Source organism: Brassica napus, chromosome C2 (genome assembly GCF_020379485.1).
Source record: "Brassica napus cultivar Da-Ae chromosome C2, Da-Ae, whole genome shotgun sequence".
NCBI classification, from domain to species: Eukaryota; Viridiplantae; Streptophyta; class Magnoliopsida; order Brassicales; family Brassicaceae; genus Brassica; species Brassica napus.
The window spans coordinates 14,424,167-14,558,253 of NC_063445.1; the positions used below are offsets into that span (position 1 = coordinate 14,424,167).

At 36.5% G+C, this 134,087-nt stretch overlaps 24 protein-coding genes and 1 pseudogene across 30 annotated transcripts in view; 16 read left to right on the forward strand and 9 right to left on the reverse strand.

Annotated features, from left to right (window-relative positions):
* The window catches only part of LOC106347000 (GPCR-type G protein 1), a 5,365-nt gene extending 2,076 nt beyond the window's left edge, over positions 1–3,289 (reverse strand). The window contains exons 1-9 of one of the 2 annotated variants that reach the window (XM_013786487.3): positions 3,104–3,289; positions 2,666–3,035; positions 2,469–2,569; positions 2,164–2,271; positions 1,939–2,059; positions 1,467–1,596; positions 1,114–1,192; positions 468–556; positions 209–301 (exon numbers count right to left, since the gene is read on the reverse strand). In XM_013786487.3, coding sequence (XP_013641941.1) covers positions 209–301; positions 468–556; positions 1,114–1,192; positions 1,467–1,596; positions 1,939–2,059; positions 2,164–2,271; positions 2,469–2,569; positions 2,666–2,880 — 936 coding nt within the window. In that variant the 5' untranslated portion in view covers positions 2,881–3,035; positions 3,104–3,289. The other variant, XM_048748208.1, reaches the window with a different exon arrangement.
* Positions 3,290–9,427: 6,138 nt separating this feature from the next.
* On the forward strand, positions 9,428–13,947 carry LOC106346999 (putative WEB family protein At1g65010, chloroplastic). The gene is made up of 3 exons (XM_013786486.3): positions 9,428–9,705; positions 10,043–10,211; positions 10,304–13,947. The coding sequence occupies exons 1-3, from the start codon at positions 9,689–9,691 to the stop codon at positions 13,790–13,792; spliced, it is 3,675 nt and encodes a 1,224-aa protein (XP_013641940.1). The 5' UTR covers positions 9,428–9,688; the 3' UTR covers positions 13,793–13,947.
* A 3,219-nt stretch (positions 13,948–17,166) lies between these two features.
* LOC106346996 lies at positions 17,167–19,151 on the reverse strand. Its single transcript, XM_022703961.2, has 7 exons — positions 18,940–19,151; positions 18,762–18,863; positions 18,560–18,674; positions 18,302–18,417; positions 18,051–18,230; positions 17,830–17,972; positions 17,167–17,512 (listed from the first exon to the last, which is right to left on the reverse strand). The coding sequence occupies exons 1-7, from the start codon at positions 19,059–19,061 to the stop codon at positions 17,331–17,333; spliced, it is 960 nt and encodes a 319-aa protein (XP_022559682.1). The 5' UTR covers positions 19,062–19,151; the 3' UTR covers positions 17,167–17,330.
* A 1,286-nt stretch (positions 19,152–20,437) lies between these two features.
* LOC125581946 (glutathione S-transferase T3-like) lies at positions 20,438–25,542 on the forward strand. Its single transcript, XM_048748209.1, has one exon. It carries the CDS (start codon positions 24,580–24,582, stop codon positions 25,513–25,515), a length of 936 nt encoding a protein of 311 aa, XP_048604166.1. The 5' UTR covers positions 20,438–24,579; the 3' UTR covers positions 25,516–25,542.
* LOC106349927 lies at positions 23,318–23,856 on the forward strand. The gene is made up of 2 exons (XM_013789883.1): positions 23,318–23,371; positions 23,470–23,856. The coding sequence occupies exons 1-2, from the start codon at positions 23,318–23,320 to the stop codon at positions 23,854–23,856; spliced, it is 441 nt and encodes a 146-aa protein (XP_013645337.1).
* A 410-nt stretch (positions 25,543–25,952) lies between the features above and the next one.
* Positions 25,953–26,560, forward strand: LOC106349925 (annotated as a pseudogene).
* A 3,023-nt stretch (positions 26,561–29,583) lies between these two features.
* On the reverse strand, positions 29,584–32,317 carry LOC106346995 (ERAD-associated E3 ubiquitin-protein ligase HRD1B). The gene is made up of 8 exons (XM_013786483.3): positions 32,091–32,317; positions 31,410–31,949; positions 31,124–31,300; positions 30,781–30,930; positions 30,491–30,693; positions 30,152–30,305; positions 29,967–30,039; positions 29,584–29,886 (listed from the first exon to the last, which is right to left on the reverse strand). The coding sequence occupies exons 2-8, from the start codon at positions 31,940–31,942 to the stop codon at positions 29,797–29,799; spliced, it is 1,380 nt and encodes a 459-aa protein (XP_013641937.1). The 5' UTR covers positions 31,943–31,949; positions 32,091–32,317; the 3' UTR covers positions 29,584–29,796.
* A 581-nt stretch (positions 32,318–32,898) lies between these two features.
* Positions 32,899–36,615, reverse strand: LOC106346994 (endonuclease MutS2-like). Of its 2 annotated transcripts, none has more exons than XM_013786482.3 (5): positions 36,053–36,612; positions 34,558–35,431; positions 33,968–34,492; positions 33,418–33,882; positions 32,899–33,327 (listed from the first exon to the last, which is right to left on the reverse strand). In XM_013786482.3, the coding sequence occupies exons 1-5, from the start codon at positions 36,556–36,558 to the stop codon at positions 33,034–33,036; spliced, it is 2,664 nt and encodes an 887-aa protein (XP_013641936.2). In that variant the 5' UTR covers positions 36,559–36,612; the 3' UTR covers positions 32,899–33,033. The 2 variants fall into 2 exon arrangements, with proteins under 2 accessions (XP_013641936.2, XP_022560672.2); XM_022704951.2 differs by having other exon boundaries at positions 33,119–33,344; positions 33,407–33,882; positions 36,053–36,615.
* A 4,005-nt stretch (positions 36,616–40,620) lies between these two features.
* LOC106346993 (ALBINO3-like protein 2, chloroplastic) lies at positions 40,621–44,127 on the forward strand. Its single transcript, XM_013786481.3, has 13 exons — positions 40,621–41,218; positions 41,345–41,472; positions 41,566–41,637; positions 42,005–42,106; positions 42,251–42,310; positions 42,411–42,476; positions 42,626–42,673; positions 42,762–42,941; positions 43,024–43,079; positions 43,165–43,282; positions 43,414–43,500; positions 43,647–43,756; positions 43,868–44,127. The coding sequence occupies exons 1-13, from the start codon at positions 40,780–40,782 to the stop codon at positions 44,019–44,021; spliced, it is 1,620 nt and encodes a 539-aa protein (XP_013641935.1). The 5' UTR covers positions 40,621–40,779; the 3' UTR covers positions 44,022–44,127.
* A 45-nt stretch (positions 44,128–44,172) lies between these two features.
* On the forward strand, positions 44,173–46,201 carry LOC106349924. The gene has a single exon (XM_013789882.2). The coding sequence runs from the start codon at positions 44,173–44,175 to the stop codon at positions 45,670–45,672; it is 1,500 nt and encodes a 499-aa protein (XP_013645336.1). The 3' UTR covers positions 45,673–46,201.
* A 4,341-nt stretch (positions 46,202–50,542) lies between these two features.
* Positions 50,543–53,094, reverse strand: LOC106346992. 4 transcript variants are annotated; one of them, XM_013786480.3, is made up of 5 exons: positions 52,860–53,094; positions 52,001–52,554; positions 51,860–51,924; positions 51,265–51,355; positions 50,543–50,898 (listed from the first exon to the last, which is right to left on the reverse strand). In XM_013786480.3, exons 2-5 carry the CDS (start codon positions 52,533–52,535, stop codon positions 50,888–50,890), a joined length of 702 nt encoding a protein of 233 aa, XP_013641934.1. In that variant the 5' UTR covers positions 52,536–52,554; positions 52,860–53,094; the 3' UTR covers positions 50,543–50,887. The 4 variants fall into 4 exon arrangements, with proteins under 4 accessions (XP_013641934.1, XP_048604168.1, XP_013641932.1 ...); XM_048748211.1 differs by having other exon boundaries at positions 52,001–52,546; positions 52,860–53,079; XM_013786478.3 differs by lacking the exon at positions 51,265–51,355.
* A 210-nt stretch (positions 53,095–53,304) lies between these two features.
* Positions 53,305–56,608, reverse strand: LOC106349923 (putative F-box only protein 15). The gene has a single exon (XM_022704514.2). The coding sequence runs from the start codon at positions 55,375–55,377 to the stop codon at positions 54,268–54,270; it is 1,110 nt and encodes a 369-aa protein (XP_022560235.1). The 5' UTR covers positions 55,378–56,608; the 3' UTR covers positions 53,305–54,267.
* A 14,437-nt stretch (positions 56,609–71,045) lies between these two features.
* Positions 71,046–73,071, forward strand: LOC106408180. Its single transcript, XM_013848997.3, has 4 exons — positions 71,046–71,879; positions 72,090–72,143; positions 72,420–72,545; positions 72,621–73,071. Exons 1-4 carry the CDS (start codon positions 71,490–71,492, stop codon positions 72,822–72,824), a joined length of 774 nt encoding a protein of 257 aa, XP_013704451.2. The 5' UTR covers positions 71,046–71,489; the 3' UTR covers positions 72,825–73,071.
* A 619-nt stretch (positions 73,072–73,690) lies between these two features.
* LOC106409748 lies at positions 73,691–75,865 on the forward strand. Its single transcript, XM_013850318.3, has 7 exons — positions 73,691–74,142; positions 74,234–74,300; positions 74,375–74,953; positions 75,032–75,168; positions 75,254–75,334; positions 75,419–75,496; positions 75,585–75,865. The coding sequence occupies exons 3-7, from the start codon at positions 74,869–74,871 to the stop codon at positions 75,708–75,710; spliced, it is 507 nt and encodes a 168-aa protein (XP_013705772.1). The 5' UTR covers positions 73,691–74,142; positions 74,234–74,300; positions 74,375–74,868; the 3' UTR covers positions 75,711–75,865.
* Positions 74,244–74,698, forward strand: LOC106409747. The gene is made up of 2 exons (XM_013850317.2): positions 74,244–74,300; positions 74,375–74,698. The coding sequence occupies exons 1-2, from the start codon at positions 74,244–74,246 to the stop codon at positions 74,696–74,698; spliced, it is 381 nt and encodes a 126-aa protein (XP_013705771.1).
* Positions 75,866–76,184: 319 nt separating the features above from the next.
* Positions 76,185–80,563, reverse strand: LOC106407595. Of its 2 annotated transcripts, none has more exons than XM_048748212.1 (11): positions 78,468–80,563; positions 78,257–78,385; positions 78,050–78,165; positions 77,850–77,962; positions 77,678–77,760; positions 77,457–77,600; positions 77,148–77,354; positions 76,903–77,050; positions 76,682–76,812; positions 76,501–76,590; positions 76,185–76,400 (listed from the first exon to the last, which is right to left on the reverse strand). In XM_048748212.1, exons 1-11 carry the CDS (start codon positions 80,406–80,408, stop codon positions 76,314–76,316), a joined length of 3,189 nt encoding a protein of 1,062 aa, XP_048604169.1. In that variant the 5' UTR covers positions 80,409–80,563; the 3' UTR covers positions 76,185–76,313. The 2 variants fall into 2 exon arrangements, with proteins under 2 accessions (XP_048604169.1, XP_048604170.1); XM_048748213.1 differs by having other exon boundaries at positions 76,185–76,431.
* Positions 80,564–80,960: 397 nt separating this feature from the next.
* Positions 80,961–82,859, forward strand: LOC106407598. The gene is made up of 9 exons (XM_022696019.2): positions 80,961–81,089; positions 81,171–81,270; positions 81,353–81,454; positions 81,526–81,738; positions 81,823–81,964; positions 82,060–82,196; positions 82,277–82,357; positions 82,446–82,523; positions 82,607–82,859. The coding sequence occupies exons 1-9, from the start codon at positions 81,013–81,015 to the stop codon at positions 82,628–82,630; spliced, it is 954 nt and encodes a 317-aa protein (XP_022551740.2). The 5' UTR covers positions 80,961–81,012; the 3' UTR covers positions 82,631–82,859.
* Positions 82,860–83,054: 195 nt separating this feature from the next.
* Positions 83,055–88,100, reverse strand: LOC106407597. The gene is made up of 13 exons (XM_048748773.1): positions 85,728–88,100; positions 85,530–85,658; positions 85,333–85,446; positions 85,079–85,243; positions 85,002–85,048; positions 84,844–84,914; positions 84,640–84,743; positions 84,362–84,550; positions 84,073–84,279; positions 83,824–83,971; positions 83,604–83,734; positions 83,432–83,521; positions 83,055–83,308 (listed from the first exon to the last, which is right to left on the reverse strand). Exons 1-13 carry the CDS (start codon positions 87,654–87,656, stop codon positions 83,216–83,218), a joined length of 3,417 nt encoding a protein of 1,138 aa, XP_048604730.1. The 5' UTR covers positions 87,657–88,100; the 3' UTR covers positions 83,055–83,215.
* Positions 88,101–88,321: 221 nt separating this feature from the next.
* Positions 88,322–91,114, forward strand: LOC106410976 (eIF5-mimic protein 2-A). The gene is made up of 8 exons (XM_013851624.3): positions 88,322–88,476; positions 88,795–88,818; positions 89,282–89,387; positions 89,454–89,522; positions 89,615–90,108; positions 90,177–90,438; positions 90,535–90,743; positions 90,828–91,114. Exons 1-8 carry the CDS (start codon positions 88,472–88,474, stop codon positions 90,892–90,894), a joined length of 1,236 nt encoding a protein of 411 aa, XP_013707078.1. The 5' UTR covers positions 88,322–88,471; the 3' UTR covers positions 90,895–91,114.
* A 1,097-nt stretch (positions 91,115–92,211) lies between these two features.
* On the forward strand, positions 92,212–94,219 carry BNAC02G16480D. Its single transcript, XM_013850908.3, has 5 exons — positions 92,212–92,419; positions 92,900–93,114; positions 93,354–93,434; positions 93,522–93,869; positions 93,946–94,219. Exons 1-5 carry the CDS (start codon positions 92,296–92,298, stop codon positions 94,045–94,047), a joined length of 870 nt encoding a protein of 289 aa, XP_013706362.1. The 5' UTR covers positions 92,212–92,295; the 3' UTR covers positions 94,048–94,219.
* Positions 94,220–94,465: 246 nt separating this feature from the next.
* LOC106410417 (membrane-associated protein VIPP1, chloroplastic) lies at positions 94,466–97,864 on the forward strand. Its single transcript, XM_013850907.3, has 11 exons — positions 94,466–94,723; positions 94,932–95,041; positions 95,142–95,252; positions 95,344–95,408; positions 95,478–95,559; positions 96,071–96,145; positions 96,408–96,478; positions 96,590–96,672; positions 97,135–97,199; positions 97,406–97,480; positions 97,583–97,864. The coding sequence occupies exons 1-11, from the start codon at positions 94,600–94,602 to the stop codon at positions 97,697–97,699; spliced, it is 978 nt and encodes a 325-aa protein (XP_013706361.1). The 5' UTR covers positions 94,466–94,599; the 3' UTR covers positions 97,700–97,864.
* Positions 97,865–98,678: 814 nt separating this feature from the next.
* Positions 98,679–100,995, forward strand: LOC106408182 (ER membrane protein complex subunit 10). The gene is made up of 10 exons (XM_048748774.1): positions 98,679–98,753; positions 98,837–99,067; positions 99,149–99,211; positions 99,290–99,409; positions 99,803–99,850; positions 99,946–100,017; positions 100,137–100,195; positions 100,338–100,428; positions 100,513–100,670; positions 100,817–100,995. Exons 1-9 carry the CDS (start codon positions 98,679–98,681, stop codon positions 100,639–100,641), a joined length of 888 nt encoding a protein of 295 aa, XP_048604731.1. The 3' UTR covers positions 100,642–100,670; positions 100,817–100,995.
* Positions 100,996–102,117: 1,122 nt separating this feature from the next.
* LOC106411173 (acyl carrier protein 2, mitochondrial) lies at positions 102,118–103,145 on the reverse strand. The gene is made up of 2 exons (XM_013851884.3): positions 102,857–103,145; positions 102,118–102,511 (listed from the first exon to the last, which is right to left on the reverse strand). Exons 1-2 carry the CDS (start codon positions 103,073–103,075, stop codon positions 102,335–102,337), a joined length of 396 nt encoding a protein of 131 aa, XP_013707338.1. The 5' UTR covers positions 103,076–103,145; the 3' UTR covers positions 102,118–102,334.
* A 3,028-nt stretch (positions 103,146–106,173) lies between these two features.
* Positions 106,174–108,142, forward strand: LOC125581947 (uncharacterized protein At4g04775-like). Its single transcript, XM_048748214.1, has 2 exons — positions 106,174–107,067; positions 107,562–108,142. Exon 2 carries the CDS (start codon positions 107,572–107,574, stop codon positions 108,064–108,066), a length of 495 nt encoding a protein of 164 aa, XP_048604171.1. The 5' UTR covers positions 106,174–107,067; positions 107,562–107,571; the 3' UTR covers positions 108,067–108,142.
* Positions 108,143–108,467: 325 nt separating this feature from the next.
* Positions 108,468–109,328, forward strand: LOC106448515 (glutathione S-transferase T3-like). The gene has a single exon (XM_013890389.2). The coding sequence runs from the start codon at positions 108,468–108,470 to the stop codon at positions 109,326–109,328; it is 861 nt and encodes a 286-aa protein (XP_013745843.2).
* The last annotated feature ends 24,759 nt before the right edge of the window (positions 109,329–134,087 follow it).

Here is a 134,087-nt window from a genome sequence, read left to right on the forward strand (position 1 = left end):
AAAGGACAGTAAAGAACTCAAAGAAAAAATTAAAGCAATTTGATCCCTGCCACAAGTATCTATGAATGAAACCAGCATTGGTTACAAGTGCTATTTTCATAAGCATGCGAAGCAGTTTAAATTCTCTTGCAACTGATACGAGGACGGAGTATGGGGTAGAGTTTACAAAATAAAAATCTAGAACCTCGTTAGAGATGCAGAAAATTACCTTCAGCATTTTATACACACAATAAATGGAACATGCATAACCAAGTAAGTTCTGCACATGACCCCTCCAAGTTCTAGAGAAGGCAGCAGCATCCTGAAAATAGGATAAACTCAGAGCATATGTAAAAAGAGTATCACAACCAAAAAAGACCACCAGAAATAGCAATTAAGAACAGAAAAGTCAACCAAGTAAGATGTAACCACCAAGTCAGTGAGTATAGTTCTGTAACGAATCAAAACCAAAGCAGCTGAAAGCGAACCTTTGCTTGGCGTAGCTCATATATTTCCAAAAATAACTGCTTTGACAACTCTTCTAAGCCTTCCACCTCCGCCTCCAATATTTTTATGTCTTCTCAAGAAAAAGTATCAATAAATTAGGGGGATATCACCAGAAACTAATCCCAATAACCAAGGAAAAAATGATTGCAAGTGGTACTTGTGCTAACAACTTAACAAAAGCTAATCTAAAAAACCAAGGAAAAAATTATTTCAAGGGGTACTTGAATACAATTCTTCTGCACTAGATAAATGGTCAACTCAACATTTGTATGGACAAAAACAGACGTAAGCCTCGCACTGTGGTAAGAATCAACGTTACTCTTTGGGTTTAGAGTCTTCTAGATAACAAAAAGGACAGTACGGTTCCCTTATGTTGTTGTGGTTGATCGAATTACTAACAGTACCATCAAAGTAGAGAATACATCCCCAAATAGAGTAAATAACAAAGGTCCTTGTTCCATTAATATAACCAGTCTCACCCTCCTAAAGCCAAAGCCGCTAAGATTAATGATTAGTAACTATTTCAAACTAAGGAATTTGTAACAACTCGTTTCAGTATTTATGCCAAAAAAAAAACAAAATTGTGCAGCACAACAACACCTCAAAAAACAAAACACGTAAACTGACCTTGCTCCTTTTGGTCATCTTGAACCGATCGCACAACAGTCCCAACAATTCTTCTAAAGAAAGAGCTACGTTTTTGATTCTGGGGGAAAAAAGCATTACATGGTTAGCTGCCAAACTCATCTATAGTATTGGTTCCTTTTATGACAACATTCTCAGTCTATATGGCTTGCTCACTATTGCCAAGTAACAGGACACAAGCATTTCAGAGTACAATGAGTAACTTGAAACATAAGAATAGTCCTCTTCCATAAGATTTTATATTAAGTATGACATAAGCACAGAGAGGTAAAAATACTGTGAAGCTCGACAATATAATCATATAAATTATGCCGGAGGATAAAACAATAACAAACCTCTTCTGATCCTAGATTTCGTTCCACCTCCAGTTGACACAAAATAATTTTCTTCTTCTTTGCTATGCATGTCTCAGTTGACTGCATCAGCTGCCTTTGCAAAGATATTATATCTGCTTCTCCAATCTCCCTAAAAGTGTGTGAAAGAGAGAAATAAAAATGTTATTAGAAAGCAATGTCTTCTAGACAATCCAGCAGATTCCCAATCAGTGAAGTGACAAGCCTCCGGAGAATGGAGATATCTCATGGAAGTATGTGGTGGATTTCTAAGCATATTGTTACACATTTTTTGTTCCCACTATCTAATGGAAGAACATGCAGGTGGGCAATATATACACGTTATGTATGCTTTATTATTCAGTCAATTGAATGTTGCAGCTTACGGAAAAGACTCTATTGGTGGGTTAAGCATAAACCAGAAAAGGGAAAAACATAGACCAGTATATAGCAGTTATGGGAAATATAGTGTTACCTAATGAAGAGGGATATATAGCTGTAGGGCAAATTTACAGCTCCAAATCCTGATAGGACAGCCATTAAGGTCACACCAATGACCCCAATTCTACTGACCAGCTGAGGCATGGTAAAAAAGCCTTGGAGGAAACATGACATTCAGTCAACAAACTCAAGAGACGACAAAAAAAACATGTGAAGTATCTTTAGCTGATGAGAATGCTATGATGCAGAAAGCAAGTACCTTTATCTGATGAAGGCATAGGAAAATGAACTCCCATACGCCAGAAAGCATAAAGGAACGCTGTCAAGAATAAGAAAGCCGCAGCAGAGGCACGCTCCCTTCTTACACCTGAGATGTTGGTTTAGGATAACAAATTATAGACAGACACCACAAAATGTAGCAGGAAAGCTAATAGTCTAGAATTTTTAATAAGGAAAAGAACAAGAGCTTACTGTAGTCTAGGCTAATCAATCATTAACCAATTATTATAATGATTGCATTCTAAACAAAGAAAAAAAATCCATAAACGGAAGAGGGCAGCTTACCAGAATTACGAAGCATCAAATAGCAATGGTAATAGGGCAACATGAAAACGAGAAGCAGTATCAAACAAAAGAGATCCACCTTCCAGTTCACCATCCTTGCCCTGCGATCATATCCACAATCAATCAAACTGCAAAGAGGCGGCGGCAGCGGCTAGTAAGGTAACAGAAGAATCTAGAAATCAAGCTTTGGGACTTACTCTCTAGAGAGCACAGGTATGATCTCGAAGAGAACGAGCTGCAATAAGTTACAAGAGAAGGCGAAGACGATGCTGAAAATGATCTGAACCAAAGCTCGCTTCTCTTCGTATTCCTTGTATAGTCGCCGATTCAGGAACCATAGACCTGCCCATCCCAACAGACACAGTGACGCCATCACCACCGCGCCTTCGTAGATCGCCAATCCGTATCCCATCGCTTATTTCCAGATCTCTCTTTCTCTCGTCACGAGAACCGGAAAAAACACTCAGATCCGTTTCTCAACAACCTCCATGGCGATTCAGCAGCAGCTTTCTATTAGCTTCGCGAGCAAGCTTTGGTTGTTTGATTTTCGATTCCGGTGTGCTGGATCTGTAGATTAAAAGCTCAATTTCCGAAATAATTAAATTATTTAGTTTTAAAAAGGTATTTTAGAATACCTTATTTGATCGATTAGGGTTCAAGTTCTACTAATCATCATCATCATCACAATCACCACCACCAACATCAACGTGACTTTACTCGAACTCGCGGAGTGGAAGCGTATAGCGATGCTAACCGTCCACTGAGCTACACAGTAGTTATCACGGAGACAGCTCATAACAAGCTTTATCAAAGCTTAATTAATTAGGGGCTATTGGTTGATGTATTTTGATGGATTTGAAAATCCAAACTAAATTTAGTGTTATTGGTTCTATAATTTTAAAATATGTATTGAAATCATGTGTTATTGGTCTAATTATTCATAAATTCTAATTCAAATCAAGTGTTATTCAATTATACGGATTTACTAATAGATTTGATTTTCATAATGGATTTGAATGAATTTACATGGATTTATTTGTTAAAAATACAAAGACTCAAATCAGAAGGAAAACCTCCGGATTTGTAAATACTAATCCGAGAAAATTTGAAAATTTGGATGTTTTACTTGGATTTATAAATACTATATGAATTTCTAAATCAATCAAAATATATAAACCAATAACATCTCAATTTTCGTTTTCTATCCCTCACAAGTTCACAACAGTTGGCTTTCATATCAAAATTAAAAAGGAAGAAGTTTGCAAGCTTAGAGACTAGTTAAAGAGCAAGTTCCAATTGAAAACGTTAAGTAGAATCAAAATTTTAAACCTACAACCCAAATTAAATTGGATAGTAGCACTTTGGGAGGTTCAAAAGAAGAATGATCAAATTCGGTGAGAAGAGGAGACGTCATGCCAAGTCGGTGAGGAGAGGAAAAATGGCGGAAATTAGGCTGATCGAAGCCAAGCTCGCATCATCGAAGAGGAGAGAGAAGGGTTGTCTTCCCTAAAACTTTGAATCTTGTTTCACAGTTGACGGACAATGGTAGTGAAGATTGCTTCCGAAGTTATTTGCATGCATTCTAGAGTTTCACTCATTCCAGATGCAGTAAATGGTGGATTGACAAGGCAAACGAGTTAGCAGTCTTGAGAATCTTGGCGGAGGCAAGCAGCTCATCTAAGAGAATGTACTAGACCATCTTCGCTGAGGAAGAAAATTACATCTAGCTGAGACCAAGGACTATACATCAAATTGAAGTTATATTCACAGTATAGGTGATTGCGACATTCAGCAAGGTATTACAGAGGAAGCAAAAATGGTTAACTTGGAGACCCCAACGAATGAGTGTCTCTTGTAGGAATCATGTCTTAAACAACAAGCCAAAATTGAAAAGGGTGACGAAGAATGCCTCTTGAGATCCAGATCGTCAAAGACCAACTAACATCAGTTATGTGGCCACAAAGGTAATTGTATATTGCTCCCGTTTGAAATCTTTGACTGGCCTCTTCATGGACTTTCCACTCGTAGTAATCATGCTTACTATTAAGCTGAATGGTTGTATTGTGAGACAGTAATTGAAGTTGTGTTTCTAACCTTAGAGAAGGGAGATTCCATGATCCATTACTATGTATGGACGCTATAGGTGCGAATAGAGGGATGCCTAGTCTAGAAGTTGTAGCACCCATGAAATCATGAAGGCATCCAAACATACTCCAATTATCAAACCAAAACCTTCTTGAGTGACCATTCTACATTCGAAGTTGAATTAAAGGGAAACCACATTCTTTAGCTTTAGTAAATTTTTTGCTAACCATGAAAATGAAAATGACTGACTAGGCTTTATAGTCCAATAATTATGCACTAGAACTTTGAGTATGACTTCTTTGAACCAGGAAACCCATACTGAGTCTGGACGAAAGAAGAGAAGCCAAATGAGGTGGAGGCAACAAGCTTTATTCCACGTCTGGAGATCTTTTACTCCGAGTCCACCTGGGATATTCGTAAGAACAACAATCACTCAAGATACCTTTGCAGTGTTGTGACTACTGCATCTCCCTTTTTTATCAACTGCTGCATCTCCCTTCCATTAGAAGGTAATATATAAAGAGTTTATTTTTGAGATACATGCTTTCTGAAGAAAGAAACAAAACACGAGAAGGTAGTAATACTTAAAATGACTGTTTTATTGAAAGAGAGTTTTCCAGAAAAAGAAAGCGACTTGACCGGCCAGAAGCATAATTTTTGCTTTAACTAAAGATTCACAATTTGGCAGAGACGGTTTCCTAGAAATTATAGGAACACCAAAATACCAGGACGGTAGTGAACCTGAGATATACCAGTAGAAGCTTCAGTTTTTATATATCATCGTCAGATATACCAGAAGCAAAGAAGCTGGTTTTCTGCATACTAACAACAAGACCAAAAAGGTTTTCAAATTCATAGAGCACTTGTAACACACACTGGACATAACTAATAGATCCATCAATGAAAATCAGGAGGTCATCAGCAAAACAAAGGTGAGTAAGCTTTACTTCCTTACATTTCGGATGGGATTTTATTTTGTTTTAAGAAGCTACATCATTTAACATATGGGAAAGACGGTTCATTGCAATAACAAAAATATATGGGTATAAGGGATCCATCATTGAAATGGAGGCTGGAGTCGGAGATTTCTTGGGAATATACTTCGAAGCTGGAGCCTTTTTGGACTTCTCCTTCATGTCGGGAGATGGTCCAAGATCCGAGAGGGTGAAGAGCAACCGACGTCGGATTAGACGCCGGTGAGCAACGCTTAGGTGACACACATCGGATGGGGAAAGTCGCAATTTTGGTTGTACTTTAGAGGAGAGAGAAAGTAGCCGTTTTGTACGAATCCATCTTTTGATGTTATAGAAGACTTCATGTACCAACACTCACAAGATTAAGCGAATTTCACATGGTAACTTTTTTTTCTAGAGTGTTCACACCAAAGAAAGTGTTCACATTAAAAACAAAGGAGTGTTCACAGATATAGCCACGACTTAAAGCATGATACACTTATTATAGACTCATAAGAAGTATTTCAAGATGCACTTAACCGAAAAAATCATTCAGTCAAGACTTGCCATATTTGGATCGAAAAGAAATTTGGGAAAATTGTTTTTTTAGAGCAAAAAAATGATAACTATGTCCCTTTAGACTAATCTCATATACTTTATGTTCCATTAGGCTAATTATTTTCAAAATAGCAATAATGCCCTTAAAATTATAATTTTTAAATATAATAAATAATGGGTTCGATCAAGCGGGATCGATCGATCCGAAATTACAAGGTCGAACGGATCATTATGCAGAACAAAAAAAACGCGGAGCATATACTGATCGACCTGGTCTATTTCACTCGATCGGCAAAGGTCGATTTCATACAGATAGACCAATCGATCAATGGAAGCATATATATGAATCATGGTAGAAATAATGTGAAAATTTAAAATTTTGTGAACAATCAATGGAATATAGAAGACGGGGTGAAAAGAAGGTTACCACTTTTTTTTTTTTTAAATTGATTTTTTCAAAATATGAAAGTGAATATTCTCAAATATTTTGTTTCCATATTTTTTGGAACTGATTTCTTATTCGTAGAATACAACTAATATGTAGAAATCGGTTTCTACAGATTATTAAAATTATAGTAATGTGTAGATTTTGATTTCTACATGTTTTAGATTTACAGTAAATCTGTAGAAGTCGGTTTCTACGTATTTTAGATTTATATTAATGTGTAGATTTTGATTTTTAAAGATTTTAGATCGGTAGATTAAGCGTGGAATGTGTATTCAAAATATTTTTAGAATACTCTTATTTACGTAGATCACGTATTCTAAACATTGTAGAATGAATGATTAAAAGTGGATTTCGTTTTCTACTTCGTAGAATGTCATTTCTACTTTATTTAGAACATAATCTGAAAATTATGATTTAAACATTTTTAGAACTGAAAAAAATACCACTAAGTTCATATATGTATTTTATCAATAGTTACTATTTTTCTAATTTTTTTTGTTTATAAAACTATTTATTAAATTTATTTTAAAAAATATTAAAAGGTATTATAGGCAAAAATGACACAAAATAGATTTAGTGTAACTGTGTAAAAGAACATAGTTATCATTTATTTGCTCTAAAAAATAATTTTGCCAAGAAATTTTTCACCGGCGAACTTAAGGGGATTATCAGCAGTGGCGGTGGCTAGGTTTAGAAAACCCTAATCGTTAAGGGAAGAGAGAGGAGATGACATTAAAAACTTCTGTTTTCAAGAGTTACCGTGAAAGATGACATTATTAAGAGGATATAAAATCATCAATATCATCATCTTTTCTCAAAAAAAGAAAAATATGATCATTCCTCGTCTCTTGTACAAATAAGAAAGTTCTCTGTGAGATATCATTATTAAATAAATGGATTCATAACTCGTGGCTCTTAATATCACAGTTTGCCCGTTAGGCAAACATCATCACCATTCTAGTTTGGTTCGTAAATAAAAACTTTAATGCAGTTCATAGTGTAATGTCAAAAAGAAGATTGTTTTGTGTTGTATAGAAAAGAAAGAAAAGTAAAGGTTTTATACTGAAGAAGCTGTAAGTGTAAAATCCCTTATATATTAAAAGAGAAACATTGTAATAAATGAATTCGCACTGTAATAGACACGTGACAACTTCACAACGATTTGATAATAAATATGCTAACGCGTTCACACTATATTTATAAATGTGTTAATACTATATATTTCGTATTTTTTAATATAAAAATCACATGCATGGTTCCAATAAAACTTTGGATTTTTCGGTCCGAATCAAAATAAATGACGAATCAAAAGCTAAACTATATATATATATATATATATTATTTTTATTGTTTGCGGATAAAGTTGGGCAAAATATTTATAAATTTTGATTTGATTCGTTATCCATTTTGATTTGAACTAAAAAATATGGATATCTGTAACATTACGAAGCAAATCAAATACTAAAATACAATTAAAAAAAAAGCAAATCCCAAATACCTATATTTTTAGGAACGGATATCTAATTCGATATGTTATATGCATATATATACATATATGTACATAATTATATATATATGTTATTTATATTATAGTTTTACAATATTTTTATGAATTAAATTTATTATATTAGGTATTAAAATTTTAAAAGTTAAATAATATTTTATTTTTGTAATAAAATGTTATTATTAAAATTTTCAGTTATTTTTAAAATTTTATTTTATCTACGGATCAAATTGGATATTCTTTAAAATTCTAAATCATTTCGGATATCAGAGTCACCGACTATCCAGGTGGCTAAAGATTGAATCGACGTGAATGCCTCCAAATACCCGAATATTCGATATGTGTCCACCTCTATTTACGGATACAATTTATTTTTCTTTATATGAAAAAAATTCACTTATGTCAAGGCGTTTTTAATTTTTAATTAATTTTATTTTTATCTTTCATGTATTATTTTGAACAAAAATGTCATTTAATATTAATTAACAATATTTTTATGTATTTGTCAACTATTTTTATATACTTTTACATACACATACATGTGCACTTTGATGTGACCACTTTGTGACTAAGTTTTTATCACAACTGAAGTACCTATTTTTTTTTAAGTTTAAATATTTTTTTCTTAATGTTTCTTTCACTAGTGACCAAATTGTAGTGAAATGATATGTCTTAATAATTTTCTTTTCTTTTTCTTGAACTATTATCCGTTTACAAACTATGATATGAAATCATTGGTTCGACATAACGACTATCTAAAATTCATAACATGAAAATAAACAAATAATAGTAATTTTTGGTTTTTGCCGAAAAACAAAAAAATCAAACATTCTAACCGAATAAACCAAAATAAATATTAATTAAAATAAATAGTTATATTTTAGGCGATTAAAAATAAAAAAAAAAACTTAAAACCGAACCGATATCCAGATTAAATAGATTTAATGTGTTTTTATTAAAAATAATGAAACTAATAATTACATTCTGCGTAAGGCGCGGATTATTAGCTAGTAGTATATGAAAGTCAATCGAAAATAATAATTAGAGCACATGAAGTCCACTCCAATGGATCTCAAACTCATTTTCTTAAAAGTAAACACAGGTGTGTAAAATCAGATCGTTTGAGATTTATTCTCTGCCTACAGCACACATCCATTATTTAATGAAGCCAATTGTTGGCCCACATATGCTCACTTCACTCCCGGTTATTTAGACACGTGCATTTTGGATCCTTCTCCGATTCCATATCCGATCAAAATTAATTACTCACTTATAATTGTTTTAAAGGGTCACATATATTAACCATCTGGTTTGTTGATAGGAATTCTACCAAATTGAGTCGAAATTTGGTTTGGATTCGGTTGGTTCCACACCCCTACTCAAAAATTAATACCTGACATTTATCCACACTATTACAAGCTTTTTATGTGGAGTTAATTCTTCTTTAATCCTTTTGCAATGGGTGAGAGAGAGAGAGGGTGACCACTACGCAGACAACGCAACCTATTCTCTATTTTTATTTACTTATATTTTGGGTTTACAGCTAAATTTCAAGAATAAATCAATCAGACTCCCCCCTGATATCGATTCGTCTTCCTTCTCGCAGCAATGCTGGGAATTTAGCGGCGCTTTGCTCTGCTCTTTAGCTTACTCTGCCCCTTCTGTGGCGACCATGGCGTCAGTAACCAAGTTAGTTTTTTTTCCCTTTCTTTCTGTTAAGAGTTTTTTTTTTCATTACCAAACTCTTGAACTTGCAACAGAATTGGATCTGAAAATGTTCTGTACTTTGTCGGATACTTTGTTTCTCATTTCATATCTGAATGTTTCATTGATTTCTTAATAAGTTTCCAATTTTTACTTTGGTTTTTGTGAAGAAAAAAAAGTAAGTAAAATCTGATCTCCAGATTCATGGCTGAGAACTTGTTCATGGATCATTTGTCATCATCTAGTGGAAATTGATAATTGGATCTGTACTTTTTGGTTGAGTCTTGAATTTATTTAATCTTTGATCATACTTTTATGGTAGAACCGGTTTGATGGAGACTCCTCGTAGTAAACCTTCGCCACGATTGAGTAAACTCAATGCTGCTAAAATCGATGGCACATCCTCTTCCCCGGTGCCAAACCGTACTTCTCCTCCTCAGACAGTCAACTCAAAGCCTTCTCGGACTACTTCTAGAGTTCCTACACCCGATGTAACTTTTTTTTTTGTCTTTTGGTTCCAAAACTCTAAAAGAGTTTCTTTTATTTTCTTCTTGTGAACTTATCTTGTATTGACATTTCACAGAAAGTGCCATCACGGTCAGTAAAAGGGTCGGAGCTGACTAAAATTCAGGAGGATTTAAAGAAAGCCGAGGAGCAAATAGCATTGCTCAAGAACAGTAAAGCTAAAGCGATAGATGATCTTAAAGAATCCAATGAGAAACTCAAAGAGGCATTGGCATCTCAGGAAAAGGCTGAGGAGAGTTTCCAGGCCGAGAAACTCCGAGCTGTTGAACTGGAACGGGCTGGAGTGAGGAACGAGCTTGAGTCTATTAGGTACCAGCACGCCTTGGACATCTCATCTCTCCTCTCTACCACAGAAGAACTCGAGAGGATTAAACATGAACTGGCTATCACGGCCGATGCTAAAAACAAGGCGCTAAGCAATGCCGAGGAAGCCACCAAGATTGCTGAAATCCAGGCTGAGAAGGTTGAGATTCTTTCTTCTGAGTTAGGGCGGTTAAAGGCATTTCTCAGTTCAAAGGAAGAGAAGGAAGCTATTGAAGGTAACCAGATCATTTCTAAACTGAAGTCCGAAATTGAAACGTTGAGAAAGGAGCTTGATAAGGTTGAGACTAGCATGAAAGAGAAAGAAGGATCAGTTGAGAAGCTTAACGTTGATCTAGAAGCTGCTAAAATGGCTGAATCTTCCGCTAATGGTTTAGCAGAAGAATGGAAGAACAAGGTTCATCAACTTGAAAAGAAAACTAATAGATTGAAGACCTCTGCTTCAGAATCTATGGACTCTTTTATGAAGAAGCTGGCTGAATGTAATCAGGTGCTGGATGAGGCGAGGTCAGACAATGCCACACAGAAAGATAAGATTGAGGATCTAGAGAGAACAATTGAAGCGCAGAGAAAGGATCTTGAGGAATCTAGACGACAGGTTTGCATCGCAAAAGAAGAAGCTTCTAAGATGGAAAAGCTTCTAGAGATCTCCCAAGAAGAGAAGACTAAAGCCTTGGAAAATGAAAAAGCTGCAACTAATGAAGCGAGGGAAGCGCAGGAGGAGCTCTTGTCATGTCAAGCGGAGCTCGAGTGCCGTGAAGCCGAAGTCGAAAGTTTGAAGTTGGATTCAAAGGAGACAAATGAAAAGTATGAAAAAATGCTGGAGGAAGTAAGAAAAGAAAACGCTAGTCTTAAAAGCGATCTAGATAGCGAGTTCGAGAAGTCTAAGGCTGGGTGGGAACAGAAAGAGCTTCACCTGATGGGATGCGTGAAGAAATCAGAAGAAGAAAGTTTGTCTTTGCGTGAAGAGGTAAGCAAGCTGATGAATTTGCTCAAAGAAAGTGAAGAAGATGCCAATCTCAAGGAAGCTGAGGGGGAGATAAAGTATCTACAGGAAACACTTGGAGAAGCAAAAGCTGAAAGCATGAAACTGAAAGAGAGCTTGTTGGACAAAGAAGAGGAGTTGGAGAATGTCGTGGCAGAAAACACCAGCCTCAGAGAATGGGAAAGCTCTGTACTCAAGAAAATGGAGGAGTTGTCAAAGGTAAAAGAAGCCTTGGTTGATAAAGAAACCAACCTCTTAAGCATTACTCAAGAAGCTGAGGATCTGAAAGGAAGGGAAGCTGCCCATTTGAAGCAGATTGAGGAGTTATCGGTGGCGAATAAAAGCTTGGTTGATAACTTAACCAAATTGAAGAGCATTGTTCAAGAAAGTGAGGAACAAAGAGAAAGGGAAGCTGCTTCTCTTAAGAAGATTGAGGAGTTATCTGTGGCGAATGAGAATTTGGTTGATAAGGCAACGGATCTGCAAAGCATCGCCCAAGAAAGGGAGGCTGCTTATCTTAAAAAAATTGAGGAGTTGTCTGCCTCAAATGAGAGCTTGGTGGATAAAGAAACAAAACTGCAGTGCGTTGAGCAAGAAGCTGAGGAGCTCAGAGGAAGGGAGTCTGTTCATCTGAAGAAGATTGAGGAGTTGTCAAAGGCGAATATGAGCTTGGTTGATATGCAGAATATTATTCAAGAAAGAGATGGTCTCAGAGAAAGGGAGGTTGCTTATCTTAAGAAGATGGAAGAATTGTCAACAGCGAATGAAAGCTTGGCTGAGAAAGTTTCTGACGAACGTAAGGAGCTCAGAGAGACTGTGAAGACTGAGGAGTTGTCACAGTTGAATAAAAGCCTAGTTGAGAAAGAGACCAAATTGCAGACGGTTGTTCAGGAAAATGAGAAACTGAGAGAAAGCGAGTCTGCTCATCTTAAAGAAACTGAGGAGTTATCAAAATTGCATGAAGCCCTTACTGATAAAGAAACCAAACTCGAGGTTTCTATTCAAGAGAAAGAGGAGCTCAAAGAAAGGGAGACTGCTTATCTCAAGAAGATTGAGGAGCTGTCAAAGGTGGAAAAGGATCTTCTTAATAAAGAAAATGAGTTGCTGCATGAGATTGAGGACCTTGGATCCAAGGACTCTCTAGCCCAAAAGAGGATAGAAGAGTTATCAAACTTCAATAAAAGTTTACTCGTAAAAGAGAACGAGTTACAGGCTGTGGTTTGCGAAAATGTGGAGCTGAAGTCCAAGGAGGTTTCGTCACTCAAGACAATAGACGAGTTATCAGATCTTAATCACAGTTTGCTTCTTAAAGAAACGGAGGTGAAGGCTGCAATAGTCGAAAACGAGAAGCTCAAGGCCGGAGCAGCCTCGTCCCTTGAGAGGATCGATGAGTTGACAAAACTTAAACGGAGTTTGCTTGACAAGCAGAACGAGTTCCAGGATGTTTTACATGAAAACGGGGAGCTTAAGGCCAAAGAAGCTTCTTCTTTGAAAAAGATTGATGAGCTGTTACATCTTGAGCAAAGCTGGCTTGCTAAAGAAAGTGAGTTTCAAAGAGTCGCTCGAGAAAACGAAGAGCTAAGAACGCGTGATGCTTTAGCAGCAAGAAAAATAGAGGAGTTGTCGAAGCTGAAAGAGAGTTTACTTGACAAAAAGACAGAGCTAGAGACAGCCATGCAGGATAACGATGAGCTAAAGGGCAGGGAAGCTGCCTCTCTTGAGAAAATGGAGGAGTTATCAAAGCTGGTAGAGGAAGCTTCAGCTACCAAAGAGATATCAGTTCTTGGAAATGGCATCGGAAACGATTATGACTTGGTACAGTTTTCTGAAGTAAATGGTTCTGGGAGTGCGGATGAAAAGTCAGAGACTGATCTTTTCCATGACAGAAGCAGAGAACACAAGGTTCCAATGGAAGCAATTCATAAAGCAGCGGATAGTGTTGAAGAAGGAAAAGACGGTGTGGAGACTGAGTTCAAGATGTGGGAGAGCTACAAGATCGAAAGAAGCGAAGTATCTGCAGAGAGAGAAACCGAGATAGACTCTGTGGAAGAGGAAGTTGAGTGGAAAACACAAGGTAGTGAGAACTTGGATCAGTTCAGCAATGGCTTGTCTTCAGCAGAAGACTCTGGAAGTCTGCTCTTAAAGGAACAACATATGAAGAAGAAGAAACCTTTGCTCCAGAAATTTGGAAACCTGCTTAAAAAGAAGAGTACAAGCTGCAGCAGCAGCAGTCAGAAGTAGAGGAGCAGGATGGCCTCTTTGCAAAACTGAACATTTCGTGGTTTACATTTTATTATTATTATCTTAAAGTTTAATTAAGAGTGTAGCTCTAAATTTGACCAAAGTGTTTGATATATGCATTCACATGGCTAACAAATCAAGTTTTAGACTGTCTACACTTGCCCTTTGATATTGTTCTCTCTTTTACTTCTTCTTGAAATAGTTTTTGTTTTGTCGTGTTCTGGAAAGAGTGAACATTTTATTATATACTAGGGTCGGCCCGCCCTACGGACGGAGGGCGGGATGATAATTTAAAAATAATTTAAATAGTTAGAATAAATATTTTTGATTTTTGTTTAATATTTGTTTTTATTTTAAAATATTTTGTTCTATAAGAATATGAATTATTATTTTATTGATTGTTGTTTTTTATTCAGTTTCATTCTCATTATAATTAACTAAATTTTTTTCTTACGATTAATAAGATTGTTTATTTAAGGTTTTATTCTGTTTTTATTTTGATGGTGTAGAAATTGTTGAATTAAAATGACAGTTACCTTCACCGTTCTTTGATAAATAACATTATATTTTTTATATTAATTTTAGTTTGAAATGTTTAGTTTTATAATATATAGTAATCATTATTTACTATGATACAAATGTGCACATTGGTATATATATATATATATATATGTTGGATAAAAAGACATAGAAGAAGTATTATAAAAATAGTTATTTTTTATCTGTGACAGACATAAATCCACTAATATGTTTTATCCTATAAATTATTCGGATTGTGTAATAAGTTTTCTACTATACAAATAACACTAAAAATTTTGTAACGCAACTAATGTACACAATTATTTTGTACATTTGTGAATAATTTGAAATCATATATCTCAAACCAATCAGCTTCTTTCTAGAAATATTCTCTTAGGAACGACAACATGTAAAGTTGCTTCAGGTGTTATTATCTGCTTATATATAAACACGATAAATTTCACTTGTATATGATAAATTAAACTGAATGTCATTAAAAAATAAGATAATTTATTTTCGCACCTCATAAAAGCATAATAGAATGATAACATTTTTGGTATGCTCTTAGGGTTATATATATTTAAAAATAAAATTATTTGAGTTCTCCTCCTTGATTTAGTGAATAATGTTTAAAAGACTTATAATTTTAGGAAATCAACAACAATTTTGCACTTTCTCTTTTCAAATCATTGACAAACTATATTATGTAAATGTTAGGGAAAAAATATCAAACTATTTTGTAGAGATTATGTATTTTCATTATATTATCATCTGCTGACTGAAAAGATATTAAAAATTTGTTTGAATTGAAAATTAAATACTAATGAAAGAAAATGATGGCTAAATGTCTTAGTAGATTTTATCTTAGTAGTAAATAAAATTGAAACAACCAAACAAATCACCGGATCAACCCAGAATTTAGAGGCAAAATTTATAACTTTCTTTTTTGGATTCTTTTATTTAATTAAATAAATTCTATTTTAAAATTTTAAAATTTTGAAAATTAACAACAATTTTACACTTTCTCTCTTCCAATCATTGGCAAAATATTTTTTTAACTGTTAGGAAACAAAAGATCGAATTATTTTACGGAAACGTTGTCCTATAGTGTTTATTTTTATTTCCTGGGAAGTAAACAAAACACTTTTACATAACATCCACCAACAATATGATATTATTTTATTTCTTCAGTGGAGATAATATAATACGTTTTATACCGGAATTTACACTTGAATTTATATTTGTCCCCTTCTCATTATTTTCATGCTAATGAGCATGTTCCTATAAAAATCTAACATATATAAAATCAATGCAGTGCATACACTCGGGACAATTCCCCAACAATATGGCCATCTACTAACAGCAGGCTCAGTAACTACGGAGGCTTCTAAGCTCCATCTTCCTTATCAACTCATCCGAGAAGTCAAGACTTCATTCGAACCGCTAAACACAATCTTCTTCTTTTTTCTTTTTGAAACTAAGTGTGAAAAAGTGGGAAGCTAAGTGTCATGACACTGCAAGCTCCACATACTCGCGGCCTGACAGCAGTAGATATAATCAAACAAAGATCTGCGATTCTGAGATGCTCCAACGCGATGAACTCCTACGAAGTTGAAAAGTTAAAAGGTCACAGGCGAAGAAGACAAAGTAGAGCAATGGTTTTCTGTGACTCTAAGAAAAAGATCCTAACGGTCTCAAATAGAACAAATGCTTTTCCCTAAACATTAACCCAGAAAAACAAACGATTAATTGCAAAATCACTGTAACTCGGGAAAAAGAGAAGAGGACAAATGTCGGAAGAGTTGCTTATAGGAGGAAGAGATACAATGTTAGAAACAAATGATTTAACAATTAACACCAAAGCCTATCCAAAACTAAAGATATGATCCACTACAGATCATCAAAAGATGAAAGCTTACAACAATCAAAACCCGTAAGAAAGGTACATATAGTTTCATGCGGTTCTGGAGTGCCTCTGTTTCTTCTTGATCCATTTGCAGTGCTTATCTAAATATACAGCAGTGAACTCTTCTCACTAACATCTAAGCAAAAATACAAAATATAGAGAAACTGAAAAGAAGATGATGAGAATATACCCAGATTTGGTTAATTGTCGTTGCTTTGTTTTTCTTGGTCCTTCCTATAAGAAATTGACAAAAGTCATGTACGTAGAGTAGTTAATTAGAAAGAAGAGATGGAGGATACTTAAATTAGAGCTAGCCATTTTCCAGAAAATAAAGGGATATATATGTTCGAATAGGTTGGTAGGATGATTTTGAGAATAGGAATGGCAACCTTTTTATACTGAGATTTCCACTGCCTTGCAAGAAAGAAGCAGACAATTAATGTAGATCGTGTATGATTGAATCAAGGAGGCCTTTAAGAAGACGAAGGTGAAACTGATTAAAATTAGGGTCTGAGGAAGAAGATGAATCAAAACCCTAGAGTTAGAGCCTACATCCCGACGGCGGAGAAGAATAATGGTTCAACCATTGAAATCGAAAACGACGCGTTTAGTGACAAAACTAAACTATTTTGGAGATGGGCTTTTCAGAGCTTCATCTAAAACTCGTTTGCAATCTAAAGCCCAAACAAAATATAAATTAGAATAAAAAAAACGCTGTGTTTTGTAAAGCGAGACAGATGTCGTCACGACGTCGACCGAATTGATGACGTGTCCGCCTACGTGGACCATATGGGAGGGATTCAAGCTCTTTTTTATATATAAAGATTTATATGTATAGAAGCAGGTTAACGCTTGAGAAAATTTTGCTGTTTTTACTTATCCAAAATTTGTGAGTTTGATTCAATTTACTTATTGTATTCATATGTATTAGAAACTTGGTGGCTATGAGTCGTATGAATTTGCTGTTTTTACTTATCTAAAATTTGTGAGTTTGATCTGTGTGTTCTCAAGAAACAAGAAAGAAACAGTTATCTCTCAATAATATCATTTCAGGATTTGGTCTATGCAAGTCATATACTAGACATTAACAGCCTTTATCTGCTGACAGAACAGTTAGGCACTTAGTGAGACAGAGAGGAGGGACGATAGCTTGAACTTCTTAATCTTTCCAGAGTCTCGTGGCTGGAACACAACCTCGGTGCTCGACCTAACAGTCATTTCCTTCGTCTCTGATCCTGAACTGCCTTCACTTCTGTAGTCCCTATACGAGTACAGAACCTGCAACCTTGTTGGAGCTGCAACCAAAAAAATATTTTTAAAATTAACTAAACTCCATTTTACACTCCGTTAGTCAGAAATAGAATCACATCACTGAGAACAAAAACTGAGCAGATCAAGGTCTCCATTGTTCTAACCCCCAATTCTTTTCCGTCATAAATTCAGAAAATAAAATTCTTAAAAGAACTCCAGATTTTTAAAGCATGAAACATTTTAATTCTTTGTAAAATGTAAACACAGAAGCTGAAGCATATGGAAGAAGAGAATGAAAATGCTAAAGGTAGTAGTTCACTTATATCAAATACACACTAAATGTAAAAGAAAGAGAAATTACCGAATCCAAGCATGCTAGTTTGCTGAATAGAGATTCGGTCAACTTTTGATCTTTTGATATGCCTCAAAGCCAAAGTGTCTTCCTCCTTTCCTTTAAACTCGAGGAACTCTCCTAACACAATCTTGCTGTTTTTAAGCTCCACCCTGCAAATCGTAATCAAAACCTTTACAAGAAAACTCTTTGAACAGAAGGGGTTCAGAAATGTACGAGGTATGACCCACCTATCCCACACTGGTGCCGAGCCAAGGATGAAGTTAAGTTTTTGATGCGAGGAGTCGTGCATCTCTTTCCCTGAGCTGAATGCGCCTTTAACCCAACCAGAAAGTATGTTTCTTGAGACTGGTTTCAGGTGTTGCCACTCTTCGTAGGTAATTACCTCACTCGGAAATGCATGCATTGTACTGAAAATAAACAGAAACAAATAAGTTTTATCAATCACAAAGAAAGTAGAAACAAAAATAACAAAACATACCGAAAATTTGGGTTGGGAATAACAACTTTGCAAGAGATATTTTCTTCTAGCAAAGTAACGCCTCTCTGTTCAAGATATGACTCAAGAACTGAAGCCTGTTTCTTCACTTCAGCCAGCTGAGAAAACATGAATCTATTAGTGAGAAACAAACTTTGTTTGCTATTTCAATTGTCAAGACGGACTTTGGACATTTGGTTAAAAGAAATTTATTCCTGTCATAATGGAATAAATAACGAAATCAAAGAAGATGAAACATACAGGGTCAGGGTAGGTCTGAGTTGAATGATGCTTCCCACCTTCACAAACCCAGCTCCCATCACTCGTTACCGTAACAATTCCAGATAGGTTCTTAACACCGACCACCTCAACTTGTCTACACCAATATTATATCACTTGTTATCTCATTAGCTGCACAGATACTACTACGAAGAAGAAGAAGAAGAGAGAGAATTTGATTTACCCTTTGGTGACGAGAACAAGATCGACGTCCTGTCTAGAAGAAGTGTCTGCATCTGGAATTCGAAGCCCTACATAAGCTTTTCCGCCATGAAGCTTCTCAAGTCTGCAATTTTACAAAACATTCAAATCGTGAATCGAAGATCGGGAAACAAAAGGGAGAGAGAGAGAGAGGATGGTGCCTGTGAGCAACGGAGAAGAGAGCAGTGGAGTCGGACGTTTCTACGTCGGAAAACTCGTCGTTGTAGAAGAAAAGGCGAACGATTTTGTAGATCGCGAGAGCGCAGATGATCTCCACCCACATCCTTCTCTTCTTTCGATTCGATTTGGGGAACTAGTGCACTTGCAAAAATAACTAAAGAGAAATTAAAACTTTATAACCAAATTACAAGATCTTTTTTATTTTTATCTTTGGTCGGCAAACTAGAATATCTATATATATTTTTTTTTGGATTAACCCCCTTTGGAGTTTGGATTTTAATAGGACGGTATATTTTTCATTTTACATTTTTGTTTAAATTTAACTTTTATATTTGTGTTTTTAGTCATACATATGTTTTTTTGTATAATATTTATCTTAAATGATTAATAAAAGGTTTTAATAATTGTATTAAAATAGTTGGATCACACTTTTATCAATTGGACATGTTCTTAATTTAATAGTATTGATTTATGTGCATTACTTGTTTTCTTATAAATTAGGATGCTTTTCTGAGATTCTCTTTTCCAAAATGATGCTTAAATATAGTATAAAAGAAAACAAAATGATGTAAAACATATAATATATTACATATTTTAAAACAAGTGTAATTATATTAATTTATTATATTGATAAAACTTTTCCACTGAGTTTGATTTGGACAGAAACATTTAAACTGAATCCCTACCGATATCAGCAATTTATTGTATCAGTCCTATAAATTACAGGGTAATCCACTAAATAAAATTAATTTATTGTTTTTACATTAAATTCTAGCTTAATGATTTTTATCCAAAATAAATTTAATTATGAGATTATATTTAAAAATTAATTTATTATAAATCAAAATATTTTGTTTAGTATTAATGTCATTATATTTTGTTACTGAATATAGATCTTAAATACCAAAATTTATATGCAATAACATTTTATATTTATATAGAATTAATAACAAAAATAAATAAATTGAGTACAATAAAAGATACTACTGAATAATTATTATAACACGTTTGCAATATTATCTTGTATTCATGTCATATATTTTCTATGTGTTATCACAAATGTATATATGTCACTAAATTAAAATTCAGATTAAGAGCATCTACAAAAAAAACTCTATAACTTTAAATATAGAGTTTTTTGTTCTTCAAAGAAAAATTTCAAAACTTCAAATTTAGAGTTTTAAGGAGTGAAATTTCATATTTTAAGTTTCAATACTCAAAACTCCAAATTTGAAGTTTCATCTTTTTATTTGCATTTTCGTCTTTATAATTAATTACATATCATATTTATGATTCTTAAATGTTTTTTCATTTATCGTTTTAATCTTTAAAAGTTTTTTTATCCTAATTATTTCAATTTATTTTTATAAATTCAAATTTTACACACAAAATTAAATAAACATTTTAAAATAAGATTTATAATATTTTCAAACTAGAATTAGGCAACAAGAATATTACAAAATAAACTTAATAATTTTTTTTATAAAGATATATGAAGACATAATTATTGAACAGATTTAAATATTACGACCACACTAATAGTCTAGTAAATTTTCTCCGGAACCTCTAAAATATTGTCCAAAATGTTTTTGTGTAACCGAAGATAGAGCATTACAGAAATAGTTTTATGGAACAATGTAATATTTTACTTGTATTTTATATTAAATTATGTATTTCTTTTTATAATTTTATATTTTAGTGTAAAAATTTATAAATTAATATTACTGTAATATTTTTATATATAGTTATTTATAAAAGTTTTATGGATTTATTTTAATTATGACAAATATAAGGACTATAGTGTAAATTACAAATAATTTTGAAGTTTTCCTCTTGAAGAAAAACACCTTAAAACTTCAAACATAAAGTTTTGCAAACTCTAAAATAGAGAGGTTCGGGAGATGCTCTAAGGATTTTTTTTTTTGTTTTTCACCTCCTACCTAGTAATATATTGGCAAAATAGGCAGCCAAAAATAGATTTTTATTCTAAGCTCTTGTATCAATTTTTTTATTCTGTTTCCTGTGTGGAAGGTTGCTCTTTGAAATTTTAGTCTCTAGATTAGTTTCAATTAAGCATGAGTATTTTATCTGGAACAGAAATTCAAACTGAGATCGACCCAAAAATCTTTGAACTAAAACGGAACCAAAATTCTACGAGTACATATATGGTCTAAAATTTCTCTATCAAATTAAAAACTACCCAAATTAAATTAGACCCGAGAAGAATGGATTTTAATAAATCCGACTAGGTAAAAACCGATCCAAACCTAACATGGAAACATGAATTTTCAAAAAAAAACCCGATCTAAACCTAACATAGAAGCCTGAATTTCCAAAAAACCGAAAATCCAAGACAAATAAATTCTTATAGACTAAATATAAGAGCGAAAGATAAGACGCGGTCAATCTGAATCAAATCTGCGAAGAATTTGCGGTCAACATTACATTGATTTTGTATTATATTGCTCAAGGACTTCAAAACTAGCAATATAAAATTATAATTGAAACATAGTATATATAAGAAAAAATCTTTCAGTGGTGTAGCATCAATTAAACATTTAAAATAAATTTCAAAAACAAATTTTAATAATAACATCATATAATTCATAATATGACATTAATATAGGAGTGTGTTTCTCTATATTTATAATTTACAAGAAATGAAAATATTAGTTTTTTCCATCAAAGATTATTTTCTGGCCAAACTTTTAGGTCTTTTAGTTGTGCTTTATCTACACGCTTGAAAACAGTATTCTAGCTTTATATTTGCATGTTCAGTTTGGATTTGACCGGATTTTGTGTTTCCCTCTGATATTTCATCTTAATAATTCATTTGACTTGGATTTTTGGATTTTTGGATTTTCGGGAGCATAACTTTAGTTTTCACTCGGATGTTGATGCATAAGAAGGTTCAGTTTGGGTTCGATCAAAGATAAAAAAAATCATGTAATTTAGCAAATTTTTTTGAAAAGGTAATTTAATTTGGCAAATATTACCAATTTTTATTGTATATAATGTGGGTTATATTTAACTAATTTCTTTGCATAATTTGTTTCAAATGCTAATTTTACAAATTTTAAATTATCAAGAATATTAAGAATTAACATAATTTCTATAGTCTCTTTTAGTTTTAATATTTAAACTTCTTAACTAAGTCTGGTGTGGGTAAAAACCCTATAAACTGGTCAGCAGCAGTGGTTTATTTTACTGGTAGTATAAATGAAAGGTCTAATCCATTAAATAAAATTAATTTGGAAATTTTTACATTAAATCTTTAGTTTAGAAGTTTTTATCCAAATCAAATTTAGTTAGAGGTTCATCATTAAAAATCCAAAATATATCAGTTTTCTCTTTCAAGCAGGCAGTTATTCTTTAGTATTCATCTAGACTTTGTTGTGGGTTTTATATCACAATATAAGACATTGGTGTGCTCTTGCTTCATATAATTTACTAGGGATGAGCACAAACTGAGTATGAGTATTTGTCTTTTCCAGTATACTTGGTTTGCTGCTTGGTTTATATAAGTAATTTGGACGTATATTTGATTTGTTAAAAATGAGCACTTGTTGTTTCAAGTACTTACTAAAAATGATGGATTTGCAAGTTATTTGCCTTATTTTATTACTTGTAAGTTTCTCGCAGATTACCTGATGAATTATTTGATAATTCGTTAGAATTTAAACTAAACAACTTTATTATATATAAAAAATATTTCATTTTTCCTATGATTTAGTTTGTTTGGGAGATATAATATATAAAAAGAGAAAAATTCAAAATGCTTATATAAATATATCACTTATGTGTGATTAATTTATGGAAATAAAAATATAAACGAGTTATTTTATTATGATTTATGAAAATGTTCTTTTATTCATAAACAAAAACAAATAACAAACCAAACAACAGTCAATAGTTACTTTTATTTTAATATTGATATTTACTTTATATTTGAAAGTAATTTAAATAGTTTACTTGATATTTGACTTGGTTAGACCAAGTACTCAACAAAACCGATCAAGTAACAAGTAATTATGCACACCTCTATCAATTTACTACATCAAATTTTCACCAAAAACAAAAAAGTTTGTATGTCACTCGTTTTAGATACTTTGAATGGAAATGTTTACCATTGTTTATCTTGGAAATATGTTTTTATAAGAATTATCTGAAGTTTTCTGGTTACAAAAACTGATAGGAAAATCTTATTTAAAAAAAAATGAAATAAAGATTATAGTTGCGAAGTTTTTTCTTAAACCATGTGCTATTCCTATGCTTTTATGTTAGATTAATCTGGGCAGTGTCACCATTTCATCCCCCTCCATTTGGTATATGGTCAGACTCGCTATATTCTAATCTCCAATGAGTCTTAAATCAGAAAAAGAGTTCCCAAAGGAAGATGTAGAAGAGGGACTGGTACCTTGACTGTTATGGCGAATTCGGAAAAACATGAATGAGTTTGTGTTTCAAGGAAAAGATTATGATGTTCTTGCGATGATTGCTAAAACAAAGAGGACGAGAGGGAGTGGAAAAGCAGAGAGGGGGCAAAAACTGATGAGCTCAAAAAAGCTACCATAGAGGAACCTGAACGGAGATGGAAACCACCACCACCAACATGGATTAAATGTAACACTGATGGAGCCTGGAATAAAGATTCTGGAGAAGGAGGGATGGGATGGGTAGCGAAGGACCATCAGGGAAATCTAGTGTGGACAGGAGCGAGGAAGCTATCAAGATTGAGATCAGCATTAGAAGCTGAAGCTGAAGCGCTCAAATGGGCCATTCAAACTCTTTCCGGGTTTGGATATGCACAAATGATTTTTGAGACAGATTCCCTGGCGCTAAAGAGGCTAATAAGTGGAGAAGAGACAATGTCGCTGACTTTAAAACCTCTACTGTAGGAGATCTCTTTCTTGATGGCAGAAAATCGAAGATTTGAGGTGGTCTACTATTCGAGAAGTTGTTAAAAACTTTTGTAGAGACTGAGAAGCCAGTTGTAAGAACTTGAATCAGGTTAATGAAAAGTACTTGAATCAGGTTAATGAAAAGCGAGTTGTCGAGCCAAAAAAAAATGATCATGGTTACATTTATTCACTAAAATTTCCGAAGATATCCGTTTTACTACTAAAACCATGAGCAATGAGGGTGTTGAAATCCACTTTCAACAGTTGAAAAACATGCAATGAGGGTGTTGAATTTTTATGTTAATGTACGTGTATTCAACATGCGTTGGAAAGTTTCAGCTGTTGAAAAAAAAATTTGTGGTCCCTAAATGACACGTGGCGCGCCGTGAGTGGGTAGAGACTAGAGAGGGTTGGCAGCGTGCAGGCACGTGCGTTGCACGATTTTCCTTTTTTTTTTATTTTTTACTTCAGGATAATATTTAAATGCTCTCTTCCCATTGGCTGTACAGATTTCCTTTGATATTTATCTCCACCCAATAATTGGAACCCATTTATTTTATAATATAACTATTTTAAAAAATATCAAAATTATATCAAAATTCAATATTTTTTTTTAATTTATAATAGAAACTACTCTCATTTCGTTTGGATACAAAAAAAAACATCACTTTTCATTATAATCAACTATTTTAGTGTTTTAAATCTTTTTTTTTTTGTTAAATGGATCCCAATAATAATCCTTTTAACACCCAAAACTCTTCTAATTTTCCGTTTAACTTCCAAAATCCCAACAATTATCAAATTCAAAACCAAACTTCCAACCAACCCCAAAATATACCAAATTATGATTTCCCACCAAATTTCTTCATGTCATCATCTGTTCTGAATTATCCTCCAAATTACAGATCAATGATGCAATATTTTTCTCAAACACCTCCACTTTCTTCTACTCCAACGGGGGATGCAAATGTTCCGAGAGAAACTGAATTTCCCGAATTTTCTATCCAAATAGCTCTTGGTGGCATGAGTGGTGCTAGCGAACCCATTCCCGACGCAAATCCAGATGAATCAGCTCAAGCTCGCCGTAGAAGCCCTAAGTGGACCACCGATCAAAACTTGGTGCTACTTAGTGGATGGATTAAATATGGAACAAACATCATTGTTGGCAGGAACCAGAAAAGCGAAGCATACTGGAGTAAAATTTTTGAGTACTGTAATGAGCATTGCTCATTTGATCCTCCCCGTGACGGAGCTTCATGCAGAAATCATTTCAGCTATATGAATAAAAAGTTAAGCAAATGGAGTGGCGCTTACGATAACGCTAGGCGTATGCAACAAAGTGGATGGTCGGAGAATGATGTAATGGAAAAAGCGCATGAATTATATTCAAGTTGTAAGAATGAACATTTCAATTTAATGTTGGAGTGGCTTGCTGTTCGTGATCAACCGCGCTATGGTAGTCAAGTAGGAAGAAATACTGGCTCTACAAGTAGTGGATCTAAGAGATCCCGAGAGAGTGATGCAAGTGATTTGAACTTCGTAGGATCAAACTCTGTAGGATCAAGTGCTCGTCCAATGGGGAGAGATGCAGCGAAAAAAAGGCAAAAAGAAAAGCAAAGGCGCAGCTTTGGAAACCGTCAACGAAGAGTGAAATGAATACAAACAATTCAAAGAGCAAGAATTGGAACGATTGGACAAAATAGCCAAGACACAAGAGGAGGCAAATCGATTGATGAAACAAAAGACTGAAACAAAAAAAATGAAGATGTTCTTGAAGCTAAGTGAAAAACAACATCTTGATGAGAAGAACAAACAGCTGTTAGAGAAGTTGAGCAACGATCTATTTGGCAATTAGTAATGTATGTTTGTATTTTTCTTTTAATAATGTGTGTTTATATTTTTCTTCTTTGATAATGTATGTTTTTGTTTTTTTCGACTTTAATAATGCGTGTCCATTTTCACTTTAATAATTTTTGTTTGTATGCAATCCATGACTTTCTGATTTTGTAAGAGAATCCAATCGTTATCTATTATTTATGCCAATTTAATGTTTGCTTGGAGTTCAGAATTTTCATCCACTCATTTTTTTATAAATGGAAACTCATTTTCCCGTAAATGTATCAATAAGACAATTTCATCTTACAAAAAAACAATGTGAGCTTAAAGAGAGGTATATCGTACACCGGTTTAGAGAGCGCCGAAAAAAATTGAGAAAGACCATACGTCTCGTAGCAAGAGAAAATACTTCAAGAGAGATCATGTAGCAGCGAATCAAAGGCTGATTGATGACTACTTTGCCAATCAACCTACATATGATGAACAAATGTTTCGTCGGCGATTTCGGATGCGAAAACATGCTTTTCTTCGGATCGTTGGAGACCTATCAAGCAGTGACAACTATTTTACCTAACGAGTTGACGCATCATATAAGGAAGGTATTTCTCCATTAGCAAAATGCATTACTGCCATGCAAATGTTAGCGTATGGTGTTGTTGCCGATGCGATTGACGAATATATCAAAATAGGAGGTACTACAGCATTGGAGTGTTTGCGCCGTTTCTATAAAGGAATCATACGGTTGTATGAGCAAAAGTATCTCAGAGCTCCAACTCAAGATGACTTGCAAACAAATTTGCATGTCAGTGAGATGAGGGGGTTTCCAGGGATGATCGGGAGTATTGATTGCATGCATTGGGAATAGAAAAATTGTCCAACAGCATGGGAAGGTCAGTTTACTCGGGGAGATAAGGGAACCACCACGGTTATACTTGAAGCAGTTGCATCTCATGATCTATGGATTTTGTATGCCTTTTCTGGATATCCGGGAACATTAAACGATATAAATGTTCTAGATCGTTCGCCGGTCTTCGATGATGTTTAACAAGGTAATACTCAAAGAGTAAAGTTTCTTATAAACCAACGTCCTTATGACATGGCATACTATCTAGCTGATGGTATCTATCATTCTTATCCAACTTTCGTCAAATCAATCCGACTTCCTCAAAGTGAACCAGACAAGTTATTTGCAAAATATCAAGAAGGGTATCAGAAGGACATCGAGCGCACATTTGGGGTATTACAGGCTCGGTTCAAAATCATTCGTGATACAACTCACATGTGGGACATATCGGATCTTGCTATCATCATGCTGTCATGTATCATATTGCATAATATGATTGTTGAGGATGAACGAGATACGTATGCTCAGAATTGGACCGATTATGATCAATCTAAGGCAAGTGGTTCGAGTACACCACAACCATTTTCTACTGAGGTGCTACCAGCATTTGCAAATCATGTGCATACTAGCTTTGAATTACGTGATTCAACTATACATCATGAATTGCAATCAGATTTAGTTAAACATATATGGACAAAATTTGGAATGTTTCATGGTTAATTATTTTAAAAAAATATGTACGTGGTTTAAGAGTTTTAATGTTTTTTTATTTTGTGTGCTTGATGATAGGAGTTTCAAGGCTCCTAATCAAATGTTGTAGAATAAAGGATGTCAAACCGGTTCTAAGTGATTCTAAAGCAAAGGGAATGCAAGTTTATGCTTAAGCTAAGTGCGATCCGGTTTTAAAGATGGTATGAACTAAGAACTAATAAGCTAATGCAATAAAGTAATGATCTTTCTTTCTCAATTTGAAGCAAGAGGACTCATGGGGCTAGTCATTTGATCTCGGGTGATGTAGATCCAATCTAAGGGTGGCAAGGTATCAATCAAACACCTTCCTTATGCCTAGACACTAAGCTAAACAAGTTCTATCTCTTGAATGAATGTTCTTTTGGTAAAGCAACTCAAGCATCTAATCTCTTAGGTTGAATGTTACTAAAGCAAACATGGAGAACAAGTCCAATAGCAATCTTAACTCTTTTAGCAACTAATCTCTTAGGTAAAGCAAGCTAAAAGCATTGAAGAGTTGGTTCAGGCATTTCATCATACATCTTGTGGACAAGAAATGCCTAGAGATCCATTTTAGTATGATCAAGACTAAAATATTATTGAGAGCTCTCAACAAGCAAGGAAACAAGTAAATCTAACACTAAACACCCTAGATCTTCTCTAATCACCCTTAATCACCTTAGCCCATGAATCCAAAATTAGTCTACTCACTAATAGACATAAATAACCCCAAAACCATGGATGATTCAAGGTTAAACATGATTAGAGAGCAACATAATCAAACAAATATAAGAAATTATGATCAAGATTAGATGTTTCTTCTAAAAGTTCTTTGTGATTAGATAGAGAAAACAAAACTTTTCTCACTTTGGGATTACAAGAGTATTTATGTGTTTTTTGGTAAACCCAATGGTTTCCATAGAAAAGTCTAAAATACCCATAAAAATGTCTAAATTCGACTAAGCAAGAGACTCGACCCGGGTTGAAATCGCCAACTCCAACCCGAGTCACCTTCCCCACGTTGGATCTCCGCGCGACTAAACTCCATGCGAGCGGGTACGGCTTCCCGCGTCCTTCTCCCCGAGTCGAGACGTCGCGTCTTCTTCCTGGCGTGCGTGCGGGTTCACGGTCCCGCGAGCCTCCAACCCGCGTCGTCGAGTTCATCTCCTCCGTCATGGTTACAACTCGTGGAGGTCGTCGCTTCAAGCTTCGTCATGGCCGAGAGCTCCAATCATCCATCCCGACCGCTTCAGCTCTCCTCCAAGCCGCGACCACACATGACCAAGCTTCCACGGCGACGTCGTCTTGCTTACCGTGGCTGGAATCAGCCTCGCCGTCGACGGAGCTTCAACGCGACCAAGCTTCTTCGTCGCTTCTCGTCATCGGCTTCTCCACCACGGGATCTCTCTTCCAGGCCGGGCTCAGCTCCACCGTGGCCATGGTCAGCTTCACTGTGGCTGTACTGGTCGTCGCCGTCAAAGAGATCGTGAGGAAGAAAGGCTGTAGCCTCCAATGGTGGATTTCTTCCATTTTGCACAGCAGGTCCTCGCACATTTGGTTCGTTACAAAAGAGCCTACAACTTTGTAAATTGCAGAAACATCCTTACTTTAGCCCCTTAACTTTTGATTGTGCAATTTAAGCCCACCGAATTTCTGCATTTTCAACCTCGGTCCCTGGATTCTCGCCTTCTTTCATTTCTGACCCAAAAGTATTTGATTTGCAGCAATAACCTTTCAATGTTGCCCAAAACTTCTAAATGTGCATTCCAACCCCTATGATATGCAAATGAGTATGCAAATGCAACATAAAGACCTAAATCCAACCTAAAATAATCATAATAAGCTAAAATATAAATCTAAAACTCATTAAAGTCATGAGATATCAGTGCTTTGTATCGTGTGTTTTTAAAATTTCTTAATAATATGTGCTTGTATCGTGTGTATTTAAAGTTTAGTTATTTTAATAATAATAAGTTTCGTATTTTTGAAAATACAATTTGGTAAATATCTTACTTAAAAAATAAATAGGTTCTTAATTTTGATTGTTTTATTAAAATACAGATTTAGGTGTAAAAAACAAAAATATGAATTAAGAGTTGTGTGGTAGGATGTTGAATTTTTTAAAACAAACCATTGTAGATGTGTAGATTAAAGTAGGTGTTGAATAAATGAGGTGGAATAGAGAGAAGATGACCTGGAGTGTTAAAAAGAGAAAAATAGGAAGTTGAATACGGGGAGGGTGTTAGAAACCATTGCAGATGGTGTAAGGGATTTGAAAATACTGGAATGCATTATGAACAAGACAAACGTAATCATGGTGAATTAAGTAGAAACTTGCGCAGTTGAAATGCAATAAGGGTTCTTGAGATCGAATACGACACTGAAAGGAAATAATCGAAGAAAAGCTGATATAGAGAACTGTTGTAGAGCCTCGTATATGTTCCAAACCAACATGTACATTTAAAAATCCTTTCTAGCAAAACCATTCCCACATTCTGAAGTTGACTCGCAACATTTTCTTTGATAGTTCACTCAGCCGTTTCCACAACCGACTTTCCTTTCATATCTACAGTAGTTGCAGCAGGCTCCTTTAGAAGACGTAGTTGGTTTTGTAATACCTACCCAGAAAACATTTGATAGTAACTCCTGAGCCCGCTTACTGAAAATGGTAGTTTCCGTATAAATTATATCAACGTACCTCAATTTGGGACTCGAGACATCTCTTCTGAGATTCTAGCTCTGCTTGAGGAAGCGACGAATAGCCTTGAGACCTTCATATGTCCAATCTTAGTGTTAGTTGTTTCTCTACCATCATATAACAAAAGAAAAGCTAAAACAAGATATATACAGGCCAATATGACATAAAATGACATGGCACCATACCAGACAAGTGTGTTTTCAGAAGATGGATAAACAAAGGATCTCCCATATATGGACGCTGCAGAAGCAGCAGCTCGAACCCTAGCCTCATGCCAGCTCAAATTACCACTTGCAGCAACCGAAGAACTCTGGCCATCTGAACTTGAAGTCCCCGTTCCTGTTCCAAGCATAGAGCATCATTAGTCTCCATGTTTTCGAAAACTAATAAGATTCCTTTTCTGGTTATGCTAAGCACAGATATTATTCCCCCATACCAAGAGCCTCAGAAGACATAATAACATTGGGAGTACCGAATCCAAAATTTCATTAAGAAGAGGTTAAATAAATAGTCAAGATCGGTACCCTGCTGCTGCAAGGATACTTGGTGTGCTGCAGAAGCTGTTGATGTAGCATTCTCAGTTGGTACAACCAGTGCTCTGCAGGTAGGACACGTGTTCTGTCGTTCCAACCACGACCGAAGACAGTGTACATGAAACAGATGGCCACATACTAACTTCTTCGCTGAGGTCATTTCTTCACGGCATATAATACAGGTGGCATCATTTCTGCAAACCCCCACGTTAAAAACTGTGATTAAGCAAGTTGCAAATGGACTAGCAAGATATTTGGACACACAAATATCAAGAACTTACGAACTAAGTTCTTCAGGAGTTGCATCAGGAAACCGATCGTTCATATTGGAAGCGATTTTACGATACCGAAGGTAATCAGTCACACGGATCTTGAAGTTTCTGAATGTTTCGTAGAGCTCCCTTATTAGATGCAACGGAAGTCCATAGTTCCTATTCAACCAAAAAAAAATTGATACTTAAATCAAAGATATAATACCAAAAATTGCCATCAAATCCTTTAAAATTGCATGATAAGAAGTACTAATGTGACAAAGAGAAGACTGTTTCAGATGTAAATATATAATTATGCAACTAACTCTTGGAACCAGTGAAACTAAAAGTAAAAAAAAAAAAAAAAACTTACATGAAGATCATAAGGAAGAAGCAGAGGTACATGGACAAGTGAAGCAAGTCACGAACAAGCTCCAAATAGAAAGTATATACAGGCTTCCCTTCCCATTGACCTTCCATGACCAGATCTGTGACATAGAAGGCATACTTCACAATCACAGATAGAGTTGTAGTCGCCAGAATCATATACCTGCAAACATATAAATTATCAGCTAGGCTGTATGATGCATAAGTTCAGAAAGACTATGTTTTAAATCTCCAATTTACAACAAAGATGAGTCCATAAAAGAGAAACCTACTCAAACGTGAAGAAGACCGACATGGAAGCCTTGGGCGTCTGAATATACTGCCGTATAGAAGTATACGTAAAGAGACCATCCAAGATCAGGAGAAACACCATGAAAGAAACAATGCGAACGTGCGAGAGCAAGGTCACGGAAGGAGTCGTCTCGATATACTCGACCCTCTTCTGAGCCATCCAGTGCAAGGCCTTGATCAGCAGGAGAGTCACGACCAAAGAGAGAAACCCAACGGAGAAGTCCTGTCGGAAGATAGTGACGGCGAAGAGAATCTCCATGAGCTCTCTCCAGGCCTGCTCGTTCAGACGCTCCACCTCGGCTTCTCTGAGGGAGCCGAGGAACACGAGTTTGACGAGGTTCCACAAGGCGAGCATTAGGACGAGGCCCATGTTGAGAAGGATCACTAGACTGATCTTGGATGTGGATAGATAGACGGTGGCTGGGTAGAACTGACCACGGCCGCTGAAAGCGTGATAGATCACGGACAGTGTTGCGAGGGTGCTGATCCCCGCGTAAGCCCTTAGCCGAATCATTGTTTCTCTGAGGGGAGAAAGCAAGAAAAAAAAACATTAAATTCAGATTTTAATCGAAATTATAAAACCCAAATCCCACAATGTTTGAGTTTGATCTCGGAATTTCAAAAAAATTGAGAACTCGAATCAATGGAGAAGATCAACGTACATGGAAGAAGAAGTCACGAGCGCGCAGGAGAAATTGATAATCGGAGTTGTGTAAACGTTAATTAAAGAGAGGAGAGGGAGAGACTCGAGCTTTAAGCTGTCATAAAACACGAGCGCAGAGGAAGAAGACGAAGAGAAGGAGAAAGCGGAGAACAATTTGACAAAACACGGTTCCTCTTAATTCTCCCAGGAACTGTGTCTGCGTAAGCGCAACCAATGCTGTTATGACACGTGTACGTAAGGCTTTTGTTTTCTGGTTTCATCACCGGTTTGTTTACACGCTGGCAATCGGTTTTATTTTCTGGGTTTAATGTCAAAATGAACCATGATCATGAGTTATGTTTTCTAAGTTTATTTATAAATTAAATTCAAGGTTTCTAGTAATAAAACCTCTCAGTTAAAATGAAAGAGATTAACGAAATTAAAGTAGAGGATTTGTTTCATCAAACTTTTAGTTGATGAATTATTTTGCGATTCATCTTTAATTTAGGATTTTATTACTAAATAACATTTAATGTTTTAAAACTTTTATTATCACATATTTATTTATGCTTTTAAAAATTCTTTAAAAATAATCATGCGTTGTTTTAATCGAAGCAGGAAAAAAATATGACTCGGAAGTATGAAAATGGTGTAAAGAGGAGAAGAAGGCCTAACTCCATAATTCAATATTCCTTTTACAGCATCACTAGCTTATAGGGATTATATTTAAGGAAATATATAAGAACATCTAGCATCTGTTTTTTTGAGATTTTAAGAACTGACCTATATGTTAGTTCATGGAAGAGTAAAAATCGACACTTACAACATCGATAAAACACATTTTAAGTTAAATTCTTGTACACTTGAATGTCAATTCACTGTCGAAACTAGTTGTTTGGACCATTATAATACCACACTTCTCAACAATATGTTTACAAGAGAAGAAAGTGTGAGAGATTTTGTCATTTAATGTAAGCAACTGTACATCCATGGTTCATAGGATTTGCCTGCTCATACCTTGAGACACGACTGTGTTTTCTTAACCTCTCAAGCACCAGCTCCTTTATAACTCCTGTTCCCATCCCATGGATGATAAAGAGGATCGAACCTGATTCTCTTCCCGAAACGGCCATGTCTAGCTGGTATATTGCTTCTTCCACCCGCATTCCTCTTAGATCCAGTGTGTTCTTTGAGGTCTGAATACGCACTGGTTCGCTCTGCATCTGCAACACACTGCCTAGCTCTTTCATGCTTACCTGTGCAAAGTATATCACCTACCATAAGAACTGATGTTGCAACCCAAATCATCATATTACTATCTGCAAGAACGTGAAAATTATGTGCACCTGTCTCTTAGAACGTAGAGAACGATTAGGTGTTTCAGTGGTTTTGGTACAAGGAAGGGGCGCTATGTCCTTTCTGTTGACGCGTACCCTCATCTTACCCTGCTGGACTAGAACTGTCTCATCGTCTCCAGGCTCTTCAACCACGGTGCCTAACTTACCTCCCAATCCAGTCACTATAACCTTTTCACCTGCTTGCGGCGAGTAGTCGCTGGTATACCCTTCTTCCTCCGTTAACAGGAGATCTTTAGGACAATAATCTTCGATTATATCCGCAACTGCCTCTTCGGTTTTCAGAATTAAGGAATTGTATTGATCAGCCGTAACAGTTTCTAGCTGACTTTTAAATTCAGCCACCAGTTTCTGCATCTTTGACTTGGCAGAGCTTAAATCTTCTTGCACCTTTTGTGTTTCTTTCTTGAAAAGAGCCTTCTCACGTTTCTCAAGATCACGCGACTCATGCTCAAGCTTCATGAATCATATCAAGAAAACAAATTCGTAAATGCCATTTAACCAATCTAATATGTCCTTTTGAGATAAAGAAGCAATATACCTCACGGTAAAGGTTCATTAAATCTCTATGTAAAGCTGCAGCCTTGCTCGCCTGAAGATTTAGCTTATTCCTTTCTTCCACGAGAGACTGAAACAGCGAGCCTTTCCGCTCTACCTCCTGCTCTGGCTTTAACCTCTCCCTCCATTCATGTGCATGTTCTAATATCCTTCCATCGAAACCAATTGACTTAGCCACTCTCAATGCATTTGATTCGCCGGTACTTCCCCACAGTACTCGAAATGTAGGCTGCAAAGTTTCCATGGAGAACTCCATTGCAGCGTTTTGGAACTGAGTCTCGTTATCCTTCAAGCGACTCAAGTCACCGTAATGCGTGGACACAACCGCCACATTAACACGGTTTTTAATATACCGTAGGATGCTCGTAGCGAGCGCAACACCTTCTGAAGGATCAGTCCCACTACAGATTTCGTCTAGTAGGACAAGCGAGTTTTCTGAAGCAATGTTAAGTATCTGACGTATCCGTGAGATGTGGCCACTAAAGGTTGATAGACTTTGCTCCAAAGACTGAAAAATTAACATTAAACGTTTTAGATTTGTTCACAACAAAAGTTTTAAGTAAGCATGTATACCTGAGGATCTCCAATATCAGCGAGAATAAGATCAAACCAAGGCAACCTCGGGCGATTCTTAGCAGGCAAATACATCCCTGACTTGGACATTAGAGAGATTAATCCCAATGTCTTCAACAAAGCCGTCTTTCCTCCAGTGTTTGGACCCGAGATGACGACTACTTTGGATCTGCTTTCAACCTTAATGTCTATTGGCACAGGGAAGAGGCTTCCACCGTTTGAGCTGCTGCCTAATACGGATCCAAGAAGCAACGGGTGCTGCACAGAATCAATATCTACAGCTAGAGATGTAATGTCTCCATCATCCATGTCCACTGTTTTAGTTAGTTTCGGATAGACACCATTCATCCACTTTGCATGTGATGCTCTTGCAAAAGCAACGTCAAGCTGTAGTATCCTATCCAACAAATGCAGTATCCCCCTCTGTGCCGCTGACACCTCAGAAGTCAAAATGCTCAAGATAGCCATTTCCTCAGCTCTCTCGGAGTAAGCGTGTCTCACTTCCATGTTATTAAGCTCTACCGCCTCTTTTGGTTCCATATAGCATGTGGCCCCTGAGCTGCTAACGCTTAGCACGACACCACCTGGAAGCAAACGTTTGCGTGTAGCTCTGATAGCTACGCACATCCTCGATCTCCGCTTGGTTACCGTGGGCCTGTCGATTCCCCCGGCTCGATAAATCTTAGTAGATACTTTCTTCAAAAGAGAATCCAAATTCTCCATGTTTCTCTTCCGTTCGGATCTTATTATCTCGAGATCTTCGCTAGCTCTGTCGAGAATCACAGACGTGTTGGAGTCGATACAAAAACCAATCTTGTGCTCCAATGTGGTCTTGAAATCACAGCCCTCAAGTATCTTTACAAGAGGTGTAACCCTACAAGATATGTAAAAAGATAAGAGCCATGAGCTTCTTCTAACACATTCTCTGCACCTCAGACAAAACTATGAGCTTTATATACACACTAGAACTATCTACAAATATAGCAATACGAACTTTGGATATAACTCTACACATGGAATGCCCTAGTAAAACCAAAATGTTGAAGAAATCGCTAAACCGTTGTTATGTGCTTTATAAAATCGATATGATTTGTAGTCTAGACGCCTAAACATCGCCTAAACCTATGTTTAGAACACTGAAAAAGGAATAGACGAAATCTAACCTACTTTTTACATATCTCATTCTTATTTGGGATCATATTCACATCTTTGGTTGGACTTCTATTGAATCGAGAAATAAGTTTGATTGTTCATCTTTTTGATATGATACTAATATATATAAGGCATCTTCCGGATATTAGATGTCCGATTCGGGCCTATCTGACATGACTGATCAATAGAAATACCTCAGCACTCCACCTTTGTCATATATACAATACACTTTACTAGATAGATATCATCTTTATGGAATACCATGAATAAAACTGTAGCTGAGTTACTGTATTGTTTCTATAAACATTTTAACGAAAAATGAGAGGATTAAGACTGATTATACCGCTTATCACTATTAGCTGCTCTTCGTAGTTTCTCAAAGACTGATGAAGCAGCCATTAGCGTGCCACGCACGGCGCAGAGCTCTCTAACGGTGAGCAACTGACCAGCCACAGCACGCTCCACTACTTCAGACAAGTCCAGGATCTCAGACAGGCCCAATCCCCGCGGCTCCATCGCTTCCATGGCAGCCAGCGCAGCAGCCGTCTCGTCGAGGAGGCTCCTGCTCTCCTCCGGGGAATTTCCCACCGGAATATCGGCGGTTTTGGTGGCGGAGAGGCCCATCGAGGTGGAGGCGAAGGGAGAGAGCTGATTGCAGAGGGCGCGCCATTCTAGGACCTCTAGAGTTTGGCTTTCGATTGACTGTGAGTCGTCGGCGCGTAAATTTGACGAAGAGGTGATGCGTAAGGAGGAGGGAGAGGAGGCGCGTGGAAAGGAGGGGGAGGCGGCGCGTGAGGACCTGAGGTGAATAGCCGTCGGTATGAGTAAATGGAGGGAAAGGGTGTTCATGCCTCTTGTGGACGACGGATATCTTTTTAGCTACTGGAGAAAATAATAAATACAGAGAGGGTTAGTTTTTTTTTTTTTTTTTGACAACAGAGAGGGTTAGTTATCTGTTTAATTATTAATTTTTTTTTTTTGTTAAAAATAAAACAATGGCTAGTTTAGTAGTATTGAGTAATCCTGGACTTCCGGGTCGCTCAGGCTGGATTCAAATCGAGTTTCGTCGGGTCTGGATTCTTCGGATCTTAGAAATTTGAATCCAATATAGGTACCTATAATTTTTCGGATCGGGTTTGAATCGGTTCTTGTCGGGTATGGATCGGTTTGGGTCTATAATTTCAATATCCATAAAATATCTGTAATTATCGGATATATTTTGGATTTGGATCGGTTCGGATATATAGGACTCAAAATACCCGAACTGGACCCACTCAAAAATACCCAAAAACTCTAAAATATCCGAAGAACCGCAAAATATCCGAAAATTAACCCAAAATCAGATCCAAAAATCCAAAAGATACTGAATATCCGAATTGTATTTTCTGAAAATCTAATTTTTTTACCCAAAACATGAAATTATATTCGAAAATCTGAACCCGATACTTAAAAAAATATCCAAAATACCAAAAATATGTCCAATCACCCCAAATATATTTAATATATACAATAATTTTCGGATACTTCGGGTACCTGATCGAATCTCAGATAGGATCTGGATCCAAACTGAAACCCGCAAATTCAAAGAAAAAAGACCCAACATATATTTTAGCATAGATCCTGATACGCCCTAAATAGGGAAGGATCACTCAGCCGGACTTTGAGATATGATCTCAGACGGATCGAATGAGAAATGGTGGATTGAAGGGTCGCACAACAGGTGCGGAAAGCTGTTGATATTCCCAACTCCAGATGCTGCTTGATATGACGCACAAGTCCAACAATAAGGAGAAATGGTGGATCGAAGGGTCGCACAGCAGATGCGGAAGGCTGCTGATATTCCCAACTCAATATCGTAGGATATGACGCACCTAGACGACAAAGAGGATGATTCTCTGCCTCCCTAGATATGACGCACCAGGACGAATCGGTTTGATCAATGGATATTACACACCATTGAAAGAAAAGTGAGAATCACTCTCAAGGTTACAAAAATAATCATTCAAAGCTTATTTTATTTTATTTCACTGATCAAATGACATTTATATAATAGGCAAAACATACAAAAGGTTGGAATACAAAAGACTAGTCAAACCTAGAAATTAGCAACTTATAAAAACAAGAAAGACTTAACCAAAGACCTTGAATTGACCAAAAATCATAAATGTCTTGACTTGACCGAAATTGAAAGATTGTGGTCGCCAAACTCTTCGGCTGATCTCGTGCTTCTGTATGGTCGACGGTCTCTGAATTACCATCAAATTGATATATTATTCGACCATGACTTGTATTTTCTTGTTGGGCCCTTCTTTCTTTGGGCTGAAACATATTCATAAACACATTTTCAGTATACATCAAGTCCATCTCGTTTGTTCTCAAACCCATAAGCCAAGCCATCTTGATTTGTTTCTGCTGCTGATTCGAGCGCATCATTCTCTCCTCCTTTAAAAAGATTTGCCCTCAAATCTGTCTTTCTTTAGCTTCAGGTGGGATGATCTCTCTTGGCTTTTCGTAAAGCTCTCTCTTTTTTTTAATAAAGAAAAGAAGATGAAAGGTAGAAGATGGATGAAGAAAATGGAAAGATGAGAAAATGAACAGACAAGTACCGATTGAGTGGCTCTGATACCAAATTGATACACCCTAAATAGGGAAGGATCACTCAGTCGGACTTTGGAAAATGATCTCAGACGGATCGAATGAGAAATGGTGGATTGAAGGGTCGCACAACAGTTGTGGAAGGCTGTTGATATTCCCAACTCCAGATGCTGCTTGATATAACGCACAAGTCAAGCAATAAGGAGAAATTGTGGATTAAAGGGTCGCACAGCAAATGCGGAAGGCTGCTGATATTCCCAACTCAGTGTCCTAGGATATGACGCACCTAGACGACAAAAAGGATGATTTCCTGGGTATGACGCACCAGGACTGTTGTAGCCCTCAAATCCGTGGTTCAACCAGAGCCTCACCAAACCTCCCAAACCGGCCACCTAGGAGACACCAGCGACAGACGTTCAGTCCAAGGAGCCTATATCAACACCCATAAGAAGTTTGTCTATGAAACAAATTTTACCAGAAGGCTAACTCACCAAGGAGTCATTGAGGCTTGGAATTTCAAGAAAAGCTTCACGGACCAGAAAGTTATGAATTTTACAAACTGGAGGTTCTCCAGCACGTCCAGTTGCGAGTATCAGCCCTTCGAAGTGGATTTCAGCCCAACCATGAAGCGACCTTCTCCAGAACCAACCATGGGCTTCAAGAAAGATGTCTTAGCTTTCCATAAAGCCCGAAATCATACGAATTGGTCAAGGAAAAACTAAGATGCAATCGATTTCCCAAAACCGGCCAAACCGACATCAATTTGGGAAAGTCTCCAACCAATTCGAATTGGTTCGATCCAGAGTTATCTATGGAAGACAGGAGATCATCTCAGCCATCTAGAAGACATCCAAGACATCCTTAGCTGCACCAGCACCCAGAGGATCAGGCGGATTCTCATTTACCTCAACTTGCCTTATTTGGAATCTCAAGCATTAAAACTCCAACAGCTCTTTTTCCTTCAGTCTATGCACGACATCAGTACCTTCCAGACCATAAATAAGATTCCCAGGAAGCTCAGTTACCCCCTCAAACCGTCGAGATACAAGGAGAACACCATCTACATTCATTTGGTCAAGATTCTCATCATTAAGCCTCCAACGGCTAGTTTTCATGGAGCCATCAATCCCTTTGCTTTCAAGTTTATTATTTCAATTTTATTTCTTTATGTCATTTTAAGACGGTTAGAGAGTCCCAGTAGTCGAGCCTATAAAGATCAATTAGTTTGTCTTTGTAAATCACCTTTGAACTTTTATGAATGAAAATACAGTTTTTCTAGTTTTGTCAAAACTATTGTTCTAAGTCTTTTGAGTGTGTGAGAAACAGCTCCAGATCAACCAGGATTATCAAAGATCCCTTCCATAGATCTTTGTGGTGTCTATCAATCCATTTCGTCCATCCCAACTACTAGCCAAGCTTGAGAGAGTTACACAATCAGCAAGCAAAGCTCCATCTCATTCCAATTCAACCATCATTTGATTAGGCCGAGAGTGTTACACAACCAGCAGCTTGATTCCATCAGATCCTCTATTTATTTGTCTTTTTATATTTACATTATCTTCATCTTCTCATTCGTGATCCATTTTGTTCATGTTTGCATAATAAAACTCATAAAAATCTAATCTCTTTGTGTTCAGGTTGTAACTTGGATCCAACCTCTATCAATTCGTGGGTTATCTTCCCCTGTGCCTACAACAAGGACGAATCGGTTTGATCAATAGATATTACACCATTGAAAGAAAAGTGAGAATCACTCTCAAGGTTCCAAAAATAATCATTCAAAGCTTATTTTATTTCATTGATCAAATGACCTTCATATAATAGGCAAAACATACAAATGGTTGGAATACAAGTAACTAGTCAAACCTAGAAATTAGCAACTTATAAAAACAAGGAAAACTTGACCACATACCTTGAATTGACAAAAAATCATAAATGTCTTGACTTGACCGAAATTGAAAGATTGTGGTCGCCAAACTCTTCGGCTGATCTCGTGCTTTTGTATGGTCGACGGTCTCTGAATTGTCGTCAGATTGATATATTATTCGACTATGACTTATATTTTTTTTGTTGGGCTCTTCTTTCTTTGGGGTGAAACATATTCATAAATACATTTTCGGTATCTCGTTTGATCTCAAATCCATAAGCCAAGCCTGCTGATTCGGGGCGCATCAGATCCAGACCCAGATCCGAACCTCTATTTTCGAGTCGGTTCCGGTTTGGATCTTTGGGTCCGGGTAAAATGTCCAAGTTTAGTTTTGACTTTAAAAAAATTAGAAATTAAACAACAGTGGCTAGTTTAGTAGTTTTGAAAAAAAAAACGATTCTCTAAAACTAAATTACCGGACCAAAGTGCGAAGCAAGACTCGATGGCTTCTTGTCTCCATAAGATGAGCATCTCCCATAAGATCTCAATTCTCTAAAACCTTCTCCAAACGATTCTTCAGGGTTTTAGAGAAAAAAAAGAAACTGTAGATGGCCGTGTGGAGTTGTTTACGCGCCTCCTCTATCTCTTCAACGCGCCGCCGTTTCTCTACTATCCCTCTCCTCTTCTTCTCCCACTCTCCTTCCTTCAACGCCGTCGATCCTCTCTTCTCCCCGTCGCCTTCTCTTCCATCTCCCTCACCGTGTTTCTCCTTTCCCCACCGTCGATTGTTCTCTTCTCTGCCCCCCGGCGGCGCTCCCGAGCTTGGACCAGAATTTCCAATCGCTTCTCAAGATATTATCATCACCGATGATTCTTCTCTGCCGGTACTCGCCGTCGTTGATCTTCTCGACGGGTTCCATCAGTGTACAGGGTTGCCTTGGTGGATGATTATCGCATCTTCGACTGTTGCTGTCAGATTAGCATTGTTGCCTTTGCTCGTTCTTCAACTCAAGAAATTGAAGAGGATCTCAGAGTTGTTAGCTCAGTGTTAGTGCTTCCTTCTCTTCTTTGCTTCTTGTTTCATCGTTTTTAAGCTACTTCCGTTGATTATGGTGTGAATGGATTCTGCATATTCTTGTTAAAAGCCTATCAAACTGTTCATTTTTCTTGCAGTGCCTATGCCGATCCCTGAGAGTCCAACTTTAAGAGGATCTATTGATCAGTTTTCTCTTTTTCTTAAAGAAAGTCGAGCAATTGGTTGCCCCTCCTTTTTGTGGTTTTTCCCATACTTATCCGTCCAGGTATATAAACAACTTCTCATGTGAATGTGATATATATAATCTAAGGAGTAGCAACACTTGCTCACTTACCCTTTTGGCTTTCACCATTTGCAGCTCCCTTGCTTTTTCTTGTTGATGGCTAGCATCCGGAAGATGTCACGAGATGGTCATCCCGGGTTCGATTCTGTAAGTTTAGACTACATAGGTTCTATAGTCACAAAGTTACAGTAGCGTTTTTTTTTTGGTGGTTATGTTTCTGATAGAATTTACTCAAATGTGTATGCCATTGCTCCTCGTTTTTACTAATACTAATTCAGATGCATCTACTCGAATTCTTTTAAGTGTTTGTTTTAACTTAATGGAAAAATAGCTAATCATCGGCTGGCAGAAGTAGACTATTCTAGAATTTATGACAAGTATACTCTTTTTTTTATTTATGACTTGTTTTCTATTTGTATGGTTTTTTGGTTTAGGTGTTGTAACTAGAACAGCATTTGGAAGCTAGATGATAGTACTGGAATTGTATTAAGAAATTGTGTACCTGTCTTTGCAGGGTGGTGCCTTATGGTTCCAGAATTTGAGTGATCTTCCTACTGGCTCTTTTGGACCAGTCTTTCCCATTCTAATTGCTGTCTTCCATTACATCAACATACAGGTGTTTTTTGCCAATCGTATAACTTGAAAATAAATGTCAATAGGATCAATATTATGCTTGCTGCTCTTTAGAATTTATTTGTTCAATCAACATTGTTGCAGGTGGCAGTAGTGTTACGCGTCTAACTTTTAATCCCTTTTCCAGATATGTTTTGATTCACCCACAGTTCGTCAAACTACTGGCTTGACCGGGTTGCTCATGAGAGTGAGTTAGTTTAACATGTCTGGCTTGATGTTTTGTAACTAGAACTAAGATTTCATGCTTCCAGATGCTCAAGGGTTGTACTTATTTTCTTTGTTTGTAGTATTACAAGTTGTATTTAGAGATCCTAAGTGTTCCTCTGTTCTTTGTCGGCTATGCTATTCCACAGGTAAGTAATTTTCTTCTTAAAATTTCCTGCAGACTTTGAATTCTTCTTTAAATAAAATTCCTCGCATTACATTTTCTCAGTTATGTTTCTATGAAAACAGAAGCGATGCTGCTGTTTATGTTCCCACAATCTTATCATTTTTTTTTCAGGGAAGTCTTGTCTACTGGGTAACTAACAGTTCAGTAAGTATAATTCAGGTATGCTATTTCAGTCTCTTTTCGGAATTTTCAGTGAAAAATGCGTTTCCTTGTTTAAATTCCTTACCGAGAAATCTCAACTCTGCAGCAATTGTCTCTCAAGCATCCTACGGTATTAGCAAAACTTGGTTTACTGGGTCAGGGGACCTCCTCCCCAGGCGTTGAGCACTCCATGGAGATCACTGAATCTGTGATCAAGTATGTCGACTCAGACTTGAAAGAGCAGACCCTTTCTCTACAGACGTTAGCACCAGAAGAACTTCTTTCTGTAAGTAGTGGATATATTGATCATCTTTTATTTTTATGTTCCGCTTTTTTTTTTCTTATAATGGGTGGGGGTTTGGTGTCAGCTCTCAGTTCAGGTCTTGTCAAAAGGTGATAAAGAGACATCCATTCAATTGCTTCGGTGTGTATTTCCAAAGACCTTCCTCATGCTCCTCTAATACTCTTTGCCTACTTTGTACTTACTGCGTGAGTATTATTGTTTTCAGATTAGCTCTTGAAAAGGATCCTGGATATGTGAGAGGTTTGGTTCTCATGGGGCAGGCTTTGTTGCAGAAGATGCAGTTATCGGAAGCAACTGAATATTTAGAGCGTGCTATCTCCAAGGTTAGAAATGAATTCTGAGTTTTGATATCTATTGAATTATTTATCTCTCCTTGACCCGCAGATGATCTAGTTGGTTTCTGCTTGGGACTATTTTGTACTCAGCAGCAAAATTCTTTATGTTCCTTTCTCAGCTCCTTGATGAGGCTGCATCTGATGCTGAGGATGTTGAACTTTTAATGCTTGCATCTCAATGGGCTGGTGCTGCCTACGTACAACAGGTTTTGACCAATCATTAGTGTTTTAAAAATGATAAACATGAAAGTGCCTCAGGTCTTGATTGAGAAACCTTTAGTCAGTTATGACTCCTTTGCCTGTCATGTTCCACTGACTCGTGACATTTGGTGTCTGAATTTGTACGTGGCAGGGGAATATGAAAAGCGGAATCATACATTTGGAAAGAGTGGCGAAACTGAAAGAACCAGGTGATGCTAAAAGCAAAGAGCATTACTTTGAAGCATTGCTACTTCTTTCAAGGTACAATACTTTTACAATACGTAAGTTTAGGAAACAGACCTTAAGATGATAACTGTTGAAGAGCTAATTATGTGACAAACAAAAGGTTTTGGTTTTGGTTTGCTTTCGCAGCGCTTTGTACAAGGAAGGGCAGAGTCATGAAGCTGCAAAGATTTTACGAGTAGTGGTGGATCACAATCCGGCCTACAAACCTCTGCTAGAACAGTGTGAAGATGAAAATGAGCTCGTTAGCGATCTTGCAAGTAGCAGGAAGGATCATTTCTGACAAATCTCCATTTTTTTGAGTATTTGATAGATACGTTTTCTCTGTGGAGACGGTTCAACCATGTCAATAAGTAATTACTTATATCAAGTTGAATATTTACACGGTATACTTGTATTGAATATATAATGCTTTAACGATATATAACATTGAGATGAGAGAAAAAACGGTTATTGGCGATTTACGAGCGATCAAAAAACGGTTGCAGATTTGGTGGTTTCTCACCACGATCTTCGTGGATGATGAGTTTGATTTTAATGGTAATGTGGGAGTTGATCCTGTCTTTTCGGCCACGTTCCCCTGTTTCTCCATATCGGTTGGAGTCCGATGTGATGGTTTAACCTCTACGCAAACAAGATACTATAAAAGGAGTTTACAAACAAGAGTTTGGATATGCTTCCTTATATCTTTCATTGCAAAAATCTTGTTATTCCCCCTCAGAATTTACGATACTCTAAACAAAATGACAGACAATATTAGGCGTGCTATGCAAGATATTGATCTTGGTAGTGAAGTGGCGCCATTTGTTCTCCCTCATGCGGTGGTTCAACAAGCAGCGGAAGAAAACCGTTTCATTCTTGTGGGACGCCCTACCATGCCGAGACGTCAAAACATTCGTGCCATCATCGCAGCAATGCCAAGAAGTTGGGGATTAGAAGGACTTGTTCGTGGGCGAACAATGGAGGGACGACGTTTCCAATTTGTATTCCCATCAGAGGAAGCAATGGAGACAGTTATCAGACGCGGACCTTGGGCCTATGCTGACAGAATGATCACTCTTCAGCAGTGGTCTCCCCTGATGGATATGAATCTCTTGAACAAGATCCCTTTCTGGATTCAAGTCAGGGGCATACCCTTCCAATTTATGAACCGTGAAGTCATCATTCATATTGCAAGGGCTCTTGGTGAATACATCCAAATTGACTATAATGAAGAAGTGGGGGGAAGAATGGAGTTTGTGCGCATCCGGTTGAACTGGAACATCAACAGCCCTCTGCACTTTCAGCGTAACTTCCAATTCACACCTGGAGTCAACACCTTACTCAAACTACACTACGAAAGACTTCGTGGTTTCTGTGAGACATGTGGTATGATGACTCACGACTCTGGCCGGTGCTTGATCCAAAACGGAGGCCCAGAAGAGGATCCTGATGAAGATAATGATGATGACAACAACCAAGGACAAGATGATCAACGCCACCATGATATGGGAGTTTACATTGAGGAGATCAATGATGAAGGTGCAAACATGGGCGCTCAGGATGACATTCCGGAAGAGCCAGTGATGCAGGAAGCAGAGATGCCTGAACAGCAAGTAGAAGAAACGGTTGAGAAGGAAGATGACTTCTGGTCTGGTGAATCTATGGGTACTATGTATTCTGGTGATTTGAACATGGAAGAGATGTATGCAAGCAAACCATTTGTTCCAAGGCATGATGGTAGTCAAGTTCTCAAACGCAAAATCTGGATGAGTGAAACTACAGACAACAAAATGAAGTTTTCTGAAGAGACAAGAGGGGAACGGAGCAGTCAAGATGGCGACAAGAGAAAGAAGAAGATTGTATCAGAGGAGATGAAAGGGGCTGGAACGAGTGAAGGTCCATCCAACATGTGGAGAGGCGCGGTGGGCCCGGAACCACCACTGCCTCCATGAGAGTAGCCGCTTGGAACTGTCGAGGGATAGGTAAAGACTCGACGGTTCGACGCCTGAAAGAGATACACTACAAGTATCTCTTGGACATCATCTGCCTGTCAGAAACAAAGCAACAAGACAACTACATTAGAGACTTAAGCTGCGATCTCGAATTCCCTAACTATGTATCTGTTCCTCCTATAGGCTTAAGTGGTGGTCTAACCATCTTTTGGAAGCAAGAAGTAGATGTAACCGTGTTGTATCAGTCTGCTCATCTTATTGATTGTAAAGTTATCTTTAATGGAATCAGTTTCTACTTGTCTTTTGTCTATGGATACCCTGAACGTCAACACAGACACCTGTTATGGGAAAGACTAGAACGCATAGCAGTAAACAGACAAGGACGTTGGTTTATAACGGGTGATTTCAACGAAATCCTAAATCACAATGAGAAAGTAGGAGGCAATGCGCGATCAGACATCAGCTTCAACGAATTCAGACAAATGAGTCGGGTTTGTAACTTCACTGACCTTCAACCAGTAGGCAATAGATTTTCTTGGACGGTAAAGAGAGGAATCCACAATGTGTCCTGCTGCTTGGATCGAGCTATGGGAAATACGGACTGGCACCAACAATTTCCTACTGCAGAAACACACTTTCTCGAACTGGGTGAATCAGATCATAGACCATTGATTTCTTTTTTTGATGGTCATAGCGAAGACCGGAGACACAAATTTATGTATGATGACAGACTTCGCCACCAAGAAGGTTTCAAACAATCAGTTACAACCCAGTGGAAACAATATGATAGAAATGGGAACATCAGCCTTGCCCATAAACTTCAGAAGAGTAGATCTCATATATCCAGATGGAAGCGCATGCATTGTTTTAATGCTAAAGAGAGGATATCTACTCTACGCCATCAATTAGACATAGCATGCACGGATGGACATCCTGTTACTGTGAAAAAACAACTCCACACAGAGCTACAACAAGCCTACTATGATGAAGAAAACTACTGGAAAAGAAAAAGTAGAAACCCATGGCTTCGAGCAGGAGGCCGCAATACGAAGTTCTTTCATTCTGTCACAAAATCAAGGAGAATCAGAAACAGAATAAGTGTTCTTACGGATACAAACGGAAACACTATCCACGGTGACAGAGAGATTGCTCACACTGCTGAAGAATTTTTTAAAGCTCAATTCAGTTCCCAACAGATGACACCCATGGATTTAGAGGATGCTTTCCATGGCTTTGCTTCTAGTGTTACTCCATAGATTAATGCAGATCTTACAAGACCAGTTACTATAGAAGAGATCAAGGAAGCTATCTATGCCATTGGTGCTCATAAGGCCCCTGGGCCTGATGGTTTCACTGGCGCCTTTTATCATACCTTTTGGGAAGATATTGGACCGACCATTGTAGAAGAAGTTATGCAATTCTTTGAAGGCGAGTTCCTTGATCAAAACCACAATCACACCAATATTTGCCTCATCCCAAAAGTGAGACCAGCTACCAAGATGACTGAGTTCAGACCTATTGTTCTATGCAATGTGAGTTATAAAATCATCTCAAAGATTTTGGTTAAGCGACTCAAAGCCCACCTCCCTGAGATTATTTCTGAGAACCAAACTGCATTCATGCCAGGACGTATCATCTCAGACAACGTCATCATAGCACACGAGGCTTACCATGCGCTTAAGGTCAGTAAGAGACAATCAAAATCTTATATGGCCTTAAAGACTGATATCACAAAGGCATATGACCGCTTAGAATGGAATTTTTTGGAGGAAACTATGAGGCGAATGGGGTTCTGTGAAAAATGGATAAACCACATTATGACTTGTGTGAAGACTGTATCCTTTTCAGTTTTGATCAATGGGTCACCAAGAGGCTACATTCAACCAGGTAGAGACCCTCTATCGCCATACCTATTCATCCTATGTGCAAATGTTCTCTCTCACTTGATGACTAAAGCGGCAGTTGATAGGAAAATACAAGGTATGAAGATAAGCACTCAAAGCCCCGCAGTCAACCATCTACTATTTGCTGATGACTCCTTATTCTTCACCCTAGCCAATCCGAAAAATGGACGTGCCATCAAAAGGATACTGAGTCAGTATGAAAGAATATCTGGACAAGCTGTTAATCTAAGAAAGTCTTCTATTACTTTTGGAAGTCGGGTCAAGGATCAGGTTAAGACACAAATGAGAAATATACTCGGAATACACAATGAGGGAGGAGGCGGTAAATATCTGGGCATTCCTGAACAGTTTGGAAGAAAGAAGACAGAAAACCTAGAGTATGTAGTAGCGACAGTTAAAGCAAAGACTAATGGTTGTCATCATCGATTCTTATCCCCAGGAGGCAAAGAAGTTCTCACAAAATATATAGCTTCAACAACGCCAGTATATCCGATGAATGTCTTCAAAATGCCAAAGAAGGTTTGTGATGATATTAATAACACTCTGGCTCAGTTCTGGTGGGGTAAAAGTGATGGTTCAAAAGGAATGCACTGGTTTGCTTGGCAAAGAATGAGCCTACCAAAAAAAGAAGGAGGAATGGAATTTCGTGATTTCGAAAAATTCAATGATGCGTTACTTGCGAAACAAGTCTGGAGAATACTTATCAAACCTAATAGCTTGATGGCACGAGTTCTCAAAGGGAAGTATTTCCCTAATTCCAACATCCTCAAAGCAGGGACAAAGAAGCAAAGTTCCTATATTTGGAATTCCTTACTGCACGGTCAAGCCTTACTCAAAAGAGGTTTGCGTTTTATCATTGGCAATGGTGAATCTGTATCACTATGGGCAGATCCATGGCTTCCTACTTCGCCACCATGAGCCCCTATACCTAAAGATCAGAGTAACCCAATGACTAAGGTATCAGAGCTCATGAAACAAAACCAAACGGGATGGAATGAGGAGCTCATAAGACATACAATAGTTGAAGCTGATGCAGAAGAAATCTTATCGATGAAACTATGCGTCTATGCGGATACATACCCTCTAGTCTGGCATTATAATAAGTCTGGGGAATATTCAGTCAAGTCGGGTTACTGGTTGGCTACACATGATCCTCAAGATCTACCAATAGAACCACCTCCGGGAAGTATCATTCTTAAGAATATGATATGGAAGCTGCCAACGGCCCCAAAACTTCAACATTTCCTATGGAAAATGGTTACAAGCTCCTTACCATTGGGGAGTAACTTACAACGTCGACACGTGACTACTTCAGTCAAATGTCCCCATTGTCAACAAGAAGAAACAACTGAACATTTGTTTTTTGAATGTTTCTATGCACAACGCATCTGGAGGGCATCAGGTTTGCCACACAATATCTTCTATCAGGCACAATCTACATTAGAAGATAAGCTCATGGCACTTCTACAAAAAATCCCAAATCTCCCGGACCATCTCCGACATCTTCCTTGGTGGATTCTTTGGAGAATATGGAAATGTAGAAACAAGATGATCTTCCAACAAACATCAATACACTGGCGCACAACCTTGCAATCAGCCTATTTTGATACAAAAGAATGGTTGGAAGCCTACCAATCTGTAGATAGAGATGAGGATAGACAAGAACTGAGACGAGATATGGAACACCAAAGGAACAAATGGACTAAACCACCAACAGGGTTTGTGAAATGCAACTACGATGGAGCATTTAACAACATTCAGATAGAGACAAGAGCGGGCTGGATAATTAGGGATGATATGGGAAGATTCAAAGGAGCGGCTCATGCCTCAAACCAACAACCAACAACAGCCTTGGAAGGAGAACTACAAGCCTTACTACTTGCAATGATGAATTGCTGGAGCAAAGGATACAAACATGTTATATTTGAAGGAGATAACATTAATGTAATGAAACTGGCCAATGGAGAGTCTACAAACATAGATGTGATGAACTGGATTCGCGATATCTGGAGATGGGCAGCAAAGTTTGAGGAGATCAAGTTCTGTTCGACAAACATAAATTCTAATCTTTGTGCAGACATACTTGCAAAACAAGTCATACCATACCGATCCTCCTATCATTATTACAGTTATGTTCCCTAATTTATAAGGGATGCTATGTCAAACGATTACTTTGATCATTAATAAAATTATATTCTGTGAAAAAAAAAAAAGAATATATAATGCTTTATACATGAGTTGACCATTTTTTTGCAAGAGCTTAGCCTGCAACCTTAGACGTTTTCTCTTGAGAGTTCACTATGAAATGCTCATATTAAACTTAGACCAGATTTAGACCAATTATAGATTCAAATTCATTCAAGATGTGAATCTGCTCTAGAGACGCATCACTAAAGAAAGCTGGACATTGATGGATATTTTGGGAATTGTGCTAGGTTAGTGATATGTACTATTTCTATTAAACTAATAGAAGTTTTTGGTTTCGATTATATTTCAGTTAAAAATTTGAGTAAAGTTGGTTAAACACAGATAATTGTGGTTAGTTCAACTAATTTGTTTCAGAAATTTTTGGTTAATTCAAATAGTTCCGATTCAAGTAATTTGGGTTAGCACAGTTCAAAATTTTGGTTAATTCAGTTATTACAGTTAGAAATTTGGTTAGCAAAATTTTATTTTTTATTTCATTTTTTTAAAAGATAAACTAACCAATTAGCGAACCGAAGAAAAACCAAAATATTTCTATAAACCTGCGAAATCAGACTAAAATTTCGGTTGGATTCTGTTAAAAGTCCCAACCCTAGTTTCTGTGAAGGAGAAGCTTATGCATTTGGGTCAGACTTTCTTAAGAGTAACAAGTCCATACACTCAATAATTGTTGATATACAAAAATGTGACGGACACAAAAAAAAAAAGTTGAAATGTGAAATGTGCTATACAAAACAGCTTAAAGAAGGGGATAGGAGAGATTATTTGCAAATCCAAATTAATAAAACTAGGTTGAAAAGTCACAAAAAAATACAGAAAGTTGAGATTTACTACACATTACATGTTTGAGACTTGAAAGAGTCTGACCCTAGCACACAAGCACACCATCAAACTAGTTTATTCCAATAACAGACATAAGGAAGCGAAGTCTAACACAAACATTTGCAATATCATGACTATCCTGGTTTATCAAACTTGACTGAGGAGGCTCAACCACGCCTGTGAAAACATAAAGAGCCTTTAACTCCTCTGCAAACGTAGCACTCCTTGCAACACTGTATCCTACTACCTTCCTCAACACTTCCATCTTCTCCCATATTTTCTCCTCACTGTACACCTGCAAATCACACCATTCCTCTTTAATTTCGATCAAAACCCTACATATTTCGACAGTCACTATTTTAACATCATCTGTAGAATCAAGCACAATACTAATCTACCATCACAGGCATGCTTTTTGAAGCTACTCACTCATTCAACTTGGAGATAAAAGCAGAGAGTTGAGTCCAAAATTGTTACTACATGCCTAAATATATGTAAAGACACCATCACATTTGAAAAAACATCAGTCCAAGAACATACTCAAGACACCTAAAGCATTACCAAACCACCACCATCATAGTAAATGTATGCACAATCTGTCCTCCAAAGTAAAGAGAGCTCAAAACATGAGAGTTCAGAAGGATGAGTCAAAACCGGTTACCTGCACGCCCGGTTTTTTTCTTTTTCTTAGTAGTATTTTTTCGTTTCTCTTCCCCTGTTCCACTTGGCGCACTTACACCTTGGTCTATCGGCTGGTCAAGAGATCAGAGAATGATTTTAAAACAATTTTTTTTGTCAGTTATCTAGAACTTCTAACACTGGTATAACATTTACATCTTAAGGAGTGTTAAATTCCACAATTACGAATTAACCTTGTTTCTTGATCCTTAACCAGGACATGTATAAATAAGCATTGGGATTTAAAGGACTGACACGGCCTCGAGACTATTGGACTCAACCTATAAACTAAGTTCACATCAAACATCACAAGACCATGGATAGAATTCAACATCGAACAAAAATTTAACAAAACCATTTTGATGTTGTTGATCTTCCTTTTTTCTAATGTTGACATGCCATGAACCTTTGCAACAAGACCATTACTAATATATACGTGACAATGCAAATTTATTGTTATTGAGCCAGTGAATCACTCAACAGCATAATCATATTAGTAAGCAGAATTTCCATCCGTAAAACAAATCCAATAACAACAATGTTTACAGATTAGAATTGAGAATGGATCAAGTCTTAACCTCGTTCGAAGATGTTTCCTCTTCCTTTCCAGTAGAAGCTTCAGTTGTAGTACTCTCAAGCTCCCCTGCAGAAACGGTAGTGAGTCTCGATAAGAGCTATTTCACGCAAAATAACATTTTATTATAATCATCACAAACAACCTTCATGTCCAGTCTTAGGTGCTTCTTGCTTTGCAGTCTGATCTTGAACCTTCTCTGGCTTGGCATTTCCTGACTTTTCACCATCTTGTACTTCTTTCTGATCAGATCTACCCTCGTCCCTGATTTTCTCTATCATCCTCGTTGATTCTTTCGCCATCTCCTCATCTTCCTCACTCTGTATGAGAACCGGTTCCGCCCCGTCAAATTCGGCCATGCCTAAACCGTGACCAAGCTTGACGTCCTCAAACGAATATTCATCTTTCTCTATTCCACTACTTGTTTCTTCATTAGGAGGAAGAAGAGTCCTCATGACCTTTTGAGTACAAGCGTAGTTTGCCAAGAAGAGACAAAAAGGAACTGAGGATATGAAGGCGATGGTAGAGGCGACAACAAGTGGAGGAAACAGGAGTGGAGCTGAAGACACTACAACACCAGCTGTCAGAACCTTCTTCCCAACACTTACTGCCTTACTCCATATCCAACTTATCTTGCCTTCACTCTCTAAACACTCATTTTCCTCCATTGTTTGACTCATACTGGTGGTATCTTTAATTCTGACCTCAAGAGTTGAGAGATAAAAGGAAGTCATTTTTACACAGAAAAGAGAGATGAAAAAAGCGGTTAAACAAATTGCCTTAATCCCAAGTGGTTTATTTCATCAAATTGTTCAGAAGATACTTCATGCAAACACAATTTCTAATATGTTTAAGCACATAAACAAATTCTAAAATGGTTAGCTTCATTTCATCTTCCTGTACAAGTCCATAATCAACTAACAAAATCAACGTAAAGAGATGAAAACTCTATAATTTGAGATGGGAAAAGGTTTAATTAAACAGGAAAAAGGAAAAACACAAACCTGTTTATGGTAGATTCAGTAGAGCAAGTAGGAGAGAACAATGGGTGGTAGAGACGGAGAAAACTAGAGGCACAAAACTTCTTTAGAGAGAGACAAAATGGAGAAAACACACAAAGAAAGACAAATGACACACGTCGAGAACTGAAGATTGCATGGTTTTATGTCGCAACGTGCCTCTTGCTTTCTCATCATCCACTTGTTCAATTAATCCTCAGTCATGAAAAGGAAATGGTTGTGTTCTTTTTTTTTTGTCAGCATATAATGGTTGTGTTCGAAACCTGATTTAATTAGAATAAAAAATTCACCACTGAGTGCAGTGCCGTGCAAACGTTTTTAGGGGCCAAGGCAACTTTTTTTACAATACCTAAAGCAACTTTTCTCAAATGATACCTTCATACAAGATTTTGGTATGTTTACAAAGAACTAAAATGTAGACACATATCTATGTTTATAATTAAAATCTAGGAGAAAATAATCCAAACTAAAATGATCAATTAAACTCCATAAATATACATCATACGCTTGTATGTGAGCAACTTTAAATGGGACCCTAATTTTTGACTAAAATTAGGGGCGTGAGGCGCTTGCCTTTTTTTTTTTTTAACGCTGGTTTATTATGACATTAATGAGAAATATTACATAGACAATCGACAACTGACAATACTACATGCCTTATGAAGATATACGCCTAACTGCATCATCTGAGCCGTCCTACGAAGATCCATTCCTGACTAGATTTACTTGCACCATGTTGAAGCTTCCTTGTAAATTTTTCTTTTTGTAGTCTGCATAAATCGCTCTTCTCCGGGACTTGAAACCTGAATTTCCTGTAATCTGCGATAAATGGCCTTTTTTTACAAAGGGTAAGCACGACTCAGACTGTGATGCGCAGGTAACATAGATCATCTAACCATGAGATTATCAAATACTATAAAAGAAAACAGAGAATCTATGTGAACCGAATTGTTTTAAGAACTTCAAGCAGAAAACTCATAGAAGATTAAGTTACCAAAATACAAAATGTAATTTTGAAGATGAATCATGCAAGAGTAAATAGATACTTCACTTGTGTTTTAAGTATAGAACTATATGCCGAAGATATGGACCGTTCAAGATTAGTAGATACTTCACTTGTGTGTTAAATACGTCACTTGTGTGTTAAGTATGATCACAAATAACCTCATATGGTCACAAATGATTTTAACAAGAACCAAACATGGCTCCAGTTCCTTTTCTTTTCTTTTGCTAATTTAATTAAAGTATAAAAAAAAAAACAGAGAATGCAATCTTTCCAGATTTGTTTTAAGGTTTAGTATTTGAAAGCAACACCAAAGGAAATGCATAGTGCGTTAGAACATAATAAGCTAACATGTTTGAAAGAGATCGAGCAACCCTCAGAAGCCTCCTCTTACTCTGGAACCGGAACCAGACTTGGTACAAATATATAACCAATCTTAGTAATGCAACCCTTATCACCACGTCTATGTCGTCCTGTCTCAACTAGTTTCTCGACCACACCTTCACATATTTCGTAAACGTTGACGTATATATCTTTATTTTTGACATCTTCTTCCTTGCACCATAACATGATCCTATTGGTCTTATGGATGAAGAATGTCGTATTATTGATAGACTCACGGGATAATATCGAGAGATTTTGGGGAGTTACATTAAAATACTTGCTCCATGAAACAACTTCATCAGTCACCTTGTTTGTAACCCACACCTGAATCTTCCCATATTTATCTTTAGATAACTTAGAAAGCCTATCTCCTCTGAAACCTGATAGATGTGGCAAAAGCCAAACATCATCACGATTTATAAAGGGAAGACAACATGTTTCTTTGAATATCTCTCTGGAGAAATCAAAACACAGGATGAAGTTTTCAGTTTGGGAATTTTCTTTGTCCCTTTTAACAAACCAATACATGTTTCCATCCATAGACACAGCTTCGTCATACCATGCATACCAAGAATACGCACAAGAGTAATCAACACTTCTCCAGAGTTTAGTCTTGAACTCATATATCTCAGCCTCTTCATATCCTAATTTATTACAAAACCTCAAGATCTTGTAGTTCTCACGGGATAAATTGTCGTATCCAAAACCGTAGATATCCCAATGCCCTGTGTAAGAAATCGAGAGTTTGATCCATTTGACTAGGCTCAGAAACGGATTCCAAATTGCGAGATTTCTATCTATATTATCAGATTTAAATTGACATAGTAATAATCCATCGCAGTGAATCATTGAATAAATATTAGATGGACCTTGTAGACTTGAAAGGGCTAGGGTCTCAAGATTGATATACTGATACAACTTATGATCATGGACTCGGATGAGTCCTTCCCGGGAGAGTTTCAAGTGTTTGTAGATGAATCTACTGTCATTTAAAAGAGCACACCATTGTTTGCATGTGGACTTGAATCGTACCAAAGATTCCACCGGAACCTTGTAAAGTATATTTTCTACCAACTCAAAAGGCAGCGACGACCGGGAAGCGATCGATGAAGCCATGGATAAAAAACAGAAAATCGGTTACACCTAAGAGAAAACAAGCAAAACTCTATTCCTTATGTGCGAGCTAGTTGATCACTGAGAGAAAGTCAAATTTCATTTCTTTAAACAACAAAAATGTAGTTTTTGAATATTTATAGAGGGCGTTATTCCATGCATCATTGATTTTAATTTCTATTCTATAAATTTTATAATTTAAAAAATTAAAATTATAAAATCTGATATCATTTACAGAATTTTTTTTTTGTGGATTCTAAAATCTCTCTAATATATCTTTGCTTTTATTTTTAATAATTTAGTCATGGACTGATAGAAAGTTTACTAATCTTTTTTCTCAAATGATTATGACAAAAAGATTTTTAAAAGTTAATAACACTGGATTGAATCTTAATTGAATAACACCATATAATAATTTCTTTACAAATATAATAAAATTTAATAACATAAGATTTTAAAATATAATTTTGAATTATTAATTGAATAACAATAAACTATTGTTAGAGTTAAACTTTTAAAATTCATTACTGAATACATTAAGGAAATTAATCAAATGATATTATGTATGTACTTATATATTGTCACATTATGTTCCTTAATACATTAATATGAATTGTTAAATAAAATTAAAATTAAAATTTATAAGATAATAAGCGGTATCTTCGATTTGCACAAAACACTACAAGAAAACACAAGCTTATGGATGAAAATTAACGAGAAAAAGTAATCCTCGTAAAATTACGTCGAGTTTACGAGGAAATTACGTGGAAAAGTAAAATCAGCGTTATTTCCTCGTAAATTAACGACGAAACCGTTTCGTCGTAAAGTCAGTGTAAAGTGACGTGGCTTTTACGAGGAAACGTAAAGTCGGTGTAAGGTGACGTGGCTTTTACGAGGAAATACGCTTTCCTCGTGTAAAGTGACGTGGCTTTTACGAGGAAACGTAAAGTCGGTGTAAAGTGACGTGGCTTTTACGAGGAAATACGCTTTCCTCGTAAATTCGACGTAAAATTAGCGTGTTCTTTACGAGGAAATAATTACGTGTACTTAGAGAGGAAATTATAGTTGTAACACGTTTTTTTTTCGGCCACCTAACTAATTTTCGTCACAAATTCCTAGGAAAATTACATCTACCAGATTCGAAAGTTTCCTATAAATATAGACGTTTTAACATCATTTTAAACACACCAAAAAACAAAAATGTGAAAGAAAAAAAAATGGCGGGCTCCGGGAATATTTTCGAGTTGCGGAAGTGTTGGGGTCAAAATCGGTCACGACAGAATCAATGTCTGAAAGTCCGTAAAAATCGGAATGAACGTTTTTACGAAAAATAAATCTTAGAAAAAGATTTATTTTTACGAAGAATCTTGCGGGGAAAACACATTCACGAAAAATCGGAGAAAGACGCGAACAAGGTTGCCGCATAGCAACCAGCGCAAAAGCTGGTCGCTACGTAGCGACCAAGCACGTGCACGGCTCGGTCGCTACGTAGCGACCAAGCACGTGTACGGCTCGGTCGCTACGTAGCGACCGAGCTCTCCCCGAAGCTCGGTCGCTACGAAGCGACCGAGCACGTACACGGCTCGGTCGCTACGTAGCGACCGAGCACGTACATGGCTCGGTCGCTATGTAGTGACCGAGCTCTCCCCGAAGCTCGGTCGCTACGTAGCGACCGAGCTCTCACCGAAGCTTGGTCGCTACGTAGCGACCGAGATCTCCCCGAAGCTCGGTCGCTACGTAGCGACCGAGAACGTACACGCGTAGCGACCGAGCTCTCCCCGAAGCTCGGTCGCTACGTAGCGACCGAGCTCTCACCGAAGCTCGTTCGCTATGTAGTGACCGAGCACGTACACGGCACGGTCGCTACGTAGCGACCGAGCACGTACACGGCTCGGTCGCTACGAAGCGACCGATCACGTACATGGCTCGTTCGCTACGTAGCGACCGAGCACGCACACGACTCGGTCGCTACGTAGCGACCGTGCACGTACATGGCTCGGTCTCTACGTAGCGACCGAGCTCTCCCCGAAGCTCGGTCGCTACGTAGCGACCGAGCTCTCACCGAAGCTTGGTCGCTACGTAGCGACCGAGAACGTACACGGCTCGGTCGCTACGTAGCGATCGAGCTCTCCCCGAAGCTCGGTCGCTACGTAACGACCAAGAACGTACACGGCTCGGTCGCTACGTAGCGACCGAGCTCTCATCGAAGCTCGGTCGCTATGTAGCGACCGAGCACGTACATGGCTCGTTCGCTACGTAGCGACCGAGCACGCACACTACTCGGTCGCTACGTAGCGACCGAGCTCTCACCGAAGCTCGGTCGCTACGTAGCGACCGAGCTCTCACCGAAGCTTGATCGCTACGTAGCGACCAAGCTCTCACCGAAGCTCCCTCGCTACGTAGCGACTTAGAACGTACACGGCTCGGTCGCTACGTAACGACCGAGCTCTCACCGAAGCTTGGTCGCTACGTAGCGACCGAGCTCTCCCTGAAGCTCGGTCGCTACGTAGCGACCGAGCACGTACACGGCTCGGTCGAGCTCTCACCAAAGCTCGGTCGCTACGTAGCGACCGAGCACGTACACGGCTCAGTCGCTACGTACTGACCGAGCACTACATGGCTCGTTCACTACGTAGCGACCGAGCACGCACACGACTCGGTCGTTACGTAGCGATCGAGCACGTAGCGACCGAGCTCTCCCAGCGACCGAGCTTCGGGGAGAGCTCGGTAGCTACGTAGCGACCGAGCTTCGGTGAGAGCTCGGTCGCTACGTAGCGACCAAGCTTCGGGGAGAGCTCGGTCGCTACTTAGCGACCGAGCCGTGTACTACGTAGCGACCGAGCACGTACACGGCTCGGTCGCTACGTAGCGACCGAGCTCTCACCGAAGCTCGGTCGCTACGTAGTGACCGTGCTTTCTTAAAAATCGATACGACACAAATCCATGCATTCTCGTCTACTCTTTAATGCTATCTCCCGAAGACCGTAGCCAACCCATTTCATGTTTCTCGTCATTTGAAGTCATCAATCGAATTTTGCGATAAAAAACAGCGGAAAGTTCTTTTTATCAAAAAGAAGCCGTAATAAACGTTTCGAGTCAAACAATGGCCCAAGAGACCTATGACGTGACTCGAAACCCACTTACGATTTCTTAATCAAAAGCCCATAAACCGTAGGACGGTTTATGCTTGGTTCGCAAGGAAAGATAAATGTCAAGTTTCCGCGGATAAATACGAAGTATTCGAAAATTAAAAAGATCGGGAAAAATGGAATATCTCCATTTTTAAGTTATGACGGCTTAAGGGCAGAAGAGGAAAAAGCGTAAACCTACCTAGGAGCGAGTATATAAGGAGTCCTAGGCGAGAGGCACGGGGGAGAACTTTTTAGACTCAGAACTCTCGGCACTTAGAAACTTTGAGGCATTATTCTCGACATGCTCTGTTTCCATGACTGGCACCCGATTACCAGACGAACGTGCACAAGCAGTTCGATCTCTTGGTTCACTCTCGAACTACGTTCGGCTTGATCCTCGAAAGGGGTACGTAGGCAGCCTTTCATAAGGTTCAGTCCGAAATCAATCAAAAACCTTTTCTGTGTTTTCTTCGTCTTATGTTATCGAGCTGTGAGTCAACTAGGTTTGAGCTTTTAGGCCGCTAGAACTAGGTAACTCGATGACAGTCTTTGCGGCCAAAGCTTCTATGATCTCTTGTAATGATCGCAACGCTCTCACGCGGACTCGAAATAAGATCTATTGTTTTCTCTAAACTCGATTGTTATCTTTTCATGATTTTCGCATATATTTGGTCACTTGCCGTTGGCTCTCGCAGAGATCCGGGACCTCTGAGAAATTAGGGTTTTCCTAGTTTCCTAATTTAAACGTAAATCGATAGTGCGAATTTCGGTTCCCACAGGAAGTGGATGTATATGCATCGAGATGCTAACGGGAGAGTGGCGAAAGAATACCTTGCGAGGCTGGAAACATTTATGCATCAAGAAAGTGGTAAGATGTTCTGTCCTTGTCGGAAATGCAACAATTCGAAATTGGCAAACCGTGAAAATGTTTGGAAGCATTTAATAAATAGAGGTTTCACGCCAAATTACTATATCTGGTTTCAACATGGGGAAGGTTATAATTATGATCAGAATGAAGATAGTAGTAGTAATAACAATTTTCAGGAAGAACCACTTGACCATCACTTGCATAATGAACATAGTTACTATCAGGAGGAGATGGTAGATTCTGATAGGGTTCATGATATGGTAGCGGATGAATTCGTGGCTCATGATGAAGATGAAGAACCTAATATAGATGCAAAAAAGTTTTATGAAATGTTAAACGCGGCGAATCAGCCACTTTACAGTGGTTGAAGAGAAGGTCTCTCTAAATTGTCGTTGGCTGCTAGAATGATGAATATTAAAACTGATCACAATCTACCTGAAAGTTGCATGAATGAATGGGCAGACTTGTTTAAAGAATATTTGCCGGAAGACATGAGATTCAGAAACTTGTTTATAGTCTTGGGTTGCCTTCGGAGATGATAGATGTTTGCATCGACAACTGCATGATCTACTGGGGAGATGATGAAAAGTTAGAAGAATGTCGATTATGCAAGAAGCCACGATTCAAGCCGCAAGGACGGGGACGTAATAGGGTACCGTACCAAAGGATGTGGTACCTACCAATTACAGACAGATTGAAAAGATTGTACCAATCAGAGCAGACTGCTGGAAAGATGAGATGGCATGCCGAGCATACTCAGACGGATGGTGAGATGACTCATCCATCAGATGCAAGAGCCTGGAAACATTTTAACAAAGTACATCCAGATTTCGCTAGCAATAGTCAGAATGTGTATCTTGGATTATGCACAGATGGATTTAGTCCATTCGGAATGTCAGAGAGATAATATTCATTGTGGCCAGTCTTTCTTACGCTATACAACCTGCCACCAGAGCTGTGCATGCAACGGGAGTTGCTATTCTTGACCATATTAATACCTGGTCCGAACCATTCAAAAAGGTCTCTGGATGTTTTCCTACAACCACTGATAAAAGAGTTGAAGGATTTGTGGTCAACAGGGGTGAAGACGTATGACAGCTCAACGAAGACGAATTTTACGATGCGAGCGATGCTTTTGTGGACCATAAGTGACTTTCCTGCCTATGGGATGTTGTCTGGATGGACTACACATGAGAGATTAGCTTGTCCATATTGTAATGGAACGACAGATGCGTTTCAACTGAAGAATGGTAGGAAGACAAGTTGGTTCGATTGTCACCGTCGATTTCTTTCCATTGGCCATCCGTACCGAAGAAACAAGATTTTGTTTAGGCACAAAAGGGTTGTAAGAGACACTCCTCCTCCATATCTAACTGGAGAACAAATTGAAGCGCAAATCGACTACTACGGAGCTAACAAAACAGTTCGTTGTGGTGGTAATTGGCATGTCCCTCGTAATATGTCTGATTCTTACGGTGTTCATCACAACTGGCACAAAAAGAGTATATTTTGGGAGTTGCCATATTGGAAGGATTTTCTTCTGCGCCACAACCTCGATGTGATGCATATAGAGAAAAATTTCTTTGAGAACATCATGAATACAATATTGAATGTCCCAGGGAAGACAAAAGACAACATAAAATCGAGGTTGGACTTGCCGGATATTTTCTCAAGAAGTAAGTTACATATAAAAAGCAATGGACAAGTTTCCGTTCCGATATTCAGATTGTCTTCTGAAAAAAAGTCGGTGTTGTTCAAGTGGGTGGCATCAGAAGTGAAGTTCCCCGATGAGTATGTTTTAAATCTCTCTAGTTGTGTTGAAAAGGGTCAAAAGTTTTCCGGGATGAAGAGTCATGATTGTCATGTCTTTATGCAACGATTACTACCCTTTGCATTTGCGGAGCTACTTCTAACAAACGTACATGAAGCACTTGCAGGTAGTATATTATAGCGCAGTAATTTTATAATGGTTTAGTTTGCAATAATAGATGACTAATAATGTGTTTAATTGTTTTTGGAATATAAAATAGGCACTGGAGCATTTTTTCAGGGATCTGAGCACACACACTCTTAAAGAAGAAGTTATAGAACAGCTTCAGGAGAACATTCCCATCTTATTGTGCAACTTGGAGAAGATATTTCCTCCGGGGTTTTTTGACGTCATGGAGCATCTAGCTGTCCACCTCCCATATGAGGCATTGCTTCGTGGACCTGTACATTATGGATGGATGTATCAGTATGAGCGAGCCATGAAATATTTGAAGGGAAAAGAAAAGAACCTCGCCAAAGTTGAAGGTTCCATAATTGCTGGAAGTTTGATGGAAGAAGTTTCTCACTTCACATCGTACTACTTTGCGTCAAAAGTACGTACCCTGAGAAGAGCTCCAAGAAGATATGATGATGGTGGTGTTGCGCCAACATATGCAGTTGCTGGTGTTCCAAACATCTTTAGCCAGATTGGGCGACTCGGTGGGAAATCAAAAGTGGTTTGGTGGTCGAGTGAACAAGACGCTCATAGTGCACACACCTATATTCTACTCAGTTGCGAGGATCCATTGATGCGTTATTTTGAAAGGTAACATATATGGACAGTTCTAAACACATATAAGTATATAATTGCGAAAGATTAATTAATATAAAATATGATTTTACAGCCTATTTATTTCTCAAGTCGAAGAAACATTTCAAGGTATATCCACAAGTGACGTAGACAAAAGGAAATATCAACACTTTATTAAGTGGTTGAAGAATCAGGTATTAACTCAAACTCTTTTTCATACATGATCTGTATTTCAACGTTCTCTTTATTTTTGCAGGTTGATTATGACGACGATGCAGATTATCCTAAGTGGTTACACGAAGTAATTCAATCTCCACTTGTAACGGTCACCATATCACAGATGTATTACACACGAGGCTATACTTTTCACGCATATGAGTATGGTAGACATCGGGCAACCAGTAACTATGGAATATGTGTGAAAGGGGAAACAGACTTCTACGGGATCTTGACGGATATTATTGAAGTCGAATTCCCATGGATATTGAAGCTGAAATGCGTCCTCTTCAAATGTGAATGGTTCGACCCCGTCGTCAACAGAGGTGTTTGGTTTAACAAATTCGGTGTAGTTGATGTCAACGGTGGACGAAGGTACAACAAATTCGAGCCTTTCATCTTAGCTACACAAGCAGACCAAGTTAGCTTCCTTCCATACCCTCGGATGAGAGATTCGGGTATAAATTGGTTAGCTGTGATCAAAGTTACACCTTGAGGACGAATCATCAGTGGAGAAGAACCACCATTGCAAGAAGAACAGATAAATGAAGTCGAGGAACCTGAACAAGAAATTGGTGACATCCTTCTCATTGATCCGTATAATCACGAGTACGAAGTTCTTACCGACGATGCCACAGACGAAGCTGTTGAAGACGAGTTTAATGAAAATGATGATGTTTCTAGTGATGACGAGAATGTCGATGTATCCGATTGATGTATTTGATTTTCTGTACGGTAATGGGTGTTTGTTTTAGAAATAAGATATATTGAGATTATAAGTTAAGGAATTGTGGTTTTAGAATTTGGGGTTTGGAATGGAAAGAATAGATTGAGGTTAAAGAATAGATTGAGGTTAAAGGGAAGATGGGTTTGGGGTTTGGAATATATGAAGTAGAAGATAAGGAAGATGGGGTTTGGGGTTTTGAGTTTTGGATTTTAGGGATTTAAACATAATCCTCGTTATTTCCTCGTATACTAACGAGGAACTTACAACGAATCCTAAAAATAAAGAACGCGGGACTCGTTAGTTCCACGTAAGCAGAAATCTTCGTAAACAACTCGTACTCTAACGAGGAAATAACGACGAAATAAAAAAATAAAGAACGCGGTGCTCGGTAATTCCACGTAAGAGGAAATCGTCGTAAATACCTCGTAATCGGAAAACGCGGGCTTTGCTAATTCCTTGTAGAATAAAAACTAGAAAAAAGAGAAGAGAAGAAAGATATTGGAATCACATGTGGCGAGACCTACGTAAGTCTAGCCCACATGTGTTCCAATATCTTCCTTCTCCTCTCTTTTTTTTTCAAATCTTTCTAATTTGAGATAGTGTGTGATTTGTGATAGTGTGTGATTTGTGAGTTTGTGTGTGATTTGTGATAGTGTATGATTTGTGAGTTTGTGTGTGATTTGAGAAGGAAACTTGTGGGTATTTATAGAAAAGCGGGCCTCTCTAATTCCTCGTAAAGGGAGGACTCGTTAATTCCACGTAATGCAAAATCTCGTAAAAACCTCGTAATCTGAAAACGCGGACCTCGCTATTTCCTCGTATAGTAAACCGCGGGCCTCGCTATTTCCTCGTATTGTAAAACGCGGGCCTTTGTAATTCCTCGTTAATTTACGAGGACATGTAGTCTCTTATATATACTCCCGAGTGCTCACTCTTTATTTCGTCTCAAATTCCTCTCCACTTCCTCTCTATTTCGTAGCAATGGTAAGTCTCTCTAATTCCTCTCTAATTTGATTAGTTTAGGATAGATTAGGTGGTTAGTGTATGGAATTTAGATAGGTTTACAGATTTTATGTTAATTAGTGTTGATTAGGTGGTTAGTGTAGGGAATTTAGATAGGTTTATAGAATTTGTTAATTAAAAATTAAATTTTTTTTCCAGACGATTCGAAAGAACAGACTTACTCCCCATTACAGAGAGATGTTCGGTGAGCCTGGTAGTCGTTTAGACCCGTCTTCTTCAGCTCCCGGTTTTTCTTCAGCTCCCGGTTCTTCGGGTCCGGAGACTGTCCCCGACACTCAGTCTTCTCAGAGAGTCTCTCGGTCGCCTTCTTCTAGTGCACCTCATGTGCCTCTTCCGATGGCTCCTTCGACGATGCCTCCTCCGATTCCCGCCGAGATTCATCCCGATTTGATGGTGCCTCCGAGTGCTCCTTACTCGCAGTACACTGTCGAGGACCTTCTCCGTCAGCCAGGCAGAGAAGGTTTACCAGTCATAGACCCCGACCGACCAGACAGAACTTTGTAGTATGTTACATTAATTTTTTTTCAATTTTTTTTCAATTCTTTTATAACATTAATAAATAATTTATACTTTAAATTTGTTTTTTCAGGTTTGGGGTTGACAATTGTCTTGCATCAGACGTAACCGACACGATCAAAGGTTACTTCTCCATGCCACATCCGAACTGGAGAAAGACGCCGATCTATGTCAGAAAGACGTGGTTCAAAATATACGCTGTAAGTTACTTTTAATTAATTATATGTACTTTTATTTTTTCATGACTTATATATATATTTTTTAACTAATTATTAATTTAAGTTTTTTTTGCAGCAAAAATATCATTGGTCCATGGGGATCACTGAGAGGGTGAGGAAACAGTTTTACGCGAAGGCGAAAGTTCGCTTGTTGGACACGGTCTCCATTTGGAAGGGTGACTGGATCGTGAAGGGATATGAGCGTGGCAAACCCGCTGAGCTCTCCACGGATGTGTTGGATGGCCTCATCCGTTATTGGCGGGATCCTGATTCCATCAGAATCGCCCAGTCTTGCTCTGCCTCCCGTAACACGGTAGATGAGCACGGCCACGGGCCAATGCTTCACTCTATGGGCCAAAAACCCCACGCCGGTATCCGTTTGGAAATGGTAATTAAATATTTTATTTAATTAAATTTTTAATATATGTATATATATGTATATTCTAACTTTCTTAAATGTTTTTAGGCCAAAGAGACGGGACCCACAAGAATAAGGCAGACCAATTTCTAGATGGCAAGTCCGAGCAAATCTTCAACGACTTGGTTGCTCAGGTTGACGACCGCCAGACCCAGCTGACCCAGCAGTCCACCGACGGATTACCCGTCACCTTATCCACACATGAAGTGGATAAGATTTACGAGGAGGTAAATTTTTTAAAATTTTAATTTTTTTATTATTCATTTAATTGAGCTTTAAATTTTTACTAACAATATTTATTTTTTTGTTTTTAAGGTGGTACCTAAGAAAAATGGACGTACGTTGGGATTGGTTCCGTCAACGATGTTCCGAGAGCGACATCGTCTTATGCTCAGACACGGGAAGATGAAGTCACTGCGCTGCATAGAGAGTCCTAGCAGCTGCGTAGAGAGTCCGCTCAGATGCGTAATGAGATGGACTCGACGCGATCTACGTTCACAGCTCGTATGGGTGGACTCGAGGGCTTCTTAGACGTTGTAGCGGCCACAAATCCAGAATGGGAGTCCTTGTTGAGGAACTTGCGACGACAAAATCCCATTCCAGGCGAGTCATCATCCGACACACATCCCGAGACGGATGTAGAGAGAAGGAGTGATGAATTCTACCGGGCGATGAACGACTTTTAGTTTTTTTTTTGGTTGTTGAATTATAAATTCAAAACTTATTTATATATAAAATATTTTGGTATTGATTTTTTTTAAAAAAATTAATTTTATTAATAAATTAAATAATTTTAATTATTTTTTAAAATTATATTTTGTTAAATTTTGTAAAATAAAATAACGAAGTAAATTCGTAGCTAATTTACAACCTATTTACGTGGAAACTTTACGAGGAAATGACGAGAAAAAGTAAACGAGTATTTTGCGAGGAAACATTTACGAGGATATTACGAGGAAAGATAAACGAGTACTTTACGAGGAAATACTTTCGTGGTTATTACGTGTACTTTATGAGGAAAAGTTTTCGAGATATTTACGTGTAGTTTACGAGGAACACGTTTCGAGGTATTTACGAGGAAATCTAGCGACCTCCTTACGTGGAATATTTACGTGGTCTTTACGACGAAATGATTATTTCGTCTTTATGACGAAATATTTTCCTCGCTAATTTATGACGAATTGGCGAGGAAATATGTGTTACGACAAACGAGTAACGACGTAACGTGTTTTCTCGCTAATTCTTCGTAAAGCCTCTTTTACGACGAACTCACGAGGAAAACCGCCCTCGTTAAACTTATGTTTTCTTTGTAATGAAACCAAAAGGAAAATCAGTAATCCGACTCTGTTCAGTTTTACCTATCCTAAAAGTTGGGAGTTGCCTCTCTTTTACTGCCATTCTAATCCGAATCATTAAGCTGTCATGTGTCTTATTTTTCTCCATACTCTTTGGTGAGATGAATGACTGAAGAAAGAAAATTCTATTTTATTGTAATAGTGGCCATGCTCGTTTCTCTGATGCAGAGTCATCGACAAGCGACATGAAATATAAAAAAGTTTAAAATGACAGATCAGCAGTAAATCAAAACAGAGAGTGAAAAGATAATAATAATAACTGACGCTAGCGAAACATCAACTCATATTTGGGAGACGCTAATTTTTATAGCGACAATAAAAACGTGGAAACGGCCACCGGCGGCAATGGCCGACGGCCACAATATAACAACGCTGCATTTAGTTTTTTTTTTTTTTTTTGGTGGTAATTTTTGATCGCTGATCTGACGCCGCTGCGTTGGAAAAACGAACAGGGCCGATAGGTTATTTTCATAGAGAAATAATTAAAAGAAAATGTATATAAAATGCTATTTAATTAATAAACAAATATTAAAACAAGAAATAATTTATAATTAAACTCATGTATTAAAAATAGGTAAAATAATATTTTTTTTAAAAAAAAACTTCCAAAAAAAATATATCAAACGGCTTGGACCAAATTTGTATATTGTTGTATGGAGAAATTTTACTTATACATTTTTTTTGGTACCACTATTCAGCTTTACCACCAATCAAATGACATTTTCATAAATACCACATTCATTAATGAGTAAATGACTAAAGTGACCCTAACTTATCTAGGTTTCTTCCAAATCATCATCTGGAGAAAGCATCCGCCGACGATACAAAGCATCTTCTCTCTCACGTAATAGTCGACAAGAGCAATCACACTCTCGATTACAGAGAATCAAGACTCAAAACTATCCTTACTTTACCTTCACCCCCGATTCTCTTTTGGCTCGTGACTCTGACTTTATCTTCTTCACAGACTCCAAGCTTCATCTTCATCTTCGATTATGGAGCTTCATCTTCGAGTTTCGAGTATGTTCCTCCTTCATCCTCATCTTTAAGTTTCGATTCTTCTAGCTTTGTTCTGTCAAGTTTAAAAAATTAGATCGAGATTCATAATCCAAAAAAAAAATCTGCTTTTTCACAACTCGTATGTTTCTAATTTGTGATTTATGTTTGTTTTTCTAAAGATTACAGTGGTTCTAGGTTATGTTTCTTTATGTTTTATAGTGGTTGTGATTTACGAGTTTAGGAGTTTACAATGATGGTGATTTAAGATAGTGATTTAGGATAGTGATTTAGGAGATTAAATCTAAGAGGGAAGAGTATTCAATAGTTAACTTACAGTAAAAAAACTATAACCACTTATAAATCTTGGTTTTATGATATTGTGATAGTACATCAAAACAACTTATGAGCTTTTATAAAGTAATATTTGAACAAGATATATCTATAAAAAGGTTTATAAAACATAAAAGAACATCTTCTCTTAGACCATTTATAAAGGTTTATAAAGGTATAAGAAAAATCTTGTATTAGATTTTTAATAAGAATGCTAGTTGTAATACATGAATATTTTGCTTAGTTAAAGGTTTTCAAATTGTATAACTTATCATTTAGCTGATTTTGTTGATAAGGTTTTCTAGTCAATAATACTAAGTTCAAATCAGTGTTTTATGGAGTATTATAAATTCGTTAGCTTAAGAAATTTATTCTGTCATGTTTTGCAGTCAAAGCAACGAATTTTGCAAAACCTTGAAGTTACCTGCAAGGTATTGTGATACTTCAAAAGACCCATCAGACAAGCCAAAACTGATCATCCAATGTTCAAAGCTAGATTATGTTGAAAATGTTGCTTGCATTTTAGGTACTGAGGAGTTTGGTGAAATAGAGAATTCACACCTTGGAAGTGTTGTAAAACTGGCTAGAAAGAATAACATTCAATTTTCAGGAGAGCTTCTCCCTTGTATTATAAGAGTTATATAGGTTTAGAAATCAACTAAAAGAATCTATAACCATTTAAAAAGGCTTATAAAACAATTTATAAAGGTTTGTATAATAACTTATAAGGGTTTATAAAGGTATGTAAATAATTTATAAGGGTTTATAAAAACAATTTATAAAGTTCATAAATAATCTATAAACCATGTATAAATGTTTATAACAAAGTTATGAAAGTTTATAAATAATCTATAAGGGGTATGTATAGGTGTAGAAATCAATTATAAGGTCTCTATATTATTTTTAATAATATATAACCATTTATAAAGGCTTGTAAAACAATTGAGAACAGTATGTAAAATAATTTATAACGGTATGTAAATAATTAATAAGGATTTATAAATCATTTATAAAATTTTATTAAACACAATTCATGAATTTTATAAACCTTTTATGAAGGTTTAAAAATTATTTGTAAGAGTCTATAAACCATTTATAAAGGCTTATAAAACAATTTATAAAGTATATAAACTATGTTTATTACAAAAATTATATAAGTTTATAAATAATTTATAAGGGGTATGTATATAACTTATAAGATTTATATAGGTATATACATGTTTAGAAATCAATTGGAGGTCTTTAAATCAATTATAAGAGTCTATAACCATTTGAAAGGCTTATTACACAAATTTTTAAGAGTTAATAAAATAATTTTAAGGGTTTATAAATGTATGAAAATAATTTATAAGAGTTTATAAAACATTTATAAAAACAATTTATATGAATATGTTCTAAACAACCGATTTCGTCAACTCTTTAAATGTTGTTCAATTCAGTCTCAGAATGTGTGAGAGTTTCTCTCTACAACATTAATCATACATAAATTTACTAAAAGTTAAATCTGTTCCAATTTTTTTTGAACTTTTATAAAATATATAAAAAAAAAATTTATTAAGAAAACTCAAGAGCATTAGACAAAACTGAATAGTAGAGACATAATAGTGTTTGACAAAATCAATGGTGGTGTCATTCCCTGAAACACAAAACATGAAGTGAATAAGTTATAACATTGTTTTATAAGTCCTTATAAATGTAAAAATTATAATATATACCTCAAGAATATTACTACTCGGAGGAATAAGCAAGTCTTGTGTATTAGAAACTTCATCTTGGAGTTTTATCACACTTGACACGATCAATGGTGATCTTTGTGTTTCTATATACAACATAAAAGCATTGAGTTAATAAGCTTGTACAATTATTTATAAGTGTTTATAAATGTAAACAATGTAATATTACTCAAAAATAACAAATAGAAAAAAGAATCTCTTGTTTTTCTGTGACCAAAGCTTTGAGTGCAAAGTCAGAAACTGGTAGCCACGACGGTCGACCAAGAACACTGCCTAGCTGCTGACACATCTCCCCAAGCCTTACAGGGTTACGCGAAGTCCCATTTATAACTCCTGCAACGACCAACAACACCAATAGCATTCCGCTTTAAATCTTTGATCAAAAAACAACAGATTGTTATGTTTGTTATGTTATTACCTTGGTAGGATAGTTTAGTGATGGCCTCATAGATTAAATTCACCAAGTCATCCACGTGAATCCAGGAAAACTTACACAGTAAATTATGCAAAAAAAAATGGTTGTTAGATTTGTAGAGAGGCGATAAGAAAAATTGTTTGACTTTACCATTGTTGTCCTGTACCGAGAGGACCTCCAGCAAACATTTGGAAAAAGGGGATCATCATGGCTAATACGAATAAAACATCCTCAGCACACACAATCACGAACAAGTTTCATTAGAGAGAGAAAGACAGAGCACACACCTAAAGCCCCACCATCTTTACCAAGAACAACACCAATGCGGATGAGGGCAACTCTTACATCCTTATTGGCTTTCAGAGCGGTTCTTTCCCATTCTCTGCAAAACCTAAGCACACACATGTACATATTTAATCAAAGGAGCAAAAGTGTTTGCACATAGAGTTAGATTGACAATCATGAACCAAAAGCGGAAGAAAGTGGTATTCCAAGATTAGTATTCAAACATCAAAACTTATAGAAATATTATGTATTTTATATAATATGAATTTTATAAGGGATTATAAATATCACAGAGTATAATTTCAATTTCAATATCGACACCTTCGTCAACATCACATAAACATATCATGTTTGAAAATTTTCAACCTAAAATTAATTAAACAAATCGTTTTCAGAAAAACAAAAGTAGAAGACAAAAATCAAATTCCTCTTCATCGAGTGAACTCCATTTATTAGTTTTCATTCTCAACAAATAAAACATATTTCAATCATCATAACATGATTATAATAATATAGCGATCAAGGGAGGAAACATATATATACTCAACACAAAAATACTCATCGGAAAGAAGAATTAACAAAATATATCAAAACGTTAATGCATAAACACTATGTTCTTCATGGATAAATAATTATAAGGTTTTATAAATTTGAGAATGTAAAATATCATAAAAAAAACCTCGTCTCTTTTGCCAGAAACAGATCGATTTTGAGAAATCAAGCTAAAATTAATGAAATAGAACGAAAATCTCCATCTATTGTCTTGTTACTTCGTTAACGTTCTTACGCAACCGTGAAAGAGCTTGTTCGGTTCGTCGGAGCTCGTCAAGTTTTTCAGGTTCATCGGAGCTAGTCAAGTTTTTCAGGTTCGTTGGAGAGCTCGGTGGAGAGCTCTTCAGGTTCATCGGAGATCTGATCGGAGAGCTCATCAGGTTCGTAAAAAGCTCGTTTGGCCTTGTCGGATTTGGCCGCCGTAAAACAATTGGAAGTTCATCGGATTTGGATCTGAAGAGTTTGTGGGAGAAAATAGATTAGGGGTACAATAATATTTTCTCTGTTTAAATTTTAATGGTAAAGATATTAATGTAAAAATGAAATGTGGTATTATAAAAGTGGTATTAGCTACAATTTCTCTTGTTGTATCTAATTAAACTCAGAATAAAAATCATATGACAAGGGGAAAAAAAAGAAAAAAGAAAAAAGGAAAACCAATAAAAAAGGTATCATCTTCAGCTTCTTCTAGACGGCGAAGAGTAACCACACAAAAACTTTTCCTCCACCTCCAATCGCTCTGCGAAAATCTCATGTTCTGTCGACTACCATGAAGGCTTGCAATTTCATGTGCCCTTCCGCCCCGCCCAGATTCACCACCTCCACGCCTTTTCCGCACCTTCGCACGTACACCTCACGCGCCGCCCCTTCGCTGCAGGTGAAGTCCTTCCAGCGCGGCGACTTCGACCGCTTCGCCGATAACATCAAGTCGGGCAAGGCTTGGAGAGACGCGTGGCGGACCGCCAACGATGGATTCGAGCAATTCGTCTTCGAGGCTAAGAAAACGGCCGAGCGAATCGACCGTGAGTACGCCGTCTCTCGCCGTTTAAGCTCCGCCGCAAGCTCTGCCGGGGACCGTGCTCGGGAGATTGATCGTGAGTATGGGATTAGCCCACGTGTCAGGACATTATCCGCCGATTTTAGTAGAAATTTCCCCAAGGTAAATAGAAAAGCTTCAGCAGTTGAGTTAGATAGTGATATAATTGAGAAAGAGATGACGTCATAATGATTCTTTTGGATGTTGAATCATTTTATTTAGTTGCTTTGCTCTGTGTGATGTGAGCAATGACTTCACGTGGTTGTTACTTACCTACATGGCTCCTTGCTTGTGCTGAGTTTTGTTTTTTCTCTCCATGTGTTTGCCTTGCAGTACAGGAAGCAGTTCAGTGACTTCTTGAATACACCTCTCGGTGGAAGTTTTGCTGTAAGTATTACATTTGTTACTTTTACTCTATCTTGATTGACCTGCACCTGACACTTCTCAAGTCACTCAGTATCCTTATGCCCTTTGTGTTAATCTTATTAAAAGCGACAGACTTGGACTATGAAAACTAGAATGTTTTTCTGTCGTGTTAGGCATATAAGAACTGGAATGACTTAATACTTTATTGACTTGTCTGATTATAAATGATGCTTTTCAATGAATCCGAACAGAGTTTATAATTCTAATCTTGGATTTGCTTTGATTTCAATTTTCCAGACTATTTTCTTTCTTTGGTTTGCTCTCTCTGGATGGCTGTTCCGAGTGATAATAGTCGCAACATGGGTTCTTCCCATTGCTGGTCCTCTTCTCATTGGTGCAGTCGCCAATAACTTCGTCATCAAGGTCTATTATACTCAGCCCCTTCTTGTCTACATTCTTCGATTTAGTATCTGTTATATAATGTTTGGTGCTGCACAGGGAGAATGCCCAGCGTGTAAGAGGCAGTTCATAGGATACAAGAACCAAGTGATCAGATGCGAGGGATGTAGGAACATCGTGTGGCAGCCACAAGGCGATTTCTTCTCAAGAGACGGTAGCAACAACAGTAGCAGCAACAACAAGGGTAACTCTAAAAAGCCGCCTAAGTCCCAAATCATCGATGTCGATTTTGAGGAGAAGTGATGATCAGACAGACAGAGCAGAAGGCGATTACAAAGTGTGTTTTGGTAGTAGCTGAATCATTTGCTGTTTTTGTTTGTTCTATAAGCTGCAGCGATGCAGAAAGGCGCTCTCGTTTTGATTGTTGTGTATATTATAAGGCCTTTGTGTAGATGAACAAATGTAGTGTCCAAGGGTACACGAGGCGACGAGAGACTTAACTGAAACTTATAACTAGTCAAATCTTATGAAAGAACATCTTAGATCTCTAGTTTTTGCTTATGTTTATTTTTAACCTTTACCAACATGTTATAAATTTATCATTCCTAGTTGTAGGGATTTTGTTCGCGAGGAAGCCAGTCAGCATGTCCATTTGGGAGTGTGATCCCCTAGAGGCCCCGACGAAACGCTTATTGGAATGAACTATATGGCTCACTGAAGTTGACACCGAAAATGGTTATTGAAATGTTTAAGAGGAAAGTAAAGGATAAAGAGACGAGACTAAAGTTCGCATGCCTCGAAATTACATATTACGTGTAGCTGTGTCCACATCTCACAACCTTAGTAGAATTCATCAGTGGTCAAGAATGGAGTCTTAAAGGCAAAGAGACGCTTATACTTTATAGCATAGTTAAGTAATCTAGAATTAGAGTTTAGATTTGAGAAGAAAAGTGGAGCTTCGGGAAAAAAAGAGAGAAAATTTAAGATTTAAAAAAATAAAAATTTAATTTGAAAAAGAAATAAGAAGAATTTCAGATTTCAAAATTAAAAATTTTAAAATATTGAAAAATGAAATTCAGAGAAAAATGTATGAATTAAAAAATAATTAGAAATATATTATTATTATTTATTTTAATAAAATTTATTTTGGTCATTTTTTTATTTTTTGATAAATATTATTTTAATGTCTTTTGAAAGGATTGTCCAAATATAAATTGTATTATTAATAAATACACCCTTTTTTGGTCAGATAGTTTGTTTTTGTTAATCGGTCCAATTTTATTCACAGGTCACAAGACCCGATAGATCTGATCTATAGCACAGCTTCTATCAAATTTTTGGCGCTCATTTGATAATGAATTATGACGTGGCACTCACGTGGACAAACTAACCGACTCTGACGACGCTAGAATCCTTTCGTCTTCTTCTCTTCAACAGCTTCCCCCCCATTTTCTCTGTGTCTCTCTCTGTTTTTCTTTTTCTTTTTTCTCGAGAAACTCTTACCGTTAGAAAGAAAAGCGCCATTATTGTTTCCCTCCATTGTTCAACAATAAACAACCCTGATCTTTGAGACGGAGCAATCAAAGGTTCAAGAAGCGGAGAAAAAGAAAGAAACTGATCGGTGAGTAGTAGTTAAACAAAGTCTCCTCCGAGTTTCAATTTACAGCTTTCTTCCTCTGAGAAAGCTGCTTTTCTTTGTCTATTTTGCTCAGAGAGCCGCCGATGAAAGCAGAGGAACCAAACGCCGCATGTGTGTCAGCTCTTCATATGATACTCGAGGTCTCCTTCTTCGCAAGAATGTGGTTGAATCTTTTTCTTGGTTTTCTTAAAGAATGTGATATTAATTTGTGCAGTCTCTGATGAGAACCACCATGTTCTCATGCGATCTCTCGATAACACTTTATCCAGAAACACATGAGAGATTCATACAAGACTACTTGGACCAGTTTTACCATCTCTTTCTCGACAAACTAAGTCTTATGGAAGAAAATGGTGGTGTTTCTGAGATTTTGATAAACGTCTTGGAGATTCTGCCTGGCTGGAACCGTCACTTAGGATTCGAAGACCGGGTGAAAATGAAGTGCACTAGATGCAAGATGGATATTCAATATCCACCACCACAACCTTCTTTTGGTATACTCATCATTGCCAATTCACTCAGAGAAACCAAGGCATAGTCATCTCTTCTTTTATTTTTTTTAACCTTTTTTTTATCTTTTTAAAGAGCACAAGAACACCAGTCTATTCATAATAATAAGATTATGGTTTTGGTTATCATCATTCATCACAGTCTGCATTCGAGGATTTTACGTTTGAGAGAATCCTTAAATTCATCAAGATCAACTCTATGGTGCCTTGCAAAACGGAAGGATGTGAGAAACTAAGCTACGTTGATCATATTATCCCTATACTTCCTTCTGTTTTTACCATTGGTAAGTCTAGTTCATAAACTAAAGTTATACTGGAGCAACATAGAGTTTTGAGTTTATTCTATATGTGGAATTTTTTAGCACTAGAGTGGGAGAACAATGAGACTGGAGAAGAGATACTTGCTACCACTTCTGTTCTCGCTACTGAAATAGATATTAGTCAGATTTACAAATACGAAGGTGGATCACCAGAGACCAAATACAATCTTGTGTCAATGGTAAGCAGTATCTAACTAAGTTTCAGTTCCATTTTTTTTTTTTAAGTTTGCTGTTGAGAAGATTAATGTAACAAGTCCAATGCAGGTTTGCTCGCATGGAGATCAATACGCTTGTGTTGCTTACTTTAACAATCGATGGGTCATTTACTTTCCTTCTGAGCAACAAGTAAAAAAGCTTATAATTTATTTACTTCGTGATACAAGCAAGTTGTTCGTTCTGTGACTTAGCGATTGGGTGTTGCCTGTCCAGGTTATAGGTGACTGGGATAGTGTTATCAACACTTTTATACGACTGAATATGCGACCTGACATTCTATTTTTTGAAAACGTAAGCTGCTTATTATGTTTTTTTTTTTTTTTGTTTCCTTATGTGTACGTGTGTTTACTCAAAACCCTCTACCTACTTGGAATTTCAGGATATGCAGAGGAAGCGGATTGTGAACGCCCAGATAAATACACCAAGTGATGTGAAAAATACGTTTATACAAAACTGGGACCAACTGCAAAATTTTATGTTTTCCCTTCAGCCTCAATCCTCCTGATTGGTATGACGTAGTCACTGAATAAAAGTACTATTTTCTAAATGCACAGCTTACTTCGGTTTGTTATTAAGGATACAGTGTGTTGTTAACGGAAGATTTGTTTACTTTTCCCTCTGTGAGATTGTAATATCTTCTATCAAATTTACCCTCTGTGATATTAGACATTAAAAAGTTCACTTCAGGAATTGTCTGCAGTTCTTGGAGTAACTTCGCAGCGCATTGTAATTTCAACTCATCAACACAACTTCTTTTGAACTAGAAACAGGATATGAAAACACTACCTACAAAAAGTGTCATCACACACATGTCTGACCAATCAAGTTTACAAATTCAACTCAACAAACACAAAGGAAACTGCTTCGTCTTTTGCAAGATCTTGTTCACATACAACCTAATTTGTTCATTTTCTTTAATGGAAGCTTCGTTTTTACCATTTGTTGGGTTTGAATAGTATTTATACACGTACACTAGGGATGGCTGAAATGGTGAACCAAATCTGTTATACTTCCACTGACATGAATATCAATTATGCTTTAATCAGATGACGAACACCCTGTTTCTAAATTGGAATATGCCATTCCGTTACATTTGCTAAACCATCGATTAGTGGGCGGCTTCATAAAACAGAATCTTAGGCCGAACCTTCCTTTCCCCACAGAATCTGATCACACTCTCCCAGTTGCCAACAGCCTGTGGTATCACCGATTCACCATGCAACATACTAACAATGTCTCAGTTTACAACTCAACTCAACTCATGAAGTATAAATAAAACTGTTTAGTCTTCTTACCTCTTCTGTAAGAGCATCATGTCTGACACCGACCCACCTGTCTTTCTCATATGCTAGGCAGATGTGTTCTTTGTCTTCACCACAACCAACCTGCATACATTTCCCATATTCTGAGCTCGTAACCGACCAATTCAGAATAACAATAGGACAAAAACATTTGCAACCCTGTATCAGATTTTACCAATGACACAAGCCGGTACTTGGTGCTTGATTCTAAGCCTTCGTATAGCCTGCTCATATCTATCTCCCAGTCCAAAGCCTTTGTTGTTTCAGATATCTCTTTCTCCGTTTCATGCTTCTCCCACTCCAGCACTAGTGTTGCCAAACCCCAGCAAAACACCAACAATTGTTAAATGAAATGAGTACACAAGATCGTCGCAGTCATGGTCAAAACTTACTTACCGACTGTGAATATAGGCGGGCATCTACTAATAATGTGATGAACAAAGTTTGCCTTTCCACAGCCTCCTGTTTTAAGGTCACATAACATTTTATCTTCCATGCGAATTACTTTAAGGATGTCCTCAAACTTTATATTCCCAAAAGCACACTGCATATATAACCAACCACACACAGCAAACTTATTAAGTAGTGGTAGTACCAATTTCTATTAGGAAAGACAAAGAGGGGAATAAAATGGAGCATACCTTGAGGTCTCTGATTGAATCTGCAGCCATAACGATTCCATAAGAACTTTGCTCTGGATAATTGGGCTTCTGCCTGCATCTGCTACAACTCATTCTTTCATATTCTTCCAGTGTAAAGAGGCGAGTTACTAAGCTTTCTATTTCTTGACTTTTACAGCTATGCCAAGACTCAAGGATGGATACGACTATCTCAGCAGCATCACTTGACTGCAACGAGTAAAAAACAAGATTACACAGAAGATATTAATCAAGCCTATTTTAATAAATTAATAATACCATGCTTAGAAGCTTATATATATCTGCACAAACCATGGAAATAACTTCTTTGGAAGTAAGTAAATCGCTCAGGAGATAGCTGTGGAGTAGCTCAGGAACTTGTTTTTCCAAGTCGTCACGAAATGGTTTCTCATTTTGCATTAAATCCTCTTTCAGGACCTTAATGTTCAAGAGCGCCTGCAATGCATTACCACATGTTTTGCGAAGATATCAAAAACTGAATCAGAACTAGAAGATGAGAGTTTACGTATTACCTTCAGAGTTATGTCAAGAGCTGAGTTGCATCTGGCTGCAGCTTCTCTAAGGACTGACTCTTCTCCAGGCATGTTTTGCATACCTTGAAGATGGCGAATGAAACAAACAAGATTTATGCAACTTAACTCGAAGTGGTTTTAGAATTTCGTCATCGCAAAGTTCTTTCACAACCTTGAGCAGCTTCCTCAGCATCCACAGTGTTGGATGGAATTTCCATAGAATCTTTTTCCGTCGTTTGTAGTGATGGAGATGTAGCTTGGAGATCAAGGTTGAAAGAATGTTCACTGGACACGAAATAACACGTTTTGTTCAGAGAGAACCCGAAAACAATTTATCAACATGAAGACAAAAGAGACGCTTGATGTACTTACGGTTCAACAGTCTTATCAAGGACCTTATTGCTTCTATGTTTCTTCTTCTTTGACTGTGGCTTCTTTTCCTCCTTGAGTAGAAGATCTGCTTCTGCTGCAGCTACGTTTATTACCTCCTAGAGAATGATACATCAGACATAATATAAGGAACAAGTTACAGAAGGTCTGCATCAGAGAGAAGACATAAAACCGAAATTTCAAACCAACCAGCAAGAATTCTTTAAGTGGTCGAAGGATGTAAGAGCGATAGTCAAAACCAGAAAGTCTGATGAGGTCGTTGAACAAACTAATCCTTGAATTCTCAACCAGCAACATCTTTGTATCGACTAGCGCAACCTGCAAGTCAAGAAACACTTATAAGATTACATTTTACCTCTGTTTTTCTATTGTTAATTAAAAACTCTGATCAGGAATGGACCTTATCAGCGACCAATGATCTCAGACGGTCTATGGAGTTGAGGACTATATCATCGCTGAGATTTGTATGCCTGTGTATACGCTTCAGGCAATCTTCTAAATCTGGGAAATCAAATGTCGGATGCGGTGCTTCTTCAAGAGCATCTCGTACTGAACACAAGAATAGGCGTGTACTGAGAGAATCTATAGCTAAATGCTTTCTTTCACATTCATCGCCTAGAATAGATGCATATTTGTTGCATTGATGTTCCGGAACACTCCTTCTCTTTTTATTTTCGCTTACACACAAGTTTATGGCGTCAACAAGACTTGCATCATAACCAAGCATCTGCAGTTTCTTTGCATATTTGGTTCCCAAAGTCCTACAAGTGTACTGAACGGCTCTCAAAACAGCCACCCAAATATCTAGATTGTGTGTCCTCACAGGTCTTGGGAATCGAAATCTCTCATCTGCAGAGGAGTGATCTGCTAACCAAGATAGTATATCATCTCCACGGGCATGTGCCTTGGCGTAGTGATCACTGGCGTTCAAGAAACTGACAGTCCCTTCATCATCGAATTGAGCAATCTCACATCGCAGCAGTCTCTTATCCAGAAGCAGAGATGAAAACTGCTTGTCGAAGTCTATCTTTTCTTTAACACGAGTAACACTGTAGAAACTGTCCACTGCTCTGCAAATTATCTCTTTGCCATCTTCCCTTTCACACTTGATGAGTTTGAGAAGGTCTAGAATTTGTTCGAGTTCGCTTCTTTCCAAAAAGCAGATGCTCTGAGGTGTTTCCACTAGGCGACACTCTGTAGTCAAAGTATGCTTGGAAACTTCAAACCGTGCAAGATGCTTAATCAGAAAACGCATCATCCAGTCTCGAAGGCCACAAGAAAGGATCTTACGCTCACAAAACAACACAAGAAGCAACCGAATCTCCTGGAGTAACTTGCTGCGCTCTTTATCTGTAGCTAATGGCCAGTCTCTGGACCATCCATTCTCATACACAAACGCTTGCACAAATTCAAGCCGAGTCTTGATCATTTCAGCAGCAGCAGCTGTATCCACTGGCTCCCAGCCAGCAACTGTTATCATACCAGCCCACACTTCATTTACCATCTGAGCCATATGCTCTGCCGTAGAAGGCTTAAACTTTGCGGCATGCTCTTTTTCAAGATGATTTTTAAACTTTTTAAGGGGTAAGAACTCTTTCGAACAAGCTCGACATACCCAAACCCTCCATTTTTTGTTATTCACTGCTGAACCCAGAACTTTTTCCAAAGCAGCTCGTCCCTCTGTGCCATAGAATCTCTGCACATAGCTGGTAAAATCCGCAACCCTAACTTCCATAAACTTCCTTTTGATCTCAACATTCAAACCAGTCCAAAACGACCTCAATCCTTCAACCTCAATCTTACTCGGATCAGGAGGAATTTTCTTGGATTCAGTAACTTCCGGATCCCTAGGAGAGCCAGCAGCGATCCTTGACTCAGCAGCGTTGAGTATACTCTTGACGTCTCTTACACTTTTCTCCTCTTGCGGATTCAATTCATCAAAAGACGCCAAAACAGCCAGATACTCTTTTGCTTTACCTACGGATTTCTTCAAGTACAATGGTGATCCGAGCAAACAGCCCAAACCAAAGAGCGGAGCGGCACAAAACGATGAGAACCCCTCGTTTGCCGAAAAGCATTCCGCGGAGGCAAATAGAAACGCGAATTTCACATCGCTGTTCTCTGCTATCTTGGTCTGTTTGTAGAAGATTTTACCTTCCTGGAAAGAGAAAAAGTCTAGGACCTTCTTCTTCTTCTTCTTCTTCTTATGAGCAGAAGAAATCCAAGTTTCGATGACCTCCAGGGCCTTGATGTGATCTCCTTGAGCGATGTAATCCGCAGAGAGTTGTTGGATTTGTTTAGCTTCCTCATCATCGTCGTCAAAGACGAAGGGAGTCGCCATGTGATTCTCAAAAGCTTTCTTGCTGCTATTTTTTCTTTTCTTGTTTTCGAGAGAAGAGCCGACGAGGAGGGAAAAAAAATAGAAGTGGGATGGTAGTTATTAGAAGAAGAGCTATCACGTGAGAGACACGTGACAAGGCTTGGATATATAGAGAGAGAGGCCCATTAAAAAAAAAAGCATTCTGTCGAGCAGCTTGTGGGCATTCCATGTTCGATTTGAGCGCACATTCCCCCGAATAAAACCGCAACAAAAGATTGTGAGGAAATTTCGAATTCTGGAGTTAAGTGGAGATATAATTTAGCTTAGGAGAAGAAACGTCTTCATGTTGGGGATCAAATATGATCATGGGTGCGACTAAACTTCTTGTTGATATAAATTTGTTTAGTTTCGTTTGATTCCCTTATCATTGTATGTACGTTCGAGTAAAGTAATTTTGGCGCTCTTTTCATAATGCATATCACATGACACTCACGTGCACAAACCAACCGGCTGTAGCTGATCAAATCCTTCGCATTTTCTCTGTTTCGTTTCTTTTTCCTTTTCTCGAGAAAATCCAGAGAGAAAAGTCTTGCGACTCGAAAGAAAAACGCTACCGTTGGTTTCCATGGAGATTCCAAATCTGATCCTGGAGATGGAGTCGTCACCTAAGGTTCAAGAAGATACTGACCAGAAAATTGATCCGTGAGTACTAATCCTCAAGTTATGCCTTTTTTTTTCTCGAGAATAATCGCCTGCTTAGTAAGTGCTTTGTCTATTGTTCAGAGATCTCTCAGTAAAGCATGACGACGAAGCTCATGAGGCGAAGAAAACAGAGGAGAAACAAAACGCCACTCGTGCTTCAGCTCTTGATACCATACTCAAGGTTCTTTAACAAAGCATATTAATAAGCTTTATTTATCTTTGTTCCCCGGATCTTGATCAAGAACGTGATTGTTTTGTTGCAGTCTCTCTGGAAAATAAGTTTTTTCAGAAAAGAGTTGATCAGCAGCTTCACTGAAGATGAACTTGTTTCCGAACTCCGTGATTTCATTCTCACTCATCCTATGGTCTCTTCTCTCTCTCAACTTTTTCTCAAGCCGATTCATATAAAGCTTATCTTCTTGTTCTTTACTCTTAGGAATCAAACGGTGTTTATGACTTCTTGGTAACCATCTTGGATCTTCTTCCTCGCTGGAACACTGGATATGAGCATGATAAATCTCTTAAATCCATGTTTGAAGTTTACGAAACGCCCAAAAAGATGTGCAACAGATGCAAATTGGATACTGAATATCCACCTGAGCTTGCTTATGGTCTAATCCTGATCGCTAATTCACTCAGAGAATTCAAGGCAAACTCATTTCTTTCCTTCTATTATCATGTTATAAGTGATGATGCTAAGAAACGTTTTTCTTTTTTGTGGTTATCATCACAGTATGCATTCGAGGATTTGACATTTGAGAACATCCTGAAGGTTATCAGAACCACCTTGATGTTGCCTTGTGACAAGGAAGGATGTGGGAAGCGAAACTATGTTGAACGTGTGATCAATACCCTTCCATCTGTTTTCACAATTGGTAAAAGACCTCCTATCAAGTTTATTATGTAGACGTCAGCAACATAATGCACTAGTTCTTGAGGATTGTTTTTTTTTTTTGATGGAATTGTTTAGCTCTAGAGTGGGAGAACAATGAGACTGAAGAAGAGATCTCTGCTACTACTTCTGTTCTCGCTACTGAATTTGATATCAGTGAGATTTACAAATACGAAGGTGACAGTATATTCACTAAATACCGTCTTGTGTCCATGGTATGTATCTAACTCCTTCTGGATTTTCCTATTGAAGATTGTTGTTACCAGAAACCAACTCCAAATGTTGTAATACTCAGGTTTGCTTGTGCGGAGATCAATACAATTGCATGGCTTATGAAAACAATAGATGGATCAGATACTTTGCTCTTAACAAAGAGGTCAAGCAGCAAGTTTCTTGATCTGTGACCTGTTTTATCTTGGGTTTTGTAAGTTAAACTGAGTGAGCTGTGTTTTCTACGTGTACAGGTTATTGGAGACTGGAACAGTGTTCTCAGCAGTTTCTTTAAACTGAAGATTCGACCAGAGATTCTATTTTTCCAAAACGTAAGCTCCTACGACTGCATACTTGCTTGTGTTTTTGTGTTTCTAGTGTGTTCTCAGTTCCACCAACTTCAATGGCTTGGCAGGTGATGGGCCAGAGTTTGGTGTAAAACATTCGAAAGACCAATAAAAGCTTTTTCAGTGATGTAGGAAAGGGATTCGAAGTATATGCAAAACTTTAGAATCGATGTTTGGGTCTTAAGTCAAAAGCTTTACAATGTCTTAGTAGAATAATGCTCTGTGATTTGAAGTACTGTGAACATATTTGTTTTTCTTTTCCTTTCTTTATTCAGCTAAATGTAAAAACTTGATTGATATGATCATTTGACTAAAACACCATCGTTTTCCGTAAACACAGCTCTGTGAAAAAGTTGAATGAAGATGTTGGGTTTGTTTAAACGATTCAGTAAGGTGGAATGAAGGATACATAGAGCAGATGGATGCTTTGTCATAGTGTAAAGATAGCTAGCTTATAGGGCTTGATTGTTGTGAGATCATTGAATGAAGAAAAAGAGGAATATGATATGTTTCCTTTCTACAAAGAAAGTATCACTAACTTCTTTGAACAACTTTTAAGTTGTTTCAACTCAGTATCAATCGCTTTATTAAGACAGAACAATCTGCTTTTGAATTGGAATATGTATCTGTTCATACAAGAATCGGTTTTCTATATTGAGTTATGACTTTCTCACTTTTTAGGCCTTTGCAAAAGCTTCATAAAACAAAATCTCTGGCCGAACCTTCCTTTCTTCACAGAATCTGACCACACTCTTCCAGTTACCAACAACCTGCGATGCACATCAATAATGTCTAAGTTTACATTTCAACTCCAGAATGACATCTTCTATTTAAAAACATCTGCCTTTCTTCAAGAATTGAACAATTCAAGGTATACTGTTTCGTCTTTTTACCTCTTTTGCTGAAGCTCCATGACTGAAACTGACCCATCGGTTCTTTTTATAAGCTAGGCATATGTATTCTTCTTCTTCCCCACAACCAACCTGCATACATTTCCATATTGTAACAGAAAAAACACAGAGGAAATAATAGGACAAACATTTGTGACCCTGTTTCAGGATTTACCATTGACACAAGCCGGTATTTTGTGCTTGGTTCTAAGCCTTCGTATAGCCTGCTCATATCTATCTCCCAGTCCAAAGCCTTTGTTGTTTCAGATATCTCCTTTTCCGTTTCATCTTTCTCCCATTCCAGCACTAGTGTTGCCAAATCCCACAAAACATCCTCATTGTTTTATCACACAATACTCTAAACAAAACAGGATCAAATAATGGTCAAAACTTACCGACTGTGAATATAGGCGGGCATCTACTAATAATGTGATGAACAAAGTTTGCCTTTCCACAGCCTCCTGTTTTAATGTCACATAACATTTCATCTTCCATGCGAATCATTTTAAGGATGTCCTCAAACTTTATATTTCCAAAAGCACACTGCACATATAACCAACCACACACAACAAACTTATTAAGTGGTAGTACCAATTTCTATAGGAAAGACAAAGACGGAAATAAAATGAAGGCATGAAGCATACCTTCAGGTTTCTGATTGAATCTGCAGCCATGACGATTCCATAAGAACTTTGCTCTGGATAATTTGGCTTCTTTTTGCATTTGCTACAACTCATTCGTTCATATTCCTCCAGTGTAAAAATATGAGTGACCACGCTTTCTATTTCTGGACATTTCCAGCAAGGCCAAAACTCAAGGATGGATACGAGTAGCTCAGCGGCATAACTTGTCTGGAAAAGAGTACAAAGAAAACAGAATGGCATTTAGACAACAACCAATACTTTACTTGAAAATTTTATCTGCCGCACAAACCATGGAATAAACTTCTTCTATGGAAGCAAGTAAGTCGCTCAAGAGGCAACTGTAGACTCCCTCTTTCATTTGCTTCGAGACAAACGCAGTAAAGAAATTTCCTATTGCACAAGGAACTCGTTCTTCTCGGTGGTCATAAATTTGATTACGATTTTGCAGCAAATACTCTTTAAGAATGTGACAAAGAGCCTGCAGTACCACAATTAGTCAAATAACAGAAAGTAAGAATTATTCATCTCAAAACAAAGAACCTACTCTTTTACTAGTGTCTGCTTTACCTTCAGCGTCATGGCAAGAGCTGAATTATATATGGGTGGACCTTCTGCATGTGCTGGCTCCAAATGTTTCGACGGTGACTCTTCTTCAGGCATATTTTGCATATCTTGAAGATGGTAAATGAGAGATATGAGAATTATGCATCTCAAAACAAAGTAGTTTTAGAAAAATCGTCAATTGACAAGCTCTTTCACAACCAAGGTTACCTTTAGCAGCTTCCTCTTGATCGTGTTCCATAGAATCTTCTTCCCCCGGTTTGGGTGATGGAGAAGTAACACTAGACATATGTAAGAACACGTGGTGCTCTGAGAAAACATACAAACAGTACATCAACTTGAAGAAAGACTCTAAACAAAGTACTTACTGTTCGACATTCTGATCAAGAACTCCAGGCATGCTTGTTGAAGTTCTCTGTTACGCCATGAATACCATTCATTCTTACAACTGACTAAACCGAAAAAAAAGAATCAGGGAAGCAAACAGAGATTCCACATCTTCAACAACCTTTTTGTTTCTTCGTCTCTTCTTCTTTGACCCCGAATTCTTCTCTTTGTCTTGATTGTTCTCGGATAAAGGTTTCAGCGCCTGTGCTGCTGCTAACTCTTCCTAGAAGAATAGACATCAACAATAATAAAAACTAACTCTAAAGAGAAAATCAGAGTGAAGATGACAGCATTTTTTTTTTTGTATAAGACCTTGTTGCTTTTATTTTTCTTCTTTTTTGACTGTGATTTCATTTCCTCCTCGAGTAAGCGATCTGCTTGTGCTGCAGCTAACTTGGCTTTGCATTCCATATCTACAATTCCTTCCTACACACCAAATATAATATAAGGAACAGGTGGAAGACCAAATCATAGAGAAGATGAAAGAAAACTCTCTGTTTCAAACCAACCAGCATAAAGTCTTTCAGCAGAGGAAGGATGTAAGAGCGGTAGTCAAAAACAGAAAGTCTGACAAGGTCGTTGAGCAAATTGATCCTTGAGTTTTCAACCAGAAAGATCTTAGAATCAATTAGAGGAACCTGCAAATCAATAAACACTTTTAAGACAACAATACTATGATATATCCTTTTGCTAATCAAGAAATAAACCTTATCGGTCATCACTGATTTCAGGTGGTTTATGGAACTCAACACCACATCATCACTGACATTTCTATGATCACGTATAACATTCAGGCAATCTTCTAACTCGGGGAGACCAAATTTCGGATGCAATTCTGCTTTGAGAACATCTACTACTGCACTACAGTACAGTCTTGTCGCGAGAGAATTACTGGAGTCTGTCACTAGATGCTTCTTTTCACATTCATCGCATAGAAGAGAAGCATATGTCTTCTTTTGACCATCCAGAGTACTCCTTCTCCTTTCATCTTCGCCTATGCACAAGTTCTTGGCGCCAACGAGAACTTCAGTAAAATCTCCGACCCTGAGCTTCTTTGCGTAGTATTGAGTTCCCATAGTCCTACATGTGAACTGAACGGCTCCCAGAACTGCCAACCAAACATCAAGATTGTGTGCTCTAATAGGTCTCGGAAATTGGAACTTCTCATCTTCTGAGGACTTTTCTGTCAACCAGAGTATGATATCATCGCCACCAGCATTTGCCTTGGCGTAGTGAGCACTGGCATTTAGGAAACTGATTGCCCCTTCCTCATCGAACTGAGCAATCTCGCATTGCAGCAGTCTCTTATCCAAAAGCAGAGATGAAAACTTCATGTCAAAGTCGATCTTCTCTTTAACTCGAGTACCATTGTAGACACTATCCACCGCTCTGCAGACAAGTTCAGTACCATCATCCCTTTCACACTTGATGCGCTTGAGAAGGTCCAGGAACTGATTGAGTTCATGACGTTCCAAAAAGCAGATACTTTGAGGTGTGTCCACTAGGCCGCACTCGGCAAGACTATGTTTGGAAACTTGAAGTTTCTCAAAATGGCTAACCACCAAATCTTTCACCCAGGCTATAACGCTACGTGAGAGAATGTTACAGTCACGAAACGTCACAAGTAGAAACCGAATCTCCTGGAGTAGCTTACTGCGCTCTTCATCTGCAGCTAAAGGCAGATCTTTGGACCACCCCTTCTCATATACAAACTCTTTCATATCTTGTAGACGAGTCTTGATCATTTTGACAGCAGCTACGGTATCCAGGGGTTCCCAACCACCATCAGATATCATACAACCCCAGGCTTCGCTTATCCTTTGAGCTAGAGCCATTGCTACATTAGGATGAAACCCTGCACCGTGTTCTCGTTCGAGATGATTCCTACATTCTTCTGCAGTAGAGAACTCTTTCGAACAAGATCGACATACCCAAAGCCTCCATCTTTTGTCTTTTCTAACGGAACCCAGTACTTTCTCCAAAGCAACTCGTCCCTCTGTGCCATATAATCTCTGGACATAACTTGTAAAATCCACAATGCTTACTTTCACAAAGTTCCTTCTTTTGTCAACATTCAGCCCTGACCAGTACGACTTGAGTCCTCTAACGAAATCAGATTCAGTCTTGGTGGTGTTAGTCTCTTCATTTTCATCCGACTCAATCATATCTTCCGAGTTATCGGAGTCCTCAACGAGATGAGTTCCATTCTTGAACTGAGCGAGCTTTGACTCTGCAGTCTCGATAACATGCCTCAGAGACTCTAATTTCTGAACAGCGCCGACGATCTGGTTAGCTTGAGCCAGGGATTTCTTGTAATAGAGCTTGGATTCAAGCTGCTGAGCCAAGTTGAAGAGTGACAATGCAGCAACCCCTGAGAAAGGCTTGCATGCGGTAAAGATCTCAACGGAACAAAGCAAGTAGGTGAATTTCAGATTGGGGTTCTCTGTTTTTCCAGCGAGGTCCCTGAAGATAGTACCGTGGAGGTAAGCTACAGGATTCTTGTCATTCCCTTTGAGGAAAGACAAATCCAGGATGGCCTCTAAGGCCTTGATGTGATGGCCTTGAGCGTAGAGATCTTTGGCAAGCTTGAAGAGCTTTTCGCCCTTGGCATCTGCCAGAGGAGGAAAACGATTCATAGTAAACCGACTCCCAAGGATCTTGCGTGTTCTTGGTCTCGCTTCAGAAACAGAGAAGAGGCGGGAGAAATGGAGAAGAAAGGCGAAAAGAAAAGAAAAGAGAAACAGGGGATGGCTTTGTCACGTACGAGGCACGTGACAGGGGGGTTGGCAAGCACTACATACAAAAACCGGTTGAGGAATTACGTCGAGCAGGTTGTGGGCAAGGACCGGTTTGGAGTAAACCATGATGCTGTTTTGATTTTGATTGCACCTTTTCCAGAATAAATGGTGTTCATGTTGGGGATCAGAATGGTCATAACGTTTGTCATTATGAACGAAACTCTTTGGAAGCTTAATAAGTTTTTGGTTAATCAATTACAAAGATGGGCTAGTTCGATTTGATTCACGGATTAAAGAGAAATGTGAGTACCGGATGTGAACCGGAACGGAATTGATTTATTAATCAATTACAAAGATGGGCTAGTTCGGTTTGATTCACGGATTAAAGATAAATGTGAGTAACCGGATGTCAACCGGAACGGAATTGATTTATTAATCAATTACAAAGATGGGCTAGTTCGGTTTGATTCACGATTAAAGAGAAATGTGAGTAACCGGATGTCAACCGGAACGGAATTGATTTTAACATAGGTTAGGGGGACATGAGGGTCAAAATCGTCATAACAATATTCTATTGTTTACCAATTCTTCTTTCCTTTATAGCGTCGAGACGAAGCTCGATTTTGTGCAGAAACGCAAACTTGAAGAACATCCATATTCGTACATCCCTCCCTAGTCCCTACCTACCTTTGATCTTTTCTACATATTGGTTTATGAGGTAAGTTTTCATTCTCTTCTGATGAAATGAAGAATCTGCTTCTTCTTCTTTTTTGTCGATTTCATTTCTTGTGTTGGTATCGGGGACACAGATCTCATCTCTTCCATTTGAAATTTTCTTCTGCTTCTTTTTTTTTTTTTAATTGGACCCTATCCGTCTCTCGATGTTCGCTCTTCTTGATTGAATTTAGAGGTTTCTGGAATCTATTTAATTAGGGCTCTTCAATTAATCGAATCACTTCTAGGGTTCCTTTTTTTTTAAAGCATCTACTTTTTTTTTTCAATCACTAATCTATTTTTATGGTCTTTTTGCCTGCAGCTCAAAGGAGAAGCCCACTCTCGGGTATGTATACTTTGTTCATTAGTAGGTTAAACTGAATTTAAAAGTTTTGTAGTCTGAGCTCATCCTTCTTTGTAATTTGTCCATGGAAATTTAATGTTAATATTTTGATGTTAATGCTTGCGTTCTCTTTTTTTTTTTTTTAAATTAACTGATCTTCAAGATGTGGTAAGAGTTTTCTCTTGTACAAACATTCATGTATGTTGAACTACTTTGAAACCAAATTGCGAACCTTTCCGTTTGTTGTTAAGAGAAATGTTTAGTGAACGTTTAGAGTCCTTAATCTCTGAACTGCTTGTCTTAAAAATAAAAAAACTAACTGAGTTATGTTATCTTCAAGCTGTGGTAAGAGTTTTCTCTTGTGCATAGTCTTGTATCAAATTGTGAACCTTTCAATTTGTTGTTTAGAGAAATGTTTAGTGAACTTGCTTGTCTTTATAAACTAATTTTCTTTGGTAATGTGCAGAGGAACGCGGATTAAGACCCGCAAAAGGAATATTGCTGCACCTTTGGACCCTGCTGCTTTCTCTGATGCTGTTGTCCTGATCTACCTCGATAATGCTGGTGATCTCGTAAGTCTATTCATCTCCTTCTCAGTTTCCTACTTGCACCCTATCTTATACCTTTGTTTTTTTTAGGAACTTGTTGCCAAGACCATTGAGTCATCTGATCTTAATTTCTCTAGATACGGCGATATTTTCTTTGAGGTAACTCTTCTTCCTATCACACGTCTTCTTCCCTAAGTTCTCCAACATTTATGAATATTCATCTAGTAGTCTGGTTCATTTATTGTTTTAAGGTTGTTTTCATTGGAGGACGTACACAAACCGGTTCTGTGAAATCTGACGAAGGGGAACGCCATCCTTACTCTATTATCGACTGTGAACCAAACCGTGAAGCTATCTTACCATCAGTTGTTTACATTCAGAAAATCCTGCGTAGGAAACCTTTCCTTATAAAGAACCTCGAAAATGTTACCCGGAGGTTCTTGCAGTCGCTCGAGCTTTTCGAGGAGAGCGAGAGGAAGAAGCTTGCCATATTCACAGCCCTCGCCTTTTCCCAGAAGCTCTCGGGGTTGCCTGCAGAGACCGTCTTCCAGCCGCTGCTTAAGGATAACCTTGTTGCCAAAGGGATAGTGCTCACTTTTGTGACTGACTTCTTCAATGAGTATTTGGTTGAGAACAGCCTTGATGACTTGATTGCTATTCTGAGGCGTGGCAAGATGGAAGACAAACTCTTGGACTTCCTTCCGCCCACTAAGCGGACTACTGAATGTTTCTCTGAGCATTTCACGTGAGTTTCTATTTTGCTACTTTCAATTTTATTTAGTCACTAATGTATGTACTCTTGTGATTTAAAAGCAAGGCAGGATTGACAGCTCTGGTAGAGTACAATGAAAAGAAAATATTTGAGGTGAAGCTGAAGGAAATAAAAGAGGTCCTTACGAGCCAAGTGGCGGAGGAAATTAACATAGATGAGGTGATTGAAACGGTGAAGCAACAGGTGAAAGATGCTAAACTGCCAGAGATTGAGGTTGTGCGTGTGATCTGGGACGGGATAATGGATGCTGTTCAATGGTCTGGGAAAAACCAGCAGCAAAACTCAAACTCTGTATTACGCCAAGTGAGTTTTTTTTGTTTTTTTTCTGTCTCTAGAGTTGTTGTTGGAAGATTGTTTTTGGTGTTAAAGCTTTGTTATTATTTGTGTGTGGTGGTCAAGGTGAAGACATGGGCACCGCTTCTGAACACGTTCTGCAGCAACGGGAAAATGGAGATAGAGCTGATGTACAAAGTACAGATGCAATGCTATGAGGATGCAAAGCTGATGAAAGTGTTTCCAGAGGTAGTGAGGTCTTTGTATGAGCTTGATGTGCTTGCTGAAGACACTATTCTCCATTGGTACCGCAAAGGGAGCAACCCCAAGGGCAGGTAAAATTATGCTTTGGAAAATAAGGCTGTTTATATTTTTATTAATAGGAGTCTTTTAGTAAAGATTGGGGTGTGTTGTTGTAGGCAAACGTTTGTGAAGGGATTGGAGCCGTTTGTGAATTGGCTGGAAGAGGCTGAGGAAGAAGAGTGAGTGAGCGACCAAAGACAATCTGTTTTTCTTTTTCGTTATCTCTACCTAATAAAATCTTTAGTGCATTTCGGAAACACAAAAGTCAGATGCTTGAAGCTTTGTTTTTCTATTGGATTGTTTGTTTGTTTGTTTATGGGACTATGTCTTTAACCTGTTTTGAGTTCTCTCAAGTCCAAAGAATCCCGGTATATTATTTGAGAAACATTACGACTTCTTTTTATATCCCTGTACAATGTCATCACTAGGATGATTCTTAGAATTATTAGAGAAATAGTTTGGTCCATCTAATTATATAATAAGTTTTTTATTAAACTAACCATAAATTCATTATTAATGTCATTCATTATTTCCTTAAATAAAGATTAAGGAATTGCCTAATGTGGGTAAAATATATATGACAATTAATGATTTTGAATAATAAAGATCTGATAAAAAAAAATTATCTTCTATCAAATTTATTTAATTTAAAACTATTAAAATAATTTAAAAAAAAACACAATAACCATATTATAAAAATTTAGATTTTTCTGTATATTTTATATTTTGAATTCTAAAAAAATGACTATAAATTACTAAAACTATTAAAAATCTCACATTCAAATTTTGTGATCCATGGTTTAAATTTTTTGTTATGACAAAATACAAATGATTACAAAATCATATAAATAAAAAGGCTAATTTAATTAATCATTAAGATTTAAAATATATATGTATATATATCATTCTAAATTAAACTATAAACCATATTGAATAAATAAATATTTTTGTTTCAAAATTTACTTTGAATAATTTTTTTTGATAAAAGTTTTGAGCTAACATTGATAAATTTTTTTAATTTATCTATTACTAAAATTATTAATCCCACAATGAAAATTTTGTTATAAATAATTTAAAGTTTTTGGTATTAAAAATACACATGATAAAAAAAACATATGAGTAGAAAGCATCATTTAAAAAAAATAGACATTAATATTAAAAATATACTATGTCTGTTAATATCATTTAAATTTAATTACATATCCTATCAAATTTTTTTTTTTAAATGTTTGGATTAATATAATTGATTTATATGTTCGCACCAATTTAATTATATATGTAATAGTTACTGACTTTTAATTATTCAATATATATATTTATTATTTTATAATATGTAAGAACATATAATACATAAAATAATTTATATATATAATGTTTATTTCGCGCAAGGAGCAGATCTTAATCTAGTTTGATATAATTTAACTCACAAAATCAAATTAAAAAAAAAAAATCTCAAAGAAAAGAAAACCTTATCCAAAAGCATGGTCTTAAAATTTTAAAAGCCACAAAAATGAGAAACTCAAGCGTGGGGTCATCCATTAACCCCTTAAGCCACACATTGAACAAAAGAATCATAATGGAAAAATGGCAGCTTCCTCCTCCTCCTCCTTCCTAGTCCCTTCTGCTTCTCCTCCCTCCTCCGCCCTTCTCCGGCGCTTCTTCCGCCCCTCTTTGCTTTCTTCTAAGATCCTTCACCGTCATCCCCGAGGTACATCACTCTTCTCTTGTCCATGTTTATATATATGAGTAATTGTGGAGTCTTATTTTTATTTTTAAATGTGATCTTGTTTGCCTCTGAATTAGGATTCCAACTCTTGTTAGCTTTATAGGGTTGATGAGTGATTTCACCAGTTTGAAGCCTTAGTTTAATATAACAGAGATCTGTGATCTCACCTTCTACCTTCTTTCTGTTTGGTTACCCTCTCCTTTAATGAGCAATCATAAGATCGAAAAAGCTCCGCAGGTATTTACAACAATGGAGAGTTATAACACAAAACTTAACTTTTAATCCATGTATAAATCTCATGGATATTAAGATTTATTTTGTTATGCATGCATGTGGTGTCTGAGTCATCCGAGACGGTTTGGCTCCTTTTGTGTTATGGTTTTTATCTTCAGGTGGTTGAGTGATTCTAATGATTGTAACCCCATCTTACTAATGTAACTGATCTCGTGTTTTCATTCTCAGTTTTGAATAGTTCCAGCAGGACTGAAGTATCCGTTGATAAATCAGAAGCGGATAAGCTTGTCGATAAGATTGACTTTGGGGAACTATGCAATGAGTTTGAGTGCACAAGTAGCCCCCAGGTCGAATCCACTGCTCGACAACTTGCTCGCGACATTCTTGAAATCAGAGAAACCAATCGCGCCTTTGCTTGCTTCGCTGTTTCTGTTAAATTTAAGGTACATTTTTTCCTTTCACATTTTTATATTTATCTTCCATCTTCAGGCAGTCTACAACCAAAATTTGTAGCCACGTTCTTCTTGTCTTTTAGGCAGTTCATACATAGAATGACATAGTTCTTAGTTCTTACATTATAAAGAGAAGCAAGACTTTTGTCACTTTTCATTATTTCCTTTGTGATCTTTTGAAAATATTACTTGGCAATAAGTAAATACATCGTGACTGATAGTGATTGCAGGATTCGGTCAGAAGTTTTACAGGTCGTGAGAAGTATAAAAGACCAATGTGGATCACTAGTGGGTTAGAGAGTCCCACTGTGGTGAGAAATGATCCCTTCCTTTTTAACATATTTGATTATATGTAATGTTCTTACTTGTGTGTAAATGATGTCTATGTATATCTGTAGACGATACAGGAGATGGTGATGTTATCAACCAGCGTCTTGCGTATAAGATGGACAGTCAAAGGAAAACCCAAATCTATTCTTGGTGCTGTAAGTGGAGATCTGGTCATCAAAGTCAAATCTGAATTTACTCTTAACCAGATCAGTGGCCAAGTGATTGAGCATGGAGAGTCTTGGGACTCATCCTCGTCTTCCCCTATTGCTCAAGCCTATTTCTGGACATCCCGCCGCCTCTTCGCTGCTTCTGAATCCGCTAAAGACTTGGCCGATGCCACCAAGGACATAACCGCCACTTTCACAACTCGAAAAGAGGATACAGAGATATATCGTGATCCAACCGATCCAACTAAGGTCAGCTTCCACTAGCAGTGCTTAACTAACACAGTCCTCTAATTTGTAGACTAAGATAATGTTGTTGATGATGCAGTATTTCCAAAGAGACGACAGCTTCGAAAGAGATTTCTATCAGGTTGCATTGTTTCTGGCAATTGTCTATTTTGTTGTACAGTTCTTGAGGAACACTCTCTAATTGTCCCTCCTCTCTCTCTCTCTTTCCTATATAGCATATAGTGTAAGTGTCTATAAATTGTTGTATATGATCTGTATAAAAACAGAACAAGAAAATAGAGATGTGTTTGTGTTGAGAAGAGTTGTAAACAATGCTCTCATGTAAATCAGATGAATGGTCTTTTGAGATCGAAGCTAATGAAGCAGTAGCCACTGCAAATGAATGTTGACAAAGATGTCAGAATCTTATGGATCATCATCAAAAGAGGTGGTGATGAGAGATTTTTGGAACTAACAATTTTATTTTTCGAAGTAAATTGGGGTACAGCTAAAGAATCTAAAATTGATAAAAATTAGCAATAACCGAGATTTTGACGGTTTGCAATAAACCAGATTGAAAATCTTCTAAAAGTCGGAAAAGAAGTCCAACATTGTCAATATATTCTTAACATTTTATTTATTTATTTTCCATTTAAAAGAAGAATAAAAAAAGAAAATCGAGCGAGACAACATCCGGTTGCTTTGGACACCACAAATACACATTAGCTCTAAGTCTCAAATCAGAGGAAGCGAAATGGCTCTTAAAGCTTCACCAATCGCCGGATTATTCCCTCCTCTCCGCCCCACTGCTTCCACTTCTAATCGCCCTTGTACCCTCAGGGTACTTCCCCTCCGAACCTCCTTCTTCGGAAACTCCGGTGCGCCCTCTCTCTTTTTATCTCCTCACGGGTTGTTTGATTGCTCGGAAGGAAAAAGTAGTGAACTTGATTGGTTAGAGAACAGTTTAAATTCATAGGGTATTGATTGATAGGGCAACTCGACAGTTAGAATTAGATAGATTCGATTTTGAACTCAAGCAAGACATATGCTGATTGTTGTTTTTTTTTTATTTCTTCTATATAAAAGGTGGAGCTTTGAGAGTGAACGAGCTGAGACTAGCTTGTGCTAATAGATTGAAGTGCAATGCTCATGGTCCTACCATGAATCTTTTTGAAAGATTCTCTAGGGTTGTCAAGGTACCTGCCTCTCATTCTGTATTTATTTTCTCTTATGTTTGTAATTCACTTTGGAGTTCAATAATCACTTCGTGTTTGCTCTTCTTTTGGATAAGCGAAGTCATATGCCAATGCACTTATAAGCTCCTTCGAAGACCCTGAGAAAATCCTCGAGCAAACTGTTATTGAAATGAATAGTGATTTGACCAAGATGCGTCAAGCCACTGCACAGGTTCCTTTTTGTGATGTTTTTCCTTCTGAGAGTTTATTATAATTTTGGAGACTAGCTAACTTGTGTACTATCAATATGTGTGTGTCTGCAGGTCTTGGCATCACAAAAGCAGTTGGAGAACAAATATAAAGCTTCAAAGCAATCTTCTGATGATTGGTATGTTTGTTTTAGCCTTGACCCTTACTTCAAATTCTTCACTTTACTGATTATTCATACATGTAATAGGTACAAAAGGGCACAACTTGCTCTTGCTAAAGGAGATGAGGATCTTGCACGTGAAGCCCTTAAACGAAGAAAGTCTTTTGCTGTAGGTTATATTGCTTCATTCTCTTGTTCTCTACTTTCCTTTTTGTTATTCAAGTATGCTTGCTCTAACAACTGAAAGAAGCCTGCGTTAAAAGCTTTGAGGAATTTTGAGGCTAATATCTAGATTTTCTGCAATGTTTAGAAAGGATGTTGTCAAAATAGTTGTCTGAAAATGTTGAACTTGTGTTAATCATTTTCAGATGCAACAGAGCTTGGCAGTGTTTATAACTACCAGTATTCTCTTGATATACTTTCTTTGTTGTGTGCTGTTAAGCTGGTTTCAGTGTCGGAAAAAAAAAAAGAATTTGGACATATATAACACTAAGAGTGCAGAAAATAATCCATTCTTTCAATGTCAGAACAAATAAGAATTTCAACATATGTAATAGCACTGTGTATAAAGCCGAAACTGATCTTTTTTGTGTTCTCTACATTTGAGGATGACTATTGTCGTTAATGTGCTGTAGTTTATGCACTTTTTATTTTGAAGTTGTTTACTTTTATCTTAACAGGACAACGCTGCTGCTCTGAAAACTCAACTAGATCAGCAGAAAGGTGTTGTCGACAATCTTGTTTCAAATACGAGGGTTAGTTATCACCATTTTTATCATATATTTTGTGTCACTTTAAACTTTTGAATTCTTTAGGGTTATAATTTAATAAAATTTATCATCTCTACATTGCTCAACTAAACAAAGAATCATGTGTATATCATTTTCTTCATGCCACCATTACATTAGCATGGCTTAGAGATAGGGGTTCCATCTAAGGTTCATATGATAAGGACGAAGTTTGGTTCTTGGAAAATTGAGTTTGGTAAATGTTTGTTCTTACCCCTTTTCTTTGAAGCTATTGGAGAGCAAGATACAAGAGGCGAAAGCAAAGAAAGATACGCTCCTTGCACGTGCTCGCACTGCTAAGTTTGTATTATATCCCTATTATCCTTCTTTACATCTTTTATGGGAAGTATAGAATGCCTTTTCTCGATTTATATGTTGTCACAATTCTTTTCTTTCTCTGATTGCTGCTAGGACTGCAACCAAAGTGCAAGAGATGATAGGGACAGTGAATACAAGCGGTGCTCTATCAGCCTTTGAGAAAATGGAGGAGAAAGGTGCAATCTCTTGATTCTCCAAATTAAGCAAAAACTTATAAAAACTTGTCTATGCATCACTTCTGAGATCAAAGTTTGGCTTGTAGTTAGGAGGAGAATAATAATTTACCGGTTTAGTCGTTGAAAGTGAGTAGAGAGCTCGCTTTTTCCAAAGATGTGTTACTTTCTCTCTGTAAGCTAGAGTACTTGATACCTAGGCAATGGGGTTACAGAGATGTGGTGCTTAAGATTCTGGGAAACGTGGATGATGTAATTAGTGTTGTATTTACCTAATGCAAAATAGTGAAACACTAATATCGAGTGTGTGATGCGCAGTCAGAGAATAGGATTTACTCTGTTAAATCATTAATTTTCTTTGGCTGTTTCTTGAATATGTTTATAGTAAGACCATAAGTGCATCAGTTTCTTCTTTTGATGTATGATAATTCTGGTAAAGTCTAAAATCTATTAAGTGCTTGACAGTGATGGCCATGGAGTCTGAAGCAGATGCACTTACTCAGATTGGAACAGATGAACTCGAGGGAAAGGTTGGTTCTTGATCTCTTGTCTTAGTATTTCTATCTTTCTCTTGTAAATCGGGTTCAGAGGTCTTGCACTGATTAGGGTTAAGTTTGCTATGTCACCTAACATAATTTTAAGCACAACCTGAAAATACTGTATATATGCTCTAGTGGTTTTATTTTAAGACAACCATCTTGACATTAAATTGTTCTTTTTTTTTGGTGCCGTGCAGTTTCAAATGCTTGAAACTTCATCTGTGGATGATGATCTTGCAAACTTGAAGAATGAGTTGTCCGGGAGCTCAAAGGTTTCTGATACGCCAATGATCTTATTTGTTCCTTTTGACTTGATAATCTCATGACTCGCTGAACATATTGATTGGTTCCCCTGTTTATGTGATCTGATGCAGAAAGGAGAGCTTCCTCCAGGGAGAAGCACGGTCGCAGCAAGCACGGGATACCCGTTCAAGGACTCGGAGATCGAGAACGAACTAAACGAATTACGAAGGAAAGCTAACGACTTTTAGGCAACTGCTGTTTCTGAGTTGTTACTGGTTTAACATCTCTCTGTAAACTATTTTTGTTTCTTGAAGAAAAATAACAACACCAAAAGCATGTGTTTGGTTAATAAGTAAATATCCAGCCACCTAATCTTTATTTATAACTTGGTTGAATTAGTATTTTCACCTGAACCACTGGTTTTGAAAGGATCGTCCTCTTGGCATCACACATCTTTACAGATTCAAAAATGGAGCTCAGCCTAGTGATTTAGATGCTAGAACGACCCTAAAGGTGTTGCACAAACTGATGTTCATCAGCCATTCGAGGCTCGTCCTAAGCCTCTAGTCTATATTAACAGTTCCTGAATGGATGACACGAGAGAAGCTTTTTTTCTTTCCCTGAAAATCCATTGATCATTGAAGTTCTAAGCATTACAAACCATACATGGCAACATAGAGCCAAAGGATGGCTCTTTTCCAAAAGAACAAACAACCAAGTATGGTACCAAAAAAATAGGAAAGGAAGAACTTGAAACAAACATTCTCTCCTTAATCCATCCTCCACACAAGCCTTCGCCTCGAGAACCTCCATTAGAGGAAACGGCTTTCATTGACAAAAAAACTCAAAAAACCAAGGAAGATGACCACTTTGAACATACGATCTCACCAGCCCGTGCCTTGTTACACTTTGTGCAATGAAAGTAGCTCCTCTGTTTGTTTCTCTGCTCACAACCTGCAACTTACACCCCACAATCCAAGCCATACTTAATTCAATTTGTCCTGCATAGTGAATAAAAGAGGGCCTCCAAGAAGTCACCAGCAATGGTTATATTAGACATTTTATGGCTTCGACACGAGAGAAGCTTTATATGTATGTATATATAATATAAAGTTAATATTAATATTACAAAAATGTACCTGGGCCGAACAGTTAAAGTGTTTGGTTAAACGAGTATTCTTACCCCAATCCTGAACATCTCAAGTGATGAATGTTTAAATTTGAATCATGAACAACGTGGTTTTGGTTTTTGATGTTTATGTTACAGTCACTGTAGATTTATACGCCAGGTTCGTTTTCGATGTTTGATGCTGCTTAAATGTTTAGATTTTGTTCGTCTAAACATTATTGCATCAACATCACGCAGCATCAAGAGACATTATTAGGATGCAGGATCTAGAGAATCTGAGCTCCTCGTTGACGACGACGAGTTTGGTCTCGAAGGAGCAAAACCCCAATCCACACAACAACAAACTCCCACTACCCGCAAACGCTACTCAGATCCCGATTCGGATTCCAAAGTCCAATTCACTCTCGAACACGGCTTCGGCGACTCTCATTTCTCCCCCGCCGGCACTTTCTCTGCTCGCCTCAAATCCTGGAGCCATGGCGGAAAGGTTCTCTCTTCCTTTCCCTTTCACAAGTGAGAGAGATTCACTTTTATTAATGATCTGAGGATTCTCTTTGTGGGGGTGCAGACTTTAACGAAGCTGAGGTTCTCAAGGAATGGCTTCTCTGACGAAGAGAAAGATACTTTCAAAGTAAAAAATATTCCCTTTTTCTCCTGTTTATTCTGTTGGAGTGGAGAGATAATAATGGTTTGGAACCCTTTTTTGTAGAATCTGTTGACAGGAGATGACTTTTATAGGATCAGAGTTCCTTCCAGTGTCATCAGCCCACCAGGGAAAGAGTTTGTGGTTGCATCTGTCAGAGCTGCAAGTCTATCTCTACCTTTTTTGGTATTTTGCTTTCTCAAGTTACATACCTTGTTTAATTTACGCTTTATATAAGACACCTTCTTTGTAACCCTTGTGGCTACTCTTTAACTTTTAAAGATTCATTCATTTATTGGTTTTCACTCATTCAACTCCTAAATAGGTTTTCTAATGGTAATCTATTCATTTCTACTCTTTCCAGACATGAGAGTACTAGTTCCGGTTTTGATTGAAATGATGAGTGGTTCTCTCAATCTCATCCAAATTTGTTTCTAGGCCAGAGGATGAAAAGAGAAAACCTAGAAAGTAGAATCACTGAGATTTGTTCAAGTCACTGACTCACAGTCTTCCTTCTTTTCTTTTATTGCTTTCCCGGATGTGTCTGATTTTTAAAACAATATACATATTTGATTACAGAGATGTCTACCACGGGATGGCTTGGATGAGCATTTCGTTATCCACATGGTAAAAGGAGCTCACATTTCTGTTTGCACCCAACTATTTTAGCTACTCTCTGATATGAATTTGGAACTATGTTCCTGTCCTGTCTTCGCTTGCAGGAAGGTGCCAACATCTTGGCAGCAAGTTATGGTTCTCTTGGGGCGTGCCAATATCCTCGACAGTTCAAACTTGTATGTGAAGGATCCTACCCCATCTTATCTTGTCCTAACTGAACACTGAGTTTATGGAGAATGAAGGTTCCATTATTGTGAGAACTTCTAATTTATTTTTGTTTTTCCGCTTACTGTAGCCAGCAAAATGGTCTTTCAACTCCCACACAATTCTGAAGTGTAGTGAGCAGGCACCAAGGTAGAAAACGCTATTTGTATTTTCTTGCCTTAAATTTCACGAACCTACACATCTCCAGTTTTCATATGTTCTATATACCATAAAAAAGATTTTATTAGTCCATCAAGTTACATGTATAAACCTCCGCCTGGCTGTTCAACAGAACTCCAATATTCACTGAGGAGATTCTAGGCGGTGAGAATGCAGATGGCGAAGTTGAACCACCACCAGAGAGATCATTTTGGGCGAAATATGTGAGTAATAAAATAAAAAGGAAAAAACTGTGATGATTCCTTGTATTTTAGGAATTGATGTAAAATTTCTTATGACACTTCCAGTGGATGTACTTGATACCATTGGGACTCGTTGTGATGAACGCTGTGACACAAGCAACAAACATGGCTGAAGAACAAACAGGTGGTCAGGCAGGAGGGTCACAAGTGCAGCAATCAGCCAGGAGAAGATGATTTCGATTTTACTTCACACAAAGCAATCAAAGCTAGACCCCATCACACCTGTGAACAAATTTCTTTTTTTTACTGAGATGTCATTACATCAGATGACCCAATGTGAATTTATAAGTCAAATGTGTGTTTGAAGTGAGTTATAAAATTCGTATCTGATTGTTAGCTTTTGTTGTTGAAGCTGCATGCAACTGGTAAAAGATGAAGATTCAACGGATCTCATGTCTTGGCAGTTTCTTTATGGAAACCATCTTTTCATCATTTGGTTTTATGTAATACTTAATTTTCATCCACCATCGGTTTTGTTTGTAAACAACAAACGGGAAATCGAACATGAATACCTCTCTCTAAACCAGAGGCTTCATGACATCTCAAGAACATAGACATCGAGAAAGCTTCATAGCTTCTTTTGATGACGTTTTGACTTGTGGCTTGTCAACTTGTATTTTTTTTTTGCCTAATTTTGTTGGTAATTTTGAAGGAATTTAGAGTAGTTTAAGGCCATGAGAGAAATCATATTATTCAATCCATCAAACTATGCTTATATAAGCGACATTCTTTAAGGTGTTTATGCAAGAAAATAATTCAGTGATCGACTTCACAGTTTCAAGTAAAGTGCTCAGGCAATGAATAGACATTAGCTGGGTAGCCTATGAATCATTTAGTAGCAACTGTTAGGAAGATAACAATTGTTGCTCAAAAAAGAAAAGGAAGATAACAAGTTGTGTAAAACTGATTAAGAAAATTTTATAATAGAATATTTAACGTGATTTCTAATATAGTAAAAAGTATTTATTAATCTCATTCTCTTGATTTATCATGTGGCATATTATACTGTGTTGCTTCTTACACTTATACTCATGTTTTTAGACTGCTCTGCATGAAAGGTCTCTTGTTTTCGAGTAATGCAAAAAAAAGGAGCATTCCTTATTCCTCGACTAGCCTATTCCCAATTACCAAGCCACCAAACAGATTTGTCCATCTGTAATGGAGATCACAGGAAGGTGCCAAGCCGAAGTGTACAAATCTCAGAGATAGCTCTAAGAGCAGCTTTCCCCGTTTGACCGAAAAGGCACGCCATAAGCTCATATATGACTGGAACGGGCCAAAACGTTCTTTCTTTTCTAAAAACGATCTTTCTACCATAATGCCTTTCAAATCCTCCTAGCCATTATCCTACTGCGTCCAGGTCAATTTGATAATGAAGCGAAGGTATCTATCGTACCAGTAGTTGCGATTTTCATTTAGAATTTCATCGTCCTATGATAATGATAGTATTGCAGTGGAGGATCGTATCCAATTATATGTGGTGTGTAGCTTCTCTGTGTAGCTCTCATTTCACCCAGGAGCTATTGATTAGTTTGGATCAATTAAGAACTACTACCCTTGTTATATAAGCATCTTACACGTGACAAGAGAAAATAGATTTGGTTTCTCTCTAATGAGAGACTATGCCTCAACATTTCACGGATCCTCAAATGCAACGAGTGTCTGATGCATTTATTAATCAAACGATAGTCAAGAACAACAAAGTTTAAAGAAAGACCTCGTAAACTCATGCAAAGAACACATCTAATACTTATGAAACAAAAGTAGATCCAAAAAAATATGTTTGTTTCTGGTCTTCTTATTGGGCTAAACCAAATCCGTGGACACAGAAGGCATGATGCATTACACTGAAGAATTCGTTTCCCTTTTAAGTAGCCTGAGGATGAGAGGCGATAAAATCAACCGCTTGATCGACGGACAGGATCTTGTCAGCTTCATTATCAGGGATCTCAAATTTAAATTCTTCCTCCAATGCCATCACAACTTCCACACTGTCCAAACTGTCTAACCCGAGATCGTTAAGGAAATGGGCTTTTGGTGTTACCTGCAATTGACAACATTGGTACATAGTTGTAAGCCTAGTTCCATGTAACATCAGAAGACTTAGAGTCTAGGCATCATATTGGCATGGCCAAAGAAATATCAAAACAGAAGTAGCGCTTGTTGTTTATATCTTAACAAATATGAATCAATGTTAAAGCTCACACCACAACATTCAAAGAAAAATGTAGCTTTATCTACTAAATCCCATTTAAATCAAATATTGTCATGAACTAATTAAATCTAGTAATGCATTCTCTAACCATCATCCCAACAAGCAGATCACTAACGAATCTCCAATGTCGTCGCAATACAAACCAGAAAATGAGAGTGGAAATGGATCGAATACCTTTGAGGGATCGACTCTTTGGAAGTTCTTGACGACAGTGATTACGCGATCTGTGACGTCAGATTTGTCGAGAAACGATCCTCTCACTTCCTCTGAGAAACGCCGAAGAAGTACGGTGAAAGGGAGTGCTGATTCTCGAGCGCAGATTGTTGTAGGGTTTACAAGTGATGGATTGACGTTGACTCGGAGGTATCGAAGAAGAGCATTTCTCGCCGCCATCGCTTATGTTGCAGTGGATGATAGACAACCCTAGAATCCTTCTCTCGACGGAGATTTCAGATTTGCTTATTTGTTAGATTCCAAACGACGTCGTCGCTTATGTACTGGGCTATTTTTCTCGTTAGGCCCATTAATACTGGGCTCATGTATCTTTTTTTTCCGCTCTGAGCTTTGTTTGCAAACTAGATTTTTTTGTCAACTGTTTCCAAAAAAATAAAAAATGATTTTTAATAATTAAAAAGTTAAAATGTGATTTCTTTAGAGAAAATAGTCAAATAATTACTGATACATATTTTAACCAAAAATCATGAACTCTTCGTTAATCCGAAAACATATGAACTTGTGTTGACCGAGCCTTATATATAGGTAAAACTTTAGTCAACATTACATTTCACTTAACCAACATTTATTCTTTTTAGGAGAATTAAAACGACGTTGTTTTGCTAAAATAAGAAAAACTAAAAAAACACTGTAAAAAGTATTAAAATTACACATTTTTGCTAAAATGTCTGCAATTTTCATTGATCCAAAAATATAAACTTATTTTGGTTGAGCCAAATTATATATAAACAAAGAATCCAAAATCTGAACCGAAAACAAGTTTATATTTTTGGATCAGTGAAACCTTCATGCTTTTTAGCACAAATGTATAAGTTTAATATTTTACAGCGACTTTTTAAAAAAAAAAATTATTTTAGCAAAATGACGTCGTTTTAATTTCCGTTAAAAAATAAATGTCGGTTAAGTAAAAAATAATTTTGAATATATTTATACCTAATTTGGCTCTGTCAACACAAGTTCATATGTTTTTGGATTAATGAAGAGTTTGTATTTTTTGGCAAAAGTGTGTAAATTCAATATTTATTTGACCGTTTTCTTGATTTCTTTATGTAAGTATTAGGTAAAATACATATGTGGGGGTTTTTTAATCCTAATTTTACTGACAATCATCTAAATTAATACAATTGTATATGATTAGCAAGTGCCATTGCATGTTTCTGGTGGAACTCGAATCCTCCAAAACAGTGGCAGAGGCAGAAAATATTTATGTTGGGGCATATATATTAGACCAAAATATGATATTAAGTAAAATACTAAGTGGGCTTAGATACAATATTATTTTATGTATTTTTAAATGGGTTTAAAAAAAGGAATGGGGCAAAAAAAATTTATGAGTGGGGACATCATATAGATTGGGCTTTATGTTATACTATTTCTTTTGATCTTGTTGGGTTCAAAGCCCCCATGTTGTTAGCCACTGCTCCAAAACGAGGATTGCACTAGGCAAAGTGGGAAAAACATTGTTGCCTGAAAGGGGAAGTAAGTATCAGATTCAAATTGATCAATGAATTTAACCTAGATTTATTGGCAAAACAACTATGGAGATTAATCCAATTCCAGAGTTTGTTCTTACAAGAGTGCTACGTGGAATATATTATCGACTAGGCTCGCCTTTGCGAGCGATTGATTCAGCCTCTCCTTCTTTATGTATGGACAAGTTTGATGGCATCTGAGGCTTTATTAATGTTGGGGATCAATCAGAAAGTACACTCGGGTACCAAATACGTGTTTGGGAGGATCTTTCGATCCCATCAGTTCCTACTAAGCCAGTTCGGTCAATTGCTCCAGTGGTTCACCCACAAATGACAGTGATAGAATTTATTCATGGTTCTCCAAAAGAGTGGAATACAGAAACGTCGGAAAACTTCATTGTTCAGGAGGACATACCATCATTCTGAGTTTGACCATAAGCCAATCTAATAGGGAGGACAAGTGTAGGTGGAGCTATACAAAGAGTGGGGTACATACACAGTCAAATCTGGAAACTGGGTAGCGAAGAATATACTCTGTCGAGAGCACGAAGTTATAGTTTCAGAGCCCAGTGTTACTAAGTTAAAATATTTTCCTTGGAAAATCCGTGCTCCACAGAAAAGACGACATATAATATGGCAATTGGTTTCTGGTTACTTAGCAGTCACGAGGAATCTCAGCCGACACCATATGCGTTGTGACAACCACTGTCTCAAATGTGGATAGAATCAGATGAATCAGTTAACCATGCCATTTTCAAATGCTGTCATGCGTTGCAAACTTGGACTCTCGCCTCAACACCATTGTGTCCGAGTATATTTCCAATAACCAGTGTGTATTCCAACTTGGATTATTTGTTCTAGAGGAAGAACAAAATTGAAGATCTAGAGCTTGATAGAGATATTTAGCCATGGATTATTTGGTTTCTTTGGAAAACTTGATGTACTCAGATTTTACCACTAAAACCAACCGCCAGTGCACGCTAGTGCGCGGTAGTATATAGGGATCAAATTCCTTAGAGACAAAAGTTACACTATAAATCAGAATCAAGGTAGAAAGAAAATAGTTTGTTGTTATTGTTTCAATTGCGATAAATGTAAATGACATAATGTAAATGAAGTTAAACTTATGGATTAAAAATGCTAGGCAATGGAAAACTCTCAGGAAAACATCAATCATAAAATGAACAGTAAACAAGTAATTTGTCTCAACTCTCAGGAACTCAAATCATAGCGACAAGATCAATCAACTTTCGTTGCAAATACTATTGATGTTTAAATCCTAGAATCCCAAATTTCTGTGGATTCAAACAATTGAGACATGCATTAAATTCAGCTTGATATGTTCACTAAATCCCTAAACTAAATTTCTTTGCAGATAGGTATTTAGATCATCAATATTAATTCAATCAATTAATAATACTTTCACATTACCAATAATCCTATGATCTAGATTTTAGATTATCCATCTTGATCTAGCATTAAAAATAATCAAGATTGAATAATAAAAGATAAGCCATGACAATTTATTCTAACAATTAATTCAATCCTCTTAAAAACCCTAAATTTAACATGTGATTTACTTAGACGTGATCAAAGAAGACATATTCATATTCTGAATAAATTGCATAAATAGATTTAAGTAAAAAATATTGTAGTTTGAAATATTGTAGTTTGACCAGTCTCCGAAGAAATTCTTACTTGTCTCCAAATTTAAGATAAAGATTAGCCTAAACAATGATTTATTATAAGTATATATAGGTATAATGATCATTAGTTGACGTTTCTATGTATTGTTTAAACAATATGTGGAGCTTTGAGTAGGAAAGACACAATGTCAATAGCTAAATTCATACTATTTGACGTAGAGTTGCTTTTTTTTTTTTTTTAATATTCATTGTAGATGCGTTTAAGTTCATGTTACACAGCTCCGTCCTTCATTCTTATCTTCATGGTTTGCCTTTCAAGGGTAATTCTTCGCATAGATGACTGACTTATCACAAGATCGTAGATTATTGGCTTCAACAAGTTTCCACGTTTTATTTTGAGTTAAGTTTTATCTATTTATTTCTGCTTCCGTTTGAAGCTTCTGATGTTGTAAATGATACCTTTTGGAAGAATGAATGCAAGAAAGAAGTTGTTACAAAAAAAAGGTTCGTGTTTATCGATCACTCACCTGTCAGAAAAAAAAACATATTCACTCACCTTGAGCAAGTGCTTACAACTTATTTATTTTTACACGAAGTTTTCATCAGTGGTTAGTTTAGGATAATATTCAAAACCAAACAAAAATCGTTTTTTTATAACACGTGGCATGCACGTCGAACCTATTGACGTGCATCGAATCTGACCAGCCCATATCTTTCTGTCTAGAGTTAGACCAACCGCAACGGAGGTCTGTCACGGATCCGTGGCCCAAATCCTTGGCTTTTTTACAATTAACAAATTGTGAATTGGGCTCAGCTTTAGACGGATCGGTACGGATCAGTCCGTAAATAAGGCTTCGAAGGATCAAGTCCTTACTGCACGTGGCGTCTGATGGTTGGCCCGGCGATATGTTGTGTTGGGTTATGTCGAGAAAAAAAAACATTTGCGACCGAAGGTTAGAAAAAAAAATCAGAGCTCTCGACGAAAAGCGATTTCTCTCCATCTTCGATTTTTCTCCATCGTCGATCTTCAAAGGTAAATAAACTAATTCTGTGGTAGATTTAAGGATATATTAGCTTCCATGTTGTTCTCGTCTCCCTCTATGCTTCGTATTTCCTTTGAATCGATTTGGGGATTTCTTCCATTTATGGTTTCAAAAATTTCGGGGTTTTGAAATTGTTATCAAATCATTTTCAAATCGTTTTCAATTGGGGATCTTTTGGTTTGTAGTTAGGGTTTCAATCGATTTAGTTAGCTGGAAAACTCATCACTTGTTTTCGGTTTCAATTTGGTTTTCGTTTTCGGTTTCAATCGATGTAGTTAGGGTTTCAATTCGTTTTTGGTTTCAAAACGTATCTGTATGGTTTCCTGTGGCTTATATTTTTCTGGTTTCAAAACGTATTTGTACGGTTTTCTGTTAGCTTAATGTGTAGCTAGCAAACTGTTTAGTTGATCATATATCTAAGTTAATGTGTTCTTAAACTCCTTAGTGAATGTGTTCTTAACATAGTTTCTGGTTTTTTGTGCAGGCCAACGAACATGGGACAAGACTATAGCTACACGCAGCCTTCATCAGAGGAGTTCGACATCAACTCTTTACTTGAAGCAGAAGCTGCTCTCTACGGGGATGAAGCTCAGAGTAGCTACATAATTGCAGAGGCGGATCAGTACCCACCAGAACCTGAGGCTGATGAAGGAATACCGAGGACATGCTATTGCGGTAGTGAGGTTGTTGTTGAAACCTCGTACACTCGTAAAGATCCAGGAAGGAGGTACTTCTCCTGCAACAACGTTGACGATGGAGACTCCCACATCTGGAAATGGTGGGATGTGGCGATTCAAGAAGAGCTTCGTGAAACGCAGACACAACTTAGGATGGTCAAGGATCAATTCTTTGAGAGTGACCAGAAGGTGGCTAAGCTTGACAAGATCGTGGGTGTGTTAACTAAGAAGACATCAGTGATTAACTATGGTTTGGCAAAGGGAATTAGTGTACTGGTGTTGGTGATACTGGTCATCGTTATGGGCTGGTAAGATTCATACCTTATTTAGATAATTAATTTGATTTAAAATTTGAAATTTTAAGTGTTTTATCTTATGTCATTCAAGGAAGAGCTTCGGAGGTTTTAAACATCAGTGTCAGAACTCGAGAAGGGGTTGGCAGGTAACTTGTTTCACGCTTACTTCTAGTTTCAGTAATAAAAAAAACTTATCTCTTCATGCTTTAATTGTTTTTAATGCTAGATTTGATAGAATCGTACTTGTTAGGTTTAAGTGTAGCTAGTGTAGAACTTATTAGTATGATTAGAGTGGTGGTAAATGCTTGTTTGCTTTCTATCTGCCTAACAACTCCGAAACTAAATGCGAACTTAGTTTCTATTGGTTACTTAAGGGTTTGTGTTGCTATTAGAGTAACAGAAACCTATAATCTAAACATGAATACCACAACCGGCTTTGTTAATCTAATGTATAGTCAATCTTCAGTTGATCTTGAGTCACCCGAACCAGCTTGGTTCGGGTCCCAAGGTCCTGATGAGTTTGTTTTCCACCCTGGTGTCGAGTCTTCTTTCCAACCTGCTGTCCAGTCTGCTGTGCAGCCTACTGTCGAGTCTGCTAACAAAGGGAGGAGGAAATGGTCTCCTAATGAGGATAAAATCCTCATTGGTGCTTGGCTTAACACCAGCAAAGACCCCGTTGTCAGCTGTGACCAGAAAGCTGAACGTTTCTGGAAGAGAATTGTTGACTACTACAACGCAAGCCCTCAACTGGTTGGGACAGTACCTAGAGAGCTTGGTCCAGCGAAGCAGCGGTGGGCTAGGATTAACGAGCAGGTCTGTAAGTTCGTTGGATGCTATGAGGCGGCGTTGAGGGGGCAGAGAAGTGGTCAGAATGAAGACGATGTGATGAAAGCTGCCCTCGACTCATTCTTCAACATTTATGAGCACAAGTTCAGCCTCGAACATGCGTGGAGGGAGCTGAGGCATGACCAGAAATGGTGCACCACCTATATGGTTAAAGATGGTGGGAAGGAGAAGCGCAAACCAGTGGTAGACGTTGATACAGAAGATGATGTTGCCGAACCTGAAAGCAGACCAGTTGGTGTGAAAGCTGCTAAAGCAGCTGGTAAGAGGAATAAGAGTGGCAAGGAAGAAGAGATGTCACAGCTTCAGTCCATCATGGAAATGAAAGAAAAGCTCTCTAAACAAAAGATTCTAGAACGTTTACTTGCCAAAAAAGATCCTCTCTCCGAGATGGAAGAATCTCTTAAACTAAAACTCATGACTGAGATGTTATGATGATATTTAAGGTATTAGGTTAGTTACATGTAGTTACATGTAGTTAGATGTAGTTTCTATTTGTATCACATGTCGTATTACTTTATTTATTTGCTAACTCTTGTCTTTTGTTTTCTTTCAGGTGTAGCTGTTCGACATGTGAACCTAGTCACGGGTTCTGAAAGTGTTTTGTCGGTTGGCTGAAGTGAATCCAAGTCACGGGTAGTTCTAGGAAATGTACTATAAGTTTCCCTTCTATCATGTCTTTAGGTAGCTATCTCTTTTGCCTAGTTTCCACCAGTCGGAGTTGTAATCTCTTTTGTTGTAACTCGGAAGTTGCGGATGCTCTTATTATCTCCAGCAACTTGTAATCAACTACTACTGCTTCTCTAAATTCGGTAACTTGTAATGAAATCCTCATGCTTCTCTTATATGCAACTCTTTTTAATCAACAAGTACTGCTTTCCTTATATGCTTGTAGTTGATCATGGTTGTAGTTGATAATGCTTGTAGCTGATCATACATATAAACTCGGTAACTTGTAATGAACCACTCATGCTTCTCTTAGTTACATGTAGTTGATCTTGCTTGTAGTTGAACTTATAGCTGATCATACATATAAATCAACTAGGCGTAGGTCGAGTAGTTGGTCATTCTTGTATCACACTGATAAATCAACAAGTATCACACTTATAAATGTATGACCAACCCAAATCAACCTGTAACTTATAAATAAATTAGTGTGTTAAACTTATAGTTTTAAAACTTGTATCACACTTATAAAACTTATAGAAACCATATTAAAAAATAAAAGTTATACTTAAAAAAAAAAGTTATACACATTTTTATAGGAAAATTAAAACTTATTCCTTCTTTGAACTTATAGGTTTAAAAAAAGTTAAAAAAAAAAGTTATACTAAATTTAACTTATATATTTTTTTAAAAAATAAAATTTATACTTTATAGGAAAATGCCGGCATCTTCATCTGACGAAGTTTTCGAAGAAAGATTTGACGAAGTTTTCGAATAAATCTTCGAAGATACATTCACCAACATAGTCGAGGCCCAAACCAGTAACCAAAGGAGCCGTGCTTATATTGAACGAAACCGTGAAGGAGGACAAGACCGCTTATGGAATGACTACTTCAGCGAAGATGCGACATTCTCGTCACAAATATTCAGATGCCGCTTTCGCATGAGTAAGGATTTATTCTTGGGTATTGTCTATGGGCTATCCGAGAACTTTCCATTCTTTCAGCACAGAAGAGATGCAACCGGGAGGTTCGGTCTTTCTGCACTACAAAAATGTACTGCAGCAATTCGTATGCTTGCTTACGGTTCTGCGGCTGACACGGTTGACGAATATCTCCGACTTGGTGAGACCACTGCACTTTCTTGTTTACATAATTTCACTGACGGAATAATGCAGTTATTCGGAAATGACTATCTACGACGACCCACACCGGAGGATCTTCAACGACTACTCGATATTGGAGAAAAACGAGGGTTTCCTGGGATGGTCGGGAGCATTGATTGTATGCATTGGGAGTGGAAAAATTGCCCGACCGCTTGGAAAGGACAATACGCACGAGGATCAGGAAAACCGACAATTGTCTTAGAGGCTGTTGCTTCACAAGATCTTTGGATATGGCACGCTTTTTTTGGTCCTCCAGGTACCTTAAATGATATCAATGTCCTCGATCGGTCTCCTGTGTTTGATGACATTTTTGAAGGTCGAGCTCCCAGGGTAAGGTACATGGTCAACGGACACAGGTATAAGTTGGCATACTATCTAACAGACGGTATATATCCAAAATGGTCAACATTTATCCAATCTATCAAACTCCCTCAATCTCCAAAACAAGAGTTATTTGCTAAAGCTCAAGAAGCAGCCCGAAAAGATGTGGAGCGGGCTTTTGGAGTATTGCAAGCTTGATTTGCGATTGTCAAAAACCCGGTTCGTACATTGAACAAAGAAAATATAGGGAAGATTATGAGAGCATGTATCATACTACACAATATGATAGTTGAAAATGAACGAGATCGATACATGCGGTACGATATATCTGAATTTGAAGAAAGAGACGTCACCAGAAGTTCACAGGTGGAAACCAACATGCCTACAAATCTGAATAATATGTTTCCCAATCGTAATGATCTTCGGGATTAGCATATTCATGAACGGTTGAAAAATGATTTAATCGAAAATATTTGGAATAAATTTGGTGATGAAGATTAATAATTAGTGTTTCTTGATTTCTTTATATTTATCATTGTATCTTTTTTTGTATCATGCAATTAATAAAATTTAAATTTCAATTTATAAAAAATTACTATAATATTCTTAAGGATTAATTTTGTGAGATTGTTTTGTGGGAAATTGTTTCTTTTATTTCAGGACGAACCGGGGCAATGTCTTCTTTCTCATTTGACTACTGTTTTTTGGCTGAGGTCACTGCTTCTAATCTAAAAGAAGACAAACTTGTGAGTCAATTTAGTTAGTAAAATAAATAGTTTAATCTATTATGTGTCTTTACATTATTTGTTTGCAGTATTTTCCTGTGGGAGCTACGAGTTCTACTGCTTTGCACAAACAATGCAAAGAGACGATACTGGTGAACAAAGAGGGAAATTCATGGAATGTGAGTTTGCAATTTAGCGAATCAGCCGGCAAGTATTACATCACAAGAGGCTGAGAAAGTTCTGTCTCGATAACAGATGCGAGATAGGAGACTTATTTGCGTTCAATGTGGTTAGAGATGGGAAAACTACTCCATTGATGTGTGTATGTCCGGAAAGAAAAGAGTGCTCTGAAATACTGAGCAAATACTTGACCAGAACGAGTGGCGAGTCTTCATTAGGTGGTCATTTATGATCATGTTGGATTTTAATAATCAATCATCTTATAAACTCTTATGTGTAATCTTTATATTTAATCATGTTTTTATTTAGGAATTTTTCTATCTTTATGTTTAATTATTGTTTTTATTTTTAATTGTTATATTTATATGTTTAATTATTATTTTTTAAGTTTATTTCTAGTATTTTATATTAAGTTATTCTATTTAATCATTCAAAATATAAAAATTATATTTCACTAAACAAAAAAAAATAATATTTTTTTATTCCTAAAGATTCCAACTTCGAGTTCACCATTGTACACACATTTTTTACAAAAGTCCTTAACTATTAAAAAAAATAATAATAATAATTTATTCCTAAGGACTCCACAATGGGTATCACCATTGTAGATGCTCTTAGCATGCAGTGGTATATGCTCTTGTTCTTTCTTCTTCCATATTATGCTAGAAATATTGAATTCTACTTCTAGTTAGACAAGAAAACAAATAATGTTGAAAATCTATAACACACAAAACAACTACAAATGATTACTATAAATTCACAACTCTGTAAAAAGCCAATACAACGAATAAATGTGCGAATTAATCAAAGCATGGCGATTAGTCGGTTACTACCCCGAATACATATGCTTACCATTTTACAGCACAAGATATGTATACGGTTAAATCGGGTTATAAAACTGAAAAATTATATCCAAATTTTGGATTATGATGGAGCAGCATCCTTAGTGGTGGTGCCAACTTAACAACAACAAGGGAATTCAAATACTTAGGATTTGGTTTTATGTTTTCTTTATTTTTAGATAATTATGCTTTCTTTCCTTATTACTTTAATTTAGTCTTTAGATTCCTCTTTCTATATGGATTGTCGAGAGGAATCAACTATATAAACAAGTCGAGACCTCATGTTTTAGATACTTTTGATGATAAATTTAGAGCTTTTGCTTATCTTGTTGTGTGATTCGATCAAATTCATCTCTCAATAAGTTGGTCTCAAAGAAATGGAAACTCCTTGATCGATCTAAGAACAGGTCTCTTGAACTCTCTAAGTTCTTCGATCGACCGTTCATCCTTTTGTACGCTGCGCCAGGTTGGTATTTCTGCGCTCCGAAACTTGTTTTATAAACTTGTTTTATGTATTGTCAATATAAGTAGTAGCAGGTGTATAGCTCGGCCGCAGAATTCTCTTTTGGTAAGGTATTTTGAACCTCTCGTGTCTTGTTGTTAGAGCTTCAAGTCTGGATAGATTACAAGTTTAGATAAGATCACTAGGAGCCAGATACTCTAGAGACGACACAGGAAGACCCGGCATCCGAAGAAACGAGGTGGATCTTTTTCATGTGTTTTCGTCGATGGTTGAGAACCCTAAACGATTCTCGAAGATTATGAATCCGATCTAGAGGAATTCCCCGGGAATATGAGTCACGCGAAGCTAGTTAGAAGTATTTTGATTTGAGAAATTTTGTTCGAGTCGACCCTTATAATCAAAATCCTTTTTCCCATTGAGGTTGTATATATACATTTAATAAAGAAAAGATTAAAGTTGTATGAATGAAAATTTGAATAGATAGAAATTTGTATAAATTTTATTTCTCATGTCCTATTATTCTTAAGAATTATATTTAGTTTGAAAATCTATTTTCCCCTAAAATTAAAATTTAAGAAATTTGCAAAATAAACCAAACAAATAAAATGCTTAGCGCCAATGGATCTTTCAGACAGGTCCACTGCTCCTGAATAGAGAGACTATGGCGCATCTCACGGTTAATCATCTTAACCTGGCTCAGGGTATATCAGACACCAACTGTTGCCGCCTACGAGTATGACTAGTGAGTCCTACACATGTATGACTAGTGAGTCCTTCACATTATGTGATAATTATTTGCTCTTTCAAATCATGCATGATCTATCTTAAAAGCTTACGCACCTTTTGTCATACTGCTTAAAAGGCCTCAATCTATTTCAAGACATTCAACATTTTTGGAATAAAGATCAACGATTGAACAAAATTAAATACGAAGGATAGACATTTTCGGAAAGCCTTTCTACTCTCAAAGACTAATCATACGAGACTTTGCGCAACTAATCCATCTAAATGACAGGACTACCTTAAACGACATAAGTGGCTTTATAAATATTTTAAAAAACCAAAGAAAAAAAATATTAAAGCTTAATTATTCCAATTACAGACAAAACACTACAAAGGAAAGAGAATAAAACAAACTGGAAATGAATCTAAATCTTTGAATTCATCAAAATTTAAATATTTAAAACACTTTCAAACTATCAAAACAATAAACTATTATTTAAATATATAACTTCTTCTAAATGTTAAAATATTTAAAATATTGTGATACTGAAAATTTTAATACAAAATATAATATTTTTATTAAGATCTTTTATAGTAACATTTATTAAAGTTTCTTCATTTTAAATCTGAAACACATAAAATTTAATCTGTGTGTAAAGTAAATTGCGTTCTAAATATTTTAGAAAAGCTTCGAGTATTTCAAAATAAATTTCTATTTTTATAATTTAATCTCCAAATAAATTAAGATCCGCGCATTGCGCGGGATAAGAATTGAATATACAAATTATTTCACGTATTATTATTTATTTGTGTTTTATACATATTATAAAATAATAAATAAAATAAATATATATATATATATTGAATAATTGAGAAATCAGTAACTATTATGTATATAATTAAATTAACTCGAACACATAAATAAAAAAATCACACTTGTTTATTTATGATCACTTTATATAAATAAATGTAAACAATAAATGATATTAACATAGATATATATATGTAGTATATTTTAATTTGGCTATCTATTAAACGAAGCTTCATACTTATATAGTTTTATGATCATTTGTATATTTTTATAACAAATCTTTAAAATATTGATAACATAATTTTCAATGTGAGCCCTTTAATATTTATAGTAATTCATAATCATTTTTAAAAATTCAATTCAAAGTTTGAAATTAAAGTATTAAATTTTCAATACTTGTTCAATGCAAATTTTGAAATTAAAATATTTATGTAGGTATATAGTTTAATTTAAATGTCATTATATATATGGTCTGAATATCTATTAAATGATACTTCATACTCATTAATTTTATAATCATTTGTATCTTGTTATAGCAAAAACATTTAAACTATTAATCAACAAATATTTTATGTCTAATTTTAAAGGTTTTATTAATTTATAATCGTTTTTAAAAATTCAAAATATAACATATACGGAAAAATAAATTTTTTATTATATAGTTAATGTGATTGTTTAATTTATTTTCACAATATAAATTTAACAAAAGGAATAGACCTTGCACAAATTTTATTAAATCTTTCTTATTAAAATCATTAATTATCATATATATATTTTGAAAACATTAAGTAATTCCGTAGCTTTTACATAAGGAAATAGTGAATAACATTAATAATAATTTTATGGTTAGTTTAATAAAAAATATATTATATGTTTATATGGATCATTATTTTTCTCTAGAAACTTTGAGAAGCATTCTAGTGATGACACATGTCATAGCTAAAATGTTGTAATATTTCTTTTTAATATACAGGAGATTTAAAATATTTTTACAGTAATTAATATTTATTTTAATGCGCCAATCTTTGAATGCGCCGATTAATTTTTGCATAGGACATGATTTCATAAATGCACTAATGGCATTTCTTCATTTCTAACTTATGTCAATTAAATTTTCCCAAAAGAGTATATTCTGTTCGACCTAATTATAGAATGACAAAACAAGTGTTATATTTAGACATATTTGGTTCTTGACATATACCTATAAATTAGATCAATATACTGATCATTTTTACTAAATTAACAGATAACAAATCATTCACTACAAGAAAACATCACCTTAACGAGGGCGGTTTTCCTCGTTATTTCGTCGTAAAAGAGGCTTTACGACGAAATAACGAGGAAGCACGTTTGCTCGTTACTCGTCCGTCGTAACACATATTTCCTCGCTAATTCGTCGTAACTTAGCGAGGAATATATTTCGTCGTAAAGACGAAGTAGGGCGATTCGTCGTAAAGACCACGTCAATATTCCACGCAAAGACGTCGCTACAATTCCTCGTAAATACCTCGAAATGAGTTCCTCGTAACCTACACGTAAATACCTTGAAAGAGTTTCCTCGCAAAATACACGTAACAACCACGAAACGATTTCCTCGTAAAATACTCGTAAACTTTTCCTCGTTATTTCCTCGCAAATGTTTCCTCGTAAAATAGTCGTTAATTGTTTCTCGTCATTTCCTCGTAAGGTTTCCACGTAAAGAGGTCGTACATTAGCTACGAATTTACTTCGTTTTTATTATTTTTACAGAATTTAAAAATATAATTAAAAAATAATTAAAATTATTTAATTTAATAATAAATTAAAATTTAAAATAAAAATAAATCAATATGAAAATATTTTATATATAAATAAGTTTTGAATTTATATAATACAACAACCAAAAAAAAAACTAAGGGTCGTTCATCGCCCGGTAGAATTCATCACTCCTCCTCGTAACATCCGCCTCGTTATGTACGTCGGATGACTCGCCTTGAATGGGATGTTGTTGTCGCATGTTCCTCAACATGGACTCCCATTCCGGATTTGTGGCCGCAATAACGTCCAAGAAACCCTCGACTCCACCCATACGAGATTTTGTCGCGGTCAACTCGTTACGCAGCTGAGCGGACTCTCTACGCAGCTCATTGACTTCATCATCCCGTCGCTGACCATAAAACGATGTCGCTCTCGGAACATCGTTGACGGAACCAATCCCCAACGTCTGTCTCTTTTTTTTAGGGACAACCTTAAAAACAAAAAATAAATATTGTTAGTAAAAATTTAAAGTTATATTAAATGAATAATAAAAAATTAAAATTTTTGAAAATTTACCTCCTCGTAAATCTTATCCACTTCAAGTGTGGATAAGTTGACGGGTAATCCGTTGGTAGACTGCTGGGTCAGCTGAGTCTGGCGGTCTTCAACCCGAGCAACCACGTCGTTGTAGATTTGCTCGGACTTGCCATCTACAAATACGCCCGCCTTGTTCTTGTGGGTCCTCTCGTAAAGTTCCATAAGAGACGGGAGATGTCTCGTCTCTTTGGCCTAAAAAACAGTTAAGAAAGTTAGAATAAAAATATATATATTAAAAAAATTATTTAATAAAATATTTAATTACCATTTCCAAACGGACACCGGCGTGGGGTTTTTGGCCCGTAGTGTGAAGCATCGGCCCGTTTCCGTGCTCATCGACCGTGTTACGGGAGTTAGAGCAAGCCTGGGCGATTCTAATGGAATCAGGAAGGCGCCAATAACGGATGAGGCCATCCCACACATCCGTGGTGAGCTCAGCGGGTTTGCCACGCTCATACCCCTTCACGATCCAGTCACCCTTCCAGTTGGAGACCGTGTCCAACAAGCGAACTTTCGCCTTCGCGTTAAACTTCTTCCTCACCCTCTCAGTGATCCCCAAGGCCCAATTAAATTTTTAAAATTAACATCAATAGTATATTTCCCAACATTATTCACCTAATGAACACTAAATAACATAAAATCCGTAAATCTATCTAAATTCCCTATACTAACCACCTAATCTATCCTAAACTAACCAAATTAGAGAGGAATTAGAGAGACTTACCATTGCTACGAAATGGAGAGGAGGTGGAGAGGAAGTAGAGAGGAAAGAAAGAGTGAGCGCTCAGGGGTATATATAAGATTACATATCGTCGCAAATTCGTCGTAAAATTACGACGAAATAGCGAGCAGTTACAAAGGCCCGTGTTTTTCAATACGAGGAAATTACGAGGAATCGCAAAGGCCCGTGTTTTTATATACAAGGTATTAACGACGATTTTGCTTACGTGGAATTAACGAGCCTTGCTTTCCTATAAATATACCCACAACTCTCATTCTCAAACCACACACAAACTCCCAAATCACATCCTATCTGAAATCACATTCCTGAGTAAAATCCTATTCAAATTATAAATATTTGAAAAAATAGGAAAATGATAAGATATTAGAATTCATGTGGGCGAGACTTACGTATTATAATTGCTGGAAGTCTTGCCACATGTTAATCTGGTATTTTTTATCCTTTTCCCTTTTTTCTAGTTTTTACACTACGAGGTATTTACGACGATTTCTGCCTACGTGGAATTTACGACGATTTCTTATACTGGGTCTTTACGACGATTTCTGCCCACGTGGAATTTACGACGATTTCTTATACGTGGTCTTTACGACGATTTGTGCTTACGTGGAATTAACGAGTATTATGTTTAAATCCCTCAAACCCCGAAACCTCCAAACCCCAAACCCCAAACCCCAAACCCCAAACCCCAAACCTGAAACCCCAAACCCCAAACCTCAAACCCCGAAACCTCTAAACCCGAAACCCGAAACTCCAAACCCCATATTCCAAACCCCAAACTCCATATTCCTTATTTTCATATATTCCAAACTCCATCTTTATTTTTAAATTTCGTCGTTATTTCCTCGTTGGCTTACGAGGTATTTACGACGATTTCTGCCTACGTGGAATTTACGACGATTTCTTATACGGGGTCTTTACGACGATTTCTGCCTACGTGGAATTTACGACGATTTCTTATACGTGGTCATTACGACGATTTGTGCTTACGTGGAATTAACGAGTATTATGTTTAAATCCCTAAAATCCGAAACCTCCAAACCCCAAACCCCAAACCTGAAACCCCAAACCCCAAACCTCAAACCCCGAAACCTCCAAACCCCAAACCCCAAACCTGAAACCCCAAACCCCAAACCTCAAACCCCGAAACCTCTAAACCCGAAACCCGAAACCCGAAACCCCAAACCCCATATTCCAAACCCCAAACTCCATATTCCTTATTTTCATATATTCCAAACTCCATCTTTATTTTCAAATTTCGTCGTTATTTCCTCGTTGGCTTACGAGGTATTTACGACGATTTCTGCCTACGTGGAATTTACGACGATTTCTTATACGGGGTCTTTACGACGATTTCTGTCTACGTGGAATTTACGACGATTTCTTATACGTGGTCTTTACGACGATTTGTGCTTACGTGGAATTAACGAGCATGCGTTCTTTATTTTAATATTTCGTCGTTATTTCCTCATTGGCTTACGTTGAATTAACGAGTCTTATGTTTAAATCTCTAGAATCCGAAACCCCAAACCCCATATTCCTTATTTTCTACTTCATATATTCCAAACCCCATCTTTATTTCTATTCCAAACCACAATTCCCACATTTGCTTATTCATAAAACAAACTCTCACATTACCTTATTCATAAAACAAACCCCACGTTATCTTATCCATAAAACAAACTCCCTCATCTTATTCATAAAACAAATACATCAATCAGATACATCGACATTCTCGTCATCACTAGAAACATCATCATTTTTATTAAACTCGTCTTCAACAGCTTCGTTTGTGGCATCATCGGTAAGATCTTCGTACTCGTGATTATGCGGATCAATGAGAAGAATGTCATCAATTTCTTGTTCAGGTTCCTCGACTTCATTTATCTGTTCTTCTTGCAATGGTGGTTCTTCTCCACTGATGATTCGTCCTCGAGGTGTAACTTTGATCACTGCTAACCAATTTATACCTGAATCTCTCATCCGAGGGTATGGAAGGAAGCTAACTTGGTGGATTCAAAATTTCCTCGCTAAATACACGTAAACTATTTCCTCGTAAATAACACGCAAAGTTTACGTCGTATTTACGAGGAAATTATTTTTCCTCGTAAAATACTCGTTAAATTACATCCACTTTACGACGAAACACTTTTGTCGTTACGTTACGAGGAAATAACGATGACTTTAGTTTTCCACGTAAGTTCCTCGTAAAATTGACGTAAATTTACGAGGATTGTTTTTCCTCGTTAAATTTCCTCGCTAAGTATGTGTTTTCTTGTAGTGATTATTTTGGTAGTTTATTACAATATCATGTTATTTTATCTAATAGCATGCCGTATCCAACCTAATGTCACAATCTTTTATTTAAATGACGTTTTAAAACGCATAATACTGTATACTGATAGTTTTGTGACCATTTTCTCTCTCAAATTTGGCTCTTAATTTGGTTACCTATTTGTTTAAACATGTGTTGTACGTTTATGCGCTTTATTTAGGTTTAAATGTTTTAATCCGTACCGTGCCGCATTGCAGTTAGCAATAACAAAAATCTTTACATATACCATATATTTATACGTTTTTATAACAGTTAGAATCGCACCGCAATTGTATCTTTTGTCCCGCATCGCTCAATCCACTGTTACTATTCGGAGCCTTAACCTTAGATAAACAGAAATTGTTCATTTTTCTATGTGGCCCTCTGTTTAATGTTTAGGAAAAATGAAAAATGAAAAATGAAAACACGGCAGAAATACATGTGTTTAAGAAGTTCAGCTAACGATACTTTCTAAGAATGTTTGGTCCCCAAGATATTTTATTATTTGCAAGACAAAATTTGATTGTGTGGAGATACTGGAAAGTAACGAACGGTGGTTGCGAAATTGATGTATTTTGCCAGTGAGTACAATTTATTTATGATTTGAGTTCCATCCAGCTTGAGTTTATTTAATTTTAGTTATAAATATACAGTATTCAGTATTGGTTGATTTGAAAGGATTCGGTATTGGTAAGATATTAGAACATTTAATTGATTCTAACTTGAGTTTTTTTCTGATTTTAATTGCCATGATATCACTTATCAAACACCTAAAATGTACTTCCAACAAAAAAATATTAATTCCGAAATTATTATATATATCAAATAATAATAATAAAAAAATTAAGTAATTATACAAAAGAACATAAATAATGAATTTTACAAGATAATTATCTTTATTAAAAGTATTATAAAAACTAAAATATGAAATTAATAACAAGTAATTTTAGTTTCTAAAATAAAATTTCTTAAATTTAAAGTATTAAATGATATCAGTACATATTTATTTGATAAAACTAAATATTAAAATTAATTAAAGTTAATTATTTAACTATATATTTTTATGATTGTGATCTTCTGAAGGTTATTGTGTAAAATATGCAAAATGTTTATAAAGTGTACGACGATTTTAGAAACATATTAAGTCATTTATATTATTAGAGAATTAAAAAAAAAATTAAGAAAAAAACTGAATAGGCTTACTCTATTTCAATGTGAAATCATATTAAATTTAATTAAAACTAATGTAAGGCAGGCTAAACAAATAAATTAACATAACTGTAAATAAACTGTGTACAAAAATTTGAATATAAAATACATACAAAACTAAAAATATATAAACTATGTAGGAAACTATAATTTATGTTAAATAATAGTTTCGTAAACCAGAAAATAATCTTGTGTAAGTCTCCATCAAACTCTAGTTGATGTGTTAGAACATGATGAATACCTTTCTGTCTATTTTTCTTAAGAGAAAACTTTTATTTATTTTTTGTTTTTTTTAATAACTTTCTTTCAAATGTTGGATATTTTAAGGTATAATATGACATAGCATAAAGAAGAGGAATTTACTAAAAATGACCAAAAACTTAACTTTAAATGTAAAATTATACCCTAAATTTAATCAAAAGTAATCTAAAATGGTAGTAAAATTACAGTTTCAATATAAAATACATACAAAACTAAAAATATATAAATTATGTACGAAATTATAATTTATGTTAAATAAGTTTCGCAAACCAAAAAATTAATCTTGTGTTTTGCAAGTCCCATCAAACTCTAGTTGATGTGTTAGAACATGATGAATACCTTTCTGTCTATTTTCCTTAATAGTAGACGTTTATTTATTTTTTAGTTTGTTTTGTTACTAACTTTCTTTCAAATGTTAGATCCTTTTAAGGTATAATATGATATAACATAAAGAAGAGGATTTTACTAAAAATGACCAAAACTTTAACTTTGAATGTCAGTACTACCATAAATTTAATCATATGCATAAGTAATCTAAAACAGTAGTGAAATTACAATAATTTCCTTACAACAAAATAATAAACCTGTAATCACTTTTACAAAGTGAAATCTTCTATGAAAAGACTTTTCATGTATTTAATTTTAAAAATAATTTTTAAAATTTAGAAAAAATGTTTAGATGAAACATAAAATGAAATCATGTAATTATAAACAATTCTAAATGATGTAAATTTAGATATATTAAAATTAAATTATTTTTAGTATAGATGAATAAATATAAGTTGTCTAATAATCATTAAAATTGTCTTCATTCACATACCTTGGGATAAATCATATGGAGCCAAGATCACTGGCCACAACGAATGATTATTAGACATTCCAAATAGTTGAATCCATATGCACATAATCCCAAATAAACATTACGAAGTTCTTTGGCAAACCGGGGATGTAGATCACGAAAGTGTTACCACTCCGCCGCATCTAACGGATTACATATTTCACCCTCCTTTGCTTGGTTATCTGTATGCCATCTGCTGCTGCAGTCCTCTTACTCTGATACATTTTCTTCAATCTGTCAACAATAGGTAGATATCACATAAGACTATATGATACTTTGGTTCTACGTCATTCTTTTCTAGGCTTCTTTCTGTATTGGTGCATCACAAAATTTACACTTATTCCACATTTTGTCCTCTTTCCAGAAAATCATACAATTGTTAACACAAACATCCATTGTATAGTAAGAGAGGCCTAAATTGTGCATTAACCTTTATGTCTTGTAATTTGAACCAATAGATTGGTTTTCAGCTGGTAAATAGTCTGTCAATATTTGGCATACCGAATCCACATACTTTTCACTCATATAAAGGATTTTTCATAATCCTAGAAGCTAATGATAACTGCGACTGGCCTTCACACAACAATCATATTATTTTAACAAGTCGTAGAGTTTCTTTTAATAGTTGCATACAAGGTCTACTACATTTTTAGAACTATCATCCTCTTGATAGTTATCAAAACTCACATTATCACGAAATGCATTATTCACCGTGTCTATCTTGTGCTACATTACCAAACTCTTCACTACCACTTAAATATTTTATCCACATTTTTCCCGTCAATGACTAGTTTGTGTATGACTTACATGTTCATACGTACAAATTTTAAATTATTGAAAATATATATGAAAATGAATATTAAAATATAGAGAATAAAATATTATAATTTATTGTATCAAATTTATCTATTTGTATATTCTCAGTATTGAAAACAAGCAAATAAAGAAATAATGGGTAAAGTAATAATAATAAAATGGTAGTTAAAAATCAAAAAGAAATATACTTTCATTCGTACAAGCATGTAAACCTAATTAAAAATTAAATGTCAATGCTCACTTTTATTCAAACACAAAGAACAGACACACGCCGTAGGATGAAATATTACTTTTACATTTTGCGGCTACTAATCAAACTCAATAATAAACGCAATACTAATAAATGATTCAACTACAAACGAAACTACCTCCTAACTAAATATGATTTCAATCCAAATACAAATTATCCATTAGCAAGAGAAGAGGACATTTTCGTCTAAAACATGCCTCAATTTCAGAAAAAAAATGCTTCTAGAGTGTATCTCTTAGTTTAAAGAAAAACAGAAATGTGTCTAAATATGTAATGCACGCATATCAATAACTACTACGTGGTAATACATGCCTTATGTGCATAGTGAATTAACTAAAAGAGATTATAATTTGAAAATCTATAGATATTAAAGAGGTAAAAATCATAGTCACAAGTATTGGATGTTATTAATGGTCTTATGACTTTCACCTTAATCTTTCACATAGACTTCTTTGGCTTCAAGTCAGAGATGAAATTCATGGCACTCATTTTTTGGCTAGTTTTAAAACTTGTAGGTTGTGATGCCGCAGATTAATGTTTAGTCTGATATATATAGTCGTAACTGATAGGGTTTTGGCCACAAGAATTGAGTCAATCAAATATATTTCATCGTGATATTAATGGCAAAAAAATTCCTACAATTTCGTGTATAATTTCAAATTGGTCATGAAAAATGTGTTTAGTAGTAACTTTTCTATATTAACCGAAACCATATTGTGTTATGTCAATTGCGTATATCAGTTTCCTATAATTTGTCTATTGCATAAATTTTGGTCAAATGTAAAATTAGCAAAAAAAAATCAAGTAAATATAGGAAACTAATATTATTGAATTTGACATTAAAAGACGCCATCAAATCCTCCATTTATTTAAATTCTAGGGTTGATTCTCCATTTATTTACTTGCATCGTATAAGTTTTGTCATATATAATAAGATTTTATATATGTTTAGACAAATGACATATGTTTAGAAAAATGATATATGGTGTTTCGTCCATTCCCCATTCATTTACTTGCATCATATAAGTTTTTAATATATAATAAGATTATATATATATATTTATCTGTTTATTATATATATATATGTTTAGACGAATGATATATGTTTATACAATATTGTCCTAACCAAAAATCCAACTAACAAAAAAACAATTTGTTTTAATACAAAGATTAATACAAAGATGTTTGTTTACTTTTATGTTTGCAGATACACAGATGAGAAAATGAGAATAAGTCAAGATTTTGATAATATTATCTTCGTGCACATCCGAGAAATGTAGCTACGTCCAAGATATTGAAAAATGTTATAATGCTTTTCTTATATGATTATGCATACAAAAGAAAAAATTGCAAACGCATATAAAAAGTAAAACTCCCTAGATATGACACGGTTAATGTGAAAAACATATACTATAATCACTATCTAGCTTTAATATGCAATGTCATTACATCTAATTTATTTTGGCAAAAGAAGACTTTTAAAAAAAGATGTGAAGAAAGTTTTCATAATGGCACCTAAGCAATAGTAATTGTATTAATCATGCATGAAGATAAGGTTAATTAATAAAAATGCTCTTCAAATAATAAAAAAAAGAATATTAAATATATATTTTAGGAAAAAAACTATAAAATATTGTATAAATCCTTACAAGACTAAATCCAACAAAAATCCAAAAATAATTGGAACGCTGGCAGACTACACATTTCACAACCACCATGTGCATTAGTTTCTATACAAGAAAAAAAAAAATGGTCCCAAGAGCAAGCATGAAATTGTTGACTCAGAACATAGACCAAGTTTTTAAACTATTTGACCCGATGCCTTGCATTTGCATACATACATAGTTGTTTACAGTCTTGTATTAATCAAAATTTGACATCAGGAGAATTTTTAGAATAAGGAAAAATCAAACTATAATTAAGAATATAGCACATTAGAATAAATATAATAACACATTTTACAGTTTCATTAAAAGAATTGCTAAAATTAGTCTTTTTTTCTTTTGTGAATCTAGATTTTAATATCGGTTGTTAAAATTTTATAACATGTGTTCCCCATTAATAAGTATTTCCATTTTAATTTTTTTAATTATAATTTCATTAATCACCCCATAGAGCAAAACAGAACAACAATGGTCGATCCGGCTAACCAGAGAAACGACAATAGCTAAGTTACAAAGATGAAGCAGAAAGGAGACTTGGGTGTGGGAAGAAGACAGAGGAAGCCGAAGTGAAACATCCTGACCCGAAAATATTTGAAAAACACGTTGAAAATTCTAAGTATAGATCTGACCAATTTCAAAGAAAGAATACGAAGAAATACTACAACTATGTCAACAAAATCTGAAACCAATTACTTAAAATCCATACTGTTACAATAAGATGGTTTGATCAAAACTTCTAAAACATTACCCCAATTTAAAACACTCTTTCCCGATGGTCTTTATAGCCTCACGTTCCGGTCCACATAACCAACCTTACCTAAAAGGAGGCATGAGTATACAAAATTACTCAGTGAGAACGCTCAAAACCGCCCACATGCAACTCAATAATCAAACAATAAAATTCAATATTCCATTCTAACGACCTAGCATTTCCATTCTATCAACCAAGCAATTCGTTTCCATTATTTCTTACCTAGTCATTTTTCATATTACTTATCCATTTTCATGCATCCAAAGTGAACGACCTAACATCTGGTTTCTATCATTCCTTTACTTTAACATTTCCTAACATTTCGACCCAAAGGTTCATCAACCTGTGGCGGTAGCCAAACCTGCGACCGTAGCCAAACCTGCGGCCGTAGCCAAACATGCGGTCGTAGCCAACCTACGGCCATAGCCAAACCTGTGGCCGTAGCCAAACCTGCGGCCGTAGCGTAACCTATGACCTGTTGGTCCATTACGGCACGTAGCCAAACCTGCAGCTGAAGCCAACCTTCGGCCGAAGCCAACCTGCCACCCAAAGGTCCATAACGGCCGAAGCCAACATACACGGCCCGAAGCCAAAAACATACTTTCCTTAATTAAATCACGTTCATCTAATCCCGTACTTTCCATAAATTACTTTTCTCAATCGGTAACATTTCCAACCTAACATTCTAATTCTGGTCGAATCAAATCTACATATTTCACATAAACATCTCAATTAAACATGACATCATATCACGCAATCTAGTATGCAAATATCCTATGAACGCATGAACATTCTTCGATCTTTGAGAACCACCTCGAAGAACGAAGAACGAATCTTCCATAAACGATTCCTATAACGCATGATTATCAACCAACTATAACAAAAATACTAATTATTAAGTTGCCACGATTCACGCCCTCACCTTGGCTAAATCTCTAGGATTCGAAGACTCTGAACTTCCTTGCGTTTTCTGGTGAAGAACTTCTCTGCTCCTCCTCGTTTGATCCTTATTCTTGAAATCTTCCTTCTAGAACTTCGTTCTTCCTAACTTTTCTCTAAGTTTGGTTTATCTGGTGTGTCAGAAATGAAAGCTTGGGGTCTCCTTTTATACTAATTTCTGGACTTGTTCACCAAGTCAGATATTTAGTGTTCTTTCCTTATTTAACTTAGTCAAACTTTGCCATCAATACTTGAAGAATCTCTACGCTTCTTTCCTTATATGAATCTTGTTATCCTGATCTTTCTTCCGTAAAATTTCCCCTATGATGACCAGTCAAACTTTCCTTAGTTGGAACCCGCATTGTCCAGTAGCCGAATATTCCTTAATTAGCCATGCGGTCCGACCTTTCCTTACGTACGCTCCGATCATTTCGTGATCGTTTTACAGTCACTCAGCCCATTTCAATTTCGTTCCATAGGCTCACTAATTATCCGAAACTTGTCAATGTACAACTTATTCTTCCAACCTTCATGGATATAAGTGTTTCCACACTTAGAAAAATAGACTCCCTGTTGAATTAAACCTTACACGATTTATTTCCTTCAAATTTAAAAATATTCCGGGAGCTGGTCAATACACGAAGCCTCTCTCTCCGATTGAGATTTCATAGAATCAAATTTTCAAAGCCAGCCGTAGTTCCGTCATCAGTGTACCCTCACAGAAACCACCTTGGAATCTTATGTTTTTTGTAATAAAAATAAAAACCAAATTAATATAATAAGTAACAACTTTTTACAACTTCATTAAAAGAACTGCTAAAATTAGTTTTATTTTGGCTTTTCCTATGAACCTAGATTTTAATACCGTTTGTTAAACTTTTATAATTAATTTGTAAGTCTCCATTAATACAGTATTTTCCATTTTAAACTTATGTGGTAAAGTTCTTATGAGTTTGTTTATTGCTCATTCCAAAATTTATTTATATAAATATATAATAATTGTTTCAGTTTTTGATATATTAATTTGATTAATATGCCACTAAAGAATTTAAGAAAATAATGATTAAATAAACATATTTGTTTTAGAATTTTATGTTTATATTTTTATTAACCAAACAGTCCAAAGTTCGAAAGATTGTGATCACTTCTGGGATAGAACTAAGCACTACAACATCCTTCACAAATATAACTTAATTTTAGGGCATTACCACCAGGCTAAGAGTTGTGTGGTTAAACTTTATATTTATCTACGTTATAAACACTTTTTGTTCTTTTGACTGAATATACACTTTTTCTTCAAACAACTATTCTATTACTCAAATTTGAAGTTGACTAAATAACTAAACAAGAATAGAACAACCAATGTAGTACAACTCTCTATAAAGAAAACTCTTGGTATCTTAGCTAATGAATCTGAATTAACATTTTCAGAGTGCGGAATGAAACACAATTGAGAAATCAGTAAATCTACTCTTCAATCTTGACAGCTCTTTTAATTCTTTGGAAAAGCTTCGTCACACTTGGACCTTGAATCATTGAGATAAGATCCTTATAATCGGTAAATAGCTGACATGTAGATAGTTGTAGCATACATTTTATATCCCAAGAAAGCACATCAAGCTCCTTATATAAGGATGAAACTCTTCTCCTTTCGTTTCTGGCTCCCATAAGTTGGATTTCCCCAGTAGAATTCATCCATGTTCATCTACAACCACTAAGAGTGGTTCATGTGTCCATGTTCTCATGTATTTCCTACCTTGTACTATTATCATCAAACCAAGCTTGACATTCTGATTCTGCTTGTCTAACCGTTTCCAAAAGGTTTATGTTAATTCCTATAAATAATTTATTATTTCTCGCTTTTCAAATATACCAAATTATCCAAAACTATGGATCTATGTCCAAATTTGGGTCTTCAATATAATTTTTCATCATAAAAGATAATCAATATTTGTGTAATGACTTGAGTAAGGGAATATTAAAGGTGGAGATGGTGTTGTTGCCAAAGACCATGTTTGCATAGTTGGTGGACAAATAAAAATAACATGGTTAATAGCTCCATTCTCTGCTCCATATATCTTGGACAATGGTTGTTGCATCGCATTTGACAATATATTAAATTACTAGTTACAGATAGTTGTTCTGGAATTGTTTGCCATATAAGATGAAAAATTTTCTGCGGAGTTTTGATCTTCCAAGTAAAGGCTTAGAGTTTTACAAGACTTGGTTCTGAATACATCTCTTCAGTTTCTTTGTTGAGCAAACTTGTAACTATCCAATACTCACCATTCTTCGTGTAGCTCAACAAATAAACATCCCCATCATGAGTTTGACTTATGTCCAAGGAATAAATCAAAGAGATGTCCTTCTCACTTACATAGTTATCTAGTAGCTCTATATTCCATCTTTTTGGTTCCCCTATCAGAAAATTGTTGACTAACATCATAGGATGAACCACACAGTAAGTCAAGCAAGACGTGCATGTATTATTGGTATTCAAGGATTTTCCCAAACTCTGATATTATTCCTTAAGTGCATTTTTTATTTAATTCCAAATGATGTTAATGGTTTTGTTGCCATAATGCTTGTCCATCCATACGAGAGAATATAAACCAGATTTGTTCGCAAATGTGAACTCCATCTGTATTATTTTCCTTGTAATACCCTTCCTAGTAAATAACCTGGAAACTGAACTAATCTCCACTATTTTTTACGCAATACATCGATATTTTTTTGATATGCCCTATCGGCTAATCTGGTCAGTCTCAGGAGGAATGCATTTAATGCTACATAGTGGACTAGACCAAAAGTGTACCACACTGCCTGACCCGAGTTTGAAATATCTTCCGACAAATGCCAGGGAGTGTACCGATCATCTTATGGCCCACCATGTAAACCACTTGGGCCAAAGCCCGAGTCCAGATTGGTCAAGTAATGATAATTTAATTCTCAGAGGTAATCCCACCCATGACTGATGTGGATACACACAAAACTCCAAAAAATTACCCATGTGCTATCACCACTTGGTTCAATACAGCAGACTGAACTCATATATCATTTGAAATCCTATTTCTCCCTCTTCTTTTGGTCTATAGAACTTTTTGCATTTAGTCTAGTGAATACTTTTGTTAGACTTGATTTGATCTCCACTAGAAGTGTGCAATGATATTAACTGAATATACACTTATGTTAAGAAATACTTTATTATTATTATTTTATATGTGTATGTACTAAACGAAGCATTTGAATTTAAATTCACTTAATATACATAATTTTAGAAGAAATGCCAAAATACTTTTAAAGGATTATTGGCGTAATAGCCATATTTGAATGACAAATTAGGTGAGTAATATTGATTTGACATAATTCAATGTCAGACATTTAAGCCACTTTCTATTCGATTATGCCCTTTAGTTTATCCCCCCCCCCCCCCCCGCGTATTTAACCCACATGATTTAATGGTATTCACCGAAATGAGTGCATAATAGGGTGGACATACAGAGAATCAAAAATTACAAACATTGCTATTCTATATAGCAAATATTATAGATCATGATATACATGCCAATACATACGTAATGGAACGTAATGCTTCACAAAAGGCAACGCCAAACGTATATAAACTAAATTCTATCAACTAATCATTGATCCTACACGGAAATATAAACTCTAATCCAATGTCCACCCCAATATTCTATAAACTAAACCCTAGTCACTAATCACTAAACCTAGCATGAGAATATAAACCATATTCCAAATTTTGAAATGTCAAAGTCCATTCTACATGACGCATATAGAATAGAAAATGTGAAAATATAGTCGCAAACGAAAGACCATCTAAAATATTTCTCAAATGTTGATATGTCTATGCCTTTAGGGAAGTGGTATTGCTTGACCCAATGTCAACTCCAAATGTACATAAACTAAACCATGTCAACTAATCACTAAACCTACAAGAAAATATAAACCCTAATTCAAATATCAAAATATGAAAATATGAAAATAGGAGATACTAGTATTAATTGGTAAGCTACATTATGTGATAGTAAAATGTACAATATAGAACATGAATGACAAGAAATTATAGTTCCATTTTATGTAACGTAGAATAGAACCATGGAAAATGTAGTTTCAATCAAAAGTGCATCTCACTAATCTCTCAACTTTTGAAATGTCTAAGATTGAATGGTAGTAGTTAATGATTTCCCCAATGTCAACTCCAATTTTCCAGAAACTAAACACAATTCAATAATCACCAAACACTAATCAAAGTATCAAAATAGAAAAAATATTAAATACGAGTATGAATTCGAAAGCTAAGGTAAGTGATATTAAACCATCCAATGTAGAATATGAACGCAAAAAAGATGCATTTACATTCTACGTGAGCTAGATAGAATAGAAACAGGAAAATGTACTTTTACAGAATAACCATATTACATAGAAGCTGACGTGTGTGGATGGGAAATGCGATGACGTATTCTACGGAATAAATGGCCACTAGTGTGTAATAGATAAGTTGTTTTATGTATATATTTTTTTGCTTCAGGTTTCACTGGTTGTAGGAAAGGGCAATACATTATTATTATATAAAGATAACATCGTGTATTTCTCCAAAAAAAAAAAAGATAACATCGTGTATAAAAATGTTAGGAAAATTGGTTATGCAGTGAATTATGTGCTTTTCAGCGTTATAGAGCCCAATTTCCCTACTTTTAAGATACTCCCTCCGTTTCAATATAGATGATAGTTTAGGTGATTTTTGCTGTTTCACAATAGATGATGTTTTCAGATATCTAAATAACTATAACTTTATCAAAAACTGTATAGCCAATAGTGTTTTTACTATTTTTGTTTATAGTTAGATAAATTAATTTTAAATTATATTTCTAATAGTTTTTTAAAGAAAAAGTAAATTTCTTATATTTGTGTGCAAAGAGTCAAAACTTCATGTATTATGAAATGGAGGAAGTAAATCCGAAGAATAAAAAGACCTAAGTCGATTACCAAAAAAAATAGAAAAAGAAAACGACCTAAGTGCTTTTCCAAAGTTTTGGTTAAGCACAAATATATTATTTTTAGGAAAAGTGGATGAAAGTGTAGCCTGGTAATTCATATATTATATTATGTAAAGTATATATACACTAGAGTCATTAGGGTATTTGTACAATATATGAAATGTTACATATTTCCTAATCTATCACTCCTCCAAAGTCGAAGTCGGGTCTTTGGAGACACGGAGACTGGGTTTGAAGTCCAAGAAGATAGGTGAGTGTAGACCTTTGGTGAAAATATCTGCATATTGGCTTGAAAAAGGTACGTGTATCACTTGAACGTGACCAATGGCTATGCGTTCGCGAACAAAATGAATGTTTATCTCGACATGCTTTGTGCGTTGATGTTGAGCTGGATTGGCGGAGAGATGGACGACACTGACGTTGTCGCAGTAAACTATTGTTGCGGTTTTCAATGGACAGTATAGCTCGAGCATCAAGTTTCTGATCCACGTAACTTCAGAGACAGTGTTTAGAAGTCCAGGAGATGAGGTTGTCTCCATGGAAAATGCAGTAGCCGAAGGTTGGCCTTCTCGTGTTTGGGCATCCTGCCCAATCGGCGTCAGAGTAGGCTGGGAGCGTGTGAGACGTGTTGGGTGTGAGTTGCAGACTGTGGTCCAGTGTCCCTTTGAGGTAGCGCAGGATGCGTTTTAAAGCATTTAATGAGACTCCAATGGGGTGCATAAAGAGGTACACTTGTTGAACAGCGAAGGCGATATCTGGAGAGCACCTTCGAGACTTTGATAGAGTGTAGGATTGGACATTGGTGGTCATCCTTCCTCAGAGATTTTGGCTCTAGCATCCGCTGGAGTAGTGCAAGAGTTTCATTCTGACATGTTTGCTTCTTTTAGAATCTCCATGGCATATGTCTTTTGGTGCAGAAACAGACTATCATTGTTGTATTTGATCGTGATGCCAAGGAAATAATGAAGCTTTCCAAGATCTGTCATGGAAAATTCTGCATCTAGAGATGCAATAATGGAGTTACGAAGAGCTGTAGAGGAAGAAGTGAGGAGAATGTCATCGACATAGAGTAGAAGATATGCGATTCCGGAGCGGCTGTTGTGAGTAAAGAGAGAGGAGTCACAGTTACTCTGTTTGAAGCCCACTCGTGTAGCAAAAGAAGCAAATCGCTGGTACCACGCGCACGGGGCTTGTTTAAGACCGTAGAGCTCTTTATGTAACAAGTAGACATGATCTTGTTTGGTTTCATCTTTGAAACCTAAATGATGATGCATGTAGACGGTTTCTTGAAGATCACCGTTGAGGAAGGCATTCTTGGCGTCTAGTTGGTGGATCGGCCAGTTTTTGGATAGAGCGATGTCGAGTACAAGTCTTATGGTTACTGGCTTAACCACAAGACTGAAAGTCTCGTCGCAATCAATTCCGGGTTGTTGTGATCTGCCGTTAGCCACCAGACGTGATTTGTGTCGATCTATATTGCCTTCAAAGTCATACTTGTACCTGTGAATCCACATTGAACGCACAACATTAACATTATTTTGTCTAGGAATCAGTGACCATGTTTCCTTTTTAATCTGAGCATCATAATTTTCTTGCATAGATTCTCGCCAGTTAGGGTCCTCAAGAGCTTGAAGGTAAGAAGTAGGTAAGGGTGAAATGGCTTGAGCTGTAAGAGAGAGAGGTTGACGAGGTTTGGAAATTCCTCGTTGACTGGGAGTTACCATACAATGAGTTGTAGGTGGAACTGCAAGATTATTTGGAGGTGGTGGTTAAGTTGTGTTAGGAATCAGAGTTGGTGAAGTTGTGATAATCTCACGGAACAGAGGAGAAGAGAGTGGAGATGAGATATAATGAGACTGAATTTCGAAAGAAGATGATTTTTTTGTGTAAAAATGAAAAGTGTTTTCGCCAAAAAATAACATGACGAGAGATGATTACCTTTCAAGTGATTAAATCTAGACATCGATATCCCATGAGAAGTAGGGAAACCGAGGAAAACCCAAGCTGTGGAACAAAGAGAAAACTTGTGTTGTGCTGTCGATGTGAGATTTGGATAGCATAAACAGCCAAACACTCGAAGGTGGTCATAGGAAACTGGTTTATGAAAGAGTTTGGTGAAAGGTATTTCATTTTTGATTGCTGTAGATGGAAGAAGATTGAAAAGA

Bases quoted from the DNA above. Each gene is read 5' to 3' on its own strand.
- LOC106410976 (XM_013851624.3), top strand. The intron at 90,109-90,176 runs GTGAGTTTCTAT...GTGATTTAAAAG, and splicing joins TGTTTCTCTGAGCATTTCAC to CAAGGCAGGATTGACAGCTC. The intron at 90,439-90,534 runs GTGAGTTTTTTT...GTGGTGGTCAAG, and splicing joins CAAACTCTGTATTACGCCAA to GTGAAGACATGGGCACCGCT.
- LOC106407598 (XM_022696019.2), top strand. From the start codon at position 81,013: ATGGAGATTCCAAATCTGATCCTGGAGATGGAGTCGTCACCTAAGGTT. The intron at 81,455-81,525 runs GTCTCTTCTCTC...CTTTACTCTTAG, and splicing joins TCATTCTCACTCATCCTATG to GAATCAAACGGTGTTTATGA. The intron at 81,965-82,059 runs GTAAAAGACCTC...GGAATTGTTTAG, and splicing joins TCCATCTGTTTTCACAATTG to CTCTAGAGTGGGAGAACAAT.
- LOC106346995 (XM_013786483.3), bottom strand. From the start codon at position 31,942: ATGATTCGGCTAAGGGCTTACGCGGGGATCAGCACCCTCGCAACACTG. The intron at 30,931-31,123 runs GTAAGTTTTTTT...TTGGTTGAATAG, and splicing joins TTCTTCCTTATGATCTTCAT to GAACTATGGACTTCCGTTGC. The intron at 29,887-29,966 runs GTACGTTGATAT...TTTTCTGGGTAG, and splicing joins GTCTCGAGTCCCAAATTGAG to GTATTACAAAACCAACTACG.
- LOC106410417 (XM_013850907.3), top strand. From the start codon at position 94,600: ATGGCTCTTAAAGCTTCACCAATCGCCGGATTATTCCCTCCTCTCCGC. The intron at 94,724-94,931 runs GTGCGCCCTCTC...TCTATATAAAAG, and splicing joins CTCCTTCTTCGGAAACTCCG to GTGGAGCTTTGAGAGTGAAC. The intron at 95,409-95,477 runs GTATGTTTGTTT...TACATGTAATAG, and splicing joins AAGCAATCTTCTGATGATTG to GTACAAAAGGGCACAACTTG.
- LOC106349924 (XM_013789882.2), top strand. From the start codon at position 44,173: ATGAGAGAAAAAACGGTTATTGGCGATTTACGAGCGATCAAAAAACGG.
- LOC106409747 (XM_013850317.2), top strand. From the start codon at position 74,244: ATGAAAGCAGAGGAACCAAACGCCGCATGTGTGTCAGCTCTTCATATG. The intron at 74,301-74,374 runs GTCTCCTTCTTC...TAATTTGTGCAG, and splicing joins CTCTTCATATGATACTCGAG to TCTCTGATGAGAACCACCAT.
- LOC106408180 (XM_013848997.3), top strand. From the start codon at position 71,490: ATGAAGGCTTGCAATTTCATGTGCCCTTCCGCCCCGCCCAGATTCACC. The intron at 71,880-72,089 runs GTAAATAGAAAA...TTTGCCTTGCAG, and splicing joins TTAGTAGAAATTTCCCCAAG to TACAGGAAGCAGTTCAGTGA. The intron at 72,546-72,620 runs GTCTATTATACT...GGTGCTGCACAG, and splicing joins CCAATAACTTCGTCATCAAG to GGAGAATGCCCAGCGTGTAA.
- LOC106346993 (XM_013786481.3), top strand. From the start codon at position 40,780: ATGGCCGTGTGGAGTTGTTTACGCGCCTCCTCTATCTCTTCAACGCGC. The intron at 42,107-42,250 runs GTGTTTTTTGCC...TCCCTTTTCCAG, and splicing joins TCCATTACATCAACATACAG to ATATGTTTTGATTCACCCAC. The intron at 43,501-43,646 runs GTTTTGACCAAT...TGTACGTGGCAG, and splicing joins GTGCTGCCTACGTACAACAG to GGGAATATGAAAAGCGGAAT.
- LOC106448515 (XM_013890389.2), top strand. From the start codon at position 108,468: ATGAATACCACAACCGGCTTTGTTAATCTAATGTATAGTCAATCTTCA.
- LOC106346992 (XM_013786478.3), bottom strand. From the start codon at position 52,535: ATGAGTCAAACAATGGAGGAAAATGAGTGTTTAGAGAGTGAAGGCAAG. The intron at 51,925-52,000 runs GTTGTTTGTGAT...CCGTTTCTGCAG, and splicing joins ACCTAAGACTGGACATGAAG to GGGAGCTTGAGAGTACTACA. The intron at 50,899-51,859 runs GTTAAGACTTGA...TGTGATTTGCAG, and splicing joins AGGAAACATCTTCGAACGAG to GTGTACAGTGAGGAGAAAAT.
- LOC106346996 (XM_022703961.2), bottom strand. From the start codon at position 19,061: ATGTGGGTGGAGATCATCTGCGCTCTCGCGATCTACAAAATCGTTCGC. The intron at 18,864-18,939 runs GCACCATCCTCT...GTAAAATTGCAG, and splicing joins CTCTTCTCCGTTGCTCACAG to ACTTGAGAAGCTTCATGGCG. The intron at 18,418-18,559 runs GTATGTTTCATC...ATGTTTTCTCAG, and splicing joins CTCAGACCTACCCTGACCCT to CTGGCTGAAGTGAAGAAACA.
- LOC125581946 (XM_048748209.1), top strand. From the start codon at position 24,580: ATGGATCCCAATAATAATCCTTTTAACACCCAAAACTCTTCTAATTTT.
- LOC125581947 (XM_048748214.1), top strand. From the start codon at position 107,572: ATGGGACAAGACTATAGCTACACGCAGCCTTCATCAGAGGAGTTCGAC.
- LOC106407595 (XM_048748212.1), bottom strand. From the start codon at position 80,408: ATGGCGACTCCCTTCGTCTTTGACGACGATGATGAGGAAGCTAAACAA. The intron at 78,386-78,467 runs GTCCATTCCTGA...CTTGACTTGCAG, and splicing joins GATCATTGGTCGCTGATAAG to GTTGCGCTAGTCGATACAAA. The intron at 77,355-77,456 runs GTTTGTGCAGAT...TACTCGTTGCAG, and splicing joins CCAAAGAAGTTATTTCCATG to TCAAGTGATGCTGCTGAGAT.
- LOC106408182 (XM_048748774.1), top strand. From the start codon at position 98,679: ATGAACAACGTGGTTTTGGTTTTTGATGTTTATGTTACAGTCACTGTA. The intron at 98,754-98,836 runs GTTTGATGCTGC...AGACATTATTAG, and splicing joins ACGCCAGGTTCGTTTTCGAT to GATGCAGGATCTAGAGAATC. The intron at 100,196-100,337 runs GTAGAAAACGCT...GCTGTTCAACAG, and splicing joins TGTAGTGAGCAGGCACCAAG to AACTCCAATATTCACTGAGG.
- BNAC02G16480D (XM_013850908.3), top strand. From the start codon at position 92,296: ATGGCAGCTTCCTCCTCCTCCTCCTTCCTAGTCCCTTCTGCTTCTCCT. The intron at 93,115-93,353 runs GTACATTTTTTC...TAGTGATTGCAG, and splicing joins CTGTTTCTGTTAAATTTAAG to GATTCGGTCAGAAGTTTTAC. The intron at 93,435-93,521 runs GTGAGAAATGAT...GTATATCTGTAG, and splicing joins GGTTAGAGAGTCCCACTGTG to ACGATACAGGAGATGGTGAT.
- LOC106349927 (XM_013789883.1), top strand. From the start codon at position 23,318: ATGAGTCTTAAATCAGAAAAAGAGTTCCCAAAGGAAGATGTAGAAGAG. The intron at 23,372-23,469 runs GTACCTTGACTG...TAAAACAAAGAG, and splicing joins AAGATGTAGAAGAGGGACTG to GACGAGAGGGAGTGGAAAAG.
- LOC106407597 (XM_048748773.1), bottom strand. From the start codon at position 87,656: ATGAATCGTTTTCCTCCTCTGGCAGATGCCAAGGGCGAAAAGCTCTTC. The intron at 84,551-84,639 runs GTAAAGCAGACA...GTGGTACTGCAG, and splicing joins CTCTTGCCATGACGCTGAAG to GCTCTTTGTCACATTCTTAA. The intron at 83,735-83,823 runs GTAAGTTTTGAC...TGGCAACACTAG, and splicing joins CCCGCCTATATTCACAGTCG to TGCTGGAATGGGAGAAAGAT.
- LOC106346994 (XM_013786482.3), bottom strand. From the start codon at position 36,558: ATGAACACCCTTTCCCTCCATTTACTCATACCGACGGCTATTCACCTC. The intron at 35,432-36,052 runs GTATAATCAGTC...CATATCTTGTAG, and splicing joins GCAGCTAATAGTGATAAGCG to GGTTACACCTCTTGTAAAGA. The intron at 33,883-33,967 runs GTATATTGCTTC...TGATTCATGAAG, and splicing joins TAATGAACCTTTACCGTGAG to CTTGAGCATGAGTCGCGTGA.
- LOC106346999 (XM_013786486.3), top strand. The intron at 10,212-10,303 runs GTAACTTTTTTT...GACATTTCACAG, and splicing joins CTAGAGTTCCTACACCCGAT to AAAGTGCCATCACGGTCAGT.
- LOC106349923 (XM_022704514.2), bottom strand. From the start codon at position 55,377: ATGGCTTCATCGATCGCTTCCCGGTCGTCGCTGCCTTTTGAGTTGGTA.
- LOC106409748 (XM_013850318.3), top strand. From the start codon at position 74,869: ATGGTGCCTTGCAAAACGGAAGGATGTGAGAAACTAAGCTACGTTGAT. The intron at 75,169-75,253 runs GTAAGCAGTATC...AGTCCAATGCAG, and splicing joins AATACAATCTTGTGTCAATG to GTTTGCTCGCATGGAGATCA. The intron at 75,335-75,418 runs GTAAAAAAGCTT...TTGCCTGTCCAG, and splicing joins ACTTTCCTTCTGAGCAACAA to GTTATAGGTGACTGGGATAG.
- LOC106411173 (XM_013851884.3), bottom strand. From the start codon at position 103,075: ATGGCGGCGAGAAATGCTCTTCTTCGATACCTCCGAGTCAACGTCAAT. The intron at 102,512-102,856 runs GTATTCGATCCA...TGTCAATTGCAG, and splicing joins AAAGAGTCGATCCCTCAAAG to GTAACACCAAAAGCCCATTT.